The sequence below is a fragment of the Clytia hemisphaerica genome, unplaced genomic scaffold (genome assembly GCF_902728285.1).
Source record: "Clytia hemisphaerica strain Z4C2 unplaced genomic scaffold, Clytia hemisphaerica genome assembly, whole genome shotgun sequence".
Classification (NCBI taxonomy): domain Eukaryota; kingdom Metazoa; phylum Cnidaria; class Hydrozoa; order Leptothecata; family Clytiidae; genus Clytia; species Clytia hemisphaerica.
This window is the reverse complement of record NW_027104372.1, coordinates 7624-151802: the sequence shown is the minus strand read 5'-3', so window position 1 is coordinate 151802 and position 144179 is coordinate 7624. Positions and strand designations below refer to the sequence as shown.

At 35.3% G+C, this 144179-nt stretch overlaps 9 protein-coding genes and 1 pseudogene across 9 annotated transcripts in view; 7 read left to right on the top strand and 3 right to left on the bottom strand.

The window, feature by feature from the left end:
- The window catches only part of LOC136818600 (uncharacterized), a 2587-nt gene extending 888 nt beyond the window's left edge, over positions 1-1699 (top strand). Inside the window, exon 2 of the mRNA XM_067074932.1 lies at positions 1208-1699. Coding sequence (XP_066931033.1) covers positions 1208-1647 — 440 coding nt within the window. The 3' untranslated portion in view covers positions 1648-1699. The remainder of the gene's footprint in view (positions 1-1207) is intronic.
- A 1805-nt stretch (positions 1700-3504) lies between these two features.
- On the bottom strand, positions 3505-18242 carry LOC136818599 (uncharacterized). The gene is made up of 19 exons (XM_067074931.1): positions 16593-18242; positions 15965-16104; positions 15440-15568; positions 14922-15060; positions 13594-13770; positions 13040-13261; positions 12496-12693; positions 11312-11476; positions 10694-10864; positions 9450-9573; positions 8361-8547; positions 7772-8054; positions 7313-7426; positions 6890-7045; positions 6473-6691; positions 6133-6311; positions 5120-5276; positions 4147-4506; positions 3505-3653 (listed from the first exon to the last, which is right to left on the bottom strand). The coding sequence occupies exons 1-19, from the start codon at positions 17602-17604 to the stop codon at positions 3505-3507; spliced, it is 4281 nt and encodes a 1426-aa protein (XP_066931032.1). The 5' UTR covers positions 17605-18242.
- A 14253-nt stretch (positions 18243-32495) lies between these two features.
- Positions 32496-35409, top strand: LOC136818585 (uncharacterized). The gene is made up of 3 exons (XM_067074916.1): positions 32496-32839; positions 33305-33465; positions 35082-35409. The coding sequence occupies exons 1-3, from the start codon at positions 32644-32646 to the stop codon at positions 35307-35309; spliced, it is 585 nt and encodes a 194-aa protein (XP_066931017.1). The 5' UTR covers positions 32496-32643; the 3' UTR covers positions 35310-35409.
- A 15485-nt stretch (positions 35410-50894) lies between these two features.
- Positions 50895-54925, top strand: LOC136818589 (uncharacterized). The gene is made up of 3 exons (XM_067074920.1): positions 50895-51680; positions 53375-53792; positions 54368-54925. The coding sequence occupies exons 1-3, from the start codon at positions 51287-51289 to the stop codon at positions 54918-54920; spliced, it is 1365 nt and encodes a 454-aa protein (XP_066931021.1). The 5' UTR covers positions 50895-51286; the 3' UTR covers positions 54921-54925.
- Positions 54926-60624: 5699 nt separating this feature from the next.
- LOC136818579 (uncharacterized) lies at positions 60625-67488 on the top strand. The gene is made up of 3 exons (XM_067074907.1): positions 60625-60703; positions 64067-65153; positions 65482-67488. Exons 2-3 carry the CDS (start codon positions 64070-64072, stop codon positions 66483-66485), a joined length of 2088 nt encoding a protein of 695 aa, XP_066931008.1. The 5' UTR covers positions 60625-60703; positions 64067-64069; the 3' UTR covers positions 66486-67488.
- A 5053-nt stretch (positions 67489-72541) lies between these two features.
- Positions 72542-77299, bottom strand: LOC136818573 (protein adenylyltransferase Fic-like). Its single transcript, XM_067074900.1, is given in 3 exon segments — positions 72542-72853; positions 72855-73744; positions 76837-77299. Coding segments are annotated over 3 exon segments (1476 nt in total). The 5' UTR covers positions 77129-77299; the 3' UTR covers positions 72542-72559.
- A 10425-nt stretch (positions 77300-87724) lies between these two features.
- On the top strand, positions 87725-93593 carry LOC136818571 (rab GDP dissociation inhibitor beta-like). The gene is made up of 3 exons (XM_067074899.1): positions 87725-88828; positions 89175-89374; positions 93183-93593. Exons 1-3 carry the CDS (start codon positions 87835-87837, stop codon positions 93318-93320), a joined length of 1332 nt encoding a protein of 443 aa, XP_066931000.1. The 5' UTR covers positions 87725-87834; the 3' UTR covers positions 93321-93593.
- A 14807-nt stretch (positions 93594-108400) lies between these two features.
- On the bottom strand, positions 108401-111087 carry LOC136818590 (uncharacterized). The gene is made up of 3 exons (XM_067074921.1): positions 110507-111087; positions 109186-109603; positions 108401-108995 (listed from the first exon to the last, which is right to left on the bottom strand). The coding sequence occupies exons 1-3, from the start codon at positions 110898-110900 to the stop codon at positions 108443-108445; spliced, it is 1365 nt and encodes a 454-aa protein (XP_066931022.1). The 5' UTR covers positions 110901-111087; the 3' UTR covers positions 108401-108442.
- Positions 111088-114968: 3881 nt separating this feature from the next.
- Positions 114969-115488, top strand: LOC136818604 (zonadhesin-like; annotated as a pseudogene).
- A 12430-nt stretch (positions 115489-127918) lies between these two features.
- LOC136818588 (zinc finger protein 567-like) lies at positions 127919-130310 on the top strand. Its single transcript, XM_067074919.1, has 2 exons — positions 127919-128098; positions 128258-130310. Exon 2 carries the CDS (start codon positions 128306-128308, stop codon positions 129620-129622), a length of 1317 nt encoding a protein of 438 aa, XP_066931020.1. The 5' UTR covers positions 127919-128098; positions 128258-128305; the 3' UTR covers positions 129623-130310.
- Positions 130311-144179: the final 13869 nt, after the last annotated feature.

The window sequence follows — 144179 nt, the reverse complement described above, 5'->3', positions numbered from 1 at the left end:
TAAGAAATAATTTACTTTAAGAACTCATGTTTAGCCATGTATACTGCTCTTCTTATCAGATGAGATGGAGTTTTTATAAGATACTTTAATAGTTGGTCATTTGAAGTAATAAAAATGATGCGTTCGTTAGGAAAAGTTACAAAATTGTTTTATTACTGGTTAACGACCAACCAAATCAAATAAGAGCTTGTAAAAACTCCATCTCGTCCCCTTCTTGTACATTGTGTCCCGAGAAAAGTGGATAAACTTTTATGTAAAGTAAAATCCTCAAAACTCATCATCTTAACTGGGCTCAGTATGATCAAAATAACATTAAATTTCTCTGTTCAATCAATGATATTCAATTCCCAAGATGATTGAATAGGTTTTTGAGATTGAAATATTAAGTATACAAGTCATAAAATTGTGTATAAGTTATGAGGATTTTATTTACATAAAAATGTGTCCAATAATTTTGGACACACTGTACAGTTGAATTTAATTCTCGAACTATGATACTGTCCTCAATCAAATGTTTTTCATAAAAAAAATATGGCGTTTTGATTAATAAAATCTGACTTTGTCAAAGGTTACAAATCTCTGGTGTGGAAAAGTTCATTCCAAAAAAAAAAACACAAAAAGATCAAAAGCTAAGGGGTGGTGAAACAAGAAAAGTAACGCCCTTCTTATTTCTGAACCGAATTTAAAGCAACATTGTGCGTCGTCAGCGTGGCTCTAGAATATCCCCTTCTCACAGGGACCCCTTCCACTTGAAAAATTAGTCAATAAACCAATCCTCACAGCAAATTATCATGCTTTTCTGCCCATCCCCGCACTGAATATTCTGTCTTGAAAAAATGAAATTTGAATCCCAAGGCATAAAAAATATGGGAATATCTATCCCCATCATCGAGTTTCAGTTCGTTATTTTTATCCCCTTTGGCTGAAAAAAATCCTACTGGGTCTGCGAGAAGGGTTTATTCTAGGATATCAAACAATAAACCTTTTCGTAAATTACGTCACGAACATCACTTGACTCGTTTTGAAATTATTGCCATCGTGATTAAATCCCAGCAGATTTTATTAAAACTACTTTCTATTCATAAAAAATCATTTTTTTCTCAAGGGACATAATAACCATGGTAATTGTTTGAATACGAGGCAAGTGATGGTCGTGACGTAATTTATGAAAAGGCCTATTGACAGATCAATTTTATTTTCACTTTAGGTCGATTGAAAGTGATGACTCCACAACCTATTTGTTACCAAGGCAACAATAAGAAATATGCGGCTTTCAAAGTAAAACACGATGGATTGATCAAGTACTTCAAGTTGATCCATATCAACGGAAGTATTGAATGTATGCCAGGATCAACCGGGCGATGGGGTTGTAGTCCGCTTTTCACAACAGACTGGGTAATGACTATCATGACGGATGCCGACAACCAAATCATCACATCTACAACGCTAGAAGGATCTCATGATGTATTCCAGATCCCAAATTTTGATGGCGAGAATTCAGATCATTTGACTTTCACATCTGATGATCCGTTGCGAGTTGTGGTAGGTGACGAGTTTCGAGTCTGGCATACTCAAGATTTGAATGACTTTAAGGCTGATAATAACTTTGGTTCACACTGTATTCAAGTATACGCAAAATATTGCTAAGCAAGCCGGAAAAAAGGGAATGTAACTAAAAATTTATGGCTTGTAATTTACTAAAGTAAGCAAAGTTGTTTTAAGTTGTGGGAAGATTGAAGTCGTTGCACTATTGTTTAAAGAGCTGATGCCACTTTGATGCAAAGTGTTTCACGTAATAATGTAATCAGTAAAATACAATTGCAAAAGCAACGAGCCCTCGTTTACTTACAATAAATAAATGAATAAATTTAAATAAAAGAAAGTTATTATCTATAAAATCTCGTATGAGAGCGTCTTTACCAGTAATACTTTACGGAAAAATTGTTGTGTTCAAATATTAAAGTAAAAGTAAATATAATTTAAAATCTAAAATTTACATTTCACAAGATTAAATACCTAGCAATTTGAATTTGAAAAATTCGAATTCATCCCGCTTGGACTTTTCCCTTGTGCTCTTTATACTTTAGCTATAATATTGATAAAGATTTTGAATCGAATTCAAAAGTTAATCCGAAATAGTTTCAAGACCGGTTAAATTATTCCATATATGATTTGCAATATCTCAATATTGGTGTTAACACATAGCATAACCAGGGATATGTTATAGCGGAGCTGGATAACGCACATTTAAAAAAGGCTTGTTCTATCTCTGTCCCTGACATTAAAATTTGATATGAAATTTAAATTTTTTAATTACAAACTCGTGAAATTTGGATTTCCTCTTAGCCAATGATTCTGCTGCTGTATTTATCGTTCACGATTAAAAACTTTTAATTATCAAGAGGGTCTGTAAAACATTGGTGAATGACAATTTAAAAAAATGAAAAACATTGTTTTCATTAGTAAAGTTATAAGAAGTTTCTTCTCTAAGATTATAAATAGTACTTTTTCATTTGAAATACCGCGCTACACCACGGGGTGCCTCACTTTCTAACTGATATTTTCAGATAGCAAGTCGGTATGTCTGATTATGGAAAAAATTTCAAGTCAATTGAAACAATATTTGTCAAAATATTCACATCCGAAATTTTTAAAGAGAAATCATGAAAGCTTCTCAAATTCATAACACACGCTGATAAAAATAGATTTCATTTACAAGGAAGCTTTTGGGGTATCTTCTACAAATATTATTTTGATGAAAAGTGGGAACATCATAGCAAAATATGTGCAAACGTACTGCATGAATACTTTGTCTGCTTCATTATTCTTATAAAAACAGAACACTCAAGGGGACAGAGATGGATTTCTATTATCAACAGTTTACAATAGAAAAGACAAAGAAGCAATCCGCTAAGGAATTCTCGTGCTTCATCCAGCTCCGCTATAACATATCCCTGGCATAACCACGATTCACCTTTATGTGGTCCGATTCCTCCTTGTTGCAATAAGTTTTTTCGAATCTGGACGGAAAGCATAAAGCATAGTTAATACGTCATTTTCAACCAATCAGCTTTTGGATCCATGGAAAACATTGCAATGGTGCATATCATGAATAAAGTAATACAAATAACTGTTTTTAAGAACATCTCTTATGCTTGGTGCTGCTTAAATTACATTGTCCTATTTAAATCCAGGATTCTTCAATTGTTTTTCAGTAGTAAAGCCAAGAGAGGCGCAGAATTTGTGTAGGATAGCAGATTTTCATGCCATTATAATTATCTTTTAATATCATGAGTAGATAATTACATTATCCTAAAAATCTTCTCTCCTACACAAATTATGCGCTCCTCTTGGCTACGCTACTGCTTGTAAATATCCGTATCTCGATCATTACAAACCATCATTGGTCCATCTAACATCCATAAGATCCATATTATACAACTTTTAAATTAAAAGTTGAAAAAACATTGTATGTTAGTTGTCATTAAGTCTACAACTTTCAATTTAATGTTTCAGTTGGTTTAACATTGATTTTATTTTTTCTTCCTGCGAAAATTTTGGCACAGACCAAGACAACGAGTCACCTTCTCCAATATTGACTGAACCATCGTATTTTGATTTTGCGATTTGTAACTTATTGAACTTGCATCGTCCTGTTTAAAAGATTAGAATACAGATAGATGCAATCCGTCGATATGATTACGGCGCGTTCTATGCGCGTTTTAGATGGGAAATAAGTAGCTTCAATTTCTCTTGCCTGAGAAGGGTGAAAGTTTCGCCTCTAGCCCATCGGGCTTGAAACTTAACGCATCTCTTATAAGAAAACAAATATCAAAGGTATGCTGACAGCCCACCTATTGCCTCTAAAGATTCCTGGCTTATGCTCATCATCGCCCTGTTTCTATGCCCTAAGGGGTGTTAAAAAGCGAGCAGGAAAGGATTATGAAATTTGGATTCTGGTGATTCTCTGTGATGCGGTGAAGATGTTGGGGTATGTTGTTAAAAAAGCAGAAGTGCTTTTCATTTTCAATAGAGTCAAACAATTTCAGCAAATTCAAAATAACATAAATGAAAAAACTTTTATATTTGTTTATCGCATTAGGTCAGACCAGAAGTGTTTTAATTCAAAAATGAAAGAACCAATACCTGAAGAGACATTGATTGTGTACATAATTTCTGTCTGTGAGTTCTTCTCCGCAGAGGTATCTTTAGCTTCTATATTTCCCATACACGATGGAGTGTAAAATGGTAACCAATACGGGGGAGTGTATTTCGGATCGAATATGATCTTCCCCTCAGGTGCATTGTATTGTTGACCAGACAATGCTAGGGGTAAATGCCATAACATCAAATGTAACGTATAGTGACTGGTTGCCCAGGGTAACCCGTCTAATCCATAATGGCTTGAAGACGTCATGCCGTGTATATTCCATTGGTCGCGAAGTGTGGAACGGTAATTATCCAAAGATTTGATAGCTTGATCCATAGCTTCTTCAGGTTCCGTACCTTAAGGAGATAATGCATCTATATTATAAACCGTTATGAAATAAACAGATGTCCCTTTGAAAAAACAAAAAAATATTTTTTCTTCAAAAGACAAAAAAGGATTTTCCCCCAGAAAGAGACGGAAAGGAACTTCCTAAATTCAAAGAAAGACTTTCCTTCAAAATTACAAAAAATAAATTTTCTTCTGAAATACAGACAAAGAGATCTTTAATGTATTCCTCTAACTTCAAACAATGGATTGATTACCCTGAGTATCAGAGATACCCTGAGTTTTCAAAGAGCATATCAACCTCTGAGGACCAAGTATAGAAATTTTATCGCACATGAGTCAATCTAATCACTGTAGAACGAATCTTTAATATACAGGAAATAATTTTCCTACAAAAGTTACAGAGAATGATTTTCCTTCGAAAATACAGAGAGATTAATTTTCCTTTTCAAATACAGTGAATAGTTTTCCTTTAAAAATACACAAACAAATTTCCCTTTAAAATTACACAAAACATATAATTTTCCCTCAAAAATACACGAAAGAAATGTTCTTTCAGAACACACATGCTTTCAGAAAAACTTTACAATGATATTTTGATTTAAAAGAGCACAGTTTTCTTACCTAAATGAAGCTGAAGCGTTGACCAATCAGTACTGGAAGACATCCATATAGAATGTGTTTTGGTGATGTTTTCAAGTGATTTACAACTGTTGGCTTCTTCACCAAGAATAATGGAAGTGTCTTCTGTTTGTTTGACTTCTTCGTTTTTCGTCAATACCTGAATTAAAAGGTTTAATTTGTTACTATGCAGTGAAATAAATAAAATCACAAAGTGCTCAAGAGAATTCGAGAAAAAAAATCGAGCGAAATATTAAGGAATAAAGAACTAACTTACAATTGCTACACGGTGTTTCATGCTGGTGCAATCTTCACGCAATGCAGGTGTATTGTAGATTTTATTTCAACTTATTTATTATTTACTTATCATTTGTAAGTTAGTTCTTTATTTCTTAATAATCTGTTACTATATTATAATTGTTATATCATTAATTATATATATTATTATACTAGTGGTACAAGACGTCGTCACAGACGAACCTTTCTCAAAATACAAAATGTGCTTAATAAGTGCTAAAGGCTTTAAAATTTCGATTTTCACAAATTTCTGAATGAAAATATTGATTATTATTGAGAGCCACCGTCAATAAGAAACTCTCATAACCGACTCTCTCTATTTGATGCACTCCTTTATTCGATGTTTAAGTCCAAATCCCCTCAAACATCGAGTTAGAGAGCGCCAACTGCAGTCATTTTAATATGGCTGATAATCTCCGGAGTTGGAGATGGTCTGGTTTGTATTTGCCACACCTTCGACCAACTCTTAGTGGGAATCAGTTTTAGTATAAAATTGATATTCATGATACGCACCACTGGAATGTCTTCTGACATTACAACACGGACCCAACAGCTGATTGGTTGCAAAAGTGACGTAAAATCAGTCAATATGTCACTTTCAACCAATCAGCTGTTGGGTCCGTGGAAGACATTGCAATGGTGCATATCATGTATATAAAAAGACAAGTTTCTTTTACTTTTCGCGGCTTTCCCCTATTGTGCAAAATGTAAGAACAAACCTTTAATCCATAAGGCGAGTCATTTCTACTGACTTCTTTTCTTAAGTGTTTCTTCATTTTGTCAGTGTCCAAAAGTTCACCGAGTCCTAATGTATACGACCATACTTGTCCATATAAAATATCAGACATCAACCAGCCCGGTGTACCCCACTCATCGTCGAACCAAGCATGGTAAAAGCCTGAAATAGAATCAAAGGAGATTAATATTAAATCATTTTTTCAGCGATAATATCATAAGTTATATTTCTCATAAAAATATTTTGATCTTACTAACATTAAAAATTTGCATGGATAGCGGATGTAGCTTGATTCAGGGATATATAAAGGTCAGTGTTTTTACCTTTTCTTTGGTCCCACATTTCAACTTCAAAGAGTTTTTGAGCACGTTCTAAAGCTTTTTCCACATCGTTAACTGTTGCTGTATCTTTTCTTATTTCAGCCATTTTCTTCATTGCTTTCAATGCCAACAAATAAAGAACGGAGTTGTAAGCTGAATGATCATATTTCTCAAGTTCGAAGAGATCATAAGCGTCTGGCTTACGGTAAGGGAGACCGGATCCTAAAATGAAGATTAATTAAGGTGTTGATAAATTAAACAGATTTCCTATGTTTAAACAAATCTGTGAGAAGAAGATGTATCAATCGGTGATGTATACAGAGACAGAGAAGATCATATAGAAATTCCATTTTTCCTAATTGGCATAGGTCCCTCTGGCGGTAAAGGTGAGAACAGAACCAATACATTCTTGTATCATACCTTTTGTAGCACGGTGAATGAGCCAATGTGTTGCTCTTTTAGCATAAGGATAGATCTGGTCAAAAAAATCGGTATCGTTTGTCCATTGGTACACCATGTATGCTTGTGAAATGAATCCAACGTTGACGTCCGTCATTTGACGGCCACCTGCCGTTCCTATGGAATATGACGGAAAAGTTAAAACGGTTTTTATTATCCTTACTTTATGTGGATTAAGTCGGACGTTAGGAAGTTATTAATTTTACTTTTTTATTTTTAATGTAAAAGCCAGTAAATGTAAACTGAGCTTCGGCTGTTCTCATTTTTTTGTTATTCAACATAGGATTAAAGAGACCTTTTTTTTGGCCTTTCCTGATAACAGAGCCTGGAGCTGTACTAAGGAATGACCTTCTTGTTAGTCTGGTAATAACATAAAAACAATACCCTCTCTTGAAGTTTCCTCGAGACATCCTTGTGATAAAGATTCTTGTATCATTCCATTCTCTAAGTTGGTCAATTGATGATCGGCCCATGAAAACATCAGTTGCTTCACCAAGTCTGAAGAATTTATTAAAAAATGCAAGCTTTACATACGTTTTGTAATCTTTGACAGTCCCTAAGACATTTTTTCGGTGGTCAAAGCTCGAATAAAAGCCTCCCCTTGGATGACAAATGCGAGTTTGATAATGTGTATTTTTAGGAAGGAGACGGTTAGCTTTCGATTTGTTTAGATCCTGACTGACTGAGAACGACGGTAAATCAGCATTTTTACCGTCTTTGATTTTGCAGGTTGTTTGAAATCGTTTTGGTTATTCTACCACCCTCAAAAGTGGAAATACATAAATACATAAAACTCGCTATTGTCGGGAGATGAAAGTTAGAATAAATTTGCTCATATCTCACCAGGATAGAAAATCATGTACGGTATGATTCTATGGAAATCAATATGCACAGGATCAAGATTTGCGCAATCAAATGCTTCCCATTGTCGCCAACGTCCATTTTCAAACCACATTGCTGTCCTAAGGAAACTCATCGAATTGACTAACAAATCTTGAAGACAGGTTGGAAGTGTGGAGACACCATTGACTGTTGTGGCACACTTTGTTTGTGAGTCTTTATCTTCTTTGTCGTCTTCGGAGTCATTGCCATCGCTCTTCTTAATGAAGTCATCAGCGTCAGGAGTCTATAATAAACAGAACATACAAGTTTCATTCTTGTAGCCTCTATAGACAATTACGGTAAAGGTTCACTTTCTCCGGCAGTGAGGCATTGTATTACATTTGATTTCAATGATTTTCAGTTTTCGATTCTTAAAATTACTGCGACCGAGCATCACATATTGTGAAATATAAGCTGTGATTGTAGAGTAGATTTTTTTCCCGAGTTCAATACCATGTTAGCAAGATTCTTTTTGTTAAAACGTAATTTCAATGTTTTGAAAAAGCACTCCCAAACGGCATAATGTTATATTTTGAAGGTACAGTTTTACCTCTGTTCCATTGTTTGAGACACTCAATCCATTAGGTGTGAACACGGACGAATGCCAGTTTGAAATGTCCGTGACCGTACTCACTAGATCCCCTTCGAAATGTTTTGCAACATCTGAACTACTTTTGAACAGGTTTGTATAGAAATTTCCAACTCTTTCGTCTGCGATATCTTTATTTGGGAAGTACCTAGGTAATAAATGACAAGAAAACGTTGTTTCAACGTCCATTTAAGGCCCATAACGTTCATATAACGTTAGGTGAATGTAAAAACAACGTTGCGTGACAGCTGTAAACGAACAAGAGTCCACTTTTATCATAACAGATGATCCATGCTGTTGCGAAAATTTGTAACACAGAAAAAAACACATAGTAGGAAAAGAAAGTAGCAGTATTGGGATGGAAAATCGTCTGTTTATATGGGCAAGGATCCTACAAATTTTACTGTTTACAGCTCAAAAATTCAGCGGAGCTTCTCGCATAGTGTCTTCCCGGGGGGGCACTGGGTTTGCGGACTGACGGTATGTGCGGGCCAAAAATTGGCTTTTAAAATTGCACCCTTACAGTGCAGCAAAAATCAGTGAAAATCATACCCTTAGAGTGCATTTTCCCCCAAATTTTCGATCCCTTTCGTGCAAAAAATGGTCAAAATTCTAGCATTTTTGGTCAAAATATCTAGATTTTTCAAGAATTTTCTGAAATTTCTACCCTTACAGTGCATCTCTAGTTTTTCCGACCCTTACAGTGCATTTTAAACATATTGGAAAAGGTACCCTTAGGACCTGCACATACCCGTCGGTCCTTTTGCCCAGCTGCCCTCCCCCCCCCGGGAGTGTCTTTCACAATGTGAATTAGACTTCAAAGGCAGTTTTTCAATCGACCCCAATGGGCAGACAACTTTGTTTCAACGTTTTTCTAACATTCACAACGTCCATATAACGTTAGATAAACGTTGAAACAACCTTGTGTGCCACTACCAGCTGCGGGAAATAGGGAGTGATATTTCAGGGTATTTTTCTCGTCGGGACAACTTTTGACTAGTTTGTCACGTCCCGAGTCTTTGACTTTGGGGTAAATTTTTGTAAACATACCAGGCAAAGATAATGGTCAATAATTTGGTTTCCTTCGGTTTGAGCTTAGTTGTCACAGAAGCAGCACCGTGCAAACCTGTCGTGTTTAACTTCATAGTGTGTGTAGAATTGCCGTTCAATTGGCCTGAAAGATGAAGAATGCAAATTAGTGGCTGATGATGATGATGATGATGATAGAGTAAAGGGTAGACAAATACTAAAGCAAGACATTTAATTTTTTTTCTTAGACTTTTAAATTTCTTATAAGAAAAAGTTTTGACTTTTGTGTAAGAATTTTTGTCTTACGGAGAAAGAGAAATGGAAAATAGAACATGAATGCTGGACATTTGTTTCATACTTATATCTAGCTTTTGTGTCAATTTTTTGTAAAATCCGTTACATTTTGAATATTCAGATCGAAAATAAATTTTCAGTAGCATCATTATTGGTGATGCTGTATTGCAGTATTTATTCAAAAGTTTGAAGAAGTATGTATTCTTCTTAATAACATCTAAAATAATCTTCGAAATAAATCTACCTTATCGACCCTTTTTACACCGGCCCTTATTGGCGTTATTTTTGGGCTCGTGGCGTAATAAGGGCCGGCGTTAAAAGGGCTGGCGTAAAAAGGGCCAAGATTTTGCAATTTTAACCTAAAAGCGGCGTAAATTTTTATCATTAATTCTCAATTCAAAGTATTTTAGGTATGATTCGAAGACGAAAATTATCCATTGTTTTACTCCATATTCAAAACTTCAGTAAAATATTTAATATATTTAAAAATCAGTGATTTTCGATGGAATTTTCAACAGTTTACTACTGAAAAACGACATTTTAATGTAAATTTTAGTCATCATTTACTAATTTGAAGCATAGGTTATTATAAATCGTCAAGTAATCTCCGCCCACTTATCCTGCAAGCAATTCGACCGCCCCATTTTATCCCACCCATATTCGATTTTGCTCATGAGGTTGAGAAAAAAAAACCGCATCATTGTTGTAGAAACCCAAGAAATGAAAAAACAAACTTCCCTTACCATGTGTCTTGAAATTCCAACCCCAATTTTTCTGGCCAGCAATTCGACCGCCCCCACTTTCTCCCAACCCCACTTTCTACCTTTCTACCACCCCCACTCCCCCCCTACTTTCTCCCACTCCCACTTTCTTCTGCCCCAACTTTCTTACGGCCCAATTCGATCTTTTTCGAAAGGTTGAGAAGAGCCAACATTGTTGTAAGACCGAAGAAATTAATCCAAGAAACTAACCATGTGTCTTGAAATTCTTCCACACTTTGGATATATTGTCAGTAACAACGAATGATTGGTCTTCAGTACCCGTTTGTAGTGGATACATAGTGATATCTCCACTCTGTGGTGAGTCACCTGGTCGTTGGCAACTCAGCATTCCTTCCTTTACATCCCAATCTCCTCGGATACCTGTAGGGAATTGAACGGAAGTAAATATAAATCGAGTGAAGTAGATATGATAAGGCAAGTGAGCAAAGTAAACATAATATAAATTGTTGTATTGGAAAATTAGAGATTAGCAAAACAAGCAGCAGTAGCATAGGGCGCAAAATTTGTGTAGGAGAGCAGATTTTTTAAGACACTTCAATTATCTATTCATAATATAAAAAGATAATTACTGTGTCATAAAAATCTGCTCTCCTACACAAACTTTGTCTTGTCTACGCTATTGAGCAGAGTAGATATTAGCTAAGCAAGCAAAGTGGACATTAGCCAGATGTAAAAAATATCATTTAACGTATCTACAACAATCTACTTGCACAGCAAAGGAGAGAACATCTTCTGATCCCTCCTGTGTACCGTGTGAGCACAGATTTGAGAAAAATATTTAGGTGCATCTAATTTGTATAAAAATACCTGATACGATTCCATAATCGTAAGAATGCAATGGAATGGTATCTTTTAACATGCACGTGTTCGGGCCGTTGGTGGTCCATGATTGACAATCGGGCCGTTTTGCACATTCTCGTTGACAATCGGATGGAGTGACAGCCCGTGTGAAATCAGCTTCTTGGTAATTTCCTTTGAGTAATTAGAGAATATAAATCGTAGGATTCTCAGATAGATGAGAGAGAGCAGGGAAATAATATAATAAACTAGAGAGATTGTCCCTCTGATGAACGGAGTATAGGTTCTACCCAGGAAAGTATTCGCTATCCTAGGATAGATAAGACGATGTTATCATCAAGAGATAAAGTTTACAGAGCTTGCAACCTATGTTAGAGGGGGCCTATCTAAAGAATCCTTCATTTACTAAAAATAGACAAATAGAACGACAAACCTTAATCCTAACCCTAACTATTAAAGAACGGCATATTTCGCCGTCTACAACCACGACCGAAAGTGACTGTACAACCCCTACGTATTAATTCCTCTTTGGTTATCACAAGAATTAACTACATATGGTTTAAAGAACGAAAAGTGTTACAATGCAGGATTCTCTAGAGGAGCAGACTGTTACAACCGATTAATCAGGATGAAATGGTAGTAATTTGAAAAAATGATGCCACGGTAGAGTTTCGAAAACAAACTCCTTTCGAAAATAAAAATCCGTCGTAAACTCAATCTTGCAGTAAAACCTGTTCACAAAATTTCCCTCTGCTTAATTTTTTAACATAGTCTTGTTTAGATCGAGCTAAATTTATTGCAACGAATTTCGTAGCAGACACTGTTAAAAAACTACGGTAATATGCTCAAACTCTAAGGAAAACGTTTCTTATAGGAAGTATATCCATTGAGATTCTCAGATCAGATTAATGAAATACGATAGAGTCTTTTTAACTCGAACCTCTATGACTCGAAAATCTCCTTAACTGGAGCAAGTTTTATGGTCCATTTAGTTAAACAAGGCCTTAGAAACCTTAAATCATAACTAAAAGATTCGAAGAAATTTGTGTTCCCCGTGCATGTGCGAGTTATAGAGTCCACTGTACTGTACCGTACTTTAGTAGCCCTTTGTGGAAAAAATTCTTCAGCTGCCTAAAAGCTTTAGAATTTTTCGGAGCATGCCACTTAAAATATATGTTACTATTATTACTTACCTCCCTTTCTCACGGTATCTTCGTTATAACCGAACGGAATATTCAACATGAAGGATACTTCTATTTCTTCGTTTTCTGACGGGTTATTAACCTCTAATGAAAAACTGACTGCCGGTGTAGCAGATTCGGTGGCATCTCTTGGATGAAAAGGTGAAAATGCATACAAATTCATATTGACCTCTTTTTTGTCATCCATTTCTGAAATTGAGACAATTGCCGGATGTAAAAATTAAGTGTTACAGCTATCGATTGTATTGTTATCTTTATGGGGATAAAATTTCAGAATCTTCAAGAGAGCTGATATTCATGATAGACACCATTGCAATGTCTTCTGACATTGCATCACGGCCCTAATAGCTGATTGGTTGTAAGTGACGTAAAATCAGTCAATACGTCACTTTCAACCAATCAGCTGTTGGGTCCGTGGAAGACATTGCAATGGTGTATATCATGAAATGAAATAGGGTGTGATGAAAAAATGAGGTTATTCAACAATATAACTATTTAATAGAAGAATGCAAAAAAAAAAAAAAAAACAATTTACCAATAGCAAACTTAGATACTGGGTGAGCACCAAAATATTCCAAGGATTTGACAGTTTCGTTTTCAAATTCTCTCATCGAATGCGTCCGCAAGATGGCAGACCGAGCTGTGGCATTTCCAGTTTGTACTCTGACACCCAAGAACATTTTCTCTAAAGCAGATTTACTAAGTTTAGCAGATCCTCCTGGGCTTTGATTTTCGATTGTCCACTCGTGGAATGTACCTGAAAAGGGATAAAAATACCAAGTCCAGTTTATTTCCCTTTATGACACACAACGTTCTAATCTAAAGTTCACAACATCCAGATAACGTTAAGCTGAACGTCGAAACAACATTGTGTGCTGGCTCACTTATTGCGTGATAACAGCAATGTGACTGCTAGGGCTTTAATGATTCTCAAATATTTTCCTTATACTTATCAGCTAGACAGTATTTACTTTTCCTCGTAGCCATTGCAAAATAACTTTAGATATGAGTACGTGATGGGGAGGGGTGATCATTCACAAAAAGTTGAAACTAATAAGAATTTTGAAAATAACCAAAAGTTATTCTCACCGTCAGCTCTCATTTCGAACGAGCCAGCACCCAAGCCACCAAGTGGTACAGCTGATCTCATCCCTGTGGGCGGATGGCGGTAATGTTTTCGGTGAACAATACCCGCCACACTTGCACCTTCGAGATAGTAATCTTCAACGGGTGGAATGTCATTCTTCAACCAGCAACAGAAGCTCTCTAAAAAGTGATTTCAGCGGGTTCTCGTTAATTCGAACTTTTATTATTCAAGTCTTTCCATAATTCGAACTAACTCTCAGTCCCCGCCAATAGGGAGACCCTCTTAGAATACTTTTTTTTCGAACCAATATACCGTCCGACTTCTAATCAGCAAAAATACTAAATAAGAACATAAACATTTTGAATATATATTTCTCAACTTTAGAATCTAATGTATGTATGTATGTATGTATATCTGTAAACTTTGGGCAGTGTAGAAGTGGTCCACAAGGCTTGAAATTTGGCACACATACTCCTTGTTTTCCCTACTCACATAAACCAGTATGTGGTTACAATTCAGCATTCTAATTCCACTTAGATTCTGAAATTGAGCTCAATGGTCGTGTTTAGACCAAGGTTTAAAGCAATTAGGTCTACATGTTTCTTTTATATTCCTTTTGTATTTAACGGCACGCTTCTCATTAGTTAAACCAAAGTTTAAAAAGGAATCACCCTCTGGTTTAAAAAAAAGTTTTTACGATTTCGTTACAGTTTTCTGAATAGACGAAATCAGAATTTACAAGTGAAAAGCATGCTCCTTTTGTAAATGAAGAAAAAAGAACGTGAAATTTATGACTTAGAGACGCTCGGAGCATCTCTAGCAGTAATGGCTTCAACGAACACGAATTAGTGTTTTGCAGAGGGATTCCCTGAAATCTTTTTTGTTTCAAAGTATCTCAAGGGAGAAGATGACATGATTTCAAGTTAGGAAAGGAGATTCCTCGAGATCGCCAATCGATGATGACAAAAGAAAAGTGATTATAATTGAATTCCCATATCAACAAAGTACTACTTAAACCTTAAACTTAAACTTTCAGGTCTGAACACGACCAATGGGTTTAAACGCGTTACTATTTGAAATAATAATTTGCGAATACAGTTGACACTCACTAATTTGAACTCGAGCACGCAATCTTATAATTTGTTCAAATCACAAAGGGATTCAAATTATAAAAAGTTTATTAAGAAAGTTTATCCTTGACGGGAACAGGAAACAAGTTCAAATTATATAAAAAGATTCGATTATTAGAAGTTCGAATAAGACAGAGTTTACTATAAGACCGAAATTTGTGGCTCAAATAAAACAGTTGAAGATGAAATTGGTAACTTACTGTCCGGGCAATTGTTTGTTGCACTGTCTTGGAATCGGACAACCCAAGCTTGGCAACGAGGCTCTTTGCAACAATATTTCTCACAAATTTTTGCATTGTTGGTTAAATTACTTCCATGTAATGATTTGACTTCGAAACTCTATGAGAAATTAAAATGATTAGTCTCTTTTGTACTTGTAAATATTTTATATAAACCTTTCATCGATTCAATGCCTTTTTAATAACTTAATGAACGGGTGAATTTAGCTGGTCATAGAGTCTTTCACCAGCTACAAATTAAACATGATTAATGTCTTGTACTGTCTTGTTTTGTGTCTCCCTAATATATCATACGGTATATATTAAAGGGTAAGCAGCTATCCCAGGATAGTCAGAATCCATAACCCTTAACCCTTTTATTCGATTTGCATCATCATTATCTTATGACCCAACTTAGGATTGAACCTACAACCTTGCTCACCGTAGCCAGATACTCAACCTTCAGACTACGATGGATAAAATAAGAAAAGGAAACTTACTAAGAAAACGCTTCCTCTCATATCTTTACCAAACATCCAGTCAGAAGGTTTACATTTTTCGTAATCTTTCGGTTTCTCATACAAGTAGAAGTAAGGTGAATAGGTCTTTGTTACCCATGAATGTTGAGGCTGTGGTATAAATGAAATAGACTGAAAGCAAATTCAAGCGAGACAAAATCCCAGTAAAAGATGATATGATATTGGTAGCAAAGAATACACCTTTTCGGCTGTAGCCGCCAATTGCCGCGCGGGCATTTTTTTGTCCATTTCACCCCCCCCCCTAAAACTGTCCCAGTCCTTTTTTTCACAACTATAGACAATAGAAAAAGGTGTAAAATAAGAATTAGATCGAGTTTAGGGGGTGATTGAATAATAAAGTGACACGAGCCTGACCGCGCGACTACGGCCGAAAAGGTGTATTTCACAAGGGTTTAAACTATAAAGTGCCTTTAATTCAAGAGGGTATTTTCAATCACAAAAAGTTGTACCTTCTCAACAGGGGATATTATAGAGCCCATAACTTACCAAGGAGACATTCTGTGGTTCTGTATACAAGCCACATTGTGAAATATACGAAAATTGTTGTCCAGTATGCACTTTGCCGGATGCTCCATTCATAAAACGAAGTCTCGATAACGTCTTTTGAAGATTCTTTGTGCGCTCGTCTAAAAAAGTAATAGATTTTAATTTCAGAACAAAATCATCAAAACATCTTGGTCGAAACAAGATGATATCGTTTAACTTGTAGATGCAGAAAAAGAGACTTAAACCTTTTTTTAAAAACATGGAAAGATTTTTTTTTCTGATTGGATGCCCCCGATAAGTTGATACGATATAAACTTTGTTTTCCAGGAGACCATGGATTGCAATATCGAGAGCAATGTGCCATAAGAAAATTTCCCTAATGACTTTGAATGATAAGTTAAGTCTATCCTTCACCCCGACATGAGTCTGATAAGGAGAAAACTGAACATTTACTAAAAATGAATTCAGTGTTTTAGTACTGAAAATATTTTAGTGTTTAGTGAGTTAAACCACAATGTGTCTTTGCCCCTCCAAATGATGAAATCTTATTGGTTAGAAATGTACCATCACAGGACTTTACATGGCAAAGTATAAATTTTAAAGATCATTTAAAGTCAACTTAACTTACTCTGTCCGCTTGTCTGGTCTTTATCACCTCCGCCAAGTGCTTGTGTGTTTTCCACCTTAGATGATATATCTTTTAAAGCTTCTTTATTGCTCTCTTTATTTTTCTCTGGATCCTCTACGGTGGAGTCACCCTTATCGTCACTCTTTGTTCCATTATTCTCTCCTTCTTTGTTGCTATTTGTATCTCCAATTTTGATTTTCCCTTTGTTTTTAACAGCCTCTCCGGTGGAGTGCTCTTTATCATCTTGCGCTCCTTCTTTGTTGTTCTTCTCATTCTTTTTCGGGTCATCATCCTTCTCTCCAGACCCCTCAAGTTCTTCACTCTCCGTTATTTTCGTTATTTTTGCACCTTTTCCTTTTTCTTTACTGATCCCCTGTGAGCTACTCTCACTTTTCCCGCTATCATCGCCACTCGCAGACCCCTCATCCGCCTTATCCTCGTCTTTATTCTTCGAAGCTTTATTTTTCTCTGTTGAATTTATCTCTTTGTATTCACTTTCAGGTATTTTCTTTGGAGGCTGGGTCGAGTCTGAATGTTTCTTAATCTTTTTATCTCGCTTTTTGGCTTTAGCATGTTGCTTCTTAGTTTGTTTCTTTGCTTTTCGTTGCTTTTTAACCCACTTCACCTTTCGTTTATTTTGCTTCGCAAGCTTTTTAGCGTGTTGGCTCAACTTCTTTCTTGCAGATTTCTGTTTCAAATGTTTCTGCTTGATCTTTTTAGAAACACTTTTCTGTGAAACAAAATTATTCAAATGTTCTTCAAGATTCAATCCAGGATTTGTAGGTTTCAGAGGTAAATTTGATCCATTAGTAACATTGGTAAAAACATTTTGAGTTATAGGAACTGTGTTAATGTGATTTGAATCAGTGTTGTCAGCATTTTTGAATTGGTTAGGTTCCGTATCATCTTTTTGTTTTTGTTGATGTTTTGATAGAGTGTTCAGTGGGTTTGGATTTACCGCTTTCAAATGGTTATGATTTGAATTTGAACTAATATTATTCTGTTTTATCATAGCCCCAGACACGTCAATAGTCTTCCAGGCACCATGAGTCGGGCTATTCGTTAATGACTGTTGCTTTTCCTGTTGTTTCGAATTTGCTGATATTTTGGTACTGTTAGGCCAAATATTAACAGTGAGTGGTCTATTTTTAGTTATTGTTTTGATCGTTCAAGGGTGTTGTTTTAGTTTTATTGTTTTCGTCAGCAGATATAACAACATATTTCATAGATGCAGTTATTTTGGATGTATTGTTATTTGGATTTTTGCCAGTATTTGGTAACACATTAGAATTAGTTTTGGTAGATTGTGAAGGGGATGTTTTTTGTGATTCTAACGCTTTCTCTTGTCCTTGTTTCAAAGATTTCAACATATTTTTCTGGTTTATTTTAGCCGGTTGAGAGGGTTTTGTCATGACGGCTTGCTGAGTATATTGTGAGTATTCCTTGTTGTTTACAGCCTTGTATTTCGCTGCATTTGAAGCAGTATCGACAGCTGGTTGTTGATTCGATGGTAGCTTTTTATTGAGGCTCGCAATTTTTTTAGCATTCACAGAATTTTGAGATTGCCCGTTGTTGATTTGGTTGAGATTGGTATTTAATTGGTTCGCAGTATTTTGCTGAGAAAAAGAGTTAACATTATTTTGTTTTGTGTTCTTAGTCACTTTGGTTGATTTTTGTTGCGACTGAAGCTTCCTTTGTGTGTTCAGTGGTGATTTCCCATTTATAGGAGATTTCCCTTTCTCCGCTTTTTCTTCACTTTCATCTTCGTCATCTTCAGAGTCTTCATTTTCTTCTTCTTCGGAATTATTCTGGGAATTTCCATTTGAACCAACAATACTATTAAGGGAATTCCCCTTCAAGCTAGCGACATTATTGTTTTTCTCTGTCTTTTCAAATAGACTTGAATTGGTTCCTTCGCCTAAAATTTCACCGGTATATTCAAGCGCAGTTCCTTCATCACCAGAAGACCCACTTAACTCATCATCAGCATAGTCTGTTGTATTTTGAGGAAATACAAACTGTATATTGTCTTTAAAATCATTATCAGAGCCGGTAGACCCTTCTTCGAATAGGGTATCGTCTTCTTTGACGACTAGAATGTTGGTACGTGTGCTTGCATCCTCTTCGACTGTGTTATTGCTCAGTTTTGTTCCGTTGGATGCGAATCTTGTCAACTCATCTGTTCGAATTAACCCTATAAAGATAAAGAAAACAGTATCAACACCCCTGTGTCACAGACCCACTGGGATCCCAGCCCCACTTGAAAATTTGGCAAAAATTTCGTCCCCGGTGGGAAAATACTCATTTCAACCCCACTGGAAAATTGACTTTGATTTCATCCCCATTTGAAATTCCATGTTCAAAAATTGCACTTCCAAAAGCATCCCACTGTATTTTTCAACCTTGAAATAGAATTTCTATCCCAATTGGAATTTCAATAGATATTTTTATCCCCACTGAGACAAAAAGTTCCAACGCGGGGGCTGTGATACAGGGGTGTGTGTAAAGCTTGAAAAAAGCACCATTCAATAAACGCCATTTTAAATAAAATCCCTCCTATATTGTGAGGTTGATGATGATGAATAGTAAACTATAATGAATAATGCAAAGGAGGTTGGAACTGAGCCAACACGATGTTAGTGAACTGAAAAATGAATAGACATTAATAGAGTGGGACTCAGGCCCTCGAGCTCAGACCTCTGAATAGGGCGAGAGATTATGAGTGAAAAAAGGAAAGAAATCAGGAACTTGAAAAGAAGACCTTGAAGGAGAAGGACTTGAAAGAGAACTATCGTAAATCACATGCTAGAGTTACTAATTTATTTGATGTTATTTATGTTATGCTTATTTGATATTTATTGCTTAATTGAAGAAACAGAGTTGATGTTGATTGAAATCTATTAGCGTACCTTTACTACGTGTTCATAGACTTATCCCCAATAAGGGATACCCTGATCGAAGAAACAGATAAGTGATCTGAGAGGTTCCCTCAATAACTAAAGGGTGACTCCGATCGCCTAACTTCCCTTCGTCACACTAGCATGTGATTTACGATAGTTCTCTTTCAAGTCCTTCTCCTTCAAGTTCTTCTTTTCAAGTTCCTGATTTCTTTCATTTTTTCACTCATAATCTCTCGCCCTATTCAGAGGTCTGAGCTCGAGGGCCTGAGTCCCCCTCTATCGATGTCTATTCATTTTTCAGTTCACTAACATCGTGTTGGCTCAGTTCCAACCTCCTTTGCATTAAGGGCTACATACACTACACAATATATTGACGGGCAATATATTGATGATATATTGCTGAGTGCCGGCAATATATTGAAAAGGTGTCCGCAATATATTGTCAGCTTGATTTGCAATATTCTAAAAATATAGGGGGATTGTTTACCGAAAAAAAATTCCTTTTTATAATAGAGTACCAGTTGTTTACTTCGTACATTACGGTCCGCAAACCATATTGTCGAATATTGTTCGTCAATATATTGTGTAGTCTAAGTAGCCCTTTATTCATTATAGTTTATTGTTAACCGGTTACTTTTTCGAAGCGGGCTACATGGCTTTTTGCGCAATGCAATTGGTTCTTTTCGCATGACGACGGGCCTACATTGTCCAGAGTTGCCCGTCGTTAGGAAAATTCATTGTGACGTCACTTTTTCAAAGGAAAATGAACAATGCGTTGACATCATTTCTCTCATTTTTTATTTCTGACGTCAGAAATTATAGCAATTTTTTATCTCTTTTCGCTTGTTTTTTCTGCTTTATTTCGCTATTTTTCCTGGATAAAGCGCTAAAAATCAATCAAAGTTGAAGGAAACGGTTAACAAATACAATAATGACCGGTTTTTTTCGGGCTGTACTGAAAATATTGCCCTCGGTCAACGCAACAACCTCGCAAGCTCGGTCGTTACTTGACCTCGGGCAATATTTCTCAGTACAGCCCTCACTAACCGGTCATTATTGTATTACTATTTATCATCATCAACCTCACAATATGCAGGAAGAATTTTCATAATTTAAATGAAGAGAAAGTAATCTCTTATACGACGAATGATAGAGGATAACGTGCATTCTCCAGGATCCAGGACAGTGGCGGGTCTAAAGGACTACATACACTACACAATATATTGTCAGCCAATTATATCGATAATATATTGCTGAATGCCGGCAATATATTGAAAAGGTGTCCGCAATATATTGTCAGCTCTATTTGCAATATTCCAACAATAAAGAGGGTTGTTTACAAAAAGAAAATTCCTTTTTATAATAAAATACCTGCTATTTACTTAGTACATTACGGCCCGCAAACCATATTGTCAGATATTGTTCATCAATATATTGGGTAGTGTATGTAGCCCTTAAGGAGGAGTTCAAAATTATAGACGGCTCAACGGTCGTAAGGGGCTCATTTTCGGTTTTTTCAAAACTGCATGTACTTCCTGTTGAGCTATATGACGCTCGCCTCGCTACTTTGTTTATATTTAAAGCTGCCATATTTGTTTACTTCGGAACATTACGTCATTTTGTTAGAACTTAGTTTTTTTACACCACGTTTTTCTTATCTAATATGGTAGACGTTTTTTATGCTAGTTACTGAAGATTTCTTAGAACTGAAGTTCGCTTCTACGTATTCGCTTTTACTGTGTTTCCTGGAATTCCTTCATCATGAGTATACAAGATTCAACAGGTTATGGGCCCAGTACCCAATGGAAAAATCTTACATTCGATGGAGATGAGAGAAAGTTTGAAATCTGGGAAACTAAGATTTTAGGCTACATGAAGTTAAGGAAACTCAAAGACATTCTTGTTGGGGAAAATGATGATGTTTAATGCCGACAAGAACGAGACAGCATTTTCAGAACTTATCCCAATTTTTGGATGACCGATCTCTCTCCCTAGTCATCAGGGAAGCAAAAGATAATGGTCGAAAGGCGTTCAAGATTCTTCGAGAATTTTATGCTGGTGATAGCAAACCAAGAGTTATTACATTGTACAACCAATTAACAACATTACAAAAAGGAACTACCGAGAACATAACAGATTACCTTATGAGAGCAGAAAAAGCGGCCATGTCATTGCGGTCTGCTAATGAACAGATAAGTGATGCTTTGTTAATTGCTATGGTCTTGAAAGGTTTATCTGACGAATACAAACCTTTTGTCGCCATTATCACCCAATCAGAAAAAGTTGATACGTTTCTCAAGTTCAAGCAAACCCTCAGAAATTTCGAGGAAATAGAGTTAATTCGTTCATCGACCGAAAAGAGTACCAACGAATCTGTATTGAAAACGAGAGACTCAAAAACGTTCACTTGTTACAATTGCGGTATTGCGGGACATAGAGCGTTTGAATGTCGTAAACCGAAAAAGAAATGGTGTAGTACCTGCAGATCATCATCCCATACCAACCAGTCGTGTAGAAAGAAACAACAAAATGAAACCAAACCAACAACTGACCACTCCAAAAACTGCAGCGTCCGTACCCAGCAATGACGGTAATGAAACATTCGTTTTCATTCATTTTTAAAGCCAGCGATAACCGAAACACGTATGCTAGTGGTGAGAACTTTTTAGTAGACTGTGGAGCCACTACCCATATAATTAACCATGATGATGGCTTCATTGAGGAGGACCCCACCTTCAACCCAGCAAACCACCACATCGAACTTGCTGATGGAAGTCGAGTTAATAACATTGCATTAAAGAGAGGAACTGTTATCGTGAAACTTGTGACGAAAGAAGGGGAAACTGTCAATGTTCAACTGAGAGATGTACTCTACATACCCTCATTCCCCCAAAACATATTTTCTGTTAGAGCAGCAACCAAATTCGGAGCATCAGTGAGATTCTATGAACAGTATGCAGAACTCATTACTCCAGATGGTACCGTATTCCAAATCGAAGAGAGAAATCGTCTATATTACCTCTACAAATCTTATTCATCCCAAAACCGACGAGAAAGCCTTGAAACGTGGCACAAAATTCTTGGCCATTGTAATACCCACGACATCGAAAAGTTAGAGAAAGTAGTGTCGGGTATGCATATCTGCAATCATGAGACTTTCGATTGTGAAATATGCGTCCTTGCCAAGCAATGTAACCAGAGAAACCGTGAACCTGATATTCGTGCAACCGAACCGTTTGAATTGGTCCACACAGACCTTGCTGGCCCCATCGAACCAGCAGCAAAGGATGGTTATCGATACGCCATAATATTTACTGATGATTTTTCCGGTAACCTCTTTACATACTTCTTGAAAGCAAAGTCTGATGCACCAAAGGCAGTTAAGAAATTTCTAGCTGACATTGCACCTTTCGGTAAGGTGAAAACTTTGAACTTTTTCGAAGATGTATTTCCTGTAGGTGATGTCAAGAAAATGAGAAGTGATAACGGAGGAGAGTATATTTCAAAGGAATTTCGTGAAATTCTAGTTAACCACTCTATCAAGCATGAGTTATCCGCACCGTACTCCCCACATCAAAACGGAACGGCTGAACGCAATTGGCGCACACTCTTCGAAATGGGAAGATCCATGCTTATCGAGTCCAATCTACCCAAGTACCTCTGGACGTACGCCATAATGACAGCCACCCACATTCGTAATCGTTGTTACGTCAAACGAATCCAGAATACCCCATTCGGTCTTATCACTGGAACGAAGCCAAATCTTTCCAAGATGCACATCTTCGGTACTGTGTGCTATGCATTTCTACAACCGGAACAGAAAAAGTTAGATCCTCGCTCGAAAAAGGGTCACTTCATCGGGTATGACAAAGAAAGCCCGTCCTATCTCGTATATTTTCCAGATGACAGAACTGTGAAGAAGTACAGAGTGGTAAAATTTACAGATCAGTTCAGCACATCAGAACCACCAACCGTACCAAACCATTTGTTTAACAACCCAGAACCGGAAGACCAGTCAACAACCAATACGGACAACCAAGAAGCCCCAAAACGATACCCTACCCGTGAGAGAAAACAACCTGAGCGTTACGGAGACCCTGTGAACTCTGAACATTTAGATCTCTATGATTATATCAACCATGTCAATGGACCACCCACGTTCCATGAGGCTATCAACGGAAATCAGTCAAAGCAATGGCAGTCGGCCATGGAAGCAGAAATCCAAACGTTAAAATCGAACGAAACCTTCACCCTTACAGAGTTACCAGATGGCAAACAAACAGTTGGAGGTAAATGGGTGTACACGATCAAAGGGGACCCAGAAACACCCATCTTCAAAGCTCGCTACGTAGCAAAAGGCTATACCCAGAAAGAAGGTATTGATTATGCAGAGACATTCTCACCAACAGCAAGGATGGAATCTGTTAGAATCTTGACACAATTAGCTATTCAGAATGATTGGATGATGCACCAGATGGATGTGAAAGGTGCCTATCTGCATGCACCAATCGAATGTGATGTTTATGTTGAACAACCTGAAGGCTTCAAAGTAAATGGTGAGAAGCTAGTGTGGAAACTTAACAAATCGCTCTATGGATTGAAACAAAGCGGACGGAACTGGAACTGTCTTCTCCAAGAATTCCTAAGTGAACTTAATTTCAAACAGTCATCTGCCGACCCATGTTTATTCTACAAAACCGAGAAATCCGAAACAGTCATTTTACTAGTATGGGTTGACGATATCATCATCGCCTCCAGTTCAGCAGTCTCAATGAAATCGATCAAATCGCAACTCAGCGCAAAGTTCAACATGAAGGACCTGGGTGAACTCTCATCTTTTGTTGGTATCGATTTCGAAGTCAACCCAGATTCAATCACAATGTCACAATCAAGATACCTTACTAACATGCTCAAGAAGTTTAATTTCGAGAAATGCAAACCAAGAAAAACTCCTTGTGAAACCAACCCGAATGCCTACAACGGCAACCAAGGTGAATCCAACGAGGAAGATACCAAACTATACCGACAGATGGTAGGCAGCCTTATTTATGCAATGACGTGCACCCGACCAGACCTCAGCTACTGCATAACCAAGTTATCGCAACATCTTTCTAATCCAACTCCTGGTGATTGGATCATGCTCAAACATGTATTTCGTTATGTCAAAGGAACTGTTGACTATAAACTGAAATTTCACAAAAGCAAAAAGGGACTGAGATTAAATGCTTTTAGTGATGCTGATTGGGCTTCATCTACCGACGATCGTCGAAGTATCACAGGTTACTGTACAAACCTGAATGAACATGGCCCAATCATAAGCTGGAAATCAAAGAAACAACCATCGGTGGCGCTATCCACATGTGAAGCCGAGTACATGGCAATGTCGATCACGTGCCAAGAAACCATTTTCCTGACACAGATTCTACGCGAAATCTACGAACCAAATTCTGCCATTATCAAAAGCGCAAACCAATCAGCTATCGACGAGATCAAGAAATCGACAATTATTCAATGTGACAACCAAGGTGCTATCGCTCTCGTCAAGAATCCTGTCAACCGACCAAAATCAAAGCACATAGATATTCGTTTTCATTTCATACGTGACTGTTATAATGACAATCGTATTGCAATCGATTATGTGCCTTCCAATTCAAACGTAGCCGACGTTTTCACCAAGCCTCCAAAGAAGCACCTATTGGAGTCTTTCAACCAACAACTTTTCGGACGTTAACGGACTTAGCGTCAAGTGGGGGTGTTGAGCTATATGACGCTCGCCTCGCTACTTTGTTTATATTTAAAGCTGCCATATTTGTTTACTTCGGAACATTACGTCATTTTGTTAGAACTTAGTTTTTTTACACCACGTTTTTCTTATCTAATATGGTAGACGTTTTTTATGCTAGTTACTGAAGATTTCTTAGAACTGAAGTTCGCTTCTACGTATTCGCTTTTACTGTGTTTCCTGGAATTCCTTCATCATGAGTATACAAGATTCAACACTTCCACCTCATAAACATACCTATTTTTGGGCTTTTTTGGAGAAGCTTAATTTAGGTGTCATGAATGTGTCCTGTCAGATGTCCCATAATGCACCAAACTCGAAAAATTTGGGAAAACCCTTGAAAAATCCACCATTTTGATGACGTCATTGACAGAAAAACTTGAATAAGTTCAGGTAGAAAAAAGATTTCGAGCTCAAATTTTTACCAGAGATTCAAATTAAAAATTAAAAGCATTTTAAATCGAAATTGTTTTGATTCTTTGATGACGTCAGCATTTTTTCACAAAAATGGTTTTTCAGCCATTTTTGCTGACGTAAGCATTTTTTCGATTTTGTTTTCCAATTTTCTAATTTGTTTTATTTATATACGTCTATGGTCGAAATTTCAGCTCGAAATCTTTTTTCTACCTGAACTTATTCAAGTTTTTCTGTCAATGACGTCATCAAAATGGCGGATTTTTCAGGGATTTTCCCATTTTTTTCGAGTTTGGTGCATTATGGGACATCTGACAGGACACATTCATGACGGCTAAATTAAGCTTCTCCAAAAAAGCCCAAATATAGGTATGTTTATGAGGTGGAAGTACATGCAGTTTTGAAAAAACCGAAAATGAGCCCCTTACGACCGTTGAGGGAGAGTTATTTCTTTTAGCTATACTCCTTATAAGGACATAAACACTCTCCGCTATATATTTTGAACAAGCCTAAGATCCGCCACTTCAGGGTGATCCTTTCAAAGGTCTGACGGGGTAACTTCGGGGAAAAATAGAAAGTGTTCTTAAAAAACGCGTATCCATCCTTCCTAGATGCATTTTAGGAAAAGTTTATTATAATAACGGGTTAAAGCTCGTTCCCACACAATATACCAATTTTCTCTCTATCGTGCCATCATATTTCTGGTTGTTTTATAAAATTTCAACCTTCAGACCGACAGTCTCTCCATTCTCACAATACACCACTCCTATACATAATCCAAAATGATAGACTATCTACCGATCTACCAATTCACTCCCTTCTCTACAGGCCTAAGCTGGCGAATTAACTCCGTCTAATTGAGAGGTTCCAGGTTCGAATCCTAACAAGAACCATTATTCTTCCCTACCTCAAATCAGGAACTCAGCTATCCATCAGGATAGACATCGGTCCTAGTTTAACTTCTCCACTGCTGCTATCATTACAAATACAAATAAACTACTCAGTATTGTCCAACCACTATTACAAACCTGTCAATCAAGCTCAATCAAACTGTCAATCAAACAAGTGTGTCTCGGAAGACCATGGTTCAAATCTCATTCGGAACCTTTTTTTTATGGTATTTTTTTTCTTCCTTTCTTAACATACAAAACCCACTACTACCATATTTAAGTCAGTTTCAACATTCCTATTTTTATCCTTTGCGATCCATAGGCGTAACCTATGTACCCTGAAACATTTGTGGATGAAAGCGGCTTTTACGACACTGTAATTATTGTCTTTGTTTTATCAAAAGATAACGAATATCTCATAAACGTCTGCACTCCCTCATAAATTTTGCAGGGCATCTCGCTACGCCTATGCGATCTATAATTAAAAAATATCACTGAAATTACCAACCAAACTCACACATGTTCTTTACATCAACTGTCAATCAAACTATCGATGAATGTGTCAATTAACTCTATCGGTCTAGAAGGTTCCTGGTTCGAATCCGACTCGGAACCAACTTCTTCCTTTTTTTGATTCGAGAACTCGATCACCTTTCTAGAGTACTGTCTTCCTTTTACCACTCCATTACCCTTCTACCAATATCTATATGGATTCAACTTTGTAACTTAAAAATCAATTTTTACTTTTAAAAAGTCCGTGCTTAAGATTTTTAAAGTGAGTTTAACACACTAACCTTGGAAAAAGGACCGTACGTCCGACAGGTCATTTACCTTGAGTCCCCCCCCCCCCCCCGGTGAACACTTTACTTTTCAAATAATCAATTAATTAACATTAAATGTCGTATTTGTAAAGTGTAAATGTAAAAGATATAATTATTATGACAAAGCCGGTAAGAATAATACTGGTAAAATAGAACACTTTTGGCTGTGCGTGTTCATTAAAAAAAGAAAGAAGAAATTGTTACCATTGTTAAGTAAAAGTGAGGCTAAAAGCCAAACATAAACTTGAAACATTGTACGCTCACAACAATTACTGATTTACTCCATGTTTTGATAAAACGTTATCCTTGGGTAGCCATTTTTGATTTATAAATTCTTTCAAACCGATAGCTCTATACACGAGTCACAAAAGCTTTGATTTAGAAAATTAGAGTCGACAAGATTTATTTTGTTTGCCGTTTAAAAATGCGTTCGGTTTGTTTTGAAGGAAACTAACAAATACTCATTTTGAGCATAACAAATTCCTGAAAAAAGAAAGTCGCAAGAAGAATGCGGAAAAGGAGAATACACGTCTTTCTTATAAGAACAAACTATATAAGAACATAAGGCTTCGCTGGCCAAAATGTTAAGAACAAGTTAAGAACATTTTAAGGCTTTGTGGACTCTCAAAAACACCCACTTTCTTAGAAAAATGGTCAAAAATTGTCACAAAATGGTCAAAATAAGAACATGTTAAGAACATTTTTAGGCTTAAAACTCAAAAATTTTGGATGTTCTTATGAAAAAAACGTGTAGCCAGAAAGTGCAGTGCGGAATGATCAAACAAACCAAATTCACTGGCTTCAAGAATCACTATATACAAATATAGTTGACGCTCTCTACTAATGGGCATTTTAAATTTCAATACGCTCAATTATTCGACAATCTTGAAAGTCACCGTCAATAGCAAACTCTCATAAACGACGATTTACCATTCGATGAAAATTAAATTTCACCTCCTTGAATAGAAAGCATCAGCTCATAAATTCATCACATACCTTATCGGGGAAAATTTTCGTCGGGGAAAAATATTCGTCACTTGCTGGTAGTTGGTAAACGCATTAAGGCAGGGGAAAATTTTCGTCGGAGAAAAATATTCGTCACTTGGCCAAAATTTCGTCACTTTTCCCCGACAAAGTTTTCCCCGATAAGGTAAATTGAAAATTGAATAAACAACTGCATTTCCCGAAAACTAGAGAACTAACACGATTTGAAAATTATCTGGGATACATAACATCAAAACTTATCTCACAACCCTCTCATAACAGATCAACCATTCAGCCTCCATCACACTCTGCTCCAAACGGTTACGGCGAACGTGATAATGTGACCACAGATTTATAAAGCCCGAAGTGTGCCGTGGTTAGGTAGGAAATCCTACCTAAAGTCACGTGACATTACAATAGAATTTCAGCGCTTGACCAATAAGAAGCTTTCGTGGGTTTTGCCCTTCGGGCTTTATAAATCTATGAATGTGACATGCATAAGCGTAGCCAAGAGGGGCGCAAAATTTGTGTAGAAGAGCAGATTCTTATGACACTGTAATTATCTATTCATGGTATCCATATAAATATAATTAATCGTTGGCAAATAGGTTGAATCTTAAAAAACAGAACGCTAGTTTGACCCAGCGTAAAGCCGTTTATACTGACCGAATATTTTCTGCCGTAAATCTTCTTTCTAGTATTTTTTTTTTATCATTTATTAATCATTATTGCTCATTTTGTTAGCTTATTTTGGGTTCCTTCCTCCTGGCGGTATGATCTGGTGGTTCTTTTGCGGGAGGCTAGGAACCTGTTGTACTATCTGTTCGTGTTACCTATACTATAGATAAAAAACAACAACAAAATTTCTGCCTTTCGTATCATGAGATTTTAAGCACCAGCACAGTATTACTTTGAACAAGAGAAGGAGAGCGGAAACATTTCTCTATCTGAGTGATATCAGTCTGTTCTTCTAAAAAATCCTGCATTGTAACACGCATGCGTAATTTGTCGTTCTTTAAACCATATGTAGTTAATATTCCCATGATAATCAAAGAGGAATGAATACGTAGGGGTTGTACAGTCACTTTCGGTCGGGGTTGTGGATGGCGAAATTTGTCGTTTTTTTATGAAATTTGTCGTTCTTTCTGTCTATTTTTAGTAAATACAGGATTCTTTAGATAAACCCTCTCTATTAATTACAGCTTATTATCTCAGTGTTTTTGCATACGTAGTACATATCTCTTTCTCATTATGGTTTTGTAAGCATAATGAGAACTAACAGCTAATAAGGGTGGGTAACTATAATTACCGTACTACTTCGAATTACCACTACCTTCTTTTAAACGCCCCTCGAATAAACGCCCCGCCTAAATACCAAACAAAATAAATAAACGCCCAGGTGCTTATTCTAAGTAATACGGTATGTACTTATAAAAAAAAATCAATCAATCTAATCAAACGCAGAAAAATTGCAATGTAAGATGTTTTAAGTAAGTACAAGCCACAAACGTCATATTATATCATTACACTATACATAGCATTTATATGAGAAAGAAATTTGAATCGGTAGAGTGAGGAGTTATTTTCATTATGACATTTATAGTCTTTGAAGAACTTTCAGTTTAAAAATTTATTGAATTTGTATCAAAATGTGAACGCGACAAAAATGCTAATCATATTGGAAATTCATCGTGGCTTGGATCACGAGATTTACGTTTGGCTACGTTTCGAGAGATTCTTCTCCCATCATCGGGCAATGTACAGGATGTTTTCTCCACTATTGGTACTAAGATGGTACTAAATTTCGGATAAACGATTAAACAATGCTCAAATGTTCAAAAAATGATTTTTGTTCTAATATGAAAACATTGATTTGGCTGTACATTGTAAATTTTTGTACGAAAAGGTACTATATGACCCATTGTCTGTAGCCGCTTTACTGAAAGTTTGCTCAACATTGAAATCATTTTTCTGTGCATTGTCATTTATTGGTCGATTATATTAGATTTTTTAAATCGTAGTCTGTCTGTCTGTCCTTGTCGAAAAGATAAACGGGAGTGGAATATTATCAAAAAGAAAAAATTGAAAAAAGATCGGAAAATGAAGAAGAAAAATATCAACTTCTTCAATATCTGTGATAAAATCATTATTTTGACAAGAGTGATACTTTGATATTCGAACACCCTCGGTTGGGACAAATTTTCCCCAAAACTTACTATTCGAGGATTAGTCATAATTTCATGCCAAACTTATATCTACCGGCTCACACTTACTTCTCAGCCGTCTGACTACCTGATTGGTTTCTACCCCTAATTTAGGTCATAGGCAAATGGAAAGTTGAAGTGATACTTTGATATTCGAATATTATCATGTGAAAAAGAAATTATCGCTGGTTGACTTCAAAAACCATAAAAAACAACAAAAAGGAGCCCTTTTTCAAGGCAGCAGTATTTTTTGATTGAATTTTAAATATTTGTTGAAAAATAATGATGTTCTAAGATTAAAGAGTTTCTGATATAAAAATGAAAGAAAAGGAAGATCAAAGCGCAACTCTACAAAAAGTTGATTTTCATCTTCTTCATTTTTTCATCTTCATTTTTCCGCTTTTTAAATTTTTCCTTTTATGATAATATTTCCCTCCGAATAAGACTTTTGCTGCAAATTAATATGGTAATACTTGCTTTTCATCTTTGATTCTTACTACAGTGATAAGATTGACACAATGAACGATAAAATTTATATAATTGGTCGTCAGAGGTTGATATGTTCTTTGAAAACTCAACCTCTGATACTCAGGGTAATGGATATCACCAAAATAAACAACTTCTGCTAAATTAAAGGTTTTGTTTTTAAAAAGAGTGACATCGTTTGCTTACTCATCAATTTCGATTCACCAGCTTTTTCACATTGGATTGACAAAGATGTGGAGCAAGATTGGTCAGTAAGAGGAAAAGATGAACATTTTATAATAAATAATATAACAAAAGGCAGACACTGTCCGGGAACACTTATGTAAAAATAAAACTACATGTTTTTAAGAGGAAAAACGTTACGGGAGCAGGAGACTCAATCTTGATTTAAATGTAAAGAACAAAGTAAAGGGCTACATACACTACACAATATATTGTCAGACAATATATTGATGATATATTGCTGAATGTCGACAATATATTGAAAAGGTGTCCGCAATATATTGTCAGCTCGATTTGCAATATTCCAACAATAAAGGGGGATTGTTTACAGAAAGAAAATTCCTTTTTATAATAGAGTACCAGTTGTTTACTTCGTACATTATGGTCCGCAAACCATATTGTCGAATATTGTTCGTCAATATATTGTGTAGTCTAAGTAGCCCTTAATAAAAATGTTAGCCTCAGATTTAAGAAATGCCTAAATGCTGATTTTGTTAAACACCTTTTAAGTCAATAAGTGAATAAGATAAGCATATTTTAAATATTTTAAGAACATTTAGATAAGAACATCCGAGTATCAGCTTTATATTGGTTCTTAAAAATTAATATTGCTTAAAATTGCTAAAAAATATCTTGCTTTATTTGGTCTACATGCTTTTCCTTTTTTGTTTGAACTTGAAGAATTTATAAGACGATTCAAAAAAGAACTTTTCGTTTGCTCTTGATAACATAGGAATGCTAAGGCAATATAATTTGCACAACAACAAAAATGAAAAAGAACCACGAAAGAAGATTGGTTAAAAGAGAAGAAAACACAGAAGGTAGCTTGAAGGTTTTATTTTTACATACTATTTCATATCAACATGTTTCATATCAGGACAGTGTCTGCCTATTGTTATATTATGCTGATACAAGCAAAAAACTGTTTTTCTTTTCCACTTTCTCTGACCAACCTTGCTCCACATCCGTGTCAATCCAATATCAAAAAGCTTGTAAATTAAAACTGGTGAAAAAGCAAAGGATATCACTCTTATTTAAAAACAAATCTTGTAATCGGTTTTAGAACGTCAAAATCTCTGAAATCTTTTTGGTTTTAAATAAATGAGGCTTGTATCGCTTCTATGAAATTTTTATTATGATTTTCTGAGAAAATTATCTAAGAAGTTGCATGTTCTAGAGCCTGTAAAGCTTTTTTCTTACAGTAAAAAAAACATGTACAGCATGAAGCAGTAATGATTAATAATCAATCAGAAATCTAGGGAATGTACAAGAGAAACTCGTTAATTTTCATTTAAGAAAACTAAACCAACCAAAAACGAAGTGTCATCGAACCAAAAAAGACTTTAAAATGAGTAAAATCCCAGTCGTTGACGAAGTTGTCCGATCGGTCCAATCACTGGGTGATGCCATTGTTGGAAAACCCGATCGGGCGAGGTCAAGATGGGAAAATTGGACAGATGATAGTTTTATTGGAACTGCGGGAAAAACTGTTGCCTTAACAACCGCCGCTGGGTTGGCCGCACCCTTCAGTAGTGACACGGCAGGTGAGTGTGTCTTCTACAAAACATTCTGATGCTAAGCCAAGTTGTGGTTTGGAAGTCTTGACCTTTTAAAAGTTTTCTCTTAAGAAATTGAATATCTCTTAGATTCAGAGATTTCGTTTAGGACCATGGAAATGGGAGGAAACTTTGGGCTGAATTTCAGTTTTTATTATTTGCTTATCTTTTAATGCTTTTGATCTTACAACGGTTAAAATTATCACGTTCAGTTTTACTCCCTCCTCTTTTTTGAACTGGTAAGTAAGTTTGCGTTCGCATTCGAGGTCGACCTTAAGGCTCCCTGTTCATATAGCTGTCTACCCAAAGAAGGGGAGGGCAGGGCGTCACTTCTTTTCTTGGACTTTTTTTTTAGACTCTTTTTCCTGGAGGTTTGAACCTACAACCTTACGTACCGCAACGCTAATGTTCTACCTATGTATAAGAATCGCACTATTTATTTTATTATTTCAGGTGATCTGATCAGTATGGCAGGACGTAATGGGGAAAAGTTAAGTGCAATAACATTGAGTGCTGGATCACAAGTTGTTGGTGTTACTGCTCAAGTTCTTGCTCATGGTATACCTAACCCTGTATCTGGGGCTTGCAATGGATTCGCGAGAGCAGCTAACAAGGTGATTACTATGGTCTATAGATAGATTTATAAAGCCCGAAGGGCTCCCAGCTGGCACACAACGTTGTTTCAACGTTTATCTAACGTTCACATCGTCCATATAACGTTAGATGAACGTTGAAATAACGTTGTTTGCCAGCTGGGCTAGATGTCGTGCTTTGGATGAAAAGTGTGCCGAGGTTAGGTAGGAAATCCTACATAGGTCACGTGACATTACAATTGAATTTCAGCGCTTGACCAATAAGAAGCTTTGCAGGTTTTTGGAAACAATAGCAGCAGCAATATTTTTTGCAATACCCACTTTTTTTCTTGGAAGAGCTTGAAGCACGACATCTAGCTCTTCGGGTTTAATAAGGTTTTTGATGTGTTCGAGCAGGGATATGTTATAGCGGAGCTGGATAACGCACATTTAAAAAAGCCTTGTTCTATCTCTGTCCCTGACATTAAAATTTAATATGAAATTTAACTTTTTTAATTACAAACTCGTGAAATTTGGATTTCCTCTTAGCCAATGATTCTGCTGCTGCATTTATCGTTCACGATTAAAAACTTTTAATTATCAAGAGGGTCTGTAAAACATTGGTGAATGACATTTAAAAAAATGAAAAACATTGTTTTCATTAGTAAAGTTATAAGAAGTTTCTTCTCTAAGATTATAAATAATACTTTTTCATTTGAAATACCGCGCTACACCGCGGGGTGCCTCACTGATATTTTCAGATAGCAAGTCGGTATGTCTGATTATGGAAAAAATTTCAAGTCAATTGAAACAATATTTGTCAAAATATTTACTTCCGAAATTTTTAAAGAGAAATCATGAAAGCTTCTCAAATTCATAACACACGCTGATAAAAATAGATTTCATTTACAAGGAAGCTTTTGGGGTATCTTCTACAAATATTATTTTGATGAAAAGCGGGAACATCATAGCAAAATATGTGCAAACGTACTGCATGAATACTTTCTCTGCTTCATTTTTCTTATAAAAACAGAACACTCAAGGGGACAGAGATGGATTTCTATTATGAACAGTTTACAATAGAAAAGACAAAGAATCAATCCGCTAAGGGATTCTCGTCCTTCATCCAGCTCCGCTATAACATATCCCTGGTTCGAGTTATGGAGGTTCAAGTTACTCAGTAACTGCTGTACTGCCATTTAGTTTAAAAGGCTAAAGGACCATTCAAATGATAGAGTAAGGTTGACAGGAAATTTGCCAAAGTTTCCAGAGGCACTTCCTTTGCGAATTATTTCTAAAATGAGAATAAGAAAACACCCCCTTCTCGAAGACCCGGTGGAATTCTATCAGCCAGTGGGGGTAAAAATAACGGACCATAACTCGATAGGGGATTGATAGTCCCATGTTTCTAATGGCTGAGGCTAGCCAAAAAATTCAGTGGGGATGGAAAAAATAGTTCAATATTTTGCAGTGGGGATTTGCTCATCCCATTATTTTCAGCAGGGACAAAAATTAGAGTATAATTTTCCACTGGGGACGTTATTTTGGCCAATTTTTACAGTGGGTCTGTGAGAAGGGGGTGTAGGAATGGCCAGAACTGAAAGATGAGAATCTTCGCAATATTTTTCCGTTTTTCTATTTTCATTTTCGTTTCCCAGGTAATAAACGCGATGGCAGAAGACAAAAAAGAAGGAATTGATTGGAAGAAGATCAGCGAAGTAGCTAAAATTGATGTCGCAAAGGGTGCTGCAAGTTCCGATGGAATGATACCTTACGCTGGAAAAGCTGTCGAAAAAACGATTAAAAATGAAGAGGCGGAGTTTGACCATGGCGAGGAATGGTCAAATTGGGGTGTGGATGTTGTCACCGCTGCTGTTCTACTTTGACCTAAAGTGAAAAATTTAATCTTTGCTTGATAACTTAATGCAAAGGTGTAGGGAGAACATTTAAAAATGAAAAGGCGCGGTTTGACCATGGCGAGAAATGGTCAAATTGGGGTGTGAATGTTGTCACCGTTGCTGTACCGTGATCTAAACTAAAACATTTATTTTCATTTGATAACTTTATGCAAAGGCGTAGGGAAACATTTAAAAATGAAGAGGCGCGGTTTGACAATGGCGAGGAATGGTCAAATTGGGGTGTGAATGTTGTCACCGCTGTTGTTCTACCTTGATCAAAAGTAAAAGATTATTATAATCTTTGCTTGATAACTTTATGCAAAGGTGTAAGGGAGAACATCTAAAAATGAAGAGGCGCGGTTTGACCATGGCGAGGAATGGTCAAATTGGGGTGTGAATGTTGTCACCGCTGCTGTACTACCTTGACCTAAAGTGAAAGATTTAATCTTCGATGCTTTTTCACGCTTTTCCTGTATTGATCACGTGAAAAGTAATTGTTCTTCAATCGCATATTATAAACTTTTAAGGTTAAGGATTTTGTCGTCTTCGATTTTGGTCTTATAAACCACGGAGACACAGATAGAACATCCTTTAACGACAAAAATAATAGCGTCACCATTCCAGCCGCGGATTTCTTATATGATTACATAAAAAGAAGACTGATATGTGATTAGAATTTTTATATTGAAACAATTGATATCTTTTAAGTAACGCTGAAATTTGAAGTAACGAATTGGACTATTCCAGCTTTATTCAACTCCTTCTAATGTTGACTTGGTCGGATTCCTTGTCCAAGAAAAGAAGGTGTCCGACCAAAAAAACATAGGAAATCCAGGGAGTCAATGACATTTTGTAAAAAGCGATCAAGGGAATTTATAAAATTTTCTATAGAAATCCAGGACATTTTGGGTGAAGTGATTTTTTATCTGGAATACACTCTTTTTTTAAATAAGAACCAGTAGATTTTTGATGAGGATCGGCTATTCTTCAATTTTTTTCCACTTTGAGTCTCAAATTGTTCTTATCCTGTTCTTATTTAGATGGTGAAATTGTGAAATTGAGGTATTTTAGGCTTTATACCCAATCTTTACTACTTTGACCCCTGAATTGCTTGAATTGTAGTCCCAAGCTTAACTTTGTTTTTAATTTTTTTTGACGATTTTGAGGCTCATTGTTCTTATAAAAAAATCTTTACAAAAAGAGTGTCGTTCATTTGGGCTTCAATCCGACCCACTTTAATTTCACTTTACACGTTTTTTTTATTAGAACACCTAAAATTTGGCTGAGCCTGGATGTGCTTATATTTTTAGAAATTTTCAGCCTAAAATGTTCTTAAATGCGTTCTTAATTTTTCAGACTACTCTAAATCGACAATATCATGCAAAATAAAGAGCACTTAAAATTGGTAAAATTTGGACAATATTTAACTCTCGATTTTAGAAAATCCATCCCTAAGTTCAGTTAAAACTGCTTGAAAAGAGGAAACAATTGTAGTCTCCTGTCATTTGTTCCAAACTGAGGCTGGGCATGTTCGCTTACGATGTTCTTAATTTTTCGACGAATTTCAGCCTCAATGTTCTTATAAACTGAGTTCTAATAAAAAAAACATGTAGCTGTTTATAGTACCCTGACTATCAGAGGTGGATCCTCATCCATTGTTGGTGATTTTGGTGGCGGAAGATGATGGTAGCGTTTGTGGGAGCTTAATTTTTTAGTAAAAAAATGATGAAAGATGAAGAGCAAATATTACCATATTAAGGGCTCTGACCATAGTGAATTCTTAATATTTGCCAAGTACAAAATATGAATTTCTACTTGATGAAGCACACAAAACTGTGGCATGTTATACATTTTCTGTTAGGCCAATTATCTTTGAGTCTGAGAATTTAAGAATCGCAATGAAAAAAATTGATGAAGAAGAAAATGAAGACTTTTGCGAAGAGTATTTTAACTTTGGCGAGCTTATTCTCGGTGAAGAAGATACATTTTGAAAATTTTTTTGCGGTAGAGGGTGTATCTTTTACCGAACTAAAAATAGATTTTCGGAAAATTTTTCTAAAGCTTATTTGTCTCAAAATCTTGAAAATAGTGTTTTTTTACCAAATTTTCATCAAAATTTTTTATAGAAAACAGCCATAACTTTTGATGCATCATTTAAGAAATTTTTTCCGAAAATTTTAAAACAGTTCAATTATTTGCAGACAGTTTGAAAAAACTTCGAAACAAAAAGGTTAATTACCCATTAAAACTTAGCACTTTTTATAAAAGAAGGTAATGCAACATATTATTAATGTCTTTTTTAAGTTCATAGCATTGTTTTTGCAATTAGTACTAGTAATCGTATGGTTTGGAGTGCAATTAACGATTAATCACGAGTAACAAAGGAGAAAATAGTAATTTGCACGAGTCCGAAGGACGAGTGCAAATTACGGTATTTTCTCCTTTGTTACGAGTGATTAATCGTTAATGTCTTTGTTTTTTATTATATAGTAAAAAACAGTCTCTGACACAGGACTTGGGAGAGAAAAGAATAAGGGGACAAAAGTGTCCCCCCGCCGAAGAGTGCAAAAAGTGGTAATAGTGCAATTAACGATTAATCGCACTCCTCTAAACCAATCAGATTCGAGTAATTTTGCACGGCTGACGATTAAACTCTTAATTACTCATAAGGGATTTGATTAAAAAGCAATTTATAAAGACAATTCTTTGTTAAAAGTGTTAAAGAACCTAAAACATAACTTTTATGTTCAAATACTAAAATCAATTTTCCGACTATGGTCAGAGCCATCAAAGGGACATTAAAGTAGTAAAATGTAAACATTGCGCGAACCACGTGTCATTAAAGAGAACAATTAAAATCACGTGTCCAAAACAAACTTGTAAAACAATTGAACAATCAACGTTAGCCATATTTGGCTTATTTTTTATTTTGACATGTGACATTTGTTTTGATTTTGTATCCGCTGCATACAGTTTGTTTACAAATTTCGCAAGTACTGTTATGTCCCTTTAATGTCTAGCAGAATGTATCAGTATGCAGTTTTCTATCTACGAATTCCCCAGAAAGCTCCAAGTGTAATTGAAATGAGTTTCTTTCAAAAGAAATCTTTTACATGATCCCCAAATGTATAAAAGTATTTACTAAACTTTTAATTATGCGAAATAATAGACAGACGTTAATTTTGACAAAATTCGCCAAATTAAATCCTCGTCAAATACTCCAAATTCGGCAATTCGCCAAATTAAATCCCCGCCAAATTTTTCGAAATTTCCCTTTCGCCAAATTAAATTCCCACCAAAATTAAAGGAAAATCATGTTTTTTATGGAGAAATTTTAGAAAACTAATCATTGCCTTTCCTAAGCCGATCGTGTACTAACCGTAATAAACCAGCTGCGCTGGAAGCTCTAGCCGTAAGCTGAGAAAGATGCAAGGATTAGATAAAATAAACAGGTCGGAAATGGAATGCAAAAAGGGGATTCATAATATGCATAACTGTTATATTCTTCGGACATACCCCGAAATTTTCTCTCTATTGCGCGTCATATGAGTGTCACGGGGGCCAAAATTAGCACATAAAGAAAAAAAACGAACTAATTAACTTTAGGGGTGATTTTCCTAAGGGTAAAATTTGTTTGTGCGAATGGCACCTAAAGAAGCGAAATTAAATTCCGCGAAAATTTCTTCCCATAAACTAAGTTTAATGCTATTTTCTTTTTACTTATTCATGTACTATGTAACAACGACGAAAACGAACCCATTGTCGACAACAGTGGAGACACCGTTAAAACCAATCGAGGGAACGTACCCACACTATGTCAGACCAAGCTATGAAACGACGAACGGTAATACAACACATTGAAAAGTACACATACATGACGAGGGTTTTGTAGCGCACCGATCCGGATGACTTGCTTTTGCTACTTACGACGGTGTTTTGCAGCTCCCCGAGAAGATTCGTCAACATGACAGTGCAATCAATAAGCAGCATGAACACTAAATATACGACTTTAATCATTTTTGTAAGATTAATCAAACATCATTGAATAATAACTTGATAATTCATGATATTCTTAAATTTGCGTAAGTCTCTTTCCCTGCCGGAGTCGGCGAAAAATCCGGTGATCTAAGTGATTACACATGCACTTTCTTGCCTAAAGAACCAATCCCACCCCCGCCGACTCATCCTCGACTAAAAAGTTCCAAATTGTAGCTAAAGGAGATAAATATTTAGAAGTGAATATTTCCAAGTTCTTATAAATTAATTTTTTTCTAAACTTGCCAATAGCGAAGCCATGATGCGCCGTTGATTTGATTGTCCGGATAAAATTTTGGGGAGAAAAATAGCCTAAATTAGAGGCCACGGCTTTGAGTTAAGCATTATTTTTTCTGTTGGGATAATACTTGGAAAAGAGTAGGATAAACCAAATAAAATGGTACAATAGTGTGTATGTAATAAATAGTGGTATATTTAGAAAAAACCTGTTTCGGGTTTGAAAAATCTTCAAAAGGGATGGTCGCCCCAGCCAATGAAATTACGACAAAGTCCAAAAAATATAATTTTCAGTTATAAAACTGTGAAAATTTCTCCGATCTTGTTCAAATTTACACAGGAATTGTGTTTTAGTATCCTTTACTGAATTCTCGTAGCGATATGTTTGTAAAAAATCTGTGTCGGGTTTGAAAAATCAAAAGGAACGGTCGCCAGCCAGTCTCCAATCTTGTTCAAATTTTCACAGGAATTGTGTTTTAGTATCCTTTACTGAATTCTCATAATGATATGTTTGTAAAAAATCTGTGTCGGGTTTGAAAAATCAAAAGGAACGGTCGCCAGCCGCAATGAAATTACGACAAAGTCCAAAAACGATCATTTTCAGCAATAACACTGTGAAAATTTCTCCAATCTTGTTCAAATTTTCACAGGAATTGTGTTTTAGTATCCTTTACTGAATTCTCATAGTCATATGTTTGTAAAAAATCTGTGTCGGGTTTGAAAAATCAAAAGGAACGGTCGCAAGCCGCGATGAAAAAAATATACGGCAAAGTCCAAAAACGATCATTTTCAGCCATAAAACTGTGAAGATTTCTCCATTCTTGTTCAAATTTACACTGGAATTGTGTTTTAGTATCCTTTATTGAATTCTCATAGTCATTTGTTTGTAAAAAATATGTGTCGGGTTTGAAGAATCAAAAGGAGCGGTCGCCAGAGTCAACAATGATGAATACAAAGGATCATTTTCAGCCATAAACATAACACCACAAAAACTACTCAGATCGTTTTCAAATTTTCACTGTAATGTTGTAATTTTAGTATTCTCTTTTAAATTCCAATGGATGTGTGTTTGAAAGTTTCATTGTCAAGTTACACCTACAGAATTTTATGGTTTTGTTAACCTATCTTTTTACACTAAAAATATGGTAATCAAAAAGAATGAAAGCAAATTCTCACCCTTCTCTAGCAGAAAATTTGGCAAGAATATCGATTAGGTTTTCTCGTGACCAGCCAATGTTTACTTCACTAACTGATTTGTACTGGCAGTTTATTAGGAAGCTAACTTCATTTTCATCAACTTTTCTCTATCGATTGCTCAAGCAGGAACGCACAATAAGGGAGATAAACAACACAATAAAGGAGATAATATCTCGCGCTTTCGTTTTCTTCAGCGGATTTCCCGCTCTCCCGAACATCCGATAGAAACCGAATCGGGAAATACTTTTTTGGAATCTTAACGCCGTCCCCCCCAACACCCATTTTAATGCTCACCTGCGGCTAGAGCAATAACATTTTAACAAACTATTTTTACCTTTATTACCGATCTTATGTTACATGTATTATTTTTCTATTCTGAGCTTCAACAAAACACTTTAATAAAAAACACTTTAATAAAAAACGCTTTTTTTGTCCTTCGCCAAATTAAATCCCCGCCAAATTTTCAAAAATCGTCCATTCGCCAAATTTAATCCCCGATGAAATTTACAAAATTAAGCATTCGCTATATTAAATCCCCGCCAAAAATCGCATTTTGGTCATTCACCAAATCATGGAGGTAATAAAAATATAGATGGAGTAACAACTTTTCTGTAATAGCCAGAGAAGTCATAAAACCCTTTAGAAAATTCTTTCAAATCGGCCTCCTTTGATTACCAATCCTTGATAGCAAAAATCAGTCAAGTAAAGTTATTCTGTCCAACGAAACCTCGTATTTTTAGGTAAAATGCGAATTTTTTTTAGAGTAATAATTTCTTTGCCCCGCAGGGGCTTTTGTTGCTTCACGTAGCGGACCTGCTCGCCAGAAAAATATTCATGTTTTTTCCGATTTTTTTCGTGATATTTTTTTTAACTTCCGTGCCTTTTACACAGAGCATTTGAGAAAGCGAGAAATCGAAAGTTCCGTCTGCACTGCCAGTCCACACAGCTAACAGGCTAAAGCTTGCACAAACAACAAACCAAACAGCACACAAGATTTTTGCTTGGTTAATATCTTTTTAACGTAGTTGCTCAACTGGATTTACTTGAGGGACATTGTTTGCTACTGAATGAATCACTATCAAACTACTGATATTGGATCAAACCTTATACGATTGTCAGAATGGACGACGGACATCTTCAATGACAGTGTGTTACACACAGTGTTATATTATGCGCTGCTCTACGGAAACCCTACTGATATTATAAAGGCATAGATAGACAAAAGGGAAATTGACCGTTAATTCATATTGTTTACCTATATAGTGACTTCATTTTGAAGGAAATTAAATTGAAATTTTTGGTTGAAAGACAAAACCCAGCAGAGAGTACGTACGTACCCTTAATGGATGATATTGCATGCGCCAAAAGTAATTTTTCAAAGAGTAAGCCTTGCGCCAAAACGTGCCAAAAACTGGTACCAAAATTGAGTTTCTTACAGAAGGTTTAGTGAGTGAGACATGCCAATGAGAATGTACTATGACTAACATGAACCGATTCATTCTCGTGGACATTTGAAGCACAGTGTACTACAGCAAAAAATGGTTGAGCATGGGGAGCAGCGAGCAGAAAAATGTAAACAGAAGCGGAACAAAAGCCGAAAAACAATGGATTATGGAGTATTTGATGCTATTTTGTAAATAATTCTTTACGCCAATATTGAAGCTTTAGCAAACTTTGAAAATGCTGTTTATGTCACTGCTGTGCCAGAAGGGTACTTCGATATGTATGTACGCCGAAGATTTTCAGCCTCATATTATGAACAGATTCGAACACTCTCTCTACTAATAATACCACCACTGCACACTGTACTGTGTTGATGTTGAACGCAGGAGCATACTTTGCTCAAATCAAAACTGAATAAACTTTTTGACTTTTTAGAACCAGACGTCCAATAAAATACAAACACAATGTTGTACCTACCTGTGAAGTGAAAAGTTTTTAACCGTGTTGGCGGTGGTTACAACAGGACACGGTATCTGAAATTCCCTTGGCCTTTATTTTCAAAACATATGGATTTAAGACAAGATGAATCTGTTTTTATGGGAGTGAAACAAACACACTTGTCACTTGTTGAAATACGAAGTCTGGCACTACTTTAATTGGATCAATTTATATTTCGCAGGAATTACCTTAAGAGTATGAATCTATGCGAGGACAAATTAATGCAGGATTAATTAATTAGGCCCTAATTCGCATTATTTAAATTTGGCAATTCTTCAGCCATTCACATTGATTAATTCCGCATAATAATTTATTCTACCATTAATTTATACTCACGGTTGGGCATCCACTATCCACAAAATTTAAGCTTTTCGCAATAAGGACTTATTTTCGTGTTTTCCCACGTTAAGTTATTTTCAAAAAGTGATAAAATAAGTTTTGGTATTTTTATGTATTAACAGTCATTTCGTTGAAGAATCTCCGCTTTCTTGCTTGCCAGGGAAGTGGAAGTGGATTACAGCAATAGAAAAAATTGTGTACAGTGGTGGATTAGATTATGTTTTAATACTTTCATGGTGACTAATTTTTGCTGAAGGCCCTTTTTCAGATTTTCTTAGGCTTTTATTTTATGGTCTTTCGTAAATAAGAACAAAGGCTGTGAAATCCGGGAAATTTTTAATCCCTGAAAATTAATACCTTTATAAAAAGTATCTGATTCAACTGCCAATTTTGAGAGCAACTATCAAATTCATATCTTTAGTAACCATGAAGAAATTTTATTCTAACTGAAAACTTTTTGCAGAAACACGTATAAAGATTGTTAAATTTTTTTAGATAATTTTCAGTAACCTTTGATACAAATAAATTATATCTACAGTATGCCACCAGTCCAAAGTTACTTACTTTTTAAATTTCAAATCAAATGACTGAAATTGTATATTCAATTCTTCATTTTGGAATTCACCTTTAATCTGCATTATGTATTCTTTATGGGAGTGAAGCACTTTCAGTTTCACAGTATATACACATTCTTATGATTGGGTTTTCAAAAGTGATTTTTATCTGGTGATTGAAGAAAATTAACTTTGATATCATTCTAGTTCTTAACATGTTGCGAAATCTGTAATGGTTTTAATTTAGGTCACTTTGTATCATCAGAAAGTGTAGATTTAACAGTTTTTTTTTAGATTGATACTTTCGTTATGTATGGATCTTACTGAGAACATTTTAACTAGTTTAGGTATAAACTTATTTCTTTTTTATGATTTTTGTTGGCGAAAACGTTTAGAACATCCCAGACTTAGTCAAAAATTGCCAGAAAATGAATTGGCGAATCAGAAACTTCTCTATTGTTTATTAACCGTATTAATTATTCGTAAAATGTCCCTTTAAAAATGGCGCCTTTTGCATAAACAAAGATGGCGGTTCGACAAAAAACCGCGATAAAAAAGCTCAATTTCAAGCGTTTTAGAGCTGTTTTCTTCCTAAAAAATACAGCCCTACAGCTATGTTTTTAATCTGAAAGTTTATATCGCTACTTTGGCCGCAATCTTTACTGTTATGTTTTTATTTTTCTTTGCATTTTACAGAACGTAGAATCTCTTAGAATCCAGAGTAGCAGTGTGAGTGTCCAGGGTGTCGATTTGTTAGGTTTTTTACATGTTTTTGAAGAGAAAGAGAACGCGAGAGATCAATCTCTCGCTATTAGATTTACATAAACCATTCGTAAGGTAATTGGCCAACAATGGAAAGAGCAAACAAACCATTAGCTCAGCGAGAGGAGAATACACTCTCCGTTCTCTTTCTATCCTTTTAAAAAATAAAGGGAAGCTCACAATTTAAAGACTCTCCGGTGAAGCGTTTGGCAGACCTTTTATATCAACTAAACAGAAGTAAAAAATATATCACTCTCTCAATCACGAACTGAAAAGTTTGCGAGGATCAAAGAAGAGAGCTTGAAAGGGGGCTTTGTTCTCAATCAACATGATTTTGCGAAATATTAATGATAGCATACTTATTTATTTCAAAGCAACTGGTCATACCAATTACTCTCATGGATTGATCAAGTTTTTCTACCAAATTAAGCTAGGTTATAAAAATGATGCATATCGACTTATATGGGGCCGTTTCATCAATACCCGTGGACTCATCGGTCGAAACATGACTTATGATTTTTATATGGAGCATTTTAGTAGATATTTAAGTTTTTAAGATCATTACAAGGAAATTCGAATGAAAAGAACACTACAAGGATTGTAAAAGCTTTAAATAACACAGGCAATTGTGAATAGCTTTGAGAAAGGTCTACTTATTAAATCAAGCATTTGATTTGAATGTTTTGATTTTGATATGTTTTACCGTGGTTACCCTTACTAAGATAAAAAAGCCGCGGCTGAATGAGATAATTGCGCATAATTGTTTAGTGAGTGAGTTCGCGGCTCCGATAATTATTACAAATATTTCACAGCTTTTTTCGACCAATCAGGTTCAACTCGCTATATTATAGCGAGCAGAACGGTGGGATGTTCTAAACGTCATTTTAACCGCATCGGCTCGTGTTTTAACTTTAAACAGCTCTAGTAACATTGAGCACTTTTTATGAAGACTCATTTCACCAATTTATAGTCTGATTATGATTCCCTTGCTCTCTTCATGGCTAAGTTCCTCTGGGCTAATATCTGCTATCGGCGGGGCATTCATAGCGACAGCTACTTGCTAGTTATAGTTTTAAAAGAAGTTTTATTTTATCGGGAAACTTTCGAGAGGTAAACTTCTTCAAATTTTGCGAATTCTTTGTTGTTTGTGGAAGGTTCTTTGTTATAAATATCTTTAGATCTAAAATAGCAGCTGCCTCAAAATCTTGATAGAATATAGTTGAAAGATTGGCATTAGTAAATATGTAAAAATTGACAAAATTTGCCGAGGATTCCCTGAGCAGCGAACATTTCAAATTCGATGTTCTGTGCTTATTCTTGCAAGGTTTTCTTATGTTTTTTAAACAAAACTGTCATCACACAATGAACAAATTAAAAATGTAGCGTGATTTTATTCAAATTCTCTTGGACTCAAGTATTCCTATGAGCGAAAGCAAAATTAATGGCTTTTCCCAGAGCAACAAAGCAACAGTTTGCTATCAACGATACAATACAATAGAATAGTAGGAGTGGTATCTCCATCTATATTTTTATTATCTCCATGACCAAATTAAATCCACGCCAAAATTTATCCACTTCAGGTAGTAGATTTACGGATGTTTTTACATATCTACGTATCTACACATATAGTAGAAATAAGTGCGAGGACGTGTTGGTATAAAAGGGTAATAAAAAGCGAAACTTTTATGGACCTACCTGTTTACAGTATAAAACGAATAATAAAAGTTTAATGATGGCAATGTAGAAACAAAAACTGAATAATTTAAAATTTTGTTAGTTGGTGCCAAAGATTTTTTTTCGAAAAATGAACTTTTTCATATTTAGCACAATTTAAATTTCACGTCTTTGTACAAAAAAATAGGAAAAAGTAATGAACAGATTTTTTAACAAAGTCCAAAAAACCCTATTTTTGGGCATGTTTTGGGCCCAAATTGGCCCCCAAATGTAATTTTTGGAAAATCGGGCTCCGTCACATTTTCACAAAATTCCTATGATTCAATCCCGAGAAAAGTTGGTAACAGACGAATGGACGAACGGACGAACACAGGTTATACTTTTAATCTATAGGACCTCCAGGTAGGCCCAAGAAATAATGTATCAAAAAATGCCATAGTTAATCCGGTGGGACTGGGGAAAGTATGACGGTATTTGGATATTAATTCCGAAAGTTTATTAATTAAGTCAAGTTCTGACGTCATAATATGATAATTCCATAGAGTGCAGAGGGGTTGAAGCCCCCCCCCCCTGAAGGTTCGGCCCCCCCTGAGATTTAGCCCCCACCAAAATTCGAAATAGACAGCCCCCCCTACCAAAATACAAAAAAAAATTTAATTTATGCTTAAAAATCTAAACTGTCAAATCTCCGTGAATGCCATCGAAACCCTTCACGGATCCTCGCTTTGGCTTATTACTTTTCTGAGTTTCTTTTTTGTTCATCTATAACACAGAAGAGAAGTATAATACCGAAAATTTCCCATAGAATATGAAGTTCACAATAAATTTATTGGCCTTGTATAGCTAGAGGAAGATTTTCCTTCTATAAAAAATAAAATTTTATAAGAAAAGTAAACTGTTATTTTGAAAAAAGTGAGTAGAAGACAATTCTAACTTAAGAAAATTGTAAACACCACATGAAAATAGCTGCGTTCTTTATTTGTCATTCATTTCAATAAACAAACTTTATCACATATCACACACCCGCACGCACACACCACAATACAAAAAAAATCAAAAATGTTAGAATGGAAAAAATTTCAAACAATGCAAGGTCTTCATTTTGCATGTCCACACAAGAGAAAGAGATACCAAATGTATATGTCTTCTTTTTAAATTCTAATCAACAAACGTCAATAGTAGGACTTAATTATTACACAAACAAAATACCAAAATGTAAAAAGAAAAATTTCTTAGTTCTTGGAAAAAGTTGTTAGGTTAGCCCCCAGTCAACAGACCTAAACAAATAGCCCCCCCCCCTGAGTAAGTAGCCCCCCCTGATCTTAGGGAAAAAGAGCCCCCAACCGGAACTTTAGCTTCTAGCCCCCCCCCCTAAGAGCCAGGAGGGCTGCATTCTATGAATTCTCTGTGTAATTAGCACGGAACGCGATGACGATATATCTCGGCATCGGTATTTTTGACACGGAACGCAATGACGTCGTCATCGATCGTTAAAGTGTTAATCTCATTGACGTCAGAAAATATAAATATTTGTACACAAAGTTAGAACTCTTTCGAGCTCTGCTGTGCAATTTTGTGCAATTTTGGTGGCTGAAAATTTTCAACTTCCAAAAGCGCGCGTGCGAGCTCATACAGTGATCAAATAGTTTTAGCCAATCAGAAGAGAGTAAATATTAAAAAAATATAAAAATGTATACAGATTGTGATGAAGTCTTTTGAAGATTTCGAGGGAGTTTCTAAACATCGACCAGATATGGCGACCACGACCGGCGACCACGACCAGCGACCAGATAAATTTGGGTTATCGAGTTGTTTTTTCCTTTCTCCAACGTAGAATGTCTCTCCTTATCATTTGAAAATATTGCATTATTATCATCTTATTAGAGCCACGTGCCAAATGCGTAAAACAACTATTTCGACGCTCTTTGAGCTTGATTAGGGTATCAATTTCTATCCTTTTGTATTATCAGCATCAAAATAATTAATGGCACAAAATATTTTTAAATTGTTTCTTTGAAAACATTTTTAAATTGGTTTGAGAAGTTTTGTATTTAATCATCAGATTTGTTATTTCTGTCAAAATTAGTCATTTTGTCAGCATAAAGACAATAGAATAATTGATTAGATATGATTAGATTCATATCTCTAAAAAACTAGCCTTCCCTATTGTTTCCTTACTGAATAGTTCTATCTATTTACAGTATATGGCCCCCAAAACGGAGGTTGTCATTAAAATGAGGATTCTGACCTGTAGATTTATCAGAATTATACGATTTTTGTTTATTTTGAAAAAATGATGGTTATACTTAAAAATGAGCATGTTTTTGATGGTTTGAGACGGATTCAAAATAACATTTTTACGTCTGAAGGAAATATTTCAACACCAAAATTAGATAAAAATTGCAGATAACTTACTCTAGCTCCTTACCCTGAGTATCAGAGGTTAAGTTTTCAAAGAATATATTAACCTCTGAAGACCAATAAAGAAATTTTATCCCACATGTGTCAATCTAATCACTGTAGAAAGAATCAAAGATGAAGAGCAAATATTACCTATTCCATGGTAACTTGATTGATCAATTAACCGAAAGAGACAAAATCAGAGTGAATAAATCACAATTTTTTTCTCTTCAAACATCAACCTCGTGCTCGTGTATCCCAGGCTTTATTTACACTACTGATGGACGCCAGAGAATTAATATAGTTAAAGCATAAAAAAGCTGATAATGCGCTAGTCTAGCAAGCTAGACGACTAATTCAGACATATTAGAAATAAAGCAAAAAAGTAAATTTTAGTCGTCTAGAAACCTTTGTGCACCAACTCCAAACAAAAAAAAAGTGTCAATATCGCAATTGAAATTTTTTCCCGCTCAAAAAAAATTCTTGAAAATAAAATGTGTGTGGATTTGTGTGTTAAAAATGTTTCATTTGAGTTGATTTTATTTTGAGAGTTTGTTGTTGCTTAATAAATTGTTTTCTCGCTACGCAAGTTTCTGCGTAGCTAGGCCCGGTATCTATAAGGCTGGAACACCGGATTCTTCCAGTCGTTTATACAAACTAAATCCCGTTTCATTATTTGTGTTTATTATTAGTATTACATGCATTATAAACGACTCCAGTCTAATAATGCGCAGGGAACGAGGTTGTTCAAACATCTGTTGTTTTTTCCATATTTCCATCGCTTTCTATCGTTTTCATTTAGAGAAGTCATCGCTTTCTATCGCTTCTTATCGCCCAGTGGGAACCAAGCTTAAAGAAATAAAATTGTAACGGAATATTGTCAGATATTCTATATCAATTTTGAAATACAGGCGGCAACGAAGCTCACTTCAAAGAAGACAATAAAAGATAGACGCCCTTTCGTTTATGTTATCATGATGAAATTTTTTATAATGACTGTGATGAAATCAAAGGCAAAAAAGGGCTTGTATACAAAGTGTTTTGTTGCTGTTATTTACACAAGCTGTGTTTGATTATGCCTAATTAAAAAGGCAGTTAATTACCACTTTCAACCTCTTTATTATCTACTATAATTATGTTTCTAAATATTTTTTTATAAGAGCATGCAAAATTTTTGAAGCCTTAGGATTTTCTTAACTTTTTGAGTTTTAAGCCTAAAAATGTTCTTAACATGTTCTTATGTTCACCATTTTGTGAGCATTTTTGTCCACTTTCTTAAGAAATTTCTGTTAAGTCTGTTAGGCCTCAAAATGTTCTTGACTTGTTCTTAACATTTTGGCCTTATATTTTTATAGTTTGTTCTTATACTAGAAATTAGCTAGCGCTATGAATGCCCCGAACAGCATTGAATTTCGTAATCTGTCGTAATACATGCACACTTTTTTTATAGGAATGGTGTTTTTTCATTTCATCATGGATATTCTTAACTTTTTGGGAAAAATCATCCTAAAATATTCTTACGGTATTCTTAGCTTAGGATCGAAATTCAAACTTGGTTTAACAAGAAATACACATTTGAAGCATAAAATAGCATTTTTGTGAAGGTATTGAGCCTTACTTTGGGATAATTGCTGATTTAAAGTTAAAAAATTGTTCTTTAAATGCCATTCTTAGTGTTTGTTGCCAAATTTCATGATTGTGAAATTCTTATCATATTCTTAATTTTTTGTTCATTTTCATCATGAACATTCTTATAAAGTGAATTCTTATAATCTCATTGCAGACCCAAAGACAACCTCCACCCAAATTATTCTTTTTACCAATAAAAACGACATCTGACTTTTGTCCCAGGGATGTCTTTTGGGTATTTCACTTTATACCCCATGAAACAAAAACAAAAAAAAGAAACCATGGGACACACATATTTTTTCTTGTGTTGGTGAAATAGAGCATGATGCATTACACCAAACCGAGAAAAACTTCTCGTGAATCCTTTTATCTTTCATGTATGTTTTATGATGCGAATAATACTAAGAATATCACCATCATGGAATTATCCTAACCTAAGAATGATGTTGTAAGAATATTTTAAGATGATTTTCCCAAAAAAGTTAAGAATATTCATGATGAAATGGATTTACACCATTCTTATAAAATAAAGCGTGTACATTACACCAACCCGAAAAGAACTTCTCGTGACACCAACCCAAAAAGACTTCTTTCATGTGTGTTTTATGATGCGTAAACAAAAGAGAGAAAATTCTTAAAATTTTCTTTAGTTACTATAGAAGCAAACTCTAAATGAAATAAAGACGACAATAGTGAATCCTAGTAAATGAGGCCGCGTACTGCCGTGTGACCACGAAATATAAACAAGAAATAAACAGTTTAGAAATACACATTTTTCTTGCAAGCAGGTTGACTTACGTGAAGCAACAAAAGCCCCTTCGGGGCAACAGAAGAAAAATTTGTGCTTAATTTGATAGGATAATTTCTAACGTGTTTTAACGAAAGAAAGCTTTTCACGCATTTGAACAGAGCCGCATAAATTTTGATCCTATGAACAAAATTAGTACACTGCCTAGACAGAGAAAGTTGCAGAAAACTTTTGAAACTTTTCATTGGTGACAAGAATTGTTTTGTTGAGATTTCTCTAAGGCGAATTGGTTTAACAATTAAACTGCAACTTGCTTATGTTTTATTTTGATGAAAGTTGTTTCAAGACTTTAAAGTTTTCTGCAGTAAAAAGCAGAAACATCAAAATAAGAAAATAATTTACATCTTTGATATCCAGACTAAAAAACAGTGTTTATTGAAGGTAAGAGAATGGAAGAAAGCAAAGCTTATAAAGAATGGATCAAAAGACGCGAACGAACAAAATATGTCGGCTATTTCTTAATGTTACTTTATGGTTTGGAATCAAATGCTGTTTTAGTATCACTTATGTATTACCTTGCTGAATCGTTTGGAATGGATGATCAAACTGCCCGAACTTATTTCAGTATTTCGGAAATGTTTAATGCAGTCGGACAGTTTTTTGGTGGATTACTTCTCGGACGGTATACAGACGTCACGAGAAATTTACGATATGCTTTTCTGGTTAATTTGTTTGCAATCTGTGTAGGGAATTTAATGTACTCTCTAAATTTTAACATATGGTTATTGCTTATTGGTCGATTGTTATGTGGATTGAATGAAGCATTACAAACATCACTAGGAGGTGTGTCATTCACGTATTTCAAACACATTTTTATAAAGTAAGAGGGGAAAATCCTTAGGACCCGTGACAGCTTTTATGTGACACCTAAACCTGGTCCATTTCAAAGCATTTTTCACGAGGGGGTTTCTGCTAAGGACTAGGAAAACTTTTTAGGACCAAAAAAACTGACGTCACAGGCAAAACCCCCTAGCCCTGAAAATTTGGGGAGATCTCAAAAGTCAATAAAACCCAAAACCAATTATACTTTCGGAAGATCTCAAAGAACGATATAGAGGACTATTAGTGGGGTTGTCTAGCATAATTTAAGGGAAAAAAATAAGATCCAGCTGAAACTTTCTCCAGACCTTCTCTATAGGATGGTTATGCCTCAGGAAAAAATCCCCGAAAATCCCACTGGTGTAACATCCTTTTTTTGGGACATTTCTTTTTTCCCCAGGCAAAACCCTAGCAAAACCCTAAGGCCAAAATTTCATTACCTAACTCAAGATAATTCACGCAGAAGATGCTATATATGGTCAATTTTAGACCAAAATGTGGGGAAAAGTGGAACTTGCGCATGCAATGTCTCGAGTTAGGTAAGGAAATCGGCTATAACCGTTTAAAAGTCTTCTATATAGTTTTTCGAGAGCTTTTGAATGGTATACTTGATAATGTCTGAAAATGAGTTTGAAATTTTCAAAAAATTTCGCCCTTAGGATTTTGCCTGGGGGAAATAGAAATTGCCCAAAAAAGGGATGTTCCACCAGTGCGATTTTAGGGGATTTTTTCCTGAGGTATAAGCATCCTATAGAGAAGGTCTGGAGAAAGTTTCAGCTAGATCTTATTTTTTCCTACAAACAGCCTGTATTTTTGTAACACGACCACACTATATTAAGTGGATATAGATTTCTCTACCTATCTCGAGAAAATTACATATAAGAGCATGAAACTTGGCCATAAACCAATTTAAATTAATTTTCGTGTCAGATCTTAAGTATGCACGAAGGTACGTGTATTTATTTAAGAGAAACAAACGTGTATAAGTATAAGTCTGGAATAGAATTAAATATAGAATGTAACTCTTTCAAATTGTTCATTTTGTGATGACAGTTTTGTTGATAAAACATAAGAACCCCTTGCAAGAAAATGCACAGAATATCGAATTTGAAATATCCGCTGCTCAAGGAATTTTTGGCAACTTTTATTGGTTTTCACATATTTACTAATGCCAATCTTTCAACTAGATTCTATCAAAATTTTGAGGCAGCTGCTATTTAGATCTAAAGATATTTATAGCAAAGAAACTTCCACAAACAACAAAGGATTGTTTACCTCTCGAAAGTTTCCCGATAAAATGAAAATTACTTGAAAATATTAAATAAATAAATCCTTCCATACATCTTCAGTAAAAGATTAAATAACAGAAGCTGCTATTGGTTCATTTTTGATTTTCTTTTTCATTTACTCGAAAAAAGTTCGCATTTTACCTAAAAATACGAGGTTCCGTTGGACAAAATAGCTTTACTTTAGTTCTTATAATCTATATCTCGACTGATTTTTGCTATCAATGATTTGTAATCAAAGGAGTCCAATTTGAAAGAAATTTCTAAAGAGTTTTATGACTTCTTTCCATCTAACCTCTATATTTTTATTGACGATTGACTAAGTCAATCAGTGATATTTTATGACAATAACTATCTTTCTTCTATTTAAAGGTGAATTCAGAAGATGCTATAAAGACAAAGAATTGATTGACGTGTTTGGATGGTACGAAATTTGGTTTTCAGTTGGCATAAACGTTGGCCCAGGAATGCCGGTATTTTTCTCATGGGTTAACATCAAACTTGGAAGATGGAAAATTGACAAATATAATGCATTAAATGTTGTGCTATCTTTAATTGGTTTTGTTATTTTCATTTTATCGTACTTTTTTGTTGCTGATCTATCAAAAGAATTAGATCACTTGAAGAAGGAATACGAGAACACAAATGAAATGGAAACACCAGAGAAACAAGAAGATGTCAAAGAGCTTTCTCCGTCAAAAACCGAAGATGCCTTTGGCAGCAAATTCAGCATCATGGAATTAATACAAGTAGATATTGTATCACTTGTTATTACTTATGGCGTAATCAGGTCAGCAAAATTTGAATTTAAAAACCATTCGCTTTAAAGCTATCACATTGGAATTTCAATCCCCCGGGGGGGGGGCACTCAAGGTAAATGACCTACCAGACGTTCGGCCCTTAACGGTAGGTTTTTCATAGTTCAGCTAGTGCACTGTAAGGGTAGGAAATTACAAAACTGCACTGAACTGCACTGTAAGGGTAGGAAATTGTGATAAAAGGCCAATTTTTTGGTAAAATTGGCACAAAATTGGTCAATTTTGGAGGAAAAATTCCACATTTTCTTGGAAAATTGCAAAAATTTTCGCCCTTACGCGCGAGAAATTTTGAAAATGTGCACTGTAAGGGTATGATTTTTCATGGAAATTCACTGCACTGTAAGGGTCCGATTTTAGAAGCCAAATTTTGGGCCGAACGTATGGTCGTTTTCAGATCGAGTGCCCCCCCCCCGGGCAATCCCCATCAAGTTCCTCCCCAACTGGCTGAAAACCTTACCGGGCCCATGAGAAGGGGGTGTGACATTGCTATTGTGTAATTATGAATTGAAGTTCCTAACGTGAACAACTTTCTTCCTTTTCTTTTTAGGTACGCTACAGGTTGCTTACTTTCAATGATTTCCATGTATGCAATGTCTCTATTCCACTGGGAGATTACTTTTTTATCATGGATGCATTTATGTTCAGGGTTTGCTGCATATGCTTTTATCATCGTCCTAGTTAAATGTGATTTTCTCCAAGGTGTACAAAGAATGTATTATTTCTATGTATCATCATCCATATTTGCATTAGTGGCTTTTATTGTGTTAATGTTACCGAGGCTATTCAATATCACATCGTTTCCAGAACAAATCACTTATCTAGTGATTGGTATGTTAATCAAATGTTGGATTTACTTTCATGCCCAATCATCAGGAAAAGTTCTCTTGTTCACAACTGTTACTCCAGACAAATCTTGCACAATAGATGGTGTACGATCCACTTTTGGAGCAACCATGAAACTTCTCGCACTTGCCACTGGATTTTTATTTTTTGAAACTCCACAATGGTTTGTTTTACCCATTGGTATTATACAATTTTTAGCAATATGTATTGTACTTTATAGACATCATATTTATTTTGCTCATAATACTTTTCAATAATTTTAGTCAACTCTTGTTAATTCGAACTCAAACTAGTCTATACCAGAGTATCTCACGTTTATCGTTTCGTAGTACACTCTACGGCAATGAATTTTGCTCATAATACTTTTCAATAATTACAGTGTCGTAACTACAGGGGAGGGGGCTAGGGGTAGCTTAGCCCCCCAAACAATTTTTTTTGAAAGTTTTTTTTTTCATGAAATGGAATATTTTACCTTTAAATTTTGCCTTTATTCGAATTATTTTAGTTTAGTTTAGAATTATTTTGACCCTGGCTACCTGCTTAGCAATCCCAAAACGTTTACAAAAGCCAAGGTGAATTACTAAATGGCCTAAATAAAAAGTCAGGAGAAATTTATTTTTAAATGTACATGTTTTTTTTTTATAAGCATAACGCTTATAAGCATATGAAGGCTCAGATTTGCAGAATTCCTAAGCATAACATGAGCATATATGTCAGCCTAAAATATTTTTCAAGTGGTCATTTTTATCTGGTTTGGTAGAGGTCAAGTAAAAAATAGGACATTCCATGGCTAGCTACATTCCACTGCTCCCAAAATCTGAACAATTTTTTTACAAAATTTCTGAAATTTCATTAAAAAACTTGGCTTGGGGTGAATCATAAGCATAATTCTTAAGCATATAATAAGCATAAACTATGCCTGGATCCTTTGAGAACTTAAGCATACACAAGGGGCATACACTTGCTTATAAAAAAAAAAACATGTAAAATATAAATAAACAAGTAATACTTTAATGGACCTACCTATTTATAAAACGAATAATTAGAATTTAATGGAAGTAATGTATAATTTTAAATTTCGATTTATATATCTATTGGAACGGAGAAAGCAATTAAGAAACGCATCGATGTTTAACGGTGAAAGAAAAATAATATCGACACTTTAATCAATCATTCATCTCGAGAAAATCTCAAAAAACCGCTTTTTTCGGGACATTTCCGGTTCTAGCGGCCGGAAAAATTTCTTTTTCGAAAATTGGGCTCTGTCACATTTTGGGCATTGCCATTTTACATCATTGTGCAAAAAATCATGAAAATCTGTCGAGTATAAGTTGAAAAAATGAAGGAAAACCGTTTTACGCCGGTTTCGGCTGTTCCGGCGATTTTTAAGGAGTTCCGGATTCAAAGGATGATTTTTTTGGAAATCAAACGATGCTAAGTTTTGGGCATCATCATAAAGAACATTTTTCTGTAAAGAAACAATTAAATAAGTTGAAAAAATGTGACGGAAATGTGAAAAAACGAAGATTTCCGGCACATTTCCGGTTCTACAGACCGGAAAAACATTTTTTTCGGCAAACGGTTTTCGACACCTTTTCGGCAGTACTAATGTGCATCTATGTGCAAAAAATCGCAAAAAACTAATGAGAAAATCTCGAGAAAATCTCAAAAAACCGCTTTTTTCGGGACATTTCCGGTTCTAGCGGCCGGAAAAATTTCTTTTTCGAAAATTGGGCTCTGTCACATTTTGGGCATTGCCATTTTACATCATTGTGCAAAAAATCATGAAATCTGTCGAGTATAAGTTGAAAAAATGAAGGAAAACCGTTTTACGCCGGTTTTCGGCTGTTCCGGCGATTTTTAAGGAGTTCCGGATTCAAAGGATGATTTTTTTGGAAATCAAACAATGCTAAGTTTTGGGCATCATCATAAAGAACATTTTTCTGTAAAGAAACAATTAAATAAGTTGAAAAAATGTGACGGAAATGTGAAAAAAACGACGATTTCCGGCACATTTCCGGTTCTACAGACCGGAAAAAATTTTTTTTCGGCAAACGGTTTTCGACACCTTTTCGGCAGTACTAATGTGCGTCTATGTGCAAAAAATCGCAAAAAACTAATGATAAAATCTCGAGAAAATCTCAAAAAACCGCTTTTTTCGGGACATTTCCGGTTCTACCGGCCGGAAAAATTTTTTTTTCGAAAATCGGGCTCCGTCACATTCGAGGGTTTATAGTAATGCACCTTTGTGCAAAAAATCAGAAAAATTGAATGAGCCAATCTCGAGAAAAGTTGGTAACTAACGAACGAACGAACTAACTAACTAACTAACGAACACGGGTTAATTTATAGGACCTCCACCCCACCGGGGTAGGTCCAAAAATCGATTTTTGCGAAAGTAAATGTCTTTGAAAATTCTTTTAAGAATTTCTATAAAGTAGATCGCCATTACCTTTGGATTGCGCCAGCATAAAACATCGCATAACAATTGTAAGTTCGTTCTTTATTTCCGTATAATTATAAAAATACTAATTTTTATGTTTCATTTTCATTTTATTTAGTATTTTCAACACTTGCTCTCCTTGCAGCCAGATCTCTGATCTTCACCCATATACAGTATTCACATTTTCGCATTTCTTTGGTTTTTCATAAGATTGTTCTTTAAACGTTTCGGCATCATCCGAGTGCCATCAACAGTCAAAGTAAAATTGGCACATACAAGTCTATCTACGGAATTCCTAAAACCATTAAATGCTGGACCAACTTGACTAACTTTCATAAGGTTTTTTTTCCAGGAAGGAATCGATGTTTTAGTTCCACCTACAAAAATACTCCAATTAGAGAAAGTTGATTGTAGAGAAATTTAAGACATCGCATGTAGTTTATCTGGTCAAAAATCTAATGTCGGTAAATTTCCAATTGTTGTAATTGAAAAAAGAGATAAGGTGTAAAACTTTGATTCGGTGAGCAAAAGATTATTCATCGTGATGTGGGTTAAATGAACTATATATTGCTGTGAGAATATTTTAGGATAATTTTCCCAAAAAAAGTTAAGAATATCCATGATGAAATGGATTTACACCATTTTTATAAAAAAAGCGTGTAACTTCAATAAACCCAGACCTTCAGAAAAAAACACATAAGAGTCTTGCCTTGAATAATTTTTATATCAAATATGTTTTATCAATTTCCAGGACAATTTATTTCCAACACTGTTACTAGTTAGGAGTGTCATTCAAATAAGTTGAGAAATCTACAAATGTGAAATCACGACCCCAAACCACGAGAAGAAAGTCTACATTGGTCTAACAGAACAAGAATTTAAGCAACGATATTACGGCCACAAACTATCGATTAACAACGCTAAATACCTAAGGGGAGAAATTTTCGCGAGAAGAAATTTTCACGGAATTCAATTTCGCGAATTTGGGTGTAATTCGCGAAATTAAATTCCACGAAATACACCAAAATTGTTAAATCGCGAAATTAAATTCCGCGAAATTCGATTTTTTCCTTCTTTTTCTTTTATTTTGTTGTTTTTGACCAGGTATTACCAAAAAAGATGGACACAATTGATTTTTAAGCATTATAACGTGTATTTTTTTATCAAATATAAACAAATATAAACAACTCCGTGATGGCTAAAAGTTAATCTAAGTTGATAGCTTCTTCTCAATCGCAAAATTTGCCATTTTGAAACTCTGATTCGCGAAATTAAGTTCCGCGAAAATTTCTTCCCTTAAGGTACAAAAATAAAACAACTCTTGCTAACTATGTCTGGGATTTAAAAGAGAAGAATGTCATTCCAAATTTGAAATGGTTGATTATAAAGCGGGTAAAATCCTACTCAAATACATATGTCAAAAGCTTGCCGCTTGCGTTTGCAAGAGAAATTGGAAATTCTAAGATACGAAAACAAGTCAGAATTACTGATCAGATAAACACTGAGAAATTATAGCCAAATGCCATCACATGAATAAGTTTATCTTAAAAAATTACAATGGAACCTTGAGAATACACGCTTTTTTTATAAGAATGGTGTAAATCCATTTCGTCAGGAATCTTCTTAACTTTTTGGACGAAATCATTCTTAAAATATTCTTAAGGATAATTTTTAGATTTTACCAGTCACAGTCTCAAAAACATTGAAAAGTAATTCAAAAACAGAAGCAGAAATATATTCATATAAAAAAATTGAAAATTTTCATGATGGCAATATTCTTACGATATTCTTAATATTTTGGCCATTTTCATGATGATTATTCTTATAAAGTGTATTCTTATAAAAAAAGCGTGTAGCATTTTCGGTTACCTTTGTTTCAAATACTATGATTTTACGCCTTTTTACGACCCTATGGCTTTATTTTCATGCCTTCATCTTTCGAAGATTTAAAATATTTTTTTGTCTTGATTGTCGGCATTATCCATTTATTTATGGGTTGTTATGTGTTCATTAAATAGACAGACGTGCTAGACTCGCTAGGGCTCACTGTAGCGAACCAAGTGTTTAGAAATTGAAGTTTTCGTTCTGTCGGCATGAACCATTCTGTATCTCCCTAGTCATTTTTTCACATTCTGCGTTTAAAAGTAAGCCCATTTTCTGGCTTCTATACTAAAGGTTTTAGTTTCACATAAATGTTCCCGTTGTATATCAGACACATATGTCTCCTATTGTTATATTATTATGTTCGATTTCGTGCTGAATAAACGAAAAAATTGTTTTTCTCTCCTTCTCTCAACCAATATTGCTCCACATTCGTGTCAATTTAATGTGAAAAAGCTTTTTAAAATTGTTTAGAATGTTCTTCACTCTCTCTAGAAGATACTTTTTGACCTGCTACCTTAGCCCTGGTGATTAGACGTAAGAGTTCCTTTCATTTTATGGTCACTCATATGGTCTGACCGACGGCAGGTGTTGCCTAAGGATCCGTTTTTTGGGACCCGCCAAATCGCTGTAAGGGTGTACTTTTATAGAGCTTACTACAAAGGGTCTTTTTTTGACCGCTACCTTAGACCTGATAATTGAACGTGAGAGATCGCGTCAGTACACGTGCGCGTACACGTTAATACAAACAGACTCAAAAACACCCAAGTTCTTAGGAAGATGGAAAAAAATACTGACTAAATGGAGAAAATAATTACATTTTAAGAACATTTTTAAACTCAAAAGATTAACTCTTTAAGTGCCAATGACAAGTATATTGGTCATTGGCTATGTAGGAGGGCGAGGTAATGCCCAGTTTGAGTTAGAAATCGTCACTTTTGGTCCCACTCGTAGGAATTGGACTGGGCTTCATGGTCAAGCAAAAAAAATCAAAAGTGAGTCTTTTCAGCGAGATTTTATGCTAAAAAGTCAAAAAAAAAATGCAAAAATTTGACAAAAATCCACCTTTTTTTTTAGATTTTGACCGTTTTTTGACCATTTTTAGTCAACAAGTGATCCAAGAACCTCCAAATTTGGCTCTGCTTTACTTGATTCTGTCTTCCATTGAATTAGTTTGAAGTTTTACTACTGGGCACCTTTCTATCATTCAGACAGGTCCACGCATTTATAAAACAGCGCGTATTTCAATGCCAATTTCACATATGTATTTATACGCCGGAAACGTTGGGAATCATTGTCTTATAACCTTCGGGGAGCAAGTTTTCGTGATTAACATAATTTTCAAAAAAATCATTTTTCCTAGTCTTATTTCGAATAAAAAGACTAAATATACCCGTAATCCACTTCAAAAACATAAAGATCTTTGAAAAAAAGACAGACGTAGTAATGATCAAAATGGTTATGTTCAAATTCAGAATAAAAGAAAAGGCGTTCGTTGTCTCTCCATCTATTTTTATTACTTTCATGGTAATTAAGCTGATGACTTTCTAATCGTTGCAGCTTGCACAAATTCAATAGATGCTAATTTAAAAAAGAAATTCTTTAATTAGTGAGCTCTATTAATACAAGAATGACCGGTTAGTGAGGGCTGTAAGTAATCGAAGTTCACTGTTACAACATTCCAAGCTGTTTCGTGCCTACGCCCAAGAAACAAAGGTAATTATATACTTTCTCAAGTAAGAGTTCTTTTCTTTCCTAGACTTACATCATTCTGTCATCATTCTATCAACAAAACATTTTTATGATTTAGACAAGTTAAAGGCCGGTCTCCAATGGTCTCCACTTTCACGCGACATGAGCGAAAACTTTTTTGTCGTTTTTGTAAGGTCATTGGTCGGTTAAAAAATGAAGCAATTCCATTGGTCGAAATTGACGTAATGGATGAAAAAAGTAGAACTTCCCTCAACTTTTTTTTTGTTCGTGCGAAACTTTTTTATGAAGTAATCTTTTCTTCAGGCAAAAAAGGTTAACCAAAAAAACTGTTGAGACCGCCCTTAGGTCGTTAACGTCATTAGCTTGATTGACATTCCAGTTCCTCTTATAAAAAATCCGTTTGCAGCTTGTGCTCAAATTAAAAATCCGCTCATTAAAAAATAAATTGATCAATTATTTCCAATTTAATTGTGGCTCTATATACAACTTCGATACGCACCGATGCGTATGTCACACATATAAAAATGGTACAACATTTGGAGACGATCCCTACAGGAAAATTTTAGTAATGTTTTCAACTTTTTAATTTTTTGGAACACATATTTATTAACTGGTTGTGACGTTCGCGATCCAATACAGGTGAAATACGTTGTTATGTTTCTCTAGCGGTCTATATTTTTCCGTAAAGAGTCCTGCTATTACACACACTTTTACAGTAGCGTAGCCAAGGGGGCGCAAAATTTGTGTAGGAGTGATTCTTCAATCTTCGATCATCATCACTGTCAAAAAATTTTTCAAAAATATTCATTCAATCAAAAGATATCAAACAAAGTTTATTGCTGGTTGACTCTAAAATGGTAATTATACCACATTTCTACAAGAGATTGATTTTTTTCTTCTTCATTTTTCATTTTCATTTTCCTTTTTTTTCTCAATTTTTTTACTTGATAATATTCCACTCACGAATATCTTTTAAAGGAGCAAAAAATCGTTACAGCCATTTTTTTCTCCAGCTGCAAATTATTTTGAGACAGACTTTAACTACACCTACGTTTTGGGGGCCCCAAACCTGCGTTTTAACAACCAGGGGCATACTTTAAAAATCTATTCAAACAAATTTATGCACAAAAGCCTTTAAATATTATTTTCAAAATATAGTCAAAATTTTGTATTTATATCTTACAATGTATAGCAATGTGCCCTCCCGGTTATTACCATAATGGCTTTATGGCAACTCCTGAACTTGGGCACAGGATGTACGGTATTTATATCTTAAAAAGGTCTCGAGAAATCGCTAAAAATGCAAACCGAAGTTTTGGGAGCCATTACAAAAAAGCTATCGATCTTAAAGCGATTGAAAAATATTGTAGAAATTGAAAATTTTGAAAAAGAACTTTCGGTAAATAAAGTAGAGATGTTAAAGTTTTGCATGCAGCAAAAGTTCTTTGTAAAACATCTTTTCCTCTAGATTTGAGAGGAATTTTAGATTTCATCGACGTTTTGGGGGCCACATAATGTATCCAAAACCATGCAAAATGACCAGTGGGAATGTTTAATTCTAGTTGCACTAAGAAGGGGGGGGGCTATTTCGTTCATTTGTGGTAAAACTTATTTTTATACATGTTTTTTCCATAAGAACAAACAAATTAAGAAAATAAGGCTTCAACGGCAAAAATATTAAAAACAAGTTAAGAACAAAATTAGGATTTATAAACTCAAAAACACCACATTTCTGAAGAAATTGAACAAAACTACTCACAAAATGGTGAAAATAAGAACATTTTAAGAACATTTAAATTTAAAAATTCAAAAAGTAAAAGCACCAGAAGGGTTTCAAAATTTTTGGATGTTTCTATAATATATCAAAAATTGTGTAATTCGAAAACGAGATAATAATTTCAGTAACTGTAGGTAAATCTGATGACCGAAATCCGTTTGCAGCTTGCTCAAATTTAAAAAAATGTTCTTTCAAAAAGAAATTGACAAAATTATTTCCAAGCCAATTTTAGCCTCTTAGTGGAGTCAGTCAACAATTATGCAAATCGTGACAAAATATATCATATCAACGTAATTGGACCAATTCCCAGGAAGGCGTGGTATCAAAAGTAGTGCACACTTTAGATTGTAAACGCCTTATACGAAAATATTTAACAGTAGACAGAAGACGACAGTTTCTAGTTAAAAAAGATATTTCTTTTTGGTTTCTTTGTCTTACAAGGTAAGTGACCTACCGGACGTGCGGCCCTTAAGGGTAGGTTTTTTGGACTTTGGAAAGTGCACTGTAAGGGTTGATTTGTGAGCAAGTGGGAAAAAGTGCACTGTAAGGGTGTAAAATTTGAGAAAATACCAAATTTTGAGGTAAAATTTGAGAAATTTCGAAAAATTGCACTATAAAGGTCGATTTTCAGCCAGAATTTTCCTGCACTGTAAAGGTCCGATTTTAGAGATCTGATTTTTGGCCGAACGTACGGTCGTTTCCAAAATCGAGTATCCCGGGCTTACAATCAGTTTATTCACTCCTCAAAAGCAAATATAAGGGGTTTTTACATATAAATTGGCTTAATAGGGAAGTCTTTGACACTAAATCTATTTACACACATTTTTAAATCATTATTATATACGACTCAACGACAACACATGCCAATTTAACAAATTATACCAAGAATGATGACGTCAACTTTTGAACTCATTTTTATATTTACTCTCATTGAGTATATTTCCAGTAATTTTTGTAAGCAAGAAAGTTGTTCAGATTTTAATTATTTTTCCAACGATATATAATATGTAGGAGTTTGAAACAAGAAAAAATTTCTTGCTGGGCCAGATAAATTTGATAAAAAAAGTGAAAACTAAAAATTTAATTTTATTCATTATTTGACGTTTCGGTGTCTTCTTTGCACCATGGTCACAAGTATAGTAAAAAAAATTCAAAAAGAATTTTTTTTTACAACATTCAAAAAAAAATCACAAAATTAAAAAATTACTACAGGTAATTACAAGTTGTTAAATTTCACACTTTGAAACACTTTCGATTTTTGGCAAAATTTTATTTCAAACGATGACGTCATTTTTCCAACTTCTTTTTGGTTTTACTCTTATTGAGTACATATTCGGAAGTTAGTATAAGCCAGTTAGTATATTTTCAACGGTGTATATTATGACATGTTTTGGAGTGACATTTTTGTTTGTCAACAAATGCTGACATGGAATGAAACATGACACAGTCTCCATGAAAATTTTCATAAATAGACCCATTTGAGCCACTATGCAAAATTTCACGATTTTGTCTTGCACAATTGTTATGTTTTTCGTACCTAACTGACTCCACTAACAGGGTTTTTGATTCTTCTTTTTTTCTGTTAACAGAAAATGGAATCACCATCACAGAAAGACCTGGACGACCCTCTCCATCATGGAATTCTTCATTTGAAATCCACAGAAGTCACACCTTTGCAACAAGGGAAACATGTTACTCAACAACTCGAAGAGTTAATAAAATCAAGAAAAAACGTGACAGAAATTGTCTCAGCACCGGACAATGTGATATCGTTTTACCAGGAAATTTTCCCTGAGGTTGCCACCGCCAACGACTTAGGCCGATCTACACCTGAAGCTATGGGACAACTTGAAAACAACACGGTGGCAATCGAAATTGATGAAGGACCAACGCTTTTACCACACGAAGAGAAATATGATATCTATATTGGAGGTCCTGCTGCATTATGTAGTGCTTCCATTCAAAGCAAATCACCAGAAGCCAAAAATGTCCTCTACATACATGACGGCTACAGAGGTGCTTCAAATTGGAAGGGATCAGCATCCTATATCCATATGAATGAAGCGGTACCAATCTACTACACTAAGAAGAAAACCTTTGTCCACGCATTCTATCACAGTCTTCGAAGATATTTCCTACAAGCTCAAGGCATGGATTCCTACATTCAAAAATATATAAAATCTTCGCCTCATTATTATCGATTATTAATTGACTTTCCAGCTGCTATGCGGTATCCTATTACTGCTTTGAAATTTGTGCTATCCAATCAGCTTGCATCGATTAAAGATATAGGAACTCTTTTCGGTATCGAAAGTCGTTTCAAACTACCAACAGCGTCTTACTCTATCAGCAAGTATCTTATCCCGCATGCACTGGCCGGATATGACATCCTAAAAATATTGAACCCTGGTAAAGATATTTGTTTGAAATCAAATGATACAGCAAAGAGCCTTATGTATTTCGAAGGGGGTCACAAGGAAGCTGATCTTACATACAATATCATGGATGAGATTGTTGGAACTAAATATTTCCGACGTAGAAATGTGTCTCAAAATGAAATCGAGGAAATGGGGTTTAGTTCGGATTATGGAGGTGCGTTTGTTGAGTTTTTTGATAACGGGTACATGTTACCTGATGCTGATCAAACACTTGAAGAAATGGTGACTGAGAATGGAGGTAATGATTAAAGTCTTTCAAAATCATTTCCCTTGATATCCCTTATTTGACCCTTATATAAGCTAACCGAATGGTTCATTCCAACCATTTTTTCCGCGAATCAAAAAGGTGCTTAGAGCTAATTTACTTATACTGTAAAGTCTCTTTAGCTCACATACGCATGGGGAGCTCAAATTTGTTCGAGTTATGGAAATTTCGAGTTATGGAATAAGGTTTATAAGGCATTGTTAACAGAAAGAACGAAAAATACTTGTTCGAGTTAAGAGGGCATTCGAATTATAGAGGTTCGAGTTTAAGAGTTTCCACTGTATTTCCTTGTTATTGTTAGGTCAAATCGAAGAAGGCTTTCATCTCCGGAAAATCTTGGTTAAACCAACCGACGACCATCAAGATGCAACAGCAACACGCATTGTCTTGCAGAACACCAAAACCAAAGAGTTTATCACAAGGAATGTGAAATCACTTTATCTTTCACTTGGTCCAAGTATGAGTCAACTGAAAGTTTTACCACCCTCTGAAGACCGAACTTTAATGAACAGTCTCTTTCAATCATCCAATCTACTGAAAACTATGTTACCCATGGCTGGTGGAACATGTACCTTCTTGGTCAAAGTGGATATGTCTATTATTCCTGAATCGAAATTAGAAAGTTTCAGAACCCATTTGACAGGGGTTTCGCTTCATATTGTTCGACTGGGTGAAAAAGATGTTTACATCGATGGTAAGCATTTTAAGTATTTTACAATGCTGGTTGCTGGAGCAGCGAGCATCAATCTTGATCGCTACATAAGTCCTGAGCTCATATTAAACATGTTCGAATCTAATGCAAAGGCATTCCTCCAGCTAGGTCAAGAGGGGATCGAATATGATATTTTATCTGTACGAAGTTGTGCTCGTGGTGTGACGTCGTCCAATTCACCACAATTTTTGGCTCCACTCCAAAACACAGTTATGGTTTATGGCCTAGGTGGTGTTGGCATGACAACAATGGCTGCTAACGCTTTGTTTATGAAAGCCTTATTAGCGTTACGTACAGATGTTGCGGAGGGTAAAATCACTGAAAAGGAATTTTTCAATAATTTGAAATCGAGCAACTACGAATCGATACCACATTTTGATCACCCTAATCCATTCATTAGAGATAGCAGAAAATTTGTCAATCGAGATCTTCAACGTACAGCTAGAATGTTGGGTTTTCCAAAACGGCATTCGCAGGCTAATTCAATGGTCCAGCCGTTTATTTCTCAAGGTATCTCTAACAATTTTTTGAAGTGGATTCAAGCTAATATACCAACAGCATACAAAATTACAAAAAACTTGGTTAAGAAATAAAAACTACAATAATCGGAGAGCAATACATTGATTAGCACACGAACATTTACATTCACCCAAAAACTTCGTGAATCTGAGCAAACCGATCTTGATCGAAATTTTGGTGTCTTTTTGAGAAGTCGAAGGGATTAGATTAAGAAAATATTATCTGAAACATTAAAGGGACAGTGTTTAGAGCGGACATTTTTAGAGCGGACTCAATTTATCGAGAGCATAAAACTTTGTGAAACAACCTGGTTATGCAGGAGTGGCACAGTGGCACATAACATTTTTACACACCAGATTTCGTGACCTTGGAGAACCAAGTTTGATTGAAATTTAGAGAAATAAAGGAGAGTCAGAAAAAAAGTCAGAAAAACATTATTAAAAAAATATTACGAAAGATACTTCCTCAAGCGATTTCTAAGATATTTTTGAAGCGAATTCAAGCTAATTTACCGAGAGCATACATAGTGACCCTGGGGAATCCGAGTTTGAATGAAATTTTTGCGTATTTTTGAGATATATTGAGGGGAAAAAAATATAATAAGCTTTAGGAAAAATAAGGAAGGAAGAAACTTAGGGAGAAACTTTTTTGAGAATCAAATATGTTATATATTTATGTTATGATGAATTAAGTATTAAGTATGCTGTAATGGGCTTTTCCAGAAATAGTCTGTGTCTCCCCTGTTGAGGATATCCGATATCCAGGGGGTTAACGATTTTTGTTCAAAAGTGGATATCCAGGGGGTTAAATATCTACAAGGGAGCGGATAACCAGGGGGTAAAGTGTCTTTTCAAGTAAAAAATACGATATCCAGGGGTAAGCATCTTTATAAGAGAGGATATCGAGGGGGTTAAGCAAATTTTTTAGAGTGGATATCCAGGGGGTTTGATACTTCGAAAAATTAATATCCTCAACAATCGCGGTAAAAATTTTTTATTAAAATAATAAAAATCTTATATTAATTTTAGCATTATGTAATTGATTGTAATGTTGAGGGGTAAGTTCTATTTTCCAGGGGGGGGGGGGGTTGATGCTTGTTCTAGTTTTGTTGTTCTGGTGTCAAGGGGCAGAATATTGAAAAACTATAATGGATGATTTCACTCCCCTTGAGCGAGTTTTTCTTGCAAACCCCATTATTCCAAAATTATAAGCATCAACATAACATTTGTGGCTGCTCAGCACTCCGGTTACTTTTTCAAAGCAGGCTCGACGGGCCCACACTGCACATAGTTAATTTTTCAACCGGCTTTTTTTCATTGCTTTTGCTTCTGCTTTTGGGGCTGACATGACCCGCTAGGTTGTGCCATTTCGACATGATTGCTATTAAGTTTTCTTACACTATATTTATTTGTGTCGTGATTCTAAATTTTATTTTTAAATTTTAAATTCTATTTCCTAGCTCTACTTATTTTAATCAATTTAAATATTATAACGCATTACTGTATAATCTAATATTTAATTGCATAGTAAAAAGAAAATCACTGTAGCGGTCTTCTTCGAGGAACATTTATCGTGACGTCAGTTTTCTCAAAGGAAAATGATCACTGCGTTGACATCATTTGTCTCCTTTTTTCATTTTGAAGTCAGAAATTAAAACAATTATTGATCTTTTTCGATGTTTTCGCTGTTTTTCTGGATAAAATTCTGGTTTTAAGTATCATTCTTGACTTCCGTGCTGAAGGTCAGGGTTCCCTTCCCACTCGGTGTTACGATTCACTTTGTAAGTGAATGTACCTTGGCCCGGGTCAACTCATACCATTACTCTAATACAAGAATATGGGGGTATATACCGGACATTGAATGTGGTGTGGTGATGGTACTCATATGTTCAGTACCTGAGAGAACACAAGGTTCTCCCGTATTGTGCGAGTATCATCATCGATACAGCATGGCCCTGATGTGTCGCGAGCACAGAGTACAATGTCTGGTACTGTGATTTCCCTATCAAGGGGTAGGAAACTATAGGGCCCGGTCCGATGATATCGGAGGGTCCGCTTCTTCCATCTTTCTGGATAGTGTGCAAAAAATCAATCGGAGCTGAAGGAAACGGTTAACAAATACAATAATAACCGGTATTGGATCCTATTAAGTGAAAGAAAGTGATTAAAGTGATTTATTGCCGAGCCTAAAAAACATAAGCGTTTTGATTGTTCGAGAGCATCCAAATATTAACGATATTTCATATTTCTCTAGTATGGAAATATGTCCACGTTGACTTTTGGGGGACTGGGTAAGGAGCGGGAGAAAAATCAAAACAAAACGGCCACAATATTGGAAAGTGCAGGAAAAGCAACAATAGAGCAAAAAAACAAGTAAACATTTTCAAATCAAATCATGTTTTGAATTCATAATTCTTCCAAAGAAACATCATAAATCAAATGGATGAAAATTCAAAGGGAAAAAAAGGGATTGATAAAATTACTTTCGTAAATCTACAGTACATTTTTTAGGTCAGCAATGTTTCTCACTTTTAGCCAACCAAATGAGATTAGACCAGTCCAGAAGGATAAGGCGAAAAGAAAACTTAATTTCTTGAGTTTTGAATCAGATACTTGTTAACAATTGCCTCTATAACCAAGGAAATCTCATAAATTGTCGTCAGTAGTTAGCCAGAAAATTAGCAATACCTTGTCTCGAGCAATACACCTTTTCGACCGTAGCCGCCAATTGCCTTTTTTGTCCGCTTTATCCCACTAAAACCGACCCAGTCCTTTTGTCAGACCTATAGACAATAGAAAAATCTGTCAAAAAAAGATTGGATCGAGTTTAGTGGGATAAAAGTGGCACGCGCCTGACCGCGCGAGTACGGTCGAAAAGGTGTATACATTACGTAAAAAATTATCTCAATTGTTTTCAAAAGGAGTACTCCATCCACATTCGAGTTTCATAGGTCCATTCGTTCTTTATTCGAAAATTAAAAACATCTACGGATCAGCAGTGATCGTAAGATATCTCAAAATGTTTTGTTGTTGTGTACGAAGAACAATAAACAGATAGTAATCAGTCCGACTCAATTCATCCAAAACGAACAAAAAACATTAAACAGTTCAAGCCTCACCAAGTAAAGAAAGTTGTTTTCTAGAGTATTAAAACCACATTGAAATTCTCTCCGTGCTGTCCTCAGAGTAGGTTTATAAAAAAACATCTTTGGAAATTACCGCAGTTAAATAGCGCTGCTGGACACGTACACAAAAACGCGAAAATTAGTTCCCGCGAAAATCAGTTCCTTTAAAGTAGGACCAACCGTACAAAGCGTAAAGGTAAAACTTTCTGCTACATGTGTGAAAGGTTAAGCCCCAGTAAAGCAAGAAACGAATTTTTATGCCAATGACTCGAAGGATAAACACTTCTTTACTAGACGATGCTATCGTCCGTGTAATATATTATTATGATATTACGATATAACATAGTTGTATGTTATAAAACGTAATATGTTGCGCGGTGGAAAATAGAGTCTGTGTTTACATTCACCCGCGGAGACAAAATTTCCGCCCGACTGTAATTTGCGTTGTTCTTTATTTTTCGTCTTAGACTATAGCATAGTCTACTTCTTTACTTAAGGGAAATCATGTAACGTTTCTACAACAATTTTTTTTACACAGCATTTTTAAACAAATAAAACAAAGAACTTCTTTCTCTCTTCTACGCAACGCAGGTACACACTATTGTTAATTCTGCTTCGTCAGCATTTAAAAGAAGTGCACCATCACAAATAGTATCTTTAAAGCATAGAGAAAGGCTAAAAGGTAATTTTAAAATGTATAATGTATAAAGTAAACTTACTGTACTTTGTGGTTGACGTCTTTCTTTATATTAGTTTTATCCAACATACACTGCAATACTTTCAAAAATATCTTGTGGTATTGGTGATACTAACGATCTGTATTCTTCTATTTTATTCATTTTCAATCATATTTATTAAACCTCTAAAATAAAAGATTTTAAGTCAACTTCGACGTATATACTTTTGAGCCTAACCTCTTAAAGTTTTATTTTCCCCATATAGTTTGCATTCGGTAAATTTTGGTGTTTCGTTCTTAACTTTTTCAGTTTCAACCCTAAAAATGTTCATAACATGTTCTTATTTTCCCCATTTTTTATGTATTTGTATCCATTTTCCTAAGAAATTGGGTGTTTTTGAGTCCGCTAAGCCTTAAAATGTTCTTAGCTTGTTCTTAATATTTTGGCTACCGATTGCCCTGTTCTTATAAAAAAACGTGTATCTGGTATTTGGTACGTTTTGGAGTTTCGTTCTTAAAAATATGTGAAGGAAAGTAGATTATGATTAAGAATAATATCTAGTTGAAAAGAAAATTTCAAGTGGTTGCATTGTAAAGTAATTTGAATGAAAACTTCAAATAAAGGCCAGAAATTTTCAAGGTATTTAGCTGGATATCATAAGAAAAACTTAATGTGAGGCTGAGCTAACAAAGAATAAACGAATAACAACACCATATAATTACCGGAACGTTTATAAAGGACGATGAAAAGTCATAATATATTGTCCCCCTGCCAATATCATGATATAATATTAGAAAGCTAATAAATCTAATGCAGAATTGACAAAAGGTTAGATAAAATAAAATTTCAAATATACTATAAAAAATTTACACCGATTAAATAAATAAAAGTCTTTTTATTAACCTAATTCTCTAATTATTGCTGTGATGATAATTAACACTCTAGTGTGAAATTTTATTTTATTTTTGCTCAAAGTCACTTACACCTTTTAAGAGAACTTATTCTCGCTGGTTCAGTGTTAGGATAAGAATCTTATTTCAACAAATTTAAGATGCAGCAATACAATAAATTGTCAAACTTATTAAGCTGTTATGGTTTTTTCTACCCAATATCATTTACATCCAATCAGCCACTGTAAAAAGTGACGTAATGTCAAAAGAAGTCCTAGGGGTAGCCTTCAATTATATAATTTTCTACCAGATATGGATACTTCATTCTTTTACATATGACTTTAAATCCACTTAAGGCGAGGCCAATTTAATTTGTTGTTTTACGGGCCAAGCTATCCAAAAAAGAGGGTCGGTCAGTCGGCGAAAGAATCAAAATAAATGTAGAATTTCACCAATAAAATCTCCTAAAAAGGCAGCAAAAACTACTTCCTCTTGACAAAAATGCGAAATAGAAAATAAAAATACACAAAAAGGTCGAATTCATGGATAAATTGAAAAATTGAACATAAAATTCTCAAAACCTTGAAAAACTACCACAATTTTGAAAATTCGGCAGTCTGTAAAGCAATGAAACTTCAAGTTCAAACTTCAAATTCAAAGTCAGAGGGGGGCCCTAGGAAAAAACTCCATCTTAAGAAAATTGTAAACCGAACAAAGAGCGGTTCATAGAGGCCCATGTGCTCGCACAGTGGCCTGTGAACTTGTATAGCAATATTATTTATAATTAGGCGAGGCCAATTTAATTTGTTGTTTTACGGGCCAAGCTGCCCAAAAAAGAGGGTCGGTCGGTCGGTGAAAAAATAAAAATAAAAGTAGAATTTCACTTTCAAATCTCCTAAAAATGCAGCAAAAACTACTACATCTTAAACAAATTGCGAAATAGAAAATAAAAAGACACAAAAAATTCGAATTCATGGATAAAATGAAAGATTGAACATAAAATTCTTATAACATTGGAAGAACTACCACAATTTTAAAAATTTGGCAGCAAAGAAAACGAAAATGTACTACCAAAATCAATTTTATTTTTATTTCGATTTTTGGAATTTCATAGTCGGTCGGGCCCTAAAACAACTACAGTGGAACCTCTAACTAGCGGCGGACACCATCGGGGAAAGGGGTTAGTGTCCGCTAATTAGAAGTGTCCGCCTTTTAGAAACTTTTGATCTCCGAGCTCCAATTTTGAAATTAGGCCATCCCAGGGTGTCGAAAATACAAAATTGGGGTCTAAAGTACTTATCTGCAGACACTAGGCCATAGAAGAGCTCGACTGACTGGCAAGAGGTTAAATCGAGGTGGTGGGTACGGACCACTTGAAGTACCAGTGATTTATGATTTGTTCGGCCCACCTAAATTCGTTGAATGGGTCAAGGGAAAACTTAAAAAAGTAGTCAAAACTATTCCTCATAATTTTCACTTTTCATAATTTCTTCACATCGTCCTTTCAATTCAAGGTCCTCTGGATCTGTCAATGATGAAGCTTGGTGGAATGGATTAAAACATTCTTCTTTATAGTCTATAATATCAGTCCGTTTCTTTGCCGAATCTGATGGATCTTGCATTTGTAATTTACCAACAGTTACTGAAGATAAGTATTCATCTAAAGTTTCCTCAGTACATGTGGCCACGAATCTTATGAATGGTCTCACATCCCCAATATTAGCTGTCTGCAAATGTTGATAATATTTTAAAACGGTCTTCCTTACGAATAATAACAGGCGGGTAACCAGCCCGCATTAAAAACAAATTCATTAATAATCGTGAAGTTCTACCATTGCCATCAGTAAATGGATGTATATATACCAATTTATAATGCGCCAAAGCTGCTAGTTCTATAGGATGCAAATGTTCAACATCTGTCGACAATAACCAGCGCTGGAAAGCTTCCATATATTGGTGCACATCAACTGGACTAGGTGGGATATGTTCTCCAACGTAAACTTGAGAATCTCGAAAGAGCCCGGCATCTAACGGTTGCGCATAACCTAATACTCTCTTATGAATTTGTAGCATATGTTGAATAGTAACAGGTCCAATTTCGTTCAGCAACGTGATATTAATATATTGTAACGCAGCATCCATCCCTAAGACTTCATTATGCTCTAAGACGCTTTTTCCTCCGACTGCCATTTTGGTTTCTAAAATTGATCGAGTCATGGATAGAGTCATTGTATTACCTTCAATACCATTTGAATGATAAATATGTTTGTAGTATGATTCCAGCTTTGCTCTTTTTAACGCTGAATTTCCTTCAGGTATTTTCATTAGAGCTTCACGTTTCTGTTCGATACGTCTCAACATTTTCAAATCTAATTCTTTCACTCTTGGTAAGCATCGACGTCTATTAGCAGTAGCTTTTAAATGCCCTGGCTGTATCACCAATGCTAAAGCATAATGGTGCTCAGCTGTGATAACATCTTTCGATTCAATTCCTTCACCGTAAAAATTCAATACATCAGGATGTTTTGGGTTCAGAGCTTTACACTGTTTCAAAAGTTTTAATGCTTTTTCAGTTTTGCCTTGGTTTTTGTACATGATTGCCTTGTTTAGAATGGATTGTACTTCATTATTTAGAATCCAATCTGTTAAAAAATGAAATTAAATTTATTTAAAAAATAATAGAGAAATAGGATCATTGGATTTATTTTTATGCTGGCACACTAGGTGGAAAAACTTAATAACAACAGAGATTTCACTGGTGTCGCTACCGTAAGTTGGTCCAATGTCGATATCCCTCTTCCAATTTCGTCACTCTTCTTTAAAAATAGGAATGATAGGAAGGTCGGAATCGCTGATTGAAACTAATTTTCTTTCTTTTCCAATCATGAGGAGTCCATCAATTATTCCGACCAATTTAATTAAGGTAATTCTTTTAATCATAAATTGTCATAGGAAATAAGTCACACTATAGCAAAGGTCTAACACTCGTTAACCCTTTAGGAACCTAAAGGGCTACTTAGACTCCACAATATATTGACGAACAATATTTGACAATATCCTTTTCGGACCGTAATGTACGAAGTAAATAGCAGGTAATCTATTATAAAAAGAAAGTTTTTTTCTATAAACAATCCTCCTATATTGTTAGAATATTGCAACTTTTCAATATATTGCCGGCACTCAGCAATATATCATCAATATATTGTCTGACAATATATTGTGTAGTGTATGTAGCCCTAAACCTAAGTTGTCTACTGCAATCATCATTTCTTTGATTATATTCATTATACTTACAATCTGCATAAAAGTTGCTATAGGAGAACGGCAAAAGATGAGTGGTAACTGCGAAACTTAAATCTGTCAATTAAAGTCTATCTCAAATTAGCTGGCAGTGTTTTTTCAAACTTCAATAACTCTTGATACAGTCAGGCAGTTGGTACCAGACATCATGACGGTTCATATTTGATTTTTGGAATTTGCAGTTAGAACCTTGTAGGCTGTAAGGGGTGGTGTACTATAAATTTAACTCAATCAAATGGTGCTGTAGCCCCCCCCCACTTTTTTGCAAAACAAAAAGAGTGAGAGGGTGAGAAAAAAGACTTGGCTACGTTCAACAATGAAGCCAAAACGGTTTAGCAATCTTTCTTTGCTCCATATCCATATAAAAATCTAAGTTGGTAGAGAGTTTGTGTCGACTCGAGAGCATTGCTTTAATTACTTTGGACAATTTTAATTTTTATTACTGTATACTTACTGTTAAAGCATACTCTCAATTAGGCTTCTGCTCATCCTCTAGCGAAAAAAGTTTCTTATAGAGGCTGCTTAATACTCGGTAAATCCTCTTTCCCACAAAATGCCACTTCTCGCCGAAATTCGGCGAGAGGGCTATTTTTGCTGGCGAGTGCTTATGATGATTAGTTTGCAAAGGTACTCTACCTGTTACGAAGTAGCATAGCTTTCGCTGTTCAAATTCAAGATGGCCGTCGAAGTGGGAAGTGGTTTTCGTCAAGCTCGAGTACTCGTTTTTGATTTTGGGTAGTTTGTTTAAGGCGAAAGAAGTTTTGTTAATACAATTACAAGTTTTAGAGTATAAGATATGTGTACCAAGAAAAAAAATACCGTCTAGAACATTTGTTATCAAGCTTATAATGTGGAATTTTGATTTGTTTTGGTGGACATTTTGTTCGTTTTGAACGAATGTAGAAAAGATACAATAACAGGTCTTGACAGGTATGTGGTTATTTTAGAAGCTTATGATAGGGAAAGATTGTTGTTGTAAGTATCTAATAGTAATATTATTTTGTGGCTTTATCTCTTTCCAGAGAGCCTTCTTCCCTTTTACTTTGTCTACTTAAAGTTGTTTGAAAAGTGCAGCAGCAGATTTTGTTATTCTTTGTTTTGTTAGACTTTGACAGGGACGGGAAGAATGTTGGAAACAGTTTCATTGATAAAACCCAAATCTCTGGTCTCATTTAACTAACCTGAAGAGGTTCTTTAGAAACAAATAATTATAGTGAAATTTTCTTTCAAAGTTTTTGAGAAATTCAAATTCGTTGACTCTAATATCAAAACATTCGAAAATAGAAAAACAATCGAAAATAGAAAAAAATCATTCGAAAATAAAAGAAACATTCGAAAAGGCGTGCCTGTGGCAAAATGGAATCCGTCTGACACTGGAATGTCTTCACTTTGATTTCTTTTGTTTATCTTTTAACTCGCATTCGAGTTCCAATAAAACTTAATAACTCGCCAAATAGCACGAGTCGGCCACCATAAGAGCCACCGTAGCGGGAAACCAATCCATACACTATTAAGTTATGAATTTTGAACATATAAAAGTCCGCTTTATTTACTTAAAGGTTTCATTTTGTTATCGACCGCCGGAGGCGGTTTTTTTCATAGTGGTACGCTAATCTCGTTTTGCCTGGGCTCATTACTTTGTCTACCATTTACTTTCGGTTTTTTTAACTAGATTACCCAGGTGTTTCTCTTTTTCTTCCCTGAATGTCTTTTATTCGTAATTGAATAATCGAGACGTGAAAAATGACTATATTGTAATCTGTTTTCAATGAATAATCTAAAATGTACTGGAGATGACATGTAGGCGTTAACAATGTGCGCGCGCTCTTTCGCGAGCGTGCGTGATGCGTGAAGGAAGGCGGTCGTTTCAGTGTGTTTAGATCCACACTGTGACCTAGTTATTATATAGTAGTATTTTCTTTGGTGATTATCAGTATAAAAACGCCTAACTTTTTTGATTTTTTCATTCCAATAACTTCACAAAAATTAAATTTAGACCACATCTAGGCCAATGTAGAGTACCATAATTTCAACATTTTTCCCGCCCATCGGCCCCAACCATGGTGAGCCCTCCTTAGTCACTACATCTATTGGCCCCCTCACTTTTAAAACCGATTCGCCGGCCCTGTAGTGTATTAACATGTTTCAAATAGTGATTACCTTGAGTGCCGGTTACTCAAGACAACTAAACAGGGCAGAATAGGGTGTGGTGTCAACCTGCCAATAGTCAAATGCACTTAGTACTGGGGGAGGCGGGGGGTAAAAAGACAAACAGGAGTGGAATATTGTTATTTCACTCCGGATTATCTTTTTAACGAGCACAATACCTCTGATTCAAACTCTCTCAAAAATTATTGAGGTTTGAAAAAACACTGCCAGCTAATTTGAAATAGACTTTAGTTCCGGCTAATTGATACAAAATATATTGACATACCTGTTTCAGTAGCTACTTCTTTTGTCGGTAATACAGCCACACTAAACGATTTCTTTTTCTGTTCAACCAATGTTAATAAAGCTATTGAAGTACCAACAGATGTTGAATTTGGCATGTAGTAATTCTGTAACCATACCAAAGCATCAAATAAATATTTCTGATCCCATTTTTGAATGATAACCGAACAAAATATACCAATAAACATGAAAACTATTTGAGATGCATAAGAAGCCATTTTGTATCCTTTTCTATCAGTCCAAATGATAGAGCTACATGACTTTTTTATGTTCATTTACAGTACTAAAAGAAAGAATTCAAATCTAAGTTTATCAGTGAATGAATTTCCCTGAAACAGAATTCTTAGGCTCCATAAATTATTTGAATTTCTCCAAATCATGCAAACTGAAACAAAACCTTTCAAAATGATGCAATAAAAAGATACCAATAGCATCTAAACTATGTTTTGAATTATATACCAAAAGCAATTATACAGAGCTACCATTATTTTTATGTACAAGAAGATGTCGAAAAATGTCATTAACAATAACAACAGAAACAGTATTAAAAAAATGAAATAAAAAATAAAAAGATATGTTTTGAATTATTGCACTTCAGAAAACAAAATAAATCTGTGAGCAAGAATAGGGACATGTTTTTAAATTTTGTGTATTTGACATTTTTGAAAATGAAACAGCTCTTTTCTGGCTAGTGTTCATTATGTTTTTATTACCGTAATTTGGTCTAATGTTGACATCCTCCACCTAATACCCATAGCATCTAGTGACATGAAAATCAGAATATAATTCTTCAATGGAAATCAAAACTATATAAAGTGCACTCACTCACAAACGTCAATTTTTCAGATGTAACAAAATTAATACTGTCATCCTTTGACAATCACATAAAAGATTTTCTATCAAGAACCTTGTAAACATTCAAACAACTTCCAACAAAAAGATCTGCCGCAACTGTGCTACTATTTAAAAAAAATCAAAAATCATGAGTCAGGGTTCAAGGATTGAGGCCAAGTTGAAAAAAAAACCCTGCAAAAAGCCTGGGAACTTATACACGGGTGGAAATTTTTTAATCTGTTAATCATTTTCTCAAGCAAAGGATACGCAAAGTGATTACCTTATTACACAAATATTACTAGGAAAGTATTCAATGGCCTTGAATTTAACACACAAAAAATTAACACAAATTGTATTTGCTTTTTCAAGGACACCACACCACGTCTATGACTGGTAATATTCGTGTAATAAGGTATAGCTTTTTATTTTCATTTCTAGAACTTCTAAAATAAAGAAAAATAGAAAAGTTGTATTTTTCACTGCTTTATTCACATACTGTACTGAATTTGTGGCGTTTTTTCTGCAAACTTCAAAAATCTGATTTTTGTTGCACTTTCCAGAAGCAGTACTTTAGGCTTAGGTGCTTATATGCAGCATTGGACACAAAGTCCAAATATGTGTTTTCCTTAGATTTTTTATGAAGAGTTAGAGCTATATATTGATGTCCTGGCCAAGTTTGTGCGCAAAATTTTTGGATTTTTCTCTTAATCAAACTTTGTTGTCTAATTGAACTTAATTGAACTTCTTTTTAAAAGAGACCTTAATAGATCAATTAGTTTGGATATAATAACGATAGCGCTCGCTGTGCTAATCATGTGAAAACTAGCTGCGCACACGCATATTTTTTTAAAATGAGCTGACTCATGGAAGTGAAACCTCACGTTTTTTACTTTATTCGATATTTCGACCAGTGATGCTTTCAAATATAATGTGACAAATTCAATTTCATTAATCAGTCAGGGATATCCCTCAATTGCGGTATACTGCAATTGCGGTATAAACGTTACTTTTGCAATTTTCATATACTGCAATTGCAGATTATTCAAAAAACAGAATTCGAGATTCAAGGAGAAAACAGGCAATTTTCGTACATAATTGACCATATCTGTTTAACGCACTGGCAAAGAAATTTTTCATGTAGATCAGATTCCTTTAATAAAGACAAACTCTCTTCTCGTATGATTTTTTACAGTCGATTTTTGTTTATCTTTGTCAACCAGCACTATACCTGGTGACCCACGAAAAAGTTCAGACGTTTCCCGACGTCTTGAGGCCGAACAAATGTCCTAAAGTGCTCTGAGTTTTGATATTTAGAAAGTAGATATCCTAACTTAAAATCTGAGCCATCACTTTTTAAATTTGACCAATTTGTTCTCTACTTATGAGCTTTTAAAGTCAAAATTTACTTTTCGAAAAGTGTAAAAAACACGTAAAAAAGAGGTACTACAGTCGTTTTACTGTATTCAGAAAACGGAGAAAAACCAGAACTAGGCAGTTAGTCACACTAGGAAATCAAAATGACAAAATGACCGATTGTGAACGTGCAGTAACCAGAATATCAACCAACCAAATTTTGTCATTCAATTCCCGAGGCAGCGCTTCGATTTTTTAAGGCCTTGTTTATACGCTAAAGTAAAATAAATTCCGCACATGTAAATGGGTCAGTGTTTGAGGGCCGGCAAAATTTCCGGGAAGTAGCCTATCCGGCGGTGCGCGGATCCAGGTGGGTTCCGTCTCCCCCGTAGATCTTTTTCTTGGGAAGTTGATCTTCAAATTAGTTTTCAAGGTTGGCTTGGCTCAAATTTTTTCATCCATAGCTCAAATTTTAGGCTATTTCTCATAGTTTTTGAAAATGTTAATTTCATTAAAAAGCACCGGGTTATTTTTTCATAAATCCCTTTAGAAGTTTTGCGGCGTATCTTATAACTTGCGAGTCAAGTAAACGATAAAGCGCTTTCGCAGCATTAATCTTTGATACGCATTTTGGCGGGACGCTAGTGTGACTAACTGAAAGGGGGAAATCCGGAGTATAAATTGCTGCGTGGGAGTAGTTTGGATAAAACTAAGCTTAGCGAACGTTAGTAAGCGTAAAGCGAGCGAAGCGAGCAGCGTGAATTAGTCGACTAGTTTAATAGTCTAGTTGAACCCGACTGGGGATGCAGCACATCAAAGGCCGACTATCATTATTTCCTCTCCGATGGGAAATTGGCCCGCTCCTATCCTTTAGAGCTGTAGCGTTGGCGGCCGCCAATTCGCCATCAGAATATCAGATAAGGAAATTCTCACCCAATGGAAATTTGGAAAGTCCTTATTATCCGCTAAAGTACCCAAAAAATCTGCTTTTGTCGCTACTACCAATATATTTTTAGAATCGATTGTTTGATTGGATCGATAAGATTGATAAGTAATCTATATCCTATGGGATCGATATAATTTTACAACCAAGCCTTCATCGATCCGTTCCAATTATCGATCCTATCAGGGCCGACCGCCTGGACCCAAAGCAGCAAAATTTCCAGCTCCACCGCTCGGCAGCTCTATTTTACCATTTTGTTTTGATTTGACTTTGTATTTTAATGACCAGTCAGGTCATTTCATTTAAGGGATATGCAAGTTTCCCTCCACCAATGCAAGTTACCTGACTTCACGGTATGTCTGCTGCACATCCTGAAAAAAAGTTCACTTGACTTTTATTCTATTCCAGGGGATGTCAATCGAGCATTCGATTGCCAATCGAACCAATCGAATTAATCAAATTTGCTCGAATCCAATCGAATGATTGATTTTCGATTAGCCAAATTGATCGAACGCCAAACGAATTCTAATCGAAACCGAAAAACATGTGAAATTTGATTGGTTTCGATTGAGTTTGACAAGCTTCGATTAACATTCAATCAACTTCGATTAACGTTCGATCAACTATGATTAACGTTCAATCAACTTCGATTAACGTTCGATCAACTTCGATTTTACTTTAAAAAGTTTAAATTTTGCGGGGCTAAATTTGGAAGATTTTTTGTAACACAACAATTTTAGATCGAATTAATCGAATGCCAATCGAACGGCACTCTTCGTCTAGAGAAGTGCGAAGTTCATTTTTTGGTATTGGTTGTATCAATTGGATCAATATCAAAGATAATCAAATAATCTTGTTGAATCTTGTTCTCGCTATCAAAGACTGATGACCACAAGCTTTTACACACCAGGTTAGCCCTGGACTATTGAGGTATAAAATTATTTCATTACTTCCCTATCAAGCCAACGTTTCAGTCATTATCATATATCCAAAGGGTCCTGTGGCTGGTCACCCAGGCATTTTGCTAAATCCTGAGGAGCAGCTGCGCATGACAGGAATTTGGGTTCCCATGTGCAGCTGATCAGGTATCTATTATCCTGTTGTCTTCCTTTACGATCCACTTGAAACCTATCTTTAATACATTCAAGCGTCTCAAGTTAAGTTTTCTCAATCTCTGATTTGTACATCATCATGTCACTGAATCAACGTTCGGGCGCTTTGCCAAGTAGTGATGTTTCAGAAAATGTGATTGAAACCTGGAAGAGAGCTCTTGCTGGTCTTGTGGAAAATGCTCCTACTGACGTTATCAAAAATTGCTTACGGATGTACAACCCTGAACTTCCAACCAAAGACAACATCAAAGCACTTAAATCATGTCGCAAATCTCCAATCATTGAAACCCTTGACTATCTCACAACCTCTTCATCATCATTGCCATCTAACAACCTTAACAAGGATGATGCAATCCACCTATTATGTTTGAAGATCAAAAATTTTTTCCCAGATGTATGCCAGATTTGTCAAGAATCATATTCATGCAAACTCAATGACAAACCACTCATTAGCTGTGGTGCGTGTGGTCAGGAAGTGCACCGACCATGCTATCTTAAACTTCTGATGAGCATGAATCTTTTGAATGAACATGAGAAATTATGTAATCTCATCTTTAAAATCCCTGGATTTTGTTATCTATGCCCGGCATGTCAAGACGAAAACATAAATTTTACTCACAAAAATGAAACAGATGAAGTAAAACAAGCTCAAATAACAAATTCACCTACGCAGATCACTGAAGCTGTTGAAGCCACTGAATCTTTCTTAAATGGAACCCAACCCACTCCAAGAAGGACACTCCCTCACATTCCAATCACCCCAGATATTATTATCGACAGACCCTCGAATAAGATAGTTGATGGAATATACCTGGGTAGGACTAATTTCCTAAAATCTAAATTTCAACGCGAATTACAAAACGACGCAACCTTATCTTCAGATAATACTACAACCTTATCTTCGGATAATACTACAACCAAAGAAAAAGTCTCTGATGAAACTCCAGTTTGTAACTTTTACAAGAAAGGAAAATGTAAATATGGCATCACAGGCAAAGATTGCCGATTCAAGCATCCAAAAATCTGTACCAAGTTACTGAGACATGGTAATAAATCCCCAAAAGGCTGTAATGCTGGCACAAAATGCAACATGTTTCATCCACGTATGTGTTCTTCATCGATCAGAAAAGGTGAATGTTTTAACACAAATTGCACTTTTACTCATGTCAAGGGGACTAAAAGGGACCCAGTACTAAAAAACCATACAAACACACAACAATCATTGGATTTTCTGAAAATCTTAGACAATTTTCGGACAGAAATGATATCAATGATCACTACCAATCTGAATGTACGAAATATTCAGCAACCATCTCAAACTGTACATCAGAAATACCCACACCAATTTCACCCCCGTCTTCAGGACTATCCACTCAACCAAAGCAATTTTTACCACAACAAACAAGAGATACCACATCAATGAATACTTTTTCTTTTATGAATATTCAGGGTTTATGTCCCCAGACCACTCAATCATCAGTTCCTCTACTAGAATCAATTCTTCATTCTGAGAACCACATTTTTATGGGCCTAACCGAGACATGGCTATCATCTTCGCACAAGAAAGCAGAGCTTGAAATTGAGGGATACGAGCTTTTTCGCAAGGATAGAAATCGCATCAAATCCAAATATGGAAGACATAGCGGAGGTGTCGCATTTTATCTTCGAAGCGACGTATCTCCAATGTTTGAGCCAATACTTGAATTTTCAAATGGTGTCAATGAAGCTCTACTACTTCATTCAAAAAACCTTAACCTTATTCTTGGTGTCATTTATAGACAGCCAACAAATATTCTGCACAAATCAGCGGCTCCGGAATTCTTGGACCTTATTTCAGCAATGCAGGACATCATCGAATCAATCGAAGGAAATACCCCCGATATTTATCTATGTGGTGATTTCAATATACCCCACACCATAAAAAATGACTCTTACATACCATCAATTAGTTGCAACAAACAACTTCTAGATGTTTTAAACAATTTTACTTCAATTTTAAACTTGAACCAGATGATCCATAAGCCTACTCATTCTAATGGCAATATATTAGACTTCTTACTGACTAATAACTCTGATTCAATCTTCAACTACCTATGCACACCAACTGCTCTCTCAGATCACTTCATCATTGATGTTACAAGCCATCTGAACTTTTCTATGACTGAAAACAACTATAGTAATAACAATAATAAAAATTTAATCAGTGCTTTTGATAGTTTTAACTTCTATTATGATCAAATTAATTGGGCTATCATCAATGAAAACTTCAAAGACACTGACTGGCACAATATTTTGAACCCACTTGATTCAGACCCTGACGCCCAATATGATGCTTTTATCAAACAATGCATATTCATTATATCTTCAAATAATGTACCTCCAAAAATATTTTCATCCAAGAAGAAACGCAAGCCAAGAGACAGGCGGATTTTAATGCGAAAAAGAAAGAAACTGAGAAAAAGATTTCAAAATCTTAAAACTACAGAAAAACTTGTTGAAATTGAAGTGCTACTTCAAAAATCCTTTGCTCAAGAGAGGAAACAGAAAGAAGCTGAAGCAACCTCTAAAATCAAATCCAATCCAAAATTCTTCTACTCGTACGCTAATCGCTTCTCGAAATCTAAACCAAAAGTTGGACCCTTAATCGATCCAGACACTAACAAATTGACTAATGATCCCCTTTTGATGGCCAATATCCTACAAAACCAATACAAGTCTGTCTTCACCCAACCTCTTCAAAACTACGACCTTCATCCGCTTGAGTCACAAATACCAACACTTGAAGATATCAATCTGACTATCGAGGAATTTGTCAAAGAAATCGGTACACTGTCACCAACTTCAGCACCTGGACCTGATGGTTTTCCAGCTATTCTTCTTCTGAAAACTAAAGATAACATTGCTCTACCACTTTCAATCATCTGGAGAAACATACTTAACAAAGGAATCACTCCAAAACTTTTAAAAACTGGACATATATCCCCAGTTTACAAGAAAGGGAATCAGGGACTTGCTGAAAACTATAGACCCGTTGCCCTCACATCCCACGTTTCAAAGGTCTTTGAAAAGATTGTACGAGCCAAGATACAGAATCATCTAGAAGAAAACAATCTGTATAACAATAATCAACATGGCTTTAGGAAAGGCCGCTCATGTCTTAGTCAATTGCTTCAACACACCGAAAGACTGATCCATTACCTAGAGAATGGAAACAACATTGACGTTATCTATTTAGACTTCAGTAAAGCTTTTGATAGAGTAGACCATACCATTTTGTTACACAAGCTTCAGAAAAATGGCATAAACGGTAAACTCCTTGAATGGATCAGATCCTTTTTGACTCATCGAACACAGAGAGTTTCAGTAAACTCAACCTTGTCCTCAGAAACAGATGTTATTTCAGGTGTGCCGCAAGGATCTGTGCTGGGACCGCTATTGTTCCTGATCATGATTCAAGATATCGATAACAACATCCTTCATTCTATTTTGGCATCGTTTGCTGACGACACTCGTTTGATGAAAGAAATATCCAAACTGGAGGATGTTTATCATCTACAAAATGATCTAGACACTGTCTACAAGTGGACAGAAGACAACAACATGCAGCTGAATGGTCTTAAATTTGAGCACCTTGCCTATGGGAAAAACGACGCTCTGAAGCAAAGTTCTCGCTATTTTACCGACACAGCAACGTTGATCGAAAATAAAGACGAAGTTAAAGACCTTGGAGTCACCCTAGACACTCAGTTGACTTATGAGAAACATATCCAAGAACAAATCAAAAAAGTGAAAAATATAAGTGCATGGATATACCGCACATTTAAATCAAGGGAAATTGAAACCATGTTAACTTTATGGAAAGCACTAGCCATCCCTCATTTGGACTACTGCTCTCAACTCTGGTCTCCCTGGAAGCGTGGTCTTGTCCAGCAACTGGAAGAAGTTCAAAAATCATTTTTACATGGAATTCCATCCCTCAGACATCTCAATTATTGGGAAAAACTCAAATCATTAAAACTGTATAGCCTTGAAAGACGGAGAGAGCGGTATCAAATAATTTATACCTGGAACGTCATTGAAGGCAACGTCCCGAATTTTGATTATGACGAAAGTAAAGGAGGCATTTCCTGCCATATAAATCAGAGATTGGGGAGAATTTGCAATCTAAAAGCTGTCAATATCAAACACAAAAATATCTGGAGGGGAAGTCTTTCCCAAGAAGGCCCTCGATTATTCAACACCCTTCCCAGACCAATAAGAGATTTGACAAACTGCCCCAAAGAAGTATTCAAAAAACACTTAGACACCTTCCTCACAACTGTTCCGGACGAACCTCTGCTTGCCCACTATTTTAACCTTAGGCAAGCTGACTCCAACAGTCTCAAGGAAATGTCGAAGCATCGGACTCAACGAGTTGGATGAGCTGTTCAAGCAAAAGCCAAAAAGAGGTACAAAGAGGTAGGTACATAAATCGAATTAATCGAATGCCAATCGAACATAAATCGAATTAATCGAATGCCAATCGAACATAAATCGAATTGATCGAACATTAATTGAACTAATCAAATCAATCGAAAAGTATATGCAATCGAAGCTAATCGAAACTAATCGAACGTCAATCGAACACCAATCAAATTGTAATCGAATCCAATCAAAAAAAAGATGTGAAATTCGATTGGCGTTCGATCAAATCGGCTAATTGAAAATCAATCATTCGATTGGCTTCGATTAAAGTTCGATAGACCTTTTTTCAAAGAGGACGTCCTGTTGAATGATTATGTAGTCCAGTCATAAAAACAATGATAGAGCCATGCATAATTCAGTTAGGAGTAATACCTTAAACAAGGCGTATACCTTGTTCAAGTAAGAATTCCAAATTTCTATTGTTTGATACTTCCTATTTAGGAAGTAGTGGGAATATTTCTCAAACTAGGGAAAAGGGCACTCTCTCGTCTATACCATTGGAAAGAGCACGAAAAATTGAATTCCCATGGTGATTTTTAGAAAATTCCACAGCCGGAATTGATCACAATCTTCAATTTTAAAGCAACCTTATAAAGTCCAATCTACATCGGCTTTTTTAAAGGGTGTAGAAAGAGCTTTACACAAAAAATACAAAACAATTCAAAATGGTACCCTACAGTCAGGAGTAATACCTTAATCAAGGTATATGTCTGTACCTTGTTTAAGGTATACACCTTGTTTAAGGTATTATTAACTTTCTCTCCTTTGCTTTGTGTCTTCGTCCCCTGAATTTATGGCACCAAACCTAAAACAAAGATAAAAATGATTCCGTCTGTAGATTTTGATAATTTTTCCACTACTTGGTCAATCAAAGACTCCTCTTTCGTATGTACTAAAATTCAACATGCCCTTTTTCCTATAACACATTTAAAATCGACGTTTTTCTCAAGAAATCTTAAAAAATACCTTGAACAAGGTACCCCTACCTTAAACAAGGTATATACATTTACCTTGTTTAAGGTACATCCTAAACAAGGTATACACCTTGTTTAAGGCCGATGAAATTTATATATGAGTTTACCGTCGGCCGCCCGCATCTCTAAAAAGCACCCGCATGAAAATTTCATTATTTTCAAAATTCATAAATTTTTCATTATTTCCATATTTCTTTACAACTACAACCTCTATCTTTGTTAAAATCGTCTCTACGCATGTTTACACGGGTATACAAAGAAGATTTATAACAGAAAATGCTGCCGCCCTCAATCCTACAACTGCAGTGGGCGTCCCGCCCATATATCTGCCAAACCGCCCTGACCGCCATTTTAGTTTTTTGCAAAATCTAGCGCCACTGTAGCAATCGATCTTTACTTTTCGTTCGCAAAAGATGCGAAGGGTTGAAGCGAAGCAAAATTTTTTATTTTGAGAGAGCATGATTGACAGAAATGGTGGATATATCTATTTTTGGGTAAGTTCACGACGGTAAACTCATATGTAAATTTCATCGGCCTAAGGTATTACTCCTGACTGTAATTACTGTATCATGCATATTGTAATAATTATGCATGGTTTTATGATTGTTTTTCTGCTGGACTACATAATTATTCAACAGGGTGGCCTCTTTGAAAAAAGGTCTATTGATTCGGTAATCGAATTTTTCGATTGACATCCCCTGGTCTATTGATTGTATTGTAAAAACCGTCCATTAAACTCGATTGACTGATCAATTTTTACATATTACACTCGGTTTGCCTGAATTCAAAAATACAAACCTTATCATTAGATGACAGTGATTTTCTCCTTTGCTTTTTCAAGTTAGTTTGTGGTTCCATTTTATGTGAGTGGTGGTGGGGGCAGGAGTGCTTGTGGTTCTTGGGTTTCCTGGTTCTTGCTCCACAAGCGTTGGTTTTGTTTTTTTGTTTTCGTCGTGTTACAAATGTGCAGATTCAGCAAAATAGAATAGAGAAGAATAGAATCTACAGACCCGAAGGAGCTGGATATTCAGGAGAATATTTGTGAGAGATATTTGGTCTGTAAAACTGTTTAGCTAGACTTGTCACAATTCGAAAACAAAGATGGCGCAACTCACACTTTGAGTATCGTGGTCAAACGCTAAAAGAAGAACATCCCGACAAACTATTGTATTTTAACTTAGAGAGTGAGGTAAAAGTTCTATTTAAGGTAGTTCCCGAACAGGTCGATATATCGAAAGTACACCACTTTTTCACTTCACTTCACTTGCACAAATTAGAAGATCAAAGATTGTTGCATCAAAATGAATGAAGAATACGATTGTATTATCCTTGGCACTGGCCTCACAGAATGTATCCTCAGTGGTATCATATCAAAAAGTGGTAAGAAAGTTCTTCACATGGATAGAAACAACTATTATGGTGCAGAAAGTGCTTCTATGACTCCACTAGCTGATTTGTACAAACTTTTCAAAGAGGAAATAGGGTCAGATGATAAATATGGAAGAGGTAGAGATTGGAATGTTGACCTCATCCCCAAATTTATCATGGCTAATGGTGAATTGACCAAGCTTTTGATTCATACTGATGTCACGCGATACCTCGAATTCAAGCAAATTGAGGGAAGTTATGTTTTCAAGAAAGGCAATAATGTTTACAAAGTCCCTGCTGATGACAAAGAAGCTCTTGCATCAAGCTTGATGGGCATTTTTGAGAAAAGAAGATTCAGAAATTTCCTTATTTGGGCAATGAATCTGAAATTTGATGACCCTAAAACCTTCCAAAATCTTGACCCTGAGAAGTCAACCATGAGAGATGTTTTCAAGAAATTTGGGCTTGATCAAAACACAGCTGATTTCACTGGTCATGCTATCTGCTTGTTCTTAAAGGATGATTATCTGGACAAACCCTACAAAGATGCTATCACTAAACTAAAACTTTATTATGACTCTCTTTCCAGTTATGGGAAATCTCCATATCTCTACCCATTATATGGATTAGGAGAATTACCCCAAGGTTTTGCAAGGCTTAGTGCCGTCTATGGTGGTACTTACATGTTGGATAAACCAGTTGAAGAAATTGTCATGGAGGATGGTAAGGTTGTTGGTGTCAAATCTGGTGGTGAAACAGCCAAAACCAAAATGGTCATTGCTGACCCATCTTATTTCCCTGATCGTGTCAAGAAAGTCTCTCAAGTTGTTCGTGCAATTTGCCTCTTGAAACATCCAATTCAAAAAGCTGGAAACTCACCCTCATTCCAACTCATCATCCCTGCTAACCAAGCTGGTCGTAAATCAGGTAAATTTAAAGATTAGATTTATAACAAAATCTAAAGATAACTTTTTCAATTTGAATAGCACAAAAATATATATTGAGGGTGAATGAAAAATTTTAAAAGTTACATTTTCTAAATTATTTGCGAGTAGGTAGATGTTATGTTGTTTGAGGGGCGTCACTCTCGTTGTGGGAGTCTTTGCCCATTGTGGATTTAAGATTGGATAGAAAGTTAAGAATATGATAAGATTTATTGATTTTGTTTGTGGTATGTGGTATAAGATTTAGCTTTTTGTCAATAGAAAGACCTGAAAACTTTATTTCATTTGCAAGTCATCATCACTTTATTCCATTGAATTTTTATCCTCAGATATCTATGTTGGTGTATTATCTAATCAAAACCAAGTAGCTTCAAAGGATTATTACCTTGGATTTGTCAGTACTACTGTTGAAACCAGCAATCCTGAAGCTGAATTGAAAGTAGGATTAGATCTTTTGGAGCCGATTGAGAAGAAGTTTGTTTCTGTAAAAGATGTCTTTGCCCCAACTGATGATGGAAAAGATTCCCAAGTAAGTAAATCAAGCTTGCTTATTTATGAACATAAGTTAACAAGCTATTATAAGTATGGCTATACAATTTATGTTGGAAATACAATAGACCAGGACCAAATCTTTTAAAACCAGAAAATACACAGACAAATCACGACCTTACTTCAACAAGGTTCCAACTCTGCAAATTGCGGTTTTTAGTAAAATGCATAAATTTGAAAATTCAGTGACTTTAAACAAGACCTTGGCTTTGAAGCTTGGGTTTCCACTTAGCTTTTTTCTGTTACAGAAATATAATTTTAGCATGAATAAATCTTTAAAGCTGTGAAAAACATAAATATTAAATTTTCGATAGAACATTGTTGCCTCGAAGACTCAGAAATGCGCAAAGTCAACAAGGTTCCATCTAACTAAACTACTTCATTTTTATATGTTTAAAAGAATAAATAGCCTGCAAAAACAATTAAAAATGACAAAAAAGACACAAACTAGCTTTTCCAGTTGGAATTTTTACAAATTTCATTTTCATATCAAAGAAATCTTCAATTTAATGATAGAACCTTGTTGACCTTAAAATTATTGGAAAAGACATTATCGTGGATCGCGTTAAGGATTTTTGCTTGAAGATTTCCGATAGAACTTTATTGTAATGTGCCAAAGACCAAATTAACTGATAGAACTTAGTGGAATATGTTATTTTGAGCCATGGAATTAAGATATTTGAAAGTTTAAAGCCTTAACAATTAGATTTTGGCGTAATAAACTTTATGAACCAAAAAGAATTTTCAAAATATTCATGATAGAACCTTGTTGAAGTAAGATCGCGAAATTAAAGTCATTTAAAAAAATCTTTCTTAGGAGATATTGTAACTTGGTCGAATGTTGACATCCCTTATGTAGAGATCCCTTCTTAGAGATTGGATTAAAAGGAAGGTCGGAATAACTGATTGAGAAACAGTGTTTTCCTCACTGACTGTCTATTAGCAGTTAGTTAAAGTACTTCAATTTACAAAGCGTCTTTACGTCACACAGAACAAAAGAAAATAGCAAAAGAACAAATGAATTACCCATAGCTACCATTTCGCAACCATGGGGAATCATGATTTTACGGAAATGGGAATCCTCATATTAAATAAAGCATCTTCTGAAAATTTTATTCTTCACCACAAATGCAAAAATAAAAAACGAAGAAACTTTCGTTTTATAATTGTTTTTTCAATCTGCCATGAAGTGTTATAAAATTCCTTAATGAATGACACTTTCTCCTACTAAGAGATTTAAAAAATGACGTATAAATGAGAAACTGAAAATTGATTACAAAACCTACGTCACAACCACGGAGTGCTGACTTTTAGTTTTAATGACTTTTTCTCACTTGCTTGGTTTCCGTAATAAAAAGAAAGTCGTTATTATGAACTTTGATTATGCTTTAAATGGAGGTATTTTCATAGACTGATTAGCGATCAGTGACTCGACAATATATTATTCTCAGTTTTAAAGGAGGGTTTCAGAATAAGTCCTGTGGAAGAATGAGACAGACCTTTTGAATAACTAATTACTCCAGCGGAAATTTTTTTAATGATAATTTTCATATGTGAATTTCCAAGGGATTTAAAGTACCTGAAAATCAGACCGGTCTTGGTCCGGTATTACAAGCGGTCTAGCAGCTGTCAAATTTTTGTTTTAGAGCGGCCTCCAGACCTTCTAGAAATGTGATCTAAATCATTAGACCCGTCCGGGCCGTTTGTTAGACCGGTCCAGGATGCTAGTTTTAGGGATTTTTAGGAATGATTACATAAAAAAATTCTTGTAAAAGGATGTCGACCGGACGATCAGGCCGGTCTGGGACCAGACGCTTCGCAGCGGCAGCTAAATTAACTAGACTTGTAGCAGCCTTTAAGTAAATTTTTACTGGTCATTTACCGGCCCTTAAAAGACCGTCTAAAGACCGGTCCCATTTTCAGGCACTTTAAATCGCTTGGGGGTCACATATAATTGATTTGTCTTTTACAACACATCTGTTACCTAGGTACAATATAATCTCCTTTAGACTTGCTGGAGTAATTTGTTATTATAATAACACTTATATTATTATTATAATAACACATTCTCATAACTGTTGGATCAGGGATGTCGACATTACACCACCTTAGGGTAGACAAACTGAGATGATTAGAGAGACAGTAATTTCCTTTGAAAAATGCATGCATTATTAATTTTCCTTTTGAAGAAATACTCGGATTAGAATTTTCCTTGAAAAATGTTAATTTGAATCTTCCTCGGAAAATATGAGGTTAGCAACTTTCCTTGGGAAATACGCGGTTAGCAACTTTCCTTGGGTAATACGTGGATAGAAATTTTCTTTGGGAAATATGTAGTCAGTAACTTTCCTGGGGGAAATACGTGGTTAGCAGCTTTCCTTGGGAATAATGTAGTCAGTAACTTTTCTTGGGAAATATGTGGATAGCAACCTTCCTTGGAAAATACGTGGAAAGTAACTTTCCTTGGGAAATACGTAGTCAGTAACTTTCCTTGAGAAATATACGGTTAGCAACTTTCCTTGGGAAATACCAGGTCAACAACACTCCCTGAGAAATACTTGATTAGCAACTTTCCTTGGGAAATATGTAGATATCAAATTTCCTTGGGAAATACGCGGTTAGCAACTTTCCTTTGGAAATACGGGGATAGCAAATTTCCTTGGGAAATATGGGGATAGCAACTTTCCTTGGGAAATACGTAGATAGCAAATTTCCTTGGGAAATACGTAGATAGCAAATTTCCTTGGGAAATACGTAGATAGTAATGTCCATGGGAAATACGTAGATAGCAAATTTCCTTGGGAAATACGTAGATAGCAACTTTCCTTGGGAAATACGTAGATAGCAAATTGCCTTGGGAAATACGTAGATAGCAACTTTCCTTGGGAAATACGTAGATAGCAAATTGCCTTGGGAAATACGTAGATAGCAACTTTCCTTGGGAAATACGGGGATAGCAATTTTCTTTGGGAAATACGTGGATAGCAACCTTCCTTGGGAAATACGTGGTTTGTAACTTTCCTTGGAAAATACTAATAGATTAATAGTACACTTATACAATGGTTTTCCTTGGAAAATACACAGATAATATTCATAGTTTATTTAAAAATTGTGATTGATTTTCCTTGTAAATACAAAGAAAATGTCTTTGGGGAATACATTTTCAAATTGTATTTATGATTTAAAACCATGTTAATTTGTTAACTTTCGGCAAAAATTGGCATATAAGTGTCATTCACGAGTTATTCATAAAATCAAACCAAAGAGAAATTCTTCAAGACATTAATTAACTCCAGAAGACTTTATAAAATCTGGACACAAGGCTAAATCGCACAAAAGTAATTTCCCTCAAAAAATATGCAATTTTTGAAAGATGCGGATAGAGATTGTAATTTTCCTTAACGCAAACAGTTATTTCCTTGAAAAATGGAATGTGAAATGTGAACAGTAATTTTTGACATTCTGGCAGATAGTAATTTTAATGGGCAATGCTCGCATAGTATCAGTCAGGGCAGTGAAAGTTGCCAAAATTAGCAAATTTATAAGAAAGGGTGTGGGAAGACAAAATTTTGATACTTTTTGGGAGGGATTCTACAAAAGGGACCAAATAATTTTTTAGAATGGAATTTTGTAACTCAGCAATTACTTTTATCACGGTTGGGGGGTTGAACCAGGAGGACACTACTTTTCCTAGGGCAGAAGTATTTGTTTTTTTAGGATTATGATAAAGAATAGCCTTGCTATTATATTTTGAAATTTAAAAGAATATCAATTATTCCACCTTATAGATTTTCATTTCGCGATCGTATGACGCGACCAGTCACTTTGAAACAACTTGTGAAGATATCAAAGACATCTACAAACGTATCAATAATGAGGAATTCGATTTCGAAAAAGTCAAAGGCAGCTTGGGAGAAGAACAATAAATTACTGGAAAAGGGACATTCTCCAAATGAAATAAATTTGTACAATCTTCACTGCCTGAAGACCTTGGGATCATACTTTGATTTTTGTTTGGCTGTTGGATGAGCGAACAACTCTTTGAAAAGAGAATTTAGAAATGTATTACGTAGGGGTCGTTTTGTTTTATTAAATTTAAAATGACACTTTTTTTGTTTGGCATTTACTTTTTTAATTTTGACAAGGTAAATTTAATTTAATTTTTTTATTAAAAGAAACATGATAACCTATCAATTCAATATGCACCATCAGGATCCAATTACAAGTTAAGACAAGAATTACAAGTTAAGACAAGACAAGACCTTACTCTTGATCTTTTAAGGACTTAAAAAGTATTGGACCAAAAATTACTGCAGTTATCATATAGTTGGAGTTGATTGCCTTTTAACGAGCCAAATACATCAAAAGGTAACGCAAAATAATTCTTTTTGATTACATTTTTTTCATTTTGATAAAAATCAAGAATTTAACAATTTATTATTTTATTTTTAATTATATTTTTTGAGCATTGAATATATTAGGATTCATATATGCTTCATTGAAGATACGTTTATCTTACAAAAATTCGAGTGATTTCGTTATGGTTTTCTTATAAGAACATCCAAAATTTTCGAAGCCTTCGGATGTTCTTAACTTTTTTAGTTTTAAGCCTGAAAATGTGCTCAACATGTTCTTATTTTCACTATTTTCTGAGCATTTTTGCCGATTTTCCTAATATTTTTCTTAATATTTTGGCCATCAAAGCTTTATCTTATTTTTAATAAACCCCTTAACTTAAAAATATTATATAATGATATTATATTGGCAGGGGGGATACGACTTGTCATCCTCCTTTATAAACGTTCCCGTTATTATATGGTGTTGTTCGTTTATTCTTTATTAGCTCAGCCTCACACTAAGTTTTTCTTATGGTATCAAGCTAAATACCTTGAAAATTTCTGGCCTTTATTTGAAGTTTTCATTCAAATTACTTAAAATGAAACCACTTAAAGTTTTCTTTTCAACTAGATATTATTCTCAATCATAATCTACTTTCCATCACAAATTTTTATGAGCCAAGCTTCAAAACGTACCAAATACCAGATACATGAACGAAACACCAAAATTTACCGAATGCCAACTATATGGGAAAAATAAAACTTTAAGAGGTTAGGTTCAAAAGTATATACGTCGAAGTTGACTTAAAATCTTTTATTTTAGAGGTTTAATAAATATGATTGAAAATGAATAAAATAGAAGAATACAGATCGTTAGTATCACCAATACCACAAGATATTTTTGAAAGTATTGCAGTGTATGTTGGATAAAACTAATATAAAGAAAGACGTCAACCACAAAGTACAGTAAGTTTACTTTATACATTATACATTTTAAAATTACCTTTTAGCCTATCTCTATATACTTTTAAAGATATCATTTGTGATGGTAAAGAAAGGAGGTGCACTTCTTAAATGCTGATAAAGCAGAAATAGCAATCGAATTTCTCAAATATGTGCTCGCGTTGCGGGAAGGATAAATGCTGTAGAAAAAAAACGGTGGGAGATACGTTGGATAATATCCTTTAAGTAAACAAGTGCTTATCTTTCAAATATTGATTAAAATTCGTTTCATGTTTTGCGGGGGCTTAACCCTCCAACTTACACACTGCAGCAGAAAGTTTTACTTTTACGCTTTATCTGGATGAATGTTATTTAGGCTTCTTATTCTTATTATTGCAGTGATTTCAATATTGCTCAACTGTCACTGCGCAAAAAGTCTAATAAACGTGCAGTACCATTGACTTCTAAAGCCCGAACGGCTAGAGGCGAGACTCCTGGATGGAAAATGAAACCACTTAATTTCCTATCCAGAACGTCCGCGCGTGGGTTTTACACAAACGTCGGATTGAAAGTAAAGTCTATCACTAGATTTCAAAAAATGCAGTCCTCGAAAACAAAGAAACCACTAGATACAATCCGTCGTCATGATTGCGGTGCGTTCTGGATGGGAAATAAATGGCTTAACTTTTTCTTGCCTGAGAAAGGTTAGAAATTCCACTCTAGCCCTTCGGGCTTTAAACTCAATGGGCAGTACTTGGTTACCGTTTTTCCTTTTTCCCGTTTATCGATTACTCGGTAAACAGTTGAGAATAAACGGTAACATTTTCTTAATGTTTTCCAGACAATTTTTATGAATTTTGCGCAGTGGTACGGAGTCTTACAATCAAGGAAGGGAAAGCTACTTGTTTCAGTTAAACGCCCTTCCTAATGGGGTGGCATTTATTTGAGGGGGCGTTTAATGAACATTTTTCCGTCAAGGAGAGGCGTTTATTTGAAGGGGTTATTTTTATTGTAATACGGTATTCAATTTTGTAGACCTTGAAAATAAATCTTTAAAGATAGGGTGAAATTTCTTCAAAGTCAGGACTTATAAGACACCGCTTATAATGGTTTCATAGCCTAATCTTTCCATTTTTACAATGTATTCGTGTATTTGAGCTATCCTAAATCTAGTTTTAACTAGAAAAAATGATATCAGTCCTAACTATAATAAAACCCCATAAATAACATAATCACTATCATACTAAATGAAAAAACTAATTTAAAGAATGCCAGGCAGTCTCAAATGGAAGAAGTCTTATAATTTGACCACTATTGCTTTATGCTACCAAATTTCTGCTTATAATTTTGGAATGATTGGCTCTTCAAGACAAAGTCTTTCAAGTTGAGTGGGATCCTCCACATTTTTCAATAATCTACCCCTTGACACCAGAACAAGCATCAACCCCCTGGACACTACACCCCCTTCTCGCAGACCCACTGGAACCCCTTCCCACTGGAAAAATTGGCCAAAATATCGTCCCCGGTGGAAAATTATCCTACAATTTTTGTCCCCACTGAAAATAATCAAATAAACCAATCTTCACTGCAAAATATTTGCTATTTTCCACATCTGCACTGAATTTTCTGATTTAAAAACAGAAGAATTTAAAAATAATGTAAAAAATAAAAATATGTAAAAAATATCATTCAAACTCGGATCCTCCAGCGTCACAATTTCTAACTTGTAAGCTTTGTAAGCTCTCTGTAAATTAGCTTGAATCAGCTTCAAAATGTCTTATAAATACTTGCAAAAGTTCCTAAGCATTATGTTATAGATAATATTTTCCTAATCTAATCCCTTCGACTTCTCAAAAAGACACCAAAATTTCGACGAAGCTCGGTTTCCTCAGGGTGACGAAGTTTATGGGTGAATATAAATATTCCTGTGCTAATCAATTTATTGCTCTCCGATTATTGTAGCTTTTATTTCTTAACCAAGTTTTTTGTAATTGTGTATGCTGTTGGTATATAAGCTTTAATCCGCTTCAAAAAAGTGTTAGAGATACCTTGAGAAATAAACGGCTGGACCATTGAATTAGCCTGCGAATGCCGTTTTGGAAAACCCAACATTCTAGCTGTACGTTGAAGATCTCGATTGACAAATTTTCTGCTATCTCTAATGAATGGATTAGGGTGATCAAAATGTGGTATCGATTCGTAGTTGCTCGATTTCAAATTATTGAAAAATTCCTTTTCAGTGATTTTACCCTCCGCAACATCCGTACGTAACGCTAATAAGGCTTTCATAAATAAAGCGTTAGCGGCCATTGTTGTCATGCCAACACCACCTAGGCCATAAACCATAACTGTGTTTTGGAGTGGAGCCAAAAATTGTGGTGAATTGGATGAAGTCACACCACGAGCACAACTTCGTACAGATAAGATATCATATTCCATCCCCTCTTGACCTAACTGGAGAAGTTCCTTTGCATTAGATTCGAACATGTTTAATATGAGCTCAGGATTGGTGTAGCGGTCAAGATTGACGCTTGCTGCACCAGCAACCAGCATTGTAAAATACTTAAAATGCTTACCATCGATGTAAACATCTTTTTCACCAAGTCGAACAATATGAAGTAAAACCCCTGTCAAATGGGTCCTGAAACTTTCTAATTTTGATTCAGGAACAATAGACATATCCACTTTGACCAAGAAGGTACATGTTCCACCAGCCATGGGTAACATAGTTTTCATTAGATTGGATGATTGAAAAAGACTGTTCATTAAAGTTCGATCTTTAAGGGGTGGTAATACTTTCAGTTGACTCATACTTGGACCAAGTGAAAGATAAAGTGATTTCACATTCCTTGTGATAAACTCTTTGGTTTTGGTGTTCTGCAAGACAATGCGTGTTGCTGTTGCATCTTGATGGTCGTCGGTTGGTTTAACCAAGATTTTCCGGAGATGAAAGCCTTCTTCGATTTGACCTAACAATAACAAGGAAATACAGTGGAAACTCTTAAACTCGAACCACCATAATTCGAATGCCCTCTTAACTCGAACAAGTTTTTTTCGTTCTTTCCGTTAATAATGCCTTATAAGGTTTATTCCATAACTCGAACAAATTTGACCATGCGTGTTTGAGTTAAAGAGACTTTACAGTATAAATAAATTAGTTCTAAGCACCTTTTTGATTCGCAGAAAAAAAGGTTGGAATGAACCATTCGGTTAGCTTATATAAGGGTCAAGTAAGGGATATCAAGGGAAATGATTTTGAAAGACTTTTACTTTAATCATTACCTCCATTCTCGACCACCATTTCTTCAAGTGTTTGATCAGCATCAGGTAACATGTATCCATTATCAAAAAACTCAACAAACGCACCTCCATAATCCGAACTAAACCCCATTTCCTCGATTTCATTTTGAGACACATTTCTACGTCGGAAATATTCAGCTCCAACAATCTCATCCATGATTTTGTATATAAGATCAGCTTCGTTGTGACCCCCTTCGAAATACATAAGGCTCTTTGCTTTATCATTTGATTTCAAACAAATATCTTTACCAGGGTTCAATGTTTTTAGGATGTCATATCCGGCCAGTGCATGCGGGATAAGATACTTGCTGATAGAGTAAGAAGCTGTTGGTAGTTTAAAACGACTTTCGATACCGAAAAGAGTTCCTATATCTTTAATCGATGCAAGCTGATTGGATAGCACAAATTTCAAAGCAGTAAAAGGATACCGTGTAACAGCTGGAAAGTCAATTAATAATCGAGTATAATGAGGCGAAGATTTTACATATTTTTGAATGTAGGAATCCATGCCTTGAGCTTGTAGGAAATATCTTCGAAAACTGTGATAGAATGCGTGGACAACTGTTTTGTCCTTATTATAGTAGATTGGTACCGCTTCATTCATATGGATATAGGATGCTGATCCCTTCCAATTTGACGCACCTCTGTAGCCGTCATGTATGTAGAGGACGTTCTTGGCTTCCGGTGATTTGCTTTGAATGGAAGCACCACATAATGCAGCAGGACCTCCAATATAGACATCATATTTTTCTTCGTGTGGTAAAAGCGTTGGTCCTTCATCAATTTCAATTGCCACCGTATTGTTTTCAAGCTGTCTCATAGCTTCAGGTGTAGATCGACCTAAGTCGTTGGCGGTGGCAACCTCAGGGAAAATTTCCTGGTAAAACGATATCACATTGTCCGGTGCTGAGACAATTTCTGTCACGTTTTTTCTTGATTTTATTAACTCTTCGAGTTGTTGAGTAACATGTTTCCCTTGTTGCAAAGGTGTGACTTCTGTGGATTTCAAATGAAGAATTCCATGATGGAGAGGGTCGTCCAGGTCTTTCTGTGATGGTGATTCCATTTTCTGTTAAAAGAAAAAAAATCTTTCCATATGAAGAGTTTCATAAGAAGTTAGGACTCAATTAGGACGCCTTTTTTATAAATGAAATTTTATAAGAATATGAAGCTGAAAATTGGTCAAAACCTAAGAACAAATTAAGAATAATCTCAAGCCTCAGATTTCAGAAATTTTAAACTCATTTTAAGTTTTTAAGTAAAGAAACTCTGAGTGTATTAAGAACATCATAAGATCATCTCCTGAGGGAGGGGGGCACTCTAGGTAAACGACCTACCGAACGTTCGGCCCTTAAGGGCACTTTTCCAAGTTTCCCAAAGTGCACTGTACTCTTAGGTGCCAAATAAACGGTCCCCCCCGCTTGTTAATTTTTCGAAAATTTTCCAACCCCCCCGGACCTTATTAGGACCCCCCCGTTTATTAATTTTAAAGAATATTTTCAGTTGGCTAAAAGAAGTCCCCTTATTTTGCTCCAAAAAGCCTGATTTTAGCCTATATTTACCTTATTTTTGGGTTTTCATAAATACAATTTCCAACCCCCCGGCAATTAGGTCCCCCCCGTTTATTGAAATTTCAAAAATTTTCCAACCCCCCGTTTATTCGAACCCCCCCGTTTATTTGGCACCTAAGAGTAAAGATTAAAATGATTGCAGATGAAAAAAATTGCACTCCAAAGGGTGTAAAATTTGGACCATTTAGCCTGCAAATGGTATAACACTTTAAAGAAAATGCACCGTATTTTGCTAAATTTCTTTGCACCGCAAGTGTCTGAATTCAAAGGCCCAGTTTTGGGCCGCACAGTCTTTTTTTAATCGACTGGAGAGTCTAAGAATATTTTTAACTTGTTTTTAATATTTTTGCTTGTTGTGTTGTTATATACCAAGGAAACTTATTTTGGCGGGAACTAATTTGGCGAATTCGCCGAATTTTGACGAAACTCGCCGAAATGAGTTCCAGCAAAAATTAATCATTTTGCTCACTCGGCAAAATAAGTTCTCGCCAAAATTAAGTTCTTTGGTATTTTGCCTAAATAACTTCTTGATTTCACAAAAAAAGCTTCAAATAAGGTAAAATAGAACAGATTTATGCTGTCATTCACCAAAATTAGTTCCCGCTAAAATTAAAAAATTTATCAATCGCCAAAATAAGTTCTCGCCAAAATTAAAAAAATTTTCAGGATTTTGGCCGCTCGTCAAAATTAGTTCCCGCCGAAATAAGTTCCCTTAAGGTAGTTTGTTCTTATGAAAAACTTATAAACATAAGTTTTACCACTGAACAAAAAAAGCCCCCACTGGTCATTTTGCATGGTTTTGGGTATGGGCTTTCTGGAAAAGAATCAATTTAGGGGTATTCAAAAACTTCAAATTTGAGGTTTTCCACTCCTGGGAAAACAGTGAACCGTAATATTCGGTTAGTAAAAAACGGGCAGTACAGTTGACGCTCTCTAATTTGAGCTTCAAGGGTAATTGGATTTTTATCATAACAAAGATAACAGAGGCAAAATTATCGTCAGCTTCTCAAAACTCCGACTGTAATATTTCTAAATTTGACTCAAAAAGTATGGAATAATTTTAGAGAGTATGGGATTCAAATTATGATATTCCAATTACAAGGACTCAACTTTGGCATACTATTTTTATCAAGTCATAAAAAAAATTATTGGAGTGACAAAAGTGATTCAAAAGTTGAAGTTCTGCATTTCAGCGTTGAAAAATGTTGATAAAATACATTGCAAGCTTATGAAAAAAATTGAGAATAATTCTTTTTCTTATCAACCCTTTTAAGTAATGCAAGGAAGTAAAACTGTGACGGAATAATAACGGATTTTTTATACCAGATTTGAAATACAGACGGCAACGAAGCTTCAAAGACAATAGAAGATAGACGTCCAGACGTTTATATGTTCATGGTTTTATAAAAGTATTATGTTTTGATAAGTAGATTAAGCAATCATAATTTATGAACAAAATTCATAAATTAAACTTGATTTTTCTCAACCTCGTGTGCGTGTATTCAAAGGTTTTCTTTACTTTACTGATGGACACCATGGAAACTTTTCAGAACAAAACATCATAAAAAAATCGTTACAAACGTTACAAAGTTCCGCTACAGTGCATAAATTTGTCAGAAATCGCCAAATTAAATCCCTGCCAAACTTTCAAAAATCGGCCATTTGCCAAATTAAATCCCCGCCAAATTTAACGAAGTTTTTTTAAGATAGAAATTCTATAGAGAATATGTATATATATGAATATGCAGTAAAATACCACGTATTATTTAGTTTACCAGAGACTAAAACCTTCCCATTCGCCAAATTAAATCCACGCCAAAATTAATTCACTTAAGGTACGTAATCTTACGCGTTCGAGCAATGCCAGGGTATTATCTGGCACAGTCAAAGCATCAGAAAGCTTATAATACACAGGGTGGATACTGAGTTTCTCTTTTTTAGAAACCGAGTTTCGAAACTCGAAATCATACTATAACTTATCTATACTTATAACTTATTCAGAGCCTATGGGCTATTTATTTATATGAACAAGTAAAAGTAAATGAAAGTGAGAATACCACATACAATGATAAGCTCTTAAGAATAATCTTTGAACAGAATAAAATTACCCTTGAACAAAATAAGAACACCCTCGAAATAAGGCGAGACCAATTTAATTTGTTGTTCTACGGACCCGACTGACCCTATTTTTGTTAAAATCAAAAAGATGATAATATCGAATTTCCACTACAATATATTTTACACACTAGTTATTTGTAAGAATTTAACTTGAATAAAGCTGAAAATTAATTCAAGAAATTGAAAAATCATAAAAAGCATTCCATACACTAAAATTTTATTATGATCTTCATCGAAGATAAAAAAGAAAGTGAATTTTTGATCCAGATACTTTTTGGAAAGTGTTCTCGGTACCTTACCAACCCTGATAAATGATATATTATTCTTATTTTGCCGACCGACCGACCCATATTTTTCTAACGATCTGCCCGTAGAACAACAAATTAAATTGGTCTCGCCTAAGCTTTAAAAATTATTTTGACCAAGTTTAGATGGACAAGAATTACAGATATACTAGAACCCGAATCCGGAGGGGGGCCGACGACGACCGACGGACGGGGGTGTGCCGCTGAGGTATATGAAAAATGTACTCTACGTGGGACTCGATTATTGGAAAAGTTAGCCCAAATTTGTGAAAGAATTTACCCTGAATTGGACCAAAATTGTTCTCTTTTTTCCTAAATTCCCAAAAAATGTACCCTACGTGTGACTTTTCTATTTTTGCGTTTTTGCAACCCTACCTGGGACTCATAAGGTAATGAAGGTACCTTGGCCAGCGGCAAATTCCCGTACCCCTATTTGCCCAAGTAACAAAACGAAGCCAAAATTACATCAATAAAAGACAGACTAAAAAACTTAGCCAAGAGTTGGTTGGTACACTAAAGCTTTAAACAGTGTTGCAACTTTTCCGTCTGTAGACGGATATCCGTCCAGTTGAGATACAAATATATCATTTCCGTCTTGCCAGTAAGAGTGTTTTTGGTTCAAATGACCATCTAATCCTAAGGTTTCCGTCCATATTCACAAAACCTAGTTGCAACACTGTTTAACAACATGTCTCATCATCCAATAAACCATACTCAATATCAACCAGAATTTAATCAAAATAGAATCAAACCATGCAAACCAACCTTATATGAATCTCTTTTATCTTTTTAGTTTGATAACTTCTTTCTTTCTATAAAGATCTCTTGAATGATGCTGTGAAATATTAAATGGACAATAGTCAGGTAGAATTGCATAACTATCCAGACAAAAATGGTGGTTCAGGCTCAGATAAAATCGTTTATAACGCTTATTTTTGCTGAGTCAGCACTTTTTTCGATTTTAAAATTGTTTTATCTTGCCAACGGTATAATTGTATAAAAAAGTACCATGTCCGCCATTATGGGTTTGGGGGTGTTCCCATCTTTCTGGGGTTGGGGCTTTTTTTGGTGATTCCTGACATCCCGGTTTTGGCGGTTTATGACTACAACTGTTTCTTCAATTTGGGTGAAAGAATTTTTAGACAAACTTTTGGGATTAGATCCGGCCCCGTTTATGGCAAATTTATTTTTGTACCACTTTGAGTCGGAGTATGTGAAAACAGGTGAAGAAAAAAGATTTTTTTAGGCAGAAAGTTTTGTAACACCTACAGATTTATTGATGATCTACTGGCTGTTAATGATGATGGAAAAAATGTTTTTAAAATATTTATCCACCAGAGCTCGAGCTTAAAAAAGAACATATAATGCGGACAGTGTTTCCTTAGGGAGATTTATTCAGACTTCTATATATGACAAACGTGATAGGTTTCCTTTTTCGATTGTGAGAATGCCTTTTAAGTCTAGTAACATTCCTTCTAAAACTTTCTATGCAACTATTGGAGCAGAATTTTTACGCATAGGATGTGCCTGTACATCAACAAAAGCAGAAGAAGAGTCTGCTAGATCGATTTTGGAAAGAATGTTAAATCAAGGTGCCAGGATCAAAGACCTTGACAGACTTCTTTATTGAAACATAAACACAGGGTACATGAAATACTACTAAACATTAATATAGTCCCTCCGTCCGCTAGAAACTTAAGTTATATGGCCAGAGATTATTGAGGACTATGAAGAAAGGAAAAAGTAAAACAAGGTGTGACGTGGAGAGAGCTATGGTTGCAGTAGACTAAAATAACGCACCACTGAACGTTCCAGATTCATGGGTATATTCAACGACAGAAAGGATTATAGTTTGATTTGAAATTAGATTTATAACCGTATTATAAAAGCCGACAAAAATAAGAAGGGTTTAGTGGGAGGAAAACAATACGAAAGTCTTGCAGTTTGTCGAACAGAGATTATCTCGCATGGGAATATATAGAGCAGTGCAGAAAGAAGTGCTGGGTATTTTTAACTGAGTTAGATCGACAACCACAAAAAGGGTCTAAAGTATCACGAAAACCATGCCTAAATTTGTGCTCGTTGAGATGACTAAACCCTACCAGAAGTCGATTTAGAAAGACACCTTGATTGTTAGAAAAAACTTTTATTAATTATTCCATACTTTTTGAGTCAAATTTAGAAATATTACAGTCGGAGTTCATAAAAAACGCGAGATTGTTTGGGTCTCAAAAGTTTTAAAATTGCAATCTTAAAGGTCTTAACAGAAGGTAGATTTCTTATATTACCATCCACTGGAATATGCAGTAAGGAAAAAAACGCTCAGTTCGTATATTAAGAGGTTAAATAGGATTTGTTCTCATGTTAACTGGCTCTGTAAGCCTTGCTGGCAGATAGTTACGTAAGCAAGACGGAGCTTGGTTATTTATGATTTTATAGAAAAATATCATTCTCTGGCAAAGTGCCTGTCAGCAAGGCTTTCAAGGCCAAGTTCAGAGTATGTTCTCTCCTGAGACGTTCCACGAAAGCAAGCTGTGATAGCTAAGCTGGCATTATATTGAATGGATTCAAGCTTCTGCACAAAAAAACGTATTTCCTGGGTGGTCATATATATGATATCACCGTAGTCAAGATGAGGTCTAATGTAAGATTTATAGATGATAAGAAGAGATCTCCTAGGCATATGTTTGCGAAGTCTGTTAATAAGGCTAATACCTTTATTGGTCTTTTTTATCTCCTCATCAAGATGGTGATCAAAAGAAAGTTTTGAATCTAAGATAAGACCTAGATTTTTCTGGTGCTCACTGGCAAAGATGTTCGTGTTATTAAAAGAAATTACTGGAGCATTAGCAGGAGTGTGTCTGCAGGTGAAATAGACTTCCACAGATTGTTTAGAAGGGTCAGGGTTGAAAGACATTTTCCATTGATGAGCCCACTCACTTATCCTGGCAAGATCTCTGTTAAGTACCCCAAGGCTCAAGAGCTGATCCATCACAAGGGGGAATGAGGAAGTGTCGCCAGCAAAGATTTTGGATTTTGACTCAAGGTTTAATGGGAAATCGCTGGTGTAAATTAAGAAGAATAAAGGACCAAGAATCGAGCCCTGAGGTACCCCAGCATTGACCCTCTTCCACTCAGACGTTTTCCCATTCAACACAACTCTTTGATGCCTATCATCAAGAAAGTTACGTATTAAGGAAAGCAGTGGTCCGGTCACCCCATAAGAGTTGAGTTTGAAAAGCAAGCCATCGTGCCATACCCGATCGAATGCCATTGAAATATCTAAAAACACACCCCTGGTATCTAAAGAAGGGTTCACGTCAAGAGAAACTGGTCTGTAATTTTTAGCTATGCTCCTGTCTCCCTTTTTATAGACAGGAACGCCACATTGCCTTTCTTCCACTGTGATGGGAAGATGCCAGAATTGATGGAAAGATTGAATATACTAAGCCAAGGTTTTACTAGAGAATCACCACAGATCCTGATCATACGAGTAGAAACATTATCTCAACCATGGGCCTTATTTACGTTCAAAAAATTAATAATTGATGTGATTTTTTCTTCATCAACTTCAAGGTTATTTAGCCTGGTGTCGTTGAGAAATTGTTCAGGTGGCAGCATGCTGCCAGTTTCCATCAAAGAACATTTGTTTGCAAAAAAAGAATTAAGAATATCGGCCTTCTCAGAAAAATCGCCTACAAGGACGTTTCTTTAATCGCGAATGGGTGGAATTTTAGGGGTTTTCCGTATGACGGGGGGGGGGGTACTTAGGCAAATAGAGAGTACGCTATGTGCCGCCCTTAAGGGTACCTTTTTTGGACTTCCAAAGTCCCGCTGAGGGTCGGAAAAATCAGAAAATCAAATTTCAGTCCCACTAAGGGTCGGGAAAATAGGAAAATTTCAACTTTTTACCCCCTGAAAGATCGAAATTTGGTCAAAATCTGTCAAATTTGTCTTGCTAAGGGTCGTAAAATTCCCAAAATGTTCCTTAGTTTTCTCCTAGTCCCGCTATAAGGGTCCAAAGTTCGAAAGTCGGGCGGTACTCCCCTGTCAGCTCGCAACCCTAGTACCCAACTCCCCCGGTTCCGTATGTTCAGGAGCTGCTTAAGGGTGGACTAGTATTTCTTACTTCCGATGTTTGGATCATTTAAAGAAATGCCAAGACGAGAAAAATAGTTGTCCTTGGCAGCTTTAATGGCCAACATGCACACGACAACTATATCATCGAGTGCCTGGCCATCTAAAGGATTTTGGCATTTTCTCCAACGATGATATATTTTAGCCTTGTCCGGAAGCATTTGCTTTATCTCAGAAGTTATCCACGACGCATCTTTATCCCTGATTGTTATGATTTTGCTTGGGACAAAGTTTGAAAAAATGTTAAGGATTTATTCAGAGAGAAGGTCGACGCGATCTTCTACATTGAGCTCAAGGAAGGTAGTGTATGGATGTATGTATGTATGTAATAGTTTATTTCAAGTTGACGAACAGGTAGCAACAAAGGCTAATAAAAGTCAACGCTACTTTACAATTTGTAAGGTGATTACAAAAAGCCGACACCGTCAATATAGGTCCGGCAGTTTCTACACGGGCATGCTGTAGGCCTCCACTGCTTAATCTTTTCCTTAAAAATACTAAGATCAACTATATTTCTATACTCATCCGGAATTAATTCCCAAACTTTTGGCCCTAAAAATGAAAGTGACTCTGAACCGTGAAAAACAGAGTTTATTTCTCTTGATCTGAAGTAAGGCGTTTTGCGATTTACTTTGATATTTTCATCATGTTTGAAAATTTCTTTAGTTAGACCTGATACGTTATTTTTACATTTGAAAAGTTCTATTGCAAACAACTGAAGATTTTTATGGTGGAATTTGATGGCACCGTCTTTCTCTAAGAGATGCTCAAAAGTAGATGCATGATCAGAATACACTATCCTCAAACATCTTTCATGGAGGTGATTTATTTTTTGATCTAGCCTGCGAACATGAAACATCCAGACAAGCGAACAATAATTGAATTGACTTCGAAAGAAGGCATTCATGAGCCTTTGCTTTTTCTTTTCATTCATGTACGGTGCTACCCTCGCAAGTGCACTGATTTTCTGGCTAGCTTTCTTATAAATCGTGTTAATATGTGGCTCAAAAGTCAGACAGTTGTCAAAAGTTAATCCTAGGATCTTGCCTGAGTTGCGTTCATTCTGTATAGTAATGAAGATTTCTTTGCTGGTTTTGTTAGCTATCAACTCAGACTTGTCTGCATTTCCTTTCATTTGATTTTGGGTTATCCACTCAAAGATGATAGCAGCTCCATTCGAGAGCTCCTCACCAACCTGTTCCCAAGAATCAGCTATCACAAAAGGTGTTGTAACGTCTGCATAATTCATTATATTTCTATTTTCAAGAAAGTAGAACAAATCTCTCATGTAGATGTTAAATAGTAGCGGCCCTAGAATGGATCCTTGGGGAACACCTACTTTAACATTATGCCAGGTACTGTAATGGTCGCCAATTTTCGTTCTTTGCTTTATATCTGATAGAAGCCGGACTGTATGAAAATGTAAACACGAAATCGAAAGTGGTTTGCGAATAAGGGAAAACACTATGCTTTTGATAGTTTGATAGGTAGAAACAGTGTCAAACACAAGTGTAATCACAACCGTAATCAAAAGTAATTTTTTGATAAAAGGATGACGTTAGTTTATGAATGAGATCAACAGCACTAGCAATACTTTATAAAGTATTGTCAAAAAGAGAACACAAAACCATTACATAGAGAAAGAAAGCTATTTTGTGTTCAACAAATGTTTCAAAGCTGGTGCTATCTCAAGATAATGGCGGTGTATTGTAGATTTAAAGGGACATAACAGTACTTGCGAAAATTTGTAAACAAACTGTATGAAGCAGGTACAAAATCAAAACAAATGTCACATGTCAATATAAAAAATCAAACCAAATATGGCTAATTTTGATTGTTCAATTGTTTTACAAGTTTGTTTTGGAGGGGTTTTGGACACGTGATTTTAATTGTTCTCTTTAATGACACGTGGTTTGCGCAATGTTTATACTACTTTTATGGTGGTGGCGGTCTACTATCAAATAAACCTTTTCGACCGTAGCCGCCAATTGCCGCGCGGACTTTTTTAACACCCTAAACTCGATCCAATCCTTTTTTTTCAATTTTTTCTATTGTCTTCAGACGCGAAAAAAAGACTGGGACGGTTTTAGGGTGGTAAAAAATGCCCGCGCGGCAATTAGCGGCTACGTTCGAAAAGGTGTATTGAAAATGATCTAAAAAGATTTTTGAGCGTTTTAAGATCCTTAAGTTTTCCTGTTTGAGTTTTGTCTGTACACAAACCCAGTATCTACGGCTAATTTCAAAATTCATTGCCGTAGAGTGTACTACGAAACGATAAACGTGAGATACACTCTGGTATAGACTAGTTTGAGTTCGAATTAACAAGAGTTGACTAAAATTATTGAAAAGTATTATGAGAAAAATAAATATGATGTCTATAAAGTACAATACATATTGCTAAAAATTGTATAATACCAATGGGTAAAACAAACCATTGTGGAGTTTCAAAAAATAAAAATCCAGTGGCAAGTGCGAGAAGTTTCATGGTTGCTCCAAAAGTGGATCGTACACCATCTATTGTGCAAGATTTGTCTGGAGTAACAGTTGTGAACAAGAGAACTTTTCCTGATGACTGGGCATGAAAGTAAATCCAACATTTGATTAACATACCAATCACTAGATAAGTGATTTGTTCTGGAAACGATGTGATATTGAATAGCCTCGGTAACATTAACACAATAAAAGCCACTAATGTAAATATGGATGATGATACATAGAAATAATACATTCTTTGTACACCTTGGAAAATTTCATATTTAATGAGGACGATGATAAAAGCATATACAGCAAACCCAGAACATAGATGCATCCATGATAAAAAAGTAATTCCCCAGTGGAATAGAGACATTGCATACATAGAAATCATTGAAAGTAAGCTACTTGTAGCGTACCTAAAAAGAAAAAGTAAAAAGTTGTTCACGTTAGGAACTTCAATTCATGATTACACCCCCTTCTCATGGACCCAGTAAGGTTTTTCAGCCAGTAGGAAGGGGGGGGGGTAATGAATTGAAACTTGATGGGGATTGATATTTCAAAGTGATAGCTTTAAAGCGAATGACTTTAAATTCAAATTTTGCTGACCTGATTACGCCATAAGTAATAACAAGTGATACAATATCTACTTGTACCAATTCCATGATGCTGAATTTGCTGTCAACGGCATCTTCGGTTTTTGACGGAGAAAGCTCTTTGACATCCTCTTGTTTCTCTGGTGTTTCCATTTCATTTGTGTTCTCGTATTCCTTCTTCAAGTGATCTAATTCTTTTGATAGATCAGCAACAAAAAAGTACGATAAAATGAAAATAATAAAACCAATTAAAGATAACAGAACATTTAATGCATTATATTTGTCAATTTTCCATCCTCCAAGTTTGATGTTAACCCATGAGAAAAATACCGGCATTCCTGGGCCAACGTTTATGCCAACTGAAAACCAAATTTCGTACCATCCAAACACGTCAATCAATTCTTTGTCTTTATAGCATCTTCTGAATTCACCTTTAAATAGAAGAAAGATAGTTATTCATAAATATCACTGATTGACTTAGTCAATCGTCAATAAAAGTGACTATTTTATGTCAATCAGATATACTTTAATTTGAATAGTTTTTTTTCACACATTTATAGTGTCAGCCTTTTTAAGTCTTCACTCCAGATAATTTTAAGATAGAGGTAAATTTTATATTGGCAACAGTCGGGGCAACAGTGTACGAAAAAGAAAAATTTGAAAGAATCCAACTCATTAGACCAAGTTTCTCCTTATCTAACACATCCCTCCCCCCTTTTCCTTTGAAAATAGACAAATTCTATTCCAGGCTTATACACGTTTGTTTCTCTTAAATAAATACACGTACCTTCGTGCATACTTGAGATACTCTGAGACTAAAATTAATTTAAATTGGTTTATGGCCAAGTTTCATGCTCTTATGTTCCTACGGATTTTTTTTTGTCATTTCCGTCAAAATTAATGGCCTCAGAGCTCTGGGAATAACAGCCATGTTGATAAATTTTAGAACTGCTTCATATTTCACAAAATGAATAATTTGTCTGAAACCTTTGTGTTTTAATATTATTGTTATCAAATCGACAGGGAATGACGTCAAACCGCAACTTTGACGTTAATTTTCTCGAGATAGGTAGAGAAAACTATATCCACAAAAGTCCTATTAGACCAGCGTCCGAGATTCAGAAGAGGCCTTAAAAATGGTTTTCGTAGGGTACTTAGATCAGGGCAAATTTTTTAGATTATGCTCCTAATAGAGTGTAGAATTATGACAAAAAAAAATTTGCCCTTCTTTGAAATGGATCCGGTTTAGATGCGTCACCTAAAAGCTGTCATGGGCCCTAAGGATTTCCCCTCTTACTTTACAAAAATGTGTTTGAAATACGCAAATAACACACCTCCTAGTGATGTTTGTAATGCTTCATTCAATCCACATAACAATCGACCAATAAGCAATAACCATATGTTAAAATTAAGAGAATACATTAAATTCCCTACACAGATTGCAAATAAATTAACCAGAAAAGCATATCGTAAATTTCTCGTGACGTCCGTATACCGTCCGAGAAGTAATCCACCAAAAAACTGTCCGACTGCATTAAACGTTTCCGAAATACTGAAGTAAGTTCGGGCAGTTTGATCATCCATTCCAAACGATTCAGCAAGGTAATACATAAGTGATACTAAAACAGCATTTGATTCCAAACCATAAAGTAACATTAAGAAATAGCCGACATATTTTGTTCGTTCGCGTCTTATGATCCATTCTTTATAAGCTTTGCTTTCTTCCATTTTCTTTCCTTCAATAAACACTGTTTTTTAGTCTGGATATCAAAGATGTAAATTATTTTCTTATTTTGATGTTTCTGCTTTTTACTGCAGAAAACTTTAAGGTCTTGAAACAACTTTCATCAAAATAAAACATAAGCAAGTTGCAGTTTAATTGCTAAACCAATTCGCCTCAGAGAAATCTCAACAAAACAATAGACCTTATGGAGTTTTAATTTTTCTAAAAAAGCGATGCATTGTGGGATTGTTTCGAGTGTATTACAATAGAAATCTCTTAGGAATTCCTTGAGGCAATTCTATTGTAATACACTCGAAACAATCCAACAATTCATCGCTTTTTTAGAAAAATCTAAAACTCCGATAAGGTCTATTCTTGTTATCGTCACGTAGTAACTGCAATGAAAAGTTTCAAAAGTTATTTTTTTATTACTTTAATGATTTTGCTTTTTACTGCAGAAAAATTTTAAGGTCTGGGACCACTTTGAAACAAATGTCATCAAACTGAAACATAAACAAAAGTGGCTAAATCACCTCATAAGAATCTCAACAAAACAATTTTTGTCACCGTCACGTAATGAAAATACAATGAAAAGTTGAAGAAAAATTGTTCCAACTGTTCATGTCTAGGCAATTATTAAATTGAGCTAACAGGATTAACGAAACGTACAGGGTGTCCCTAATTAAAGTCGAAACACAACTATGAGTAGAAAGTTTTATGTGCGTGTTCACAAAATTGTATTTTAAGCTCTCCCTCTTTTTTCTTTGTCATTACGATTAATTTATACGTTGTAACTACCTTTTGTAATAAGCCTGTGTGATGGAGAACGTTCTTATATTTTAGCGATAACACACACAAACTTTTCTACTCAATCGCATGTTCAAACTCGATACTTTAATTAGGGACACCCTGTATAATAATTTTGGGCCATTCAGCGTTTTATTGCGTGTTTCGTTTAATCCTGTTAGCTCAAGCTGTTTATTTCTTTATCCTCTTATCCTCCCTCTCTTGCTTGTTTTTGTTATAAAGTATCTTTTTATTTTGATGTTTCTGCTATTTACAGGTTGGTCAACCTAGGTGTTTTTGGACTGACGGATTAAGCTAAAAGGATTAACAAAACGTATAATAAGACGCTGAATAAAACGCCCAAAACACAGCAGAAAACCGAAATATCCTTTGTATTTCCTGATCCGCTTATCCTCGCTCTTTTGTTCTCTCATACACGCCCGTGCGTGCAAAATACAAAAGATTTAACGATTTCTATCCGGGGGACGCTGGGTTTTTCGGACTGACGGTATGTGCTGGCCAAAAACTGCACCCTTAAGAGAAGTTTTTTTTGCGTTGGTGCAATTCAACATGCTCCATCCCACTACATACCCGTCGGTCATTTTGCCCAGCTGTCCCCCCCCCCGTGTTTTTATCCTGTGCTTCTGAGAAATACAATATTCCAAAAATTATATGAATTTTCATTGTTTTATGAAAAAGTTTTATTAATCCAGTTAGCTTAAGCCGTCACTGGTGGAAAAACGCCCTCAAAGATGCTTGGAAACACATGGTCGATAAACTGTTACCTTCGGACAGTATTTGAATCGATGAAGTACGCATGTGCTGCCTTCCGAACCCAGCCGGTCAACCAGAAACATCAAAAATAAAAGGTTACAGCCTGGATATCCAGGCTAGCAGTCGCCTATATGCGATCAAAAAATTGGTGTAAAACTAGCTTTACTCAGTTATGCAGATACATCATGTCTTAGTACTTTCCAGACTTATTTTTAAGCTCGTTTTGACTGAAGCAGTCCAGCTGGCACACGACGTGTTTCAACATTAATCTAACGTTATATCGTTGATGTAAACATTAAATGGACGTCGAACAACGTTGCTTGCTAGCTGGGAGAGATCTAGGCTGCAGCTGCACGCATCCCCTCTAATGTTTTAATATTGGGGGATGCGTATCGTAAATGTAATTTCCGTCCGAGAGTTACCTACTCACATAATTTATGTTTTGTTTTTACCTCTACAATCAGTGCCATGACATATTGGCAATTATGATAATTTTACCATTTTTCGAAAGTTGAAGTTCGAGCGAGAATGTCAATTTCGGGCCTTCAACTTGGTTTCATCGAATTTTTCGAGCTGAGAGGGATTTATTGGTTTCTAGGCTATATTTCAAGCTATATTTCAGGCCCTACCGGACCATTTTTGAACCTTTGAATCCTCTGATCCCAAGGTCCTCAGGTCTCAACCTAATTTAGAGCGCTTCCAAATTGCTTGTAGTTATAAAATTTCGTGGGGAATTTCCCTTTGTGCCAAGTATTTTGGCACTGATTTTCGGAATATAATAAAACATATATTCAATAGGTTTTTGTTGGTTATCTATCCCGGGGGGGGGGGGGGGGCACTCCAGATAAGTGACCTACCGGACGTGCGGCCCTTAAGGGTAGGTTTTTTGGACTTTGGAAAGTGCACTGTAAGGGTTGATTTGTGAGCAAGTGAGAAAAAGTGCACTGTAAGGGTGTAAAATTTGAGAAAATACCAAATCTTGAGGTAAAATTTAATAAATTTCAAAAAATTGGACTATAAGGATCGATTTTCAGCCAAATTTTACCTGCACTGTAAGGGTCCGATTGTAGAGACCTGATTTTTGGCCGAACGTACGGTCGTTTTAAAAATCGAGTGCCCCCGCCTGGGTTATCTATATATTAATACGCTAAAACGTGTGTGTTTACAACTACAACGTTTTGTAAAAAGTTTTCGAAAACCTAACAAAGCTCTACAAAGCCTCCTCTTCATGGCGTTGAAGCATCGTCTTTTTGCACCTATTTGCAATATTATTTTTTTTCATTTCTGAAGAATTCTTATTCAGATGCTCTTCAAAACTTTCTGTTTACAATAGAGGCTGGGAGCCCTATCACTTTTCAAAATCTAGAAAGATCGAAAATTGGTCCAATTTGTCCCGCTAAAGGGGTCGTAGGATTCCCAAAATTTGCCTTTGTTTTCTCCTTCTTAGTCCCGGTAAGGGTCCGAGGGTCGAAACTCGGGCGGCACCACCCCCCGTCAGCTCGCAACCCTAGTATCCCCCTCCCCTCGGGGTACTACCCTTGCCAACTGACGGGGATGTGCCGCTGAAATTCGAAAAAATAGACCCTGCGGGACTGAAATTCCAAAATTTTCTCAAAACTTCCATATTTCTCCCTACGTGGGCGCTAGGAAGGAGATTTTACTGAATGGAGTTCATTGACTTTACCTATCTATCCAAAAGGTAGAGGAGGGTGCCTCTCATAAAAGTCTGTTCAAGATAAATCTGCAGTTATTTTTCTTCCCTCTTTAACTTTACAAGGAACTTTTCGATTGTAATAAAATTTGATAATGTTCCCTATGCAAGTATATATTTTTCTGATCGCCGATCTCTCATCTTCCCAAAATGGTGTAAAAATCTAAATTCATACCATGCTTGTATCAAAAATTATTTTTTCATCTTCGTTTTTTTTGGCTTTTGCTTAATTTTCTAAAACTTATGCAGAATATTGTGCTTTTGAATATCTTTCCATCCAACGTTACCAAATTTATTACGATTGAAGACTTCCTTGAAGAATTATAGAAAATACAAAAAAAAATACTACAAAAAAATACTGCACATTGAACAGACTTTAAATACACTACCGAAAAAACATTCAAAGGCTGGTGTACGTAACAAGACAGACGGGGAAGAAATGCGATCATGGGCTGAAACTTTACACCAAAGGTGTTCGCCAGCGTTTGGTCCGACAGGAAATCACAATGAAAAAAACTGGTACTTTGCCTCACTATTTGTACAGTGTGGATATTTCGAAACAGGCTGCTCAAACAGAAAAATACCGCCATGTCGAACCGGTGGAAGCTACAGTTTCTAACGAACCAACAACTAATGCTCTCCAATCAACAGCTGACGCAAAACAAACAACTGACGCTCTCCAACCAACAGCCGACGCTCTCCAACCAACAGCCGACGCTCTCCAACCATCAAATGACGCTCTCCAACCATCAAATGACGCTCTCCAACCAACAGCCGATGCTCTCCAACCATCAAATGACGCTCTCCAACCAACAACTGACGCTCTCCAACCAACAGCCGACGCTCTCCAACCAACAGCCGAACTCTCCAACCATCAAATGACGCTCTCCAACCAACAACTGACGCTCTCCAACCAACAGCCGACGCTCTCCAACCATCAAATGACGCTCTCCAACCAACAGCCGATGCTCTCCAACCATCAAATGACGCTCTCCAACCAACAACTGACGCTCTCCAACCAACAGCCGACGCTTTCCAACCAACAGCCGAACTCTCCAACCATCAAATGACGCTCTCCAACCAACAACTGACGCTCTCCAACCATCAAATGACGCTCTCCAACCAACAGCCGACGCTCTCCAACCAACAGCCGACGCTCTCCAACCATCAAATGACGCTCTCCAACCAACAACTGACGCTCTCCAACCAACAGCCGACGCTCTCCAACCAACAGCCGACGCTCTCCAACCATCAAATGACGCTCTCCAACCAACAGCCGATGCTCTCCAACCATCAAATGACGCTCTCCAACCAACAACTGACGCTCTCCAACCATCAAATGACGCTCTCCAACCAACAGCCGATACTCTCCAACCATCAAATGACGCTCTCCAACCAACAACTGACGCTCTCCAACCAACAGCCGACGCTCTCCAACCATCAAATATTGGCAAATATTGCTAGCTATCCCACTACCCAAATTAACGTGACAGTAGATTTTATGTATTGTATATTAATACCATAGCTTAAGTATGAATTTATATTATTAAGGATAGCTTTAGATACTATAAGTACCAGATTTGCTTTGTACACTTTCTAATTTGTTACTGCACTAAAAATTTGATAACCAAAAATTCATTCTTCTCGAAAAAAATCATAAATCGAATCTAATATCGGTATCTATCGGGATTAGGCTTCTTTCATCGACGGTATTACGGTATTTGACCCAAAATTTTGTCGGTATGACGGTATTTAAGAGCACCTTTTGAAAATTGGTAAATTTCGACTGAAATTTCGGGACCCCGTTTCGGACCCTGTCAGATTTGTCAGAATGATATCTGTATAGAGCCCTTTAGAGCCTTAAAATTTAAAAAGGGATCTTTATGACCTTATTTAAAGCGCATGCGTGGAATGTGTGAAGCATCAAGAGCTGTTTGGAGGTTAGATCAAAATGTTATCCTTTCATGGATTTCTCCTGGCTTCTTCACAATTGCGAAAGACACATCTAGGCTTATTTCGTACTTTTTCAGTCTCTAGTTTGTAGTTTTTCTGACTTTTTGAAAGCCTGACCAGCGGCGCATCCCCGTAACCTACAATCCTGGCCGTAATATTTGAGACAGAAGGGAAATTCCCACGAAATCTTATACCCACAAGTATTTTGGAAGCGCTCTAAATTAGGTTAGACGAATAGAGTTTTAACTCTGAGTTTTAACATTAGACTTAAGACTTAGGACCTTAGAATCTGAGGATTCAAAAGTCCCAGAATGGTCCAACAGGGCTCAGAATATAGCCTGGAAGTCAATTAACCCCACCCAAATCGAATTACTCGAATAAATTTATCAATTAGCCCAAAAACGACTTTCTCGCCCGAATTCCAAATTTTGAAAAACGAGGAAATAAGCTAAATTCTCAATATATTTTGGCCAGGATTGTATTTTAGTTGCAATCTGTCATTTGTGTAAAAACCAGCTTTGGTAGGATTTGTTGGCTTCAAATCCTACCAAGGAGATTAACTTCTAGCCCTTCGGGCTTATACTTCATTGCCCTAGGGCCGAGGCCCGGAATTCCCGAGTTATTTTTTCCGAGTTAAAAAAACCGAGTTAAAAAAAACCCGAGTTATCCCGAGTTATGACGTCATTTTTGGAATTTAGTGACGTCATTCTTCATTTCATAACTCGGTTTATTTTGCTTCCTTTAACTTTCCGAGTTATTTTCCATTTTTTAACTCGGGAATTTTTGCTTCCTTTAACTTTCCGAGTTATTTTCCATTTTTTAACTCGGGAATTTTTGCTTCCTCTAACATTCCGAGTTATTTTCCATTTTTTAACTCGGGAATTTTTGCTTCCTTTAACTTTCCGAGTTATTTTTCATTTTTTAACTCGGGAATTTTTTCTTCCTTTAGCTTTCCGAGTTATTTTTGAATTTTTAACTCGGGAATTTTTGCTTCCTGTAGCTTTCCGAGTTATTTTCCATTTTTTTTGGCTTGTTAAAACTGCCAAAAGTTCCAATAAGGGTCACAAAATCCCGAAATAATCAGTTTTTTCATCAATTTTTGCGGCACATACCCGTCAGCTCGCAACCCTAGTATCCCCGGGGCTTCTTTAAAGCCGAACGGGTCTTACACGATCCCTCCATTGTTTTTCAATAACACAGGGATGTGCCAAGCCAAGGGCGACTTTTCTGCTTCTAAAAATTTTCTCACGAAAATTTGGTGTTCATTCATTCGCTTACGTTACGTTTATTCTTTGTACGTGTGACAACGAGTGACAAAAAACTCGACTAGCAGTTTCCTCGTTGCTTAAGTAAAATTTTCCAGTATCTTTCACTTCACATTGCGCAGAATGGGTTTGATGTTCGAATTATTTTTATAAAAAGACGGGGGTAAACATTCGAATAACAATATACCTTCAGGTCAACATTTAAAGACTTTCCACTTTGAAAAAGTAGCGTATTTGACCCCCGGAATGTTTTTTACCCGCAAGTCTAATTAGAGCCTTATGACACAAAAAGATTCGATTCATAATTCGAATGTTTTGCAAAGGTCACACATGCGTGCGGGAAACTTTCCAATGTTTTTCGGTAAGTTGATTTGGTGAGTGTGTGCACTCTGGACAGTTTTATTTATTTATTTTTTAATATCTCTCATAAAAATCTACGAATAGTCTGTGAAATGATTGATTCAAGAATCGTTGGTGATTCATTCAATTTTTTTACCGCGAAGGGGGAAGGACTCAGTGAATTTTTCTGAGAATCTTGTTATGTCACTTACAGTATTCTTTAATGAAATAGGGAGGAAATATGAATTTTGAAATAGCTTTATCTCATCACTTACCTGCTGTATTTTTTGAGATTTTATTTATGCTGTAATATTTTTGAAGGGCTTACACTTTGTTTATCTAGCAGGTTTTAACTTAAGTTCTTGCTTTTCAATTATTCACTTGTTTGTTGATTATTCATTTTATTAAGCAAGTTAAGGTTTTTCTAGTTGGTAATGGATGGTTATGTCTTTGATTTAGGTTGGTATGGGATCAAAAGATTAAAACTGGTGTTTTTTTTATGAAGAAAAATAACTCGGAAAGCTAAAGGAAACAAAAATTCCCGAGTTAAAAATTCAAAAATAACTCGGAAAGCTAAAGGAAGCAAAAATTCTCGAGTTAAAAAATGAAAAATAACTCGGAAAGTTAAAGGAAGCAAAAATTCCCGAGTTAAAAAATGGAAAATAACTCGGAAAGTTAAAGGAAGCAAAAATTCCCGAGTTAAAAAATGGAAAATAACTCGGAATGTTAAAGGAAGCAAAAATTCCCGAGTTAAAAAATGGAAAATAACTCGGAAAGTTAAAGGAAGCAAAATAAACCGAGTTATGAAATGAAAAATGACGTCACTAAATTCCAAAAATGACGTCATAACTCAGGATAACTCGGGTTTTTTTTAACTCGGTTTTTTTAACTCGGAAAAAATAACTCGGGAATTCCGGGCCTCCCTAGGGCCTACTAGGTTGCCTACAGGGTTCTGTTATCTATTCCCGCATGCCAGATCCGAAAAATAGATACATGTCTTTCGCTTTTACGAAGAAGCTTTCACCGACTGTACTGTACGTACTTTAAAATGAAAAGATGGCTGTATAATGTCTGACATTTTAAATGTAACGAATATCAATAAGTTTGTGAAGGTAAGGAGATCAATATGCAGTTTCTTTCTAAAGAAAATCTTGTTGAATTGGTCTGGCTGCATCTTTGTTTTGAAAATGGCCTTCATATATATACTTACCTACTTTCATTTTGGTTTATAAGCATACAGTAATGGGAAAATCAGGTTGAGGCTCAATATGCTTAGCAAAGATCTCATTTTCAGCCTTAATTTATGCTTATAGACACTATCAAATGTACAAGAAATAGCTGTTTTTGAACCATTTTTAGTCATGGTTACATTTTGATCTGTAACTTATGAAAAGATATGTCTCTTGACTTCCAATGGGCCATTCCAGAATTTGTCTGTAACAGGCCAGACCACGACCCACGCGGCCGAGTGGCGGAAGACTACGCCCGCCCCAACAAACCGCTTCTTCTGGCGCTAAAAGGATACAGGAAAAGTGTGTAATCCGTTATCGGAAGTAATTTCCCGATTTACATTCCGAATTTGGCTTTGAAAAGAAGCTAATATACGGTGGCGGAGCAGCACAAACTTGTCGAACAAAATTGGTTTATCGAACTGATCGAACCGAAACCCATTGATTGAACTTACGAACACTCACAATCTTTTAAAAAATCTTACAGTTCGATTAATTTATTTAATCGAACTTTAATCGTTCGATGGAGTTCGATTAGTTCGATTGTTCGATTGGTTCGACAAGTTCGATTGATCGGGTCTGGAACAGGGAGCGTACATACTTTTTGAATCAGTTTGAATGGTCCCATACAAAGCGTGTTGATTTTTTTCATAAAGTGTGTTTAGTTATATTATAAAGTGTAGCCTTATTACAAAGTGCGTTAGTACAGCCCCCTCTATCTGATTCGCACGTCATGGGCCATGCCTGTAATAAATTCCATGTGTACTCTAACTAAAAAATTTAAGGGTCACTTTAGAAAAGAAAAAGAAGATTTAAGGGGATTAGGAAATAAGGGCACAGTACAAATTAAATTCCAAATTGAGGGGGGAGAAATGGATAAGGGGTATAATTTGCTGTTTAAGGGGGGACTGGAAAACATGAATGAAACCATGGTGTTTGTAAAATTGTGCTACCATAGTGCTACCATACAAACGTTTTTAGGGACTTCAGACTGTATGGGGTGGAGGGATTTCCTCCAAGATTTTAGTCCCCTTGCAACTGAAATTTACCCCTTTTATCCATCCCCCGTATTATGTACCAAGATTTTTTGAGGCTGCACTTTTAAAAAAGGTTAATTAATTTTAAGGTTAATTTTTCACTCCAATGATACCGTAGGATCGTCTAATCTCGACATACGTCTTGCAATCTCGACACCGGTTCTGTAAAATAATCAAAACAAACCTTGAATGAAATTCTTGGTATCATTCTTATCGAACAAGTTCATCCATCAAACTAGAAGTTCAGTAAACATTGCAATCCTTTCAATTAAAAAAACAGCCAAATTATAAGCAGTTTTACACTACACACGAAACGCATGCAAACTTCCTCGTAACTTTCTTGTGTGCATCATTAAAATTTTACAACTTTATTACGCTTCAAGTCACGTGATAAAAATAATTTGCGCGCTTAGTCGACCTGGTTTCCATTTCCTTATTATTTATTGCAAGCACACGCTCTAGGCGCTACTGTAGGAGGCCGCGTTAAACTTCTAGGCGCTGCAACTAGCACACCCGGTCCCTTTTCAAATTCATAAGGAAACCGGGTTCTTTTAATTATTTTCGGTTCACGGTAAAAAGGTCTAATAAAAAATTCCTCGCGTGCAAAATGTTGTTGTGATTTGGGCATCTTCGTTGAAAGCATGCTAATTAGTTTTTTAGTGATTACTACATCGTTAAAGTGTTCTTTTCAAATATAAGTAATAAGAGTTCCCATTTCTCATATTATGTTAACAATCTGTGACGTGGATAGAGAGAGAGAACAATTTAGTGATTGATTGATAACTTTGGTATGTATTTGTTTATGTTTGATTTTTTATTTCGAAGACCAGCCTACAGCTATGTCGAGATTGCAAGACGTATGTCCATATTAATAGGGTTAGATCGTCAACTACCATTTTTAGCATGATGTCAAAAAATTCAAAGTGTAGTATTTTTTTGTGAAAATTTAATCTATTGTAAGACATTTTGCGCAATTTTCAACCTCCTAGGTAAAAAATCCAGCATTCCCCAGGGGGGTCTTTGATTCGCACTAACAAGCGAAAAATGAGTAAAAATGGCATTTTTTGCCCATTTTAAGACTATGAAAGCCCAGTAAAGGGTTAAAATGGTTTCTTAATGGTGTCTTGTACTAATATTCAACATAAAAAGACAAAATAACCCCAGCAAAATCGCTCAATATATCAATTTCAAGCTAAAAAGGCTGATTTTCTCCGATTCTGGGTAGCAAAATGCATGAAATCAGCATCTTTGAGGACCCACAACTTTTAAACTTTTTAAGATACACACTTGAAATTTTCAGTAATGAAACTCTTCAGAGAAAGCTCCAGGAAAAATCTAACTTGAGTTCCATAATGGCAGACTTTGGCAAATTTCTGACCCAAACCATTTTGGTTTTCCCAGAGTATTTACAGAATACTTTCAACACCAAAAGATTTCAGGACCCTATTTGAAACCACTTTTGAGATTTTAGCCTGAAAAAATTAGAGTTTAGCTCTAAATATTGCGTTTTAGTGGGAAATGCAATTTCATAATGGCGGACTTTGGCAAATTTTTAAACCAAACCATTTTGGTTCTCCCAAAGTATATCCAGAATACTTTCAACTCCAAAAATGTTCAGGACTATTTGAAACCATTTTGAGATTTTAGCATGAGAAAATCAGACTTTAACTCTAAATATCATGTTTTAGTTGGAAATGCAATGCCATAATGGCAGACTAGGGCAAATTTCTGACCCAAACCATTTAGATTCTCCCAGAGTATTTTCAGAATACTTTCAACACCAAAAATTTTCAGGACACCATTTGAAATCAGTTTTGAGATTTTAGCCTGAGAAAATTAGACTTTAAACTCTAAATATTGCGTTTTAATTGGAAATGCAATACTATGATGGCAGACTTGGGCAAATTTCTGACCCAAACCATTTTGGTTCTTCAAGAGTATTTCCAGAATACTTTCAACACCAAAAAATTTCAGGACATCATTTGAAATCATTTTTGAGATTTTAGCCCAAGAAAACCAAGTTTTAGCTTGAAATATTGGCATTTAGCATGAAAACTCAATTTCTAGGGCGCCATTATGGATTTATAGGAAATTTTTGAAAACTCAAGATTGATTTTTCCTGGAGCTTTCTCTGAAGTGTTTCATTACTGAAAATTTCAAGTGTGTACCTTAAATAGTTTAAAAGTTGTGGGTCCTCTAAAATGCTGCTTTCATGCATTTTGCTACCCAGAATCGGAGAAAATCAGCCTTTTTAGCCCGAAATTGAAACATTGAGCAATTTCGCTGGGGTTATTTTGTCTTTTTGTGTTGAATATTAGTACAAGACACCATTTAGAAACTATTTTGACCCTTTCCTGGCCTTTGATAGTCTTAAAATGGGCAAAAAATGCCATTTTTACTCATTTTTCGCTATAGTGCGAATCAAAAACCCCCCTGGGGAATGCTGGATTTTTTACCTAGGAGGTTAAAAATTGCGCAAAATGTCTTACAATAGATTAAATTTTCACAAAAAAATATTACACTTTGAATTTTTGGACTTTGTCATTTGACGATCTACCCTAATATTAAACGACTCTACGGTAAGTGATGCCCTTTTGAATTTTAAATGTTTGAAGAAATGCAGAAAATCTAGAGAACATTCTTTCTCACTAACATCTAAAAAGTTTTTTGGATTTCCCAATTAGTAAATATTTCTGACATATAAAACATAAATCTGACTAGAAAGATAAAAAGATTTTAAAAAAAGAAAAAAGTGATTTTATTAAAGAAATGATTCGATTTAAGAAAATATTTACCTTTAAAAAACATTCGATTTAGAAATCTTTGAATTGAAAGAAAACAACAGTCAAATTCTTTCAATGCATTTGGCTGAAATACAGATTCTTGACAAGAATTTAGCCTGAAAAAAACTACTTTTTTATTAAGGGGTTATGCTGTTAATAGTATTACTTATTCAATGTGAGCTCAATTTAGCATCCCAAAATCTTAATTGTAATTATGACTCATCTCCAGATCTTTTTAAAAAGTAGCATGAATGACATTAAAAACAAAGTACAAGTAGATAAATCCAAAAAGAAAAAACAGAGCCTGAGTATAGAAAATATTGTATCAAATTTAAAACAAACCATACATCAAGCTTACATTCCTAGCAGCAATAATGAAAATGGTTTAATTGGAGAAAGTTCAGATATCAAGGAAGAAAACTGTAAAGTGTGTGGTAAATCATTTTTGAAAGGAGATACAACAAGAGAAGATGACAGGAGCTACGAGAGTTTTTGCTGTAATGAATGTACTGATTTAACTGAAGAAATAACCGTAATTCAACAAGAAGCTCCTAGAATACATTCATTTGCTCCAGAAATACCTTTTATCCCTTCAGAAATCCCTCTAATAACTCCAGAGGTTCCTCTTGTTTGCAATAACCAATTGGATTCTGGTATTAATGAGAGTGTTAAAACGTTGAGCATTGAAATTTGTCGGAAATGTGGAGAACCGTTTACATTGAAACAAAGTTTTGAAAGTCGTATTGGTGTTGGAGCATTTTTAGTTAGTGAATGCGGAAACTGCTTTGCTAAAAAAAGACAGCTTCAAGAATCCTATGAGCTTCCTAGACCCTTCGTTTGTGACGTATGCAGTAAATCTTTTGCAAGAAAATCTGATTTTGAAAGGCACCAAGACATACACACTGGAATCAAGAAGTTTCATTGCGATGATTGTGGTAAATCTTTTCATCGAAATAGTAATTTGAAGAGACATAAACAAACTCATCTTGTAACTAAAGAATATAAATGTAGTGTGTGTAAAGGAAATTTTACGCGTAAAAAATATCTTGAAAACCATGAAAGAGAAAAACATAAATTTCTTACTTTGTAATTTTTAAATTATAATCAGTTAGTCATAATAAGGAAATCCAGCAAACAACCAAGTCCGCGGTCAATTAAATATGATCAATTGCATACCTCAAAGCATGCGATTTAAAACTATCAAGACAGGGCTTACAAATGTTTATCATACATAGAGCAGCATTACTTAATCTTTGAAATGTTTTTGTTGGGAGGCTAGTAAGACTGACTGATAATGTTTCATTTCTTTTTGATTGTTAACAGTTGTTAAAATTAATTTCATTTCCATTGTATTGTAAATTTTTGTACATGAAATTAATGTATTTTGAAAATTATATAGTATATTATATTGTATATTTAGAATGTCTATCAAGAAATTTATAGGTTTTATAAATGAAATGTTGCCTTCTTTCAATTTTTGCTTTTATTGATAAACATTTCTTTTCAAATGTTAAACATTTCCTGTATTTTTAAGAAGTTTACTTATTTTTATAAATGTTTCAGTGTTACAGTACATGTATCTGAAAGTGAAAATTGTGACCATTTTATCAATTCAGCATCAATAGAAAGTTTCCCCTTTTTCTATGTCTTAAACACTGTTTATCCTAAATCATTACCCCTGACTCCTTCAATTGGGTCAAAATCAAATATGTCTTTAAAACATATCGGGTGAAAAATCAATCAAAGTCAAAAGAGTTTTGTTGATTATGTCTCAAAAATGAAGTAATTTCTTTTAAAAACTTACTTTGTCATATTTCATTTTTCATTTTCTTTCAATTTTCAGTAATAAATAAAAAATCTCAATGAAGAAATGGATCAATAAGAACTCAAAATAGAACAAAAGATAAACAATTCATGGTCATGTAATGATTATGGTATATTAAATTCTTCCAAACAAGACCTAGATAAACATGTAAAAGTGCATAATTATGTTTCATTGGAGCATAATATTGACAATAAGTCATCCTCACACAGGGGGGGGGGCACGCAGTTACTACAAGACATGATGTGTAGTAAGTGCTTTTTCAACACTTTTTTTTCAGGACCACAACCCTTTGCAGTTACTAAACCTTGGTAGTAACTGTTTTCAGAAAAGATTTCTAGGTACCACCCCTGTTTTTGAGTGATATCATCAAAAACATGCTCGAAATTACCCTAAATTGCGATTATTTTTCAGCCTAAAGCCATTTTTGTGCTAGATTTTCTTTTAATTTACTTGGTTAACAGCTGTTGAGAATAATTTAATGATGATTAGGGAAAGCATAATTTCAAAGTTGGGTCTGAGAAAAAAAACTTTCGTCCATTTATAGCAAAAATATTTTTTTTAACAAAGAAAAATTTTGAAAGTTCTTTAAAAAGAATTAAAATATAAGCACTTACTACACCAAAAGTGCTAGTTTTAGTGTTTGGCACCAACCCCAAACAGCAGTTACTACACTGTGTAGTAACTGTTTACATAACTTCTGAATACAGTACCACCACGGTAGTAAGTGTCATACTGTCTTGTAGTAACTGCGCCCCCCCCCCTTCCTCACATTGTGTTACTTTTAGTTCTGAAAGTGAGAAAGAAAATTTGATAAAGGATACACAACAGGGATCTGAATCCGCAACTGTTGTATTGGATATGGAAAGAATTGATAATGATAGTAGTATAACAAAGAGTGGATCATCTGACAAAAATCTAAATAATACCTTATGTGCAATATGTGGACAATATATAAATCTCTTGTCAAAGAATCCAGGAGAGTATTGCAAATGTGAGGAGTGCGATGCGTTTTTGTAACTCAGAATGAACGCAGCATGCATCAACAAAAAGGTATAAGATATAAATGTGGAGCTTGTCAAAAGCTATTCGCATGCAAAAGTGCTGTGCGAATTCATACACCAACACATAAAACAAGTCCCACTAATGTGAACTTGTCTGTATCTAATTCAGGAGTTTGTTTTGAATGCAAGGACTGTGGTGTATCATTTACAACAAAACACAGCCTTGCTATCCATCAAAACAATGGAATAGAATATCAATGTACAGTTTGTCAAAAGCTTTTTGCATGTAAAAGCGCTGTGCTAATTCATGCACAAACACACAGCTTATTCCATCATCATGTTGAATCAAAAGAAACTCTGTCATATAACCAAACCTCCCCTAAATTTGATGCAGATCAATGTGGGGTATGTAAGAAATCTTTTTCATCTGAACATAGATTGAGACATCATTTGAAAACTCACTCAAAAGTTCTCACTTCTTGTGACAAATGTGGTAAAGGATTTTCTTTGGAGGAGTTTTTGGATCATAACAAAAACTGTAGTAAGAAAAAATTTGTTTTGAAATGCAAAATTTGCGAGCGATTCTTTTTCGAATTAAGTGCTTTGAATAAGCACATGAATATCCATACAAAGCCTTTTAGTTGCAGTAAATGTGCTAGGAGCTTTGCACGGAAGAAAGCTTTGGAACGTCATCAAAGAACTCGGAAATGCCTCTTCAAATGTAAGGAATGTGAGAAAAATTTTTCTAATACAGATGATTTCATAAAGCATAAAAGAACTCATTATAAATTTGAATGCAAGGACTGTGGAAAGTTATACAACTCAAAAAGAAATTTATTGGACCATGAAAATAGCCATAAAGGAATTAAAGCCTATCCTTGTGAAACTTGCGGGAAATCGTTTTCAACATCTGGTAGTCTAGCAACACATAAAAAGATGCATGGTCCTCTCTTGTTTAATTGTGAGGAGTGTGGAAAATGTTTTGCACATAAGCATTCTTTGGAGCGACATGTGTTTTTACATAAAGACATCAAATCTTTTAAATGTGAAACGTGTGGCAAAGGCTTCAAATCCAAAACAAATCTCAATGGGCACAATAAAACTGTAAAATGCAAAAGCAAAGAGGGAAATCATGCAGTATGGTTACTGATTTGAATGAAATTAATAGCTGTAGTGTACTCATCATTTTTTTTCATCATATCATTCTCATTGTTATTCGCTAAGCATACCTTAGACAACAAAATTTTTAACAGGTGTTTAATAGGGACAAGCTGGAATTTTTACAAGCTCTTATTTGATTTGGTTGGTCATTAACCAGTAATAAAAAAATTTTGTTACTTTATCTAAAGAACACGTCATCTCTATCACTTCAAATAACCAATTAGTGAAGTGTCTTATAAAAACTCCAGCTCATCCCAATTTGCTGGATTGCTGAAAAGTATATATATTTAGCAGGAATTCAATTTTTAGCCAAAGCCACAAATCACTATTAATTTTTATCAAAAAACCTGCAAGAGAATTTATTTTTGCGAATGGCGGAAAGAATGAATTTTGATGGGAACAATGTGCGGCAGATTTTAAGTAAACCTGCCAAATTCACCAAACTTTCTTTCCGCAAAAATTTCTATGTTTAAGGTACCTAAGCATTTTTTAATAGAAAAGACGTGCTTCTACCAGCTTTCTACCCTTTAGGGCTTATAGTCAAACAGATAAAACAAAATATTTCTACCAAATTAATGTTTTAAAGTTCTTTTTTTTTAACTGAGTCTTCCATTTTATATACCTACTTATTTTTGAAATATGTTTTGTTATATTATTTGCCAAAAAAATATTATTGTTAAGTCTTTCATATTGTTAAAGTCTTTTTTCCAACTTTTTTATATTCATGATATGCACCATTGCAATGTCTTCAATGTACCCAACAACTGATTGGTTGAAAGTGACGTATTGCCTGATTTTATGTCACTTAAACCAATCAGCTATTGGGTCCGTGATGTACTATCAGAAGACATTGCAATGGTGCATATCATGAATTGGTCAAAGATTATATTTTTCTCGTTTGGTCTGAAATAATGAGTCAGGCGAAAGCAATTAATCACCTGCTATACTGACAAGTAAGTTAGTAATTGTTTCCCAAAGTTTGTCTCTGGATTTTTTCTTCAGCCCAATTTTAGCATTTAAGTAGTTTTACCTAGTTTTACCACTTTTCCTATTTTGTTGAAAACACATCTTTTTCTACTCTTTTTACTTGTTTTTACCCCATACATTCCATTGAAAATTTGATTTTGATGTATATTTTCTGTTTGTTTTTTAGAAAATAAAATTGAAATTATGGAAATATTGTTGCGAAATAATAAAAGATTATATGTTCTTGCAGAAGCACTTTGCAGAGATGCTAGATTTTCGTTTTGAGTCAATAGTTGTTGGAGAACCTTTTTCGTTATAACATACAATTGATCAAAGATTTAACATACCATAGGATTTTACAGCATTTAAGAAGGTATTTACTTTTTACACGTATACTTTATTTTTATACCCTAAATGCAAGGAATGTGGTTAACCGCTTTTCAATAAAATAGGTGGTTGAAATTTCCATTTTCCAAAGGCAGTGGTAATCAAAGTGATGATGAATGAACTTTATCAAGTTTGTATGTTTCAGGTTAGTGAAAATAATAGAAACCCTTGGCCTTATCAATACGGTTCAACAATGTCAATGCTAAAGATAAAACTGGTGTCTGTTAATAACGAGTTGGCAATCCTTCATGATAATAATTTGAATAAGACCCTAGCAGAAGACCAAATAGAAGAGTGCTCTATTGAGGAAATAAAGTCTAATCCATTGAACAAAATAGAAGATGAAAATAATAATAGTGCAACAAACATTGAAATGTCTGACCAAAATCAAAATAATAACCTATGTGCGATATGTGGACAATATTTAAATCTCTTGTCAAAGAATCCAGAGCAGTTATGTAAATGTAAAGAATGTGGTGCGTTATTTACAACTCAGAATGATCTGGACATTCATCAAAACAATGGTATAAAGTATCAATGTGGAACCTGTCGCAAAATGTTTCCATGCAAAATCACTGTGCAAGAAAAACTGCAAACCAGTCCACAAGAAAAGGTGAAGCCTCTTAAAATATCTCGTAATCGTGCAAAGATAAAGGTGGCATCTACTCAAAGGTTGCCTGAACTTAATGCAGAAAACCAATGTAAGGATTGCGGTAAGTCTTTTTCATCTGAGAGTACATTGAAACGCCATTTGAAAGCTCACTCTAAAGTTATGATTTGTGACAGATGTGGTAAAGGATTTTCTATTAAAGATTTTTTGGTGCATAACAAAAGCTCAAGATGTAGTAAAAAACAAACTATTTTTAAATGCAAGGAATGTAAGAAGATATTTTCTCAAAAAGGGACTTTAAATATGCACATGAATACCCATACAAAGCCATTTAGCTGTAATGAATGTGGTAAGGCTTTTTCATTGAAGAGAAGTTTGGAACAACATCAAAGCTCCCGTAAATGTGCCTTGGAATGCATTGAATGTCAGAGATCTTTTTCTAACAAAGACGATTTAAAAAAGCATATAAGAAGCCATAACAGTTTTGAATGTAAGGAGTGTGGAAAGTCATTTACAACAAAGACATTATTATGGAAGCATGAACAAATTCATATAGAAATTAAAGCTTATCATTGTGACACTTGCGGAAAGTCATTCTCAACACCGGGTTATCTGAGGAGCCATCAAAAAGTTCATGAGCATCCAATGTTTAATTGTGAGGAGTGTGGTAAATCCTTCCCATTTAAGAGAAGTTTAGAGCGACATCTTAATACACATAAAGGAATCAAGCCCTTTAAGTGTAATGTTTGTGGGAAGTGTTTTTCGCAGAAAAATAATTTAGTTACTCATATGAAGTGTCATGCTGAAGAAAGACCTTTCCAATGTCAAAAATGTGGTAAAGGTTTCAAAATGAAGCATAATCTTAAGGAGCATAATGACAATGTAAAATGCACAAATTAATAAGATCACTTTTTGCTGGTTAGGTGTGTTTGAATTTTTTTATACTTAATGTTTTTACAATGAAGTGAATACAGTCGCTCTCATGTTGTCCACCGGTTCCACATGGTCCCGTAGCTCAATGGTAGAGCAATAATGCCCGCGAATGGCATGATTGTTTTAGTCTCGCCGGATCCGTTGGTTTTCCAACGGTTCTGGTGGCTGGTCAGAAGACAACATGAGAGCGACTGTATTCACTTCATTGTAATACATAAGGGCAAAATTCATGACTTAAGGTTTTTGTATTGAATATTTTTTTAGTTTTTTTATGCAGTATATCAAAGTTCACACACAGCTTTAGTACAAGTTTTAAAATATCAAATCACTAGTCTCTTTGCCAAAATATTAACTTTTGGGCGTGCAAACTTTTATGAGCAAGAACTTTTGTGAAATTTGGCGTTTTTTACAAAATGCTTCCAAAAATGTTTTCAAAAATAAAAACTTACACAATGACTATATGAAGATGCTGCGACACTAAGTAATCTATATTCTAGTATTATTGTGATAAATTTCTTGTGTTTTAGTTGTATCTATATAGGGCTGTAGATAAGCGTCAGTCAATGTCCGACTGAAAAGCCATTTGAACAACTGAAAAATCTTTTGTGTCGTTCATTATGTTCGTATGAAAAGATGAATAAAACCATTAACTTCATTTGTTCAATCTTCTATACATTCCTGCCTCCTGCTCTACAATATCAATTGATTTATTCGTAACTTTTAAGAGTGTTTTTAAGATCACTTTTATTGAATCGCTTTGAATGCATTCCAAGGCACATTTACGGGAGCTTTGATGTTGCTCCAAACTTCTCTTCAATGAAAAAGCCTTACCACATTCATTACAGCTAAATGGCTTTGTATGGGTATTCATGTGCATATTTAAAGTCCCTTTTTGTGAAAATATCTTCTTACATTCCTTGCATTTAAAAACAGTTTCTTTTTTACTACATCTTGAGCTTTTGTTATGCACCAAAAAATCTTCAGTAGAAAATCCTTTACCACATCTGTCACAAATCATAATTTTAGAGTGAGCTTTCAAATGGCGTTTCAATGTACTCTCAGATGAAAAAGACTTACCGCAATCCTTACATTGGTTTTCTGCATTAAGTTCAGGCAACCTTTTTCTTCTGTGAAAAGTGCTTACCACATTCATTACAGCTAAAAGGCTTTGTGTGGGTATTAATATGAATATTTAAAGCTCTTAAATGTGGAAACTTTTTCTTGCATTCTTTGCATTTAAAAACAGTTTTCCTCTTAATACATTCCGAACTTTTATTGTGAATAAAAAAATCAAACATTGTAAATTGTTTACTGCATTGTCACAAGTAATAGCTTCGAGTGAGTTTNCATTTCTAATAAAATAATACTAGCCAGTACCCAGCTTCGCATGCTGGTTAACCTGTAGCTGGGTGCACTAAAAGTCCTTTATATGTTGAAGATGGCTTAAAAGCACGATCAAATAAAAAATGAAATCTCATTGACATTTGACTCTAGATCAGAATAATAAAACAAAATAAAATAAATAAAACAATTCTAATTTGCTTTTTTTAAACCAAGAAAGTTTTAAAAGAGAAGGAATAATAATGATCTTCTTTCCTTTGAGTGATCCTCAGCACATTAACACCTGACGCTATTATATATTTCCCTCTCTCATAAGTTCTCGGGTTTTCGACTTTTTAAAAACACAATAGGTGTATTGGACCATCTCAAGTCAAAACCCCCAAAAATCGCCTAACTTTCTCAAAAGAACTTTTTTGACTTTAACAAAGGATAAATAAATGAGGTTAACTTATTTTTATTTGCTACTTTACATGCTAACGCAAAATTTATTCAGGTTCACAATGATATATACATTATAGAGGTTAAGTGTTGAATTTAAAGAGATATTCTTGGTCAAAGTAGGGTTAAAAATATGAGGTTAACTTGCACTGAGCTTAACCTAATGGTCCTTAAAGATAGACCAAAATTGGTATGAAATGTGAGGTCAAAGCAAAAATAAATGATTGGGTTTTACTATATAATGATTGGGCAACAAGGTAGGCTAGAAAAATGAGGTTAATATTTCAAGTAGGGTGTAAAATTTGAGGTTATTTCACAAAAACACCCTAATTGTGAGGTTAACAATGATATTTCAGTCTGATTTTGGATATCAGACAAACAGTAGCCTATTATCAAAAACAACTAAACATGAAAAATTATGTTTTGGTCTAAAAAGTGAGGTTAACTGGTATATTAACTTGAGAGACACAAGTACCTGAGAAAGGGGTTGATCTTAAGCTTTCATAGCTTAGAAATGCAAAGTTGTGGGATCCATTATTCAATGGTTGAGGAACAAGGTTAGATAGAAAAAAATGAGGTTAATATCTTAGTTTGGGTACCAAAAGTGAGGTTATTTGTGAATTGGGCTTATAGGGTTTTTAAATTCTTTGTTGTATACTTTAATGACTTATAAATCTGTTTTTGATATCAATACTGAGCTTAAAAGTAAAGAATAAAGTCTGAATTAAAAATGTTTGAGGTTTTAACTTTTTATCGTAGTATCCCTTAAACGTTTTTCGTTCAGTTGTTGTTTGACAAAAACAATAAAGTTTGAAGGTATAAACTAAAACATCCTACTTTTTCAGGTTGTTTAAGAACCTTTTTGGTATTTTTCATATTTTTTTAGCTTAGTTACTTTATGAAAACTTTTAAAAAGTAATTTTGTTCCTGTAGCTTTAATAGAACTATTTAGATCAATTAGAAAAGCAAACTTCTCACATTCCTTAGCATAGAGTTTTAATTTTAACCTCAATTTTTAACCCTACATTAGAGCAAAGATTGTCAATTTCATAAAAACCCTATTGATCTAAGGTTCTAGTATCATTTTACTTTTGTCCCATAACTTAATACACATGCTAGCAGAAGATATGGTTAAGAATGTGAGGTTACTTGTTACCATTTTTTTAACCTCATGAATTGCACCTTTCTTGTGGGAAATCTCTAACCTTTTTTAGACAAGCTTGATATTCGAAGCCTTTTTGATGACTCCCTAATAATTTTTTCCCCGATAATTCAATAAGCGTCTCTATATTTTGAGGTTAACAAAAGTCTATAAATTGTCATATTAACCTCAAACAAGATTCGCACAAATGCGACTAAATATTTCCCCCTTACACTTGCAGATGAAGATATAAGTGGTTGATATGGAAATTTTTTATCTCTTAAACAACAAAAGGACATAAAACAGTAACCAAAAACTAGTATTGTTATTATTATCAACCAAAAATAAGTGATTGAAGAACAAAATAATGGTTATTTTCTACTAAAATTTTTCATGAAAGATTCAACTTTACCCCCCGAAAATATATTTTCATTGTGCGCGGGTTAAACGCGTATTAAACGCGTTTCAAATAGCTTAGTTGTATTCTTTCTATTCTTCTCGCTGGCTGAACGGTGGGCGGAACAGATATGGATAAAAGTAGAGGGATATTGTAGAACAGCAGATGAGACGGGCGGGGATAAAAGTTAAAAGTGGAACAACAGATGAGAAGGGCGGGTAAAAGTGGGACAGCAGATGAGAAGGGCGGATAAAAATGTAGAACAGCAGATGAGAAGGGCGGATAAAAATGTGGAACAGCAGATGAGAAGCGCGGAGGAGAAGTGAGAACTGCAGATCGAAAACACTTTTTCTAGGAAGAGAGGAAGTAGATTTTAGCTGAACAACAGATCCAAATTTCTAGGAGAAGGGGTTCTAATGTTATCTTGGCATTTTAAGAGAACAGCACATAGATATTTCTAGGAGCAGGGATTTCAAAAAATTTGAACAACAGATCCAAAAAACTAGGTCAACTATGGTCGAACAGCAGATATTCAAAAAAAGGTCGTCGCCGGATGCTTCTGCAGATGGACTCATTGAGTTTAAAGCCCGAAGGGCTAGAGTTCAATCTCTAACCTTTCTCAGGCAAGAAAAAGTGAAGCCTTAAAAATGCGCCGTACTTCAGTAACTTTCGAATTATTCATTATTTAAAGGTCTGATTGTATCAGTTTAAGATTTTGAAAAAAATGAAAACTCGACTCCAGGCCCAAAAATCAAAATTTTCAAAAAAGAAATATGGTTTGTCTCTTAGCCAATCAGATTGCTTATATTTTTCAAGTTCAGGAAAGGAAAACAAAATTGGAGTTATGGAGCCAAAAAAGGGGAACATTCGATATATGGAGGTTTTTTTATATGAGTTTATTAGGAGATTTTCATGCTGCCAACGAATTTGTTCGAGTTAAGGAGACGTTCGAGTAATAGAGGTTCGAGTATTTAAAAAAGTAAGCTCATCTCCAGGATAAGATGATAAAAACTTCGGGCATTACGATACGCTTATAAAAAAGAGTAGGCTAAAAAAATAGGAAAAAGGGCTCGGTACTGAAAGGGTTAACAGCATACACTCTTTTTTTTATAAGAACAATCAGGCTTAGACTGAAACAATAGGTCTATTATTCTAGATTATAGAAAAAATAAGAACAAGCTTAGGCTTAACTCAAATTTCATGGTTCTTATAAAGAAAGAGCGTAACGAGGGTTCATAACAAGAAAATGTCAAAGTGAGGAACGTTGCATACATATTATTGTAGTCATGTGTTTTAAAAATTACACTGAATGTAAACCTCAGATTAAGCACAAAATGTATATTAATATATATAGTATGAAAATAAAGTGTTTTCTCCTGTCAGATCTACAAACAACAAAGAATGGCCGAATTCTTTTTCCTCTTAGAGAGACGATGTTATAATGAAAGGGTGATTAGTCCTGTATATAATGTATATTAAAAAATGTATAACAAAAGAACAGTAAAGCTAAGTTTGTTAAAAATCAAGGAAACCAGCACAAATGGGATAGGCCAAATCAGCAGTTTTTATTGGAATCATAAAGGCAAAGGTCAAACAATTGCATTGTGACCGTTTTGTCATTTTTTTGGCAATGACTTCTTTAAGAAGAGATGCTTTATTCTATCGACCTCTTTGTCAAGAATATATGTCAACCTGAAATATCGGACAATAGTTTTTCTATCGACTTCTTTTATTTGTCGAGAATGTAAATCAATCTGCTCAAGCAGACAAGGTTTATATTTTGCCGTGTACGAAATATCGGACAATAGTTTTTCTATGACTTCTTTGTCGAGAGTGTAAATAATCAATCTGCTCAACAAGCAGACAAGGTTTGTTTTATCGACCTCTTTGTCGAGAATGTAAATCAATCTGCTCAAGCAGACAAGGTTTATATTTTTGCCGTGTACCTCTTTAGTGATCAAGCACTGTTGTTTACTCACACTGTTGGTGATCAATGCTTCCTTAATCACCAGCACACTGTATGGCACTTTTAGGAGAAAAAAAAAGAAAAAAAAAAGAAGAAAAAAAAGAATATTGCATCCAAAAATTTCAAAAATCCTTAGGAAAAAGATCCCTGAAAGTCACTTTTAAAGCTGTCTGACTGTCTGAAAAATAACCAGAGAGAAAGTTTCCAATTCCGTCGAGTTGACAACCAAAACAGTCCAGAACATGCACATGGTGAGTTAAATTTCCTCAATAAACATCGCACAATGATTAATCCTGACTAAAGGTTTTACATTATAGACAAGAGTTCCGCCTCACTGCACAAATCGATCGGGAGAGGCGTGGGCGTTATTAAAGGGGCAATCCGCCACCACATAACACGGTTTGTTATTGTTTTTCTAAAACTCGATTACTTTTAGGGTGCATAGGGGAATTCCAGTTGAGGCGGAGTGATCGAGATAAAAATAATCACGTGACTTTGACGGGAAAAAAATCAAAACAAACTTATGTGGTGGAAGGCACAAAAAATTATCTTCCTTTCTCAGAAAAAAGCTATCATTTTGTTTCAGCTGAAGGTAACCTGATAACAGCTGTTCATAATTTTCTTACGTGCACGGTAAACCTCTGAAGGCACTTGAAAATTATACATCTGAGGAACTCCCGCGGAAAATTTCACAACAAGAATCTTGTTGTGCGCCAGAAAGTCAAAAACTGATACAGCGCCCTATTCATAAACACAATCACGCAACTTTGTTGTCATCCCCACCCAGTCCTTATAGACGAACGCGGTCCTTACGATTTCGAGATTGCATTTTCGTCAGATCGTATGTTTTCACCCAGTGGGTTCGACTGACAATTCCTGCATTAAAAGCCAAGATGCAATATGTTTATTAAATACATGCTCACAGTATCTCTAGTCAGAGAAAACAATCACACATTCAAACGTGTCTTTAGTCAGGAAAACAACCAAAACACGTACCAAAACAATCACACAAGTTTCAAAAGTTTAGAAAATCCACAAAACCTCTGACTTCATGAATGTAAGAACCAAGAATTAAAGACTTTGTTTTGGGGTCACTCGGTAAACAAATCTCAAATAACTTGTTCCAGTATCCAGAGACATTGTCCATTTTGTATTTCAAAGCAAAAATATTTCTCGTACTGCCCATTTTTCTCATCAATTCTTCAACTTGAATTGAATTGAATTGAATTGAATTGAATATATTTTCGCTGCAACACAGCAGGATAACCCCTTACAAAAAAAAAAAANACACCTTTCCCGTAATTCGTAAAACTAATGCGCGCGCATTATTTTGGTGCTCTCCACCGTTTGGTCTCTGGAGGTAAACAAACCCGTTTTTGCCTGCGTTCCCTTAGGGAAAGTTGGTTTTTTGAGCTTTTCTTAAGTTCTGTCGAACAAAATCCCCTCAAATTTTAGTATGTTCAGTCTATTCATGATATTATACCACCCTGAAAATATTTTGCCAAAAGAAGGTCGCTGTCAAAAGTTAGAGGCTCAAATCCCAATTTCCCTAACCCCTCGCAGGCAAAAACGCGTTTTTTACCTCCCAAACAATTTTATACACAACGGTGGAGCGCACATTTTCCCGGGCCATTTCTGAGAAATTTGAATTACGGGAAAGGTGTATTATCGATTATAGCTATCGATTTTAATCGATAATCAATTTTATCGATTAGCGATTAAAAACGTCTGGCATTAATTGACATCTTGACATTAGGCGGCAATCACAAACAGTATAGACCTAACTCTTCATACAAAAATTACGGGAAACGCATATTTGGACTTTGTACCCTTATGCTGCACTCAAGCACTTAAGCCAAAGTATTTTTCCTTTTTTTTGCAAAAGTTCTAGGAATGAAAATAAAGGGATAATGATAATTGAATACTATCCATTGATGATCCGCGGCACTATCGTAAAACTAGAATCGCTTCGCGTACTCTTCGCCAGAGAAAATGATTGACAGATTGAAGTTTTTCACTTGCGCAGGAGCTCGGGGAGCATTCTCGGCTCAATCCTCGTACCGTGAGAGGTCCTAAAGCCGACAGCCCAGCCTAATTCCGACCCCCCAAATAACTGTTATGAAAAAAAATTCTATGTTTTATTGTTTACAAACATTCCCTCTCCAAGTTGAACGATAAACTATTGCTAGAACTCTCGAAACAAAACATCTAACAAGATAGCTGTAATGTCAAGATGTCAATTAATGTAATTAAAAAGTGTGAGTTGTAAAAATAATTACCTTTTATTCTGGATCAGTTGTTCATGTTTAAAACGATAACAGTTTTGTAATAAAAGTGACTTGTGCGGGAAAAATACGAAACAACTTGGACTGGTTTCCATCAAGAAACAAACAGACTAAATTGTAAAAATGGCGCGAAGTTGAAAAAAGGGCGGATGCGGTAGCACTAATTTGAATAACAAACATCGAATCAATGAGGCGGCAACATCAACGCCCTCTTTACCACCTATAAGTCCGGATGTTTATTTACGGAAGCAGACGGAAGGCCCGCAATCGGACAGCTCTTCATTTAAGTGTACTCTTTGACGACATATATTATCTTTACTAGAATAGGAGCAAGGTGTCATGTAATACATAATAATTGTAATATACGTTGTCTATTTGTATTCTTATCATGTAATATATAATATAATGTAATATACGTCGTTTATATGTATCCTTACACAAAGTCCTAGCCCTGCAATCAAGCCAAGTGCCAGTGTAAAGTAATAGAAACCAGGCTTGATTACGTAACGTTTCAAAATGAGCACGCTCGTACACAAACCTCTTTTATATTTTCGTGTGCTTTGGAACATCAAAACAACTCGTTACTTTTTATGATGCTGTTACTACTGTTGTCATTTATGACGTTGTGCATATTGCAATAAAAAAATATGTTTTGTTATAAGAAGCAATTATTGTTATTTGGTTCAATTGGTTCAGTGCATCAAATCTCTCAGTTTAGTTGACACTTTGGTATCTTCGTTGCGTCACAGCGAAAGGTTTGTTTTTATTTTAGTTTGTATCTTTGAAAGACCCCATCGGCTTTAGGCTGGGCTGTCGGCTTTAGGACCTCTCACGGTACTGCGCTAAAAATGGTAGACTGAGCTGTGATAGATCATTTCGATGGAAGTTGTTGGAATGTTTACTATTTATTTATAGTAATATATTTCGCAGGTCTATCGACCTCTATGAAATAATCATATTTATTTAACATTTTGTAGGCGCACAGTTGGCCTCTAAATCAGTCGTCTTTACAATATTTCATTTTCAGTAACGCGTAAGTCACAGCAGATCTTCTTGAAATAGAGTCTATTGAATTGAATTGAATTGAATTGAATTGAATTGAATTGAATTTGAATTGAATATATTTTCGCTGCAACACAGCAGGATAACCCCTTACAAAAAAAAAAATAGATTTCTCTAATACAATGGGGAACCTAGAAGAAACTGAAAAATTATTACAGAACTAAAGAACAAATGAATAAACGATTATCAAAATATTAATAGTGACACAAAATAATGAATATAAGAAATATTTTTACTTTTATTTTATGAAAATTTCTTTGAGTAGTTTTATCTATAAAGTTCTTCCTGTTACACGACCCACCCCCTCCCACCCTGGGAAAACACACTAAGCTCATGCACACACAATTACGCACACACACACACACACACACACACACAAAGATTATTCGTTTTCAGCTTTGTATTTGTCTAAATAGAATTTTGTAGCTAAAGATTTTAGTTCATCAGTATCAAGGTTGTGAAAATCAGTGTCAGGATGATTTATTAGTAACTCATTCCATTGTTTTGACGAAAGACGAGAGAAAGAGTTAAGTCCAAAATTTGTGGTTTTGACCGTTGAAAGTTTTAGTAGTTTAATAGCTTTGCCCCTGGTGCCAGTTTGTGATCAATTTCATCAAAATTAAGTGTTGATAGGACATCAGATGGAAGATTACCCTGGAGGTATTTTTGAATAAATAAGATATTCATTACTTTCACCTGATCAAAGATTTTGAGTAATTTAAGTTCAGCAAACAGGGGAGTGGCAGAAGTTCTTGGTTCACTAAAGGTCATGAGTCTTAGTGCAGTGTTTTGAAGAGTAAGAATTCTATGTGTGACAGTATTGTCACACAGTCCCCAGAGTTGACTAGCATAGCGAACATGAGAAGCAAAAATTGCATGATAAATGTTTAGAAGGATGTGAATTGGAACATAGTGACGAAGTTTGGATATTGCCCCATTTGCCCTTCTCAATGTAGCAGCAACGAAAGAAGTATGAACCTTCCAGTTTAGATGATTGTCAAGGTGAACACCCAAATACTTCACACTCTTACTTGGTGATAGAATTTTCCCGCAAAGCTTAATTCTTGGAATACAGTCCATCTGTCTCCAAGGGGAACGAAAAATAACAAACTCAGTTTTGCTAGCATTCAAAGAAATTTTGTTGGCATTAAGCCAGCTGACTAAAACTCTGAGATCAGCATTAACCCTCCCACAAAGACTCCATACAGTTTTTGAAAAATTTAGTAAATGAGTATCATCAGCAAAATGATATGTTTCAGAGGTTCTTATACAGCGGTGAAGATCGTTTATATACAACAAGAACAGCAGAGGACCCAAGACTGAACCCTGAGGAACTCCATGATTAATAGATTTTAAAAGGGAATTTGAGCCTGAAAGAGAAACATACTGGGAGCGGTTAGTGAGGTAAGATCGGAACCAGTCATTAACAATGCCTCTGACTCCGTAGTGATCAAGTTTTTCAAGTAAGATTTCGTGATCAACTGTGTCGAAAGCCTTTTGTAGATCGACAAATACACCACAGGCAAACCCACCATTGTCAAGATAGTTTCGGATACGTTCGACAATATTAATGAGTGTATGCTCAGTAGAGTGAGCCTTACGAAAACCAAATTGTCGAGAGTAGATTTGATTATGGTTTTCAAGAAAATCAGAAAGACGTGAGTACATCACTTTCTCAAAAATTTTTTCAATGTTAGATAAGATATTTTGAGAGTAGAGGGAAAAATACCACTGAGAAAGGAGTAGTTTATCAGCGCCGATATTGGCACAGAAATATCAAGTCTTAAAAGTTTAAGGATTTTTATAGGAATACTATGAGGACCACTTGCTTTATTTAATGAGAAAGAGCCAATCACCTTCGCAATTTCTTGATTAGTGGTTGGTGCTAAGAGGATGGAATGCAGATTTGGATCTTTCATGAAACTGCTGAAGTGATTGTAAGAAGGCGGCATTTTTTCACGAATAGAATCAGCTATAGTAGTGAAGAAATCATTGAAGGAATTGGCTACTTTCTCAGGATCTGATGTCAAAGAGTCACCTGTGATGATTGAAATGGGTGATTCTGAGTTAGCCCTTGTTGAGATTATATCGCGAACACCAGACCAGACTTTTCTAGAGTTTTTAGAATGGAAATCAAAATATCTGATGTAGTGGTTTTTTTTACTACGTCTAGTCCGAGGACTTCCTCTAACCTTTATTTGACTGCCATCCTTTTGTAACTTTGTCTTCTCTTTTGCGTTCCTATGCCATTCTTTGATGGTTTCGCGTTCTTTTTTAGAAAAATCATCGGTTCTCGTAAATCAGTTACAATTTTCTTTAGCTTGTGGACTGATGCTAGAATCTGACGTTTCTCTTCTTCATTCCTTAACACAACTTTTAAGGGTCGCCAACGTTTCGTCCTGAACATCTCGTTCTTTCGAGCTCCTATTCTTTCTGCGCTGACGATGTTTACCTTTAGTCCCATTTGGCTGCTCACAAATTCTTCGACGTAATCTTTATCACTTGTTCGCTGTTCTTCAAGGGTTTCATGTTTGAGTTCACCAATGTTGTGAACAATGATATTGCACTTTGTCAGGTTCAGCCATCGTACTTCTTCTTTCTCTTCTTTGATGAAGTTCTTGATCGTTACCTCTTGTTTCTTTAACTCTGTAATGCTAGCATATGTCTGTTGTTTCATAGTTACCTCTTGCTTCTTCAGTTCTTCTTTGGTAGTTTCTGCGTATGTCCTTTGTTTTTTATCTTTAGCGACATCTTCCTTATCTAAAAGTTTCTCGATTTTCTTCTCCAGCCTGTCCAATCGAGCGTTTGTAGATTTATCTCCTTGTTGCTCTCCATTATTAACCTTATCAGTATTTGTTGCCTTGTCCTTACGCACTCTTTCTGTACTTGTTTTGATCTTTTCCAGAAGAATTGGCGTGACTGTAACACATTTGGCACATTCGAAGCGCCGGCTTTTGTATTGGAGACACAGCTGTATCTGATAGGAAGGTAGCTCCGTGCATGCATAATGGACAAACCTTTCGCATCTTCTACATTGTAGCACATCATTGTCCTTCACAATCTCGTTCATGAAGCAGTTGTCAGGGGTGCAGAATCCATTATTTTGTTGAATTTCGATTTTTTTTGGTATTTCTTTAGTTTTCGCCATTTTGATGCATTTCGACGAGCACAACCAGCCAGAAAAAAATTTGACGTCAAATGATATCAAGGCTCTTGACAGAAAATCGTTTGTTTTATTGTCAATGATGACAATGCGGTTATTAATTTTGTTGGATCTGACAAATTGATGTTTGTAAGTGCACTTATAGTTTTGATTCCCATTGAAGAATCATATTCTGGTTTTCATGTTATTAGATGCTGTTTTAGAGCTTTAGAGCTACACTGACAAATATCTTCGTTTTGCGTCGCCCGACCGACTCCTGAAAATTGAGTAAAATTGAGTTGGAGAGTCGGTAAATTCTTCTTACTTTTTGTTTTGATGACGTTTCCTTTGCTCAAAATTTTTATTATTGTCGATTTTTGTGAGCGATTTCTAGCGCATTCGCAGCATTTTACTTTGTTTATCATTACACGTGCCATTATATTATGTGTCAAAGGTCACAGTGTTTAAACTTAATAATCTGAAACCACGCAAAACATACAGGCGATTGGGCCTCCTGCCGCCTCAGCACTCGAGGAAATCAATGAGGTGAAATTTGCGAGTCTCTAGTTCTTTCCGTGTTTAAGTCTAAACAGAGCTTTATGCCGAAAATACATTCGAATTTTCAATTAATGTAAACAGCGCTTTGAAAATCGAATGTTTTTTTAGTGTTCACACGAGCGCGCAAATGTTTTCGAATGTTTCAAACAATTTATTTTAGTAAGTACATTCAATCTGGACAGTCTGGAAAATGTTGTTTGTGTCTTGATCTTTCGAAATCATTGAAATGGGGAAGGACTTAGGCTTCTGCTCATCCTCTAGGGAAAAAAGTTTCTATATAGGAGATATATCTATAGAGGTTTGCGAATCAAACTAGGAAGGACTCTGTTATTTTCTTTTTCTAAATGTTGTATATTCTATTCATGAAACAGAGTCAAAATGTTTTTTTTCAAAGAATTATGATTTATATATAATCAGGAAACACTTCTTAGTAATTTTTACTGCATTTTGGATGCACAAGTTTACTGGGAGGGCATTATTTTTGCCCAGAGTTAGAGCTTCAGTTTTGATTTTTATTCACTTTGTTGTTTACAATTCTTTATTTTATTTTCCAAAAAGCTTTGAATTTTTTTTGGTGTTGTCAATGATGATGATGATGTTTGTGCAATTTAAGAGCAAAGAAGATGGGAAGAAGAAAAAAACTGAGCTTTCTTCAGTTTTGAGATGTTTTTTAATTTGAAATGCGTGCTGGAGCTCAACTGCAATATAACAAAGGTTAATTAACTTTTCTTAATTGTGGATTCTTGATATTATTCAAGTCGCACATGACAAGAACAAGAGAATTCTCTCACTGTCAACTGAAGAAGGAGTTGTGAAACTTCTACCACCTCAAAATTGGTCCAAATACTAAACCTCCTTCACTCACCTCACTTTAGATATTTAATTTACCTACAGATGAGCTGAGGTAGATTCGCTGGAGTTAGGTATTCGGTATTCGGGATTCGGGATTCGAAAAAGCTCAATAAAAACTTAACGAAAAAAGATATTAACTTGAAATAAAAAACGGATGCAAGCACACATACTAAGGAATAAATCCCAATAAAAAAAATTCAGAATATGAGCTCAGTTGTCACGTGACTATGGGAAATTCCCCTATTCGGGATTCAAATCATGCCAGGACCTTTCTTCAAAAGCTCGCCAGTCGTCAGTAAATGGTTGAATTGACTTCAAATAAAAAACAGATGAAAATTCACATGTCAAGAAAGATATTCCAAAAAAAAAAATTCAGAATATGAGCTTAGTTGTCACGTGACTACGGGAAATTCCCCTATTCGGGATTCAAATTATTTCAGGGACTTTTTTCAAAAGCTTACCAGTCATCAGGAAATGGTTGGATTGACTTCAAATAACAAACGGATGCAAGTTCACATGTCAAGAAAAACATTCCAAAAAAGAAAATTCAGAATATGAGCTTAAAGTCTATTCACGATAAGTGTGCACTCTTTTTTCTTTTACCTATAACTTTTGAAGGAATTCTTCAATCTTTATAAATTTGGTATCATTGGAAAGATATTAGTGAGTGGAACAATTTGAAATAAAAAAATCTTTAAAAAAATTCTAATAATGAAGATGAAAATGAAGAAGAAAAAAATGAAGATCTTGTAAAAAAATACTATAACTTTCATTTTCACTGGAGAGATTCTTTGATCTTAGGAGATCATTACTATGAAAAAATTTCATTAAAATATTTATTCAATATAAAGTTATGATACAAAGTTAATAAGTGATTGACCCCAAAAAACAGCAAAAAACTGCAGAAAACAGTGTTTTTAGACGTCAATCAGCTTATAACTTTGTTTGATATCTTTTGATTGAAGGATTATTTTTGAGAATTTTTTTCACAGTGATGACGTTCGATGATTAAGGATTCACTTCAGTGAAAATGATAGTTATAGCACTTTTATACAAGATCTTCATTTTTTCTCTTCATTTTCATCTTCATTTTTAGAATTTTTTTAAAGTTTTTTTTATTTCAAATTGTTCCACTCACTAATATCTTTCCAATCATACCAAATTTATAAAGATTGAAGAATTCCTTCAAAAGTTATAGGTAAATGAAAAAAGAGTGCACACTTATCGTGAATAGACTTTAGTTGTCACGTGACTATGGGAAATTCCCCTTTTTGGGAGTTATTTCAGTTTAGGGATCTTTTTTGAAAAGCTCATAAAAACTCAAGGAAGAAAGGTATCGACT

Excerpts from the sequence above, each read along its gene's own strand:
- LOC136818589 (XM_067074920.1), top strand. The coding sequence starts at position 51,287 with ATGGAAGAAAGCAAAGCTTATAAAGAATGGATCAAAAGACGCGAACGA. Across the intron at positions 51,681-53,374 it reads ATTACAAACATCACTAGGAG|GTGAATTCAGAAGATGCTAT; the intron begins GTGTGTCATTCA and ends TTCTATTTAAAG. Across the intron at positions 53,793-54,367 it reads ATTACTTATGGCGTAATCAG|GTACGCTACAGGTTGCTTAC; the intron begins GTCAGCAAAATT and ends TTTTCTTTTTAG.
- LOC136818588 (XM_067074919.1), top strand. The coding sequence starts at position 128,306 with ATGTCAATGCTAAAGATAAAACTGGTGTCTGTTAATAACGAGTTGGCA.
- LOC136818579 (XM_067074907.1), top strand. The coding sequence starts at position 64,070 with ATGGAATCACCATCACAGAAAGACCTGGACGACCCTCTCCATCATGGA. Across the intron at positions 65,154-65,481 it reads AATGGTGACTGAGAATGGAG|GTCAAATCGAAGAAGGCTTT; the intron begins GTAATGATTAAA and ends TGTTATTGTTAG.
- LOC136818571 (XM_067074899.1), top strand. The coding sequence starts at position 87,835 with ATGAATGAAGAATACGATTGTATTATCCTTGGCACTGGCCTCACAGAA. Across the intron at positions 88,829-89,174 it reads CCAAGCTGGTCGTAAATCAG|ATATCTATGTTGGTGTATTA; the intron begins GTAAATTTAAAG and ends TTTTATCCTCAG. Across the intron at positions 89,375-93,182 it reads ATGATGGAAAAGATTCCCAA|ATTTTCATTTCGCGATCGTA; the intron begins GTAAGTAAATCA and ends TCCACCTTATAG.
- LOC136818585 (XM_067074916.1), top strand. The coding sequence starts at position 32,644 with ATGAGTAAAATCCCAGTCGTTGACGAAGTTGTCCGATCGGTCCAATCA. Across the intron at positions 32,840-33,304 it reads CTTCAGTAGTGACACGGCAG|GTGATCTGATCAGTATGGCA; the intron begins GTGAGTGTGTCT and ends TTATTATTTCAG. Across the intron at positions 33,466-35,081 it reads TCGCGAGAGCAGCTAACAAG|GTAATAAACGCGATGGCAGA; the intron begins GTGATTACTATG and ends TTCGTTTCCCAG.
- LOC136818599 (XM_067074931.1), bottom strand. The coding sequence starts at position 17,604 with ATGATAAAACAGAATAATATTAGTTCAAATTCAAATCATAACCATTTG. Across the intron at positions 7,427-7,771 it reads GTACATGATTTTCTATCCTG|ACTTGGTGAAGCAACTGATG; the intron begins GTGAGATATGAG and ends TAAATTCTTCAG. Across the intron at positions 4,507-5,119 it reads AACGCTTCAGCTTCATTTAG|GTACGGAACCTGAAGAAGCT; the intron begins GTAAGAAAACTG and ends TATCTCCTTAAG.
- LOC136818590 (XM_067074921.1), bottom strand. The coding sequence starts at position 110,900 with ATGGAAGAAAGCAAAGCTTATAAAGAATGGATCATAAGACGCGAACGA. Across the intron at positions 109,604-110,506 it reads ATTACAAACATCACTAGGAG|GTGAATTCAGAAGATGCTAT; the intron begins GTGTGTTATTTG and ends TTCTATTTAAAG. Across the intron at positions 108,996-109,185 it reads ATTACTTATGGCGTAATCAG|GTACGCTACAAGTAGCTTAC; the intron begins GTCAGCAAAATT and ends TTTTCTTTTTAG.